The sequence below is a fragment of the Nuphar pumila genome, chromosome 14 (genome assembly GCF_984573655.1).
Source record: "Nuphar pumila chromosome 14, dmNupPumi1.hap1.1, whole genome shotgun sequence".
Classification (NCBI taxonomy): Eukaryota; Viridiplantae; Streptophyta; class Magnoliopsida; order Nymphaeales; family Nymphaeaceae; genus Nuphar; species Nuphar pumila.
Window position 1 is genome coordinate 35,380,067 of NC_143262.1, and position 144,179 is coordinate 35,524,245.

Consider the following 144,179-nt stretch of genomic DNA (forward strand, 5'->3'; position numbering starts at 1 on the left):
AACACAGCATATCTGACTCTGGTTTCCCCATCATCGTTTTCATCACGCATTTCATTTTATCCCTCTGTTATATTTGCATTTCATTTTCTTTGTTAGTTCATATTCCATGCCCTGTGTCGCACGCCATGATTCCTTCTCTGCACGTATACATATCTTATCTTGTTCTACCAATTCATGTTGTCAATTTATCACATGCATTTTATTATCACATTATGTGCACACGCATAGAGTTACTGCATGTTTTTGTTATTCACTTTATTGAATTGGCATGCTCATAATGGGCATAGAAGCGACCCACCTGTGATAAGCTCCCCCCCCCCCCCAGTGAAGGTTGGAATTGAGAAGATGAAGGATTGCTTGTTTGAAAGAAGCATTGCCTATCAAAAGATTTATAGCTATTGTAGCTCCCCAGAATTTTCAGTGGAACTCATGAGTATTTGAATCTAGTGTAATCCCAGAGGTGTTGTGACTCTGATAGCATGGTTCATGTTATGAAGCACTGGATGATTGTTAAATACATGCACCAAGCTCTTGTTGGCTTTGAGAAGACCATCCAACACTTGGATGAACATCCGGTAGAAATTGGAACAAAGGGAATAACCAGACCCAAAGAGGTCAGGAAACTCAAAGGGGAAGTCATGCCTTTGCATATAAGCTCAAAGAAGGGAGATTTGTATGTAACCTATGAGGTTCTTTTCCCAACTTCCCTTACGGAGTCCCCAAAAAAAAAAAGAGATGCTATTCACTTGTTCTGTCATCGTTCCATGTTGATCCGTGTCATGTTTTTATTCTGATTTTTTATTGGTATTTAATTTCCTGTTTATACTTGATTTCTCATCTCATTTTGATAGCATGATACATCACACGAGCACATTTGATTATCACACCTCTTCCTTAATTTGTTCATGATACATTATTATCATCTTCACACTTGTTCCATAATGCCATGTTCATCCTGCGTTAGTTCAGTCCAGCTTCATCCTGCACGTTGTCTTATATTCTCTGCATTTGATTAATATTTCCTTCATCGTGCTCATATCCTCTACACCATTGGTCCATTTGCTGGTAGTTGTAATTTATTATTGCATCCCCTGCATAATCGCAGCATTTCATCAGTTTATTTTTTTCCCCCTGCTGCGTTCCTTTTGAAGCATCATTTTACTGTAGATATATTAAAGCTATGAATAACTTACATTTTTTTTTACTGTAATATGTTAGCCATGACTCAGCATGATATTGGTTATCCTGTGGTGGATTAAGCCTAATAGTAGATTTGATTTCCATTTAATATCGTCTTACATTCATATAATTAGTGTTCTTTATACAGTCAATGTTAATTACTATATATAGATGGCATTTCACGTTAGCCTCATTTTCTGGATTTCATTAGTGGTTGATGTTAGACATTGAGTTCATTGAGTTAATTACATTGGTATGCATTTTTCATACCTCCACCTTACCACCCTTCACTGTCATAGGTGCTCACTTACGTTGGTATCTATCATGTTTTGAATCCAACAATATCCATTCAGATTGGCTACAGCGCCCACCTCCCATTGTCGCAATATCACCCATCTCTTTACATCCAAACTATACTTATCATTTGTCATATTTGCTGTCATATCACACCAATCGCCCAACACAACCTTACCTGCTACTGCTGAACTGGCGGCATCCTCATACACACTTATCACATTCCTTCACAGCTATATTGCATTTATATCATTACCCCAGTTGTACTCTCCTCCACCCAGCTTACCTTTCACAGCATATTACCCACAACATCACCTATATTCCACTAACAGTGTATAGCAACATTTCAGCATCTTATCCCCATTACTTTCACCCTCCATTCACTTGTAGTACACTATCTCTGTTTCATCACTTGCACAGGGCACAACATCTGCTGCTATCACACACCTCCCCTCACATGTGCATGCTTCCTCAACCCTTGGTACAACGACCACCTAACCATGCTTTATGTATAAGCTGGTGTACCTCACCTGTTATCATCGTGCCACTGCAACACAGGCACACTTTGTTGGTGCACAACATGCCACCATTTCATCATCATATATGCCTTGTTGTAGCTCTGTGCATTTCCATAAGCACAAGCAGCCGCCATACCTTCTATATTGTCCATTTCATCCAAACATCCACTTTGAAACTCGACTTGCTGAAGGCCTGTGCCCACTATGGTTTGCCAAGTCTGTAATGTATATACTTACCCATCTTCCACTTCAATTCCCAGCTACTTACCACCTTGTTGTAGCCCCTACTTACAGTATCCACCTTGCTGCATCTATCCTCCTACATTGTTGCACCTGCGCCCAACTTACCTCTCAAACTCACTGCTGCACATTTGTAACAGCCACCATCTCACCCTCTTTTGTACATATTGCAAGTCACTATTCATCACATTTGTTGCACCATATTCACAGCCACTCAGCACTACCAATGCTCAGCATATGTCATTTAGCCCACACTGTATACTCCTGTTAAACAGACCTTTTCCTGCAATTGGCACTATTCACCATCCCATCATCCATCCCAGGTGAACCTCCAGTTCAGTTAGGCATCAGCATGAACATTTCACCAACTAGCATATACATATCTCATGTATTTTCTCATCTAAAATGAGCCCTTGACATATATATCTTCATGTACTTTTCCACTTACTTTAGGCATTGCATTTTGTACATTCTCTTCATTAGAATAGGCATTTTTTAAGTAGGTCTTTAGTATTAAATACAATGCCTTCAATTCTTCTTCATATTTTATACTTTGCTATTTTGTACTAACTCTGTTTTCGCAGGAATATATAGAAAATAGTGCTTTCCTTTCTTAGTTTAGGAATTCTTTATTTCAATTCAATTCAAAATTGTAATACTTGGCTATTAATGAGGAATTTCCCTTTCCAGTATTAGATTAGAATGTACGAGCATACAAATGTCATAAATTGTTTGTTTCATATCATCTTCTCTTTCATTTTAAAAATTCACAAATGGGAACATGAATGGCACGTGCACCATTCTAATAAAAGGTGATTAAATCCTAAGTTGACGATTTGCATCAATGGCCATAGTCAAGGTGTGAACAAAACTTATGATTTTCATCTTTTATGGAATAACATCGGATCCACACTGGATCTCTTTTCAAAATCATCATATTTTTAAAATATTTCCTTCCTTTATCAGAGTTTAACTTAAAATTAACTCAAAATATATATCAATGGCCATAGTCAGGGTATATTGAGAGTTAATTTCATTTTAAACTCTATAAAGGCACCAAAAAAATATATTTTATTCTTCACTTGAATTTAAATATGATTACTATATAATACATTCAATGACCATAGTCAGGGATGTATTATATCTTCAATCTTATTTTAATTCACTTAAAGAATGAAATATGCTTTTCAAAAATTCAATTTCAAAATTCTTTAATTCATTCATCATTTAAGATAGTGTTATCGTCGCGAAATTTTTCCGTCTTCCCTTCCTTGCGGAAGAGAGAGGGAAAAATTTTCGTGATTCAAACTTGACCGGATTTTGGAAAATGTTTTGAAATACTCGCCTCTATTTTGAAAATTGCGGGAAAATCCATGGGATGGGGCTTGACCTGTCGGTACGAGGTTCGACCGTTCCTGCCGCCTTTAACAGGGGTAATCGAACCAAGGACCAAAATTGTGCTTGACTTAGTTAAATCATCGAAATTGTGTTCTATCCTAAATGCACAGAGAATTCAGGCATGTGCTATGAGATTTTAGAAAATGGAAGTTGGAAAAACATGATGTATGCTTGGAAAATATTTAGAGTTGAAAAACATTTCTCAGGGAAAAGGTCAATTTCTCAGGAAACTCAGATGAAAAAGATTTGAAATCTCAGGAAAGTTCCTAAAGTTGTGGGAAAATCATGAATAGTTGAAAATCCTGGGAAAGTAGAAGTGATTCTTGAGAAAAAGGTGAACATTTGAAGGGAAAACACTTCTCAGGAAAAGCTTCAAGTTTTAAAAGCTTTCTTAGGAAAATGATTGAAATTCATTGGAAAACCATTGTGGAAAAGGAAAATTGAAACTTGGGAAATTGAAATCCTGAGAATCTTAACCTTGAAATGCTTGGAAATCGATTTTGATCTTTGAGAAAGATTGGAAAACTCCTTTTGAAAATCTTAAGAAAATAACATTTTCCAGGGAAAATCGAGGAAAAACTTTGATTTTGGAAATCCAACTTAGAAGTTTCTTGAGAGACTGGTTTCCATGGAAAACTCTGAAAACTTAACTTGGGAAAACCGATTTTGAAAAATCCTCAGAGTTTCTTGAGAAATCGATTTTTTGAGAATGAAATTTTCTTGTGAAAATCCTGAGAAAACCAATGATTTCATGATGCAAATGATATGAGTGAATGAATGCACTTTGAAAGATTTTCTAAGAAATTTGTTGGAAAATGTGTATTAAGTCAAAATAAATCTTTCACATATCCTGACTGTGGCCATGAATATGCTCAGAGTTTAATTGATTTAATGCACAATACTTTGAAAATATTAGAAATATAATGTGCATTTTAAGATAGCCTAAGAGTGTAGGCTCAATGTGACTAGTAGAAAGATGATGGATCTGGGTCTCGTCCATATTCCAACTAGGGCCGTAAATATGGATTCCACCGAGTTCATCAACTCCCTAAGAGTTGGTGCACGTGCCATTCGTGTACATCCATAGTGCTTTTGAAATAAAATGCATGAATCACATAAACAGGATATTGCATGAATTCAAACTATATGATATGCATCATAGTCTAAGCAGAAAATTAAATCTCTTATTCCAAAATTTACATTATTACATCACTAAATAAATGAAATAAATGGAAATTGCAGACTTCATCTCCTTCATTTGAATGTCCCTGCCAAATTTGAAATAGGGTTAGCTCAAATATGTGGGTTTTTCCAAGATTTTCCAATAATATTCTGAAATTATTGGATTTAATTGGATATAAACCCTATTTTCATGCTTCCTTGATATTTGAAATGATGAAAATGCAAGAAATTCAGTAGAAAATAGTTTGAAATTCGAAATTGTGGTCAAAATGACCAAAATACCCCTAATTACAAAGTTACACCTTTAAAATCAGGGTTTTTTGAAGGAAAACTTGGTAAAATTGAGATTTTGAAATTCAAATTGAATCAAATGATGACGAAATGCAGTATGAGGCATTATTACATGCTGCTAAACACATTAGAACTGTAAAATCAGAATTTGACATTTTGCAATTTATCCAAAATAACGAATTTCGCTTGTTTTTCGCTTGGATCCGGGTCCTGCGGGGCCCTATTTTGATATTATGGCTAAACCGAACCTCAAATGGAGTCCAAATTACACCAAATTCGGTATGAAGCATCTACCTACTCTTATAAACAGCCTAAAATGCTAAAATTCACGAAATGATATGATTTAAATGCTAAAATGTGAAGAAAATCCTACAAATGGTGGATTTTGCCTATGGATCTGAACCAAATGCAATGCTTAACATGATAATGCAAGATTTACACCATGAAAACTTCTGATATTTTTCAGACTGCTCAAGGACCCAAAATGGAACATTTTTGGTTTTTACAGCCTCGAGATTTGAGCCATGGTGAGTTCGGTAACAGGGATTTGGTTCTGATGGAGGAAAAATCGACCTAATTTAATATAAAATGCTAAAAAACTAAAAAACAGCCATGGAAATTTCTGATATTTAACAAAGATACTCATGACACCTATATGGACAACTTTCATGTTCATGACTTCGGTATTTGATCAACAGAAACACAGATAAAAATATAACTTTTTCTGCCTGAATCAACAGGACAAACAAATGTGACAAAACAGAGGACTGACAAGAAAAATTCGAGATAGGTATCACAGCTGTTTTAAAAATCACAGGCTTCCAGATGCAAACAAAGGACATCTCGGACATAACTTTCACTTTTTACAGTTTTGGATTTGGAGCAACACACAAAGAGAACCCGTAGCCCTAAGTCAATCTAAAATCTTAGAGGCCAAAATCAGGCTCTGACACGTGTCCCGAACTCTCAGATTTTTTCAGATATAAAAAAAATCATAAAACTTGGATAAAATCAGGTTAAAAACTAGACATCCTCCCGAGTTTATAACATCTTTCGGATTGAAAATCGGATCTCCCATGAGAGAGATCTTGATTTTACAAGTCGAAAAAGATATTTTAAAATGCATCCCGAGTAGTAAAACCCGCCTTATTTTTTTGAACGTTTACCACAGTAAAAGAATTCAAATGCTTCCGAATTTTTTGCAAATTTCTAGGGACACCTAAGGGCGCATTCCATGATTTTTTCGAAATTTTTAATAAAAATTACATGCATGAAATGACATGTGGACTGACTGACAAAAATAGAGAACTACTGAAACTGAACAGAATTGAAATAAATGCTAAATTAATCCTAATTAATTCATGAAATGTGCTAAATTAATGAAATAAAATGCAAATTAAATCTAGCTAAATGCATGAATGCTAAAATCATCAAGGAATCATAATCATGTATTTTTATATATGTTGTTTTATGAGAATAGCTCAATCCATCTCTCGGATGAGCTCTTTCTTCAAACGACTCCCGAATCGAATTATGAAATCAAATCAAGAGGAAAAGAGGTGCACCTTGCTTTGTTAGGCAGCGTTGAAGCTCTTGAAAGGGACGACTATCATGAGCTTCGTTTGTCCTCTGATCCGTGCTTCAGATGATTCACCAAGATCGACCCACTGCACCTTCTCCACTGAGCCAAAGGGGGCGTGAATTCCCACAGTTCAAAATCAGATCCTCAAGAAGGCTAGGTCGAATTTCCAAGTCCAAAAGAGCTTAAAAAATGGTCTCCCTAGGCTGGGCGTGAACCCTTGTTTTTATAGATTTTTTTTTGAAAATTTTGAATTTCAAACTGGCTCAATCTGAGCCCTCCATGTGGCGCCATCTCAGGGGGTGCTATTTTGATTTTTTTGAGAAAATCAAATAGGAAATTTGTGGGCGAGACACCTCAGCAGGATTTGAAATTTTTCAAAATTTGGGTCTGCTTGATTTTCTCTGCAGGAAGCTCCCAGATTGCGCCACCTCAGTGGGTGCTACCTGGGGTTTAAAATTCAAAATTTTCCTTTTGTAGGGAGCCCTCAGGTGGCGCCACCTCATGGGGCTATTTTTATTAAAAGAATAAAATAAATAAAAGAAAGGAAGCCAAGTGGGACTCTAGATTGGCGCCACCTCAAAAGGTGTTCTGAGGTGTAAAGTTGGAAACAATAGGAGCATGCCATGTGGCACCACCTCTGGAGGCTCTTGACACATGTCAGAAGGATAGGAGTGGAAGAAGCAGACTGTGCCACCTCAGAGGAATTCAAATTCTACTTTTCTGCAGGAAATAAGAGGCTGACATGTGGCAGTTCCTCAGAGTGGCTCCTACAATGCTATGTGGCAGGAGAACAGGACTGGAATAAGCAGAATGCGCCACCTCAGAGGGGGGTTTTTCTACTTTTTCTGATGCAGGGAGGTTTGGACATGTAGAAGACAAGTGTCAGCTGTCTGAAGAAGCCTTCTCAAATGGCGCCACCTCAGAGAGAGATTTGAATTTCAAATGGAGGTTGGCTCTAGAGGAATGAAGGATGGACACGTGGCATTTCCTCAGAGTGGCTCCTACAATGCCATGTGGCAGGAGGGAGGAAAAGGAGGGCAAGGGACACATGGCACCATCTCAACAAATGAATTTAGGGAGGAGACTTCAGGATTTGCGCCACCTCAGCCTGGAGTTTGAATATTTGAATTGTTGCTTTTTCTGAAGGAGGCAGAAAATGACATGTGTCCTCTACTTTTTCTGAGAAGAGCAGAGAATGACATGTGTCAGTCTGCTTTTTCTGAGAAGAGCACAGAATGACATGTGTCATTTGCTTTTTCTAAGAAGAGCAGAGAATGACATGTGTCATTTGCTTTTTCTAAGAAGAGCAGAGAATGACATGTGTCACTTGCTTTTCTGAGAAGAGCAGAGGGTGACATGTGTCATCTACTTTTCCTGAGGAAAGGAGAGAGTGACATGTGTCACTTGTAGGAGACATAATTCAAATGGTGCCACCTCAGGGGAGACAAGCTCTACTTTTTGTGAACAGGACAACACATGACACGTGGCATCTCATGGTGACCTTGGAATGATACATGGCACAGGGTGAAGATGGTGGACACTGACACGTGGCATAAAATGAAGAGGATGTCTAATGACATGTGGCGGCATCTTAAGATGGCCCCCACACTGACACGTGTCGAAGGATGGAAGGAGAAAGAAAATGACATGTGGTGCCACCTCTAGGTGAACCCCACGCTGACACTTGGCAGGTAAATGGGAGGAGAGAGAAAAAGACAAGTGGAACCAATCCAGGGGACAAGGCTCCTATATTTTTGGGTTTTTCAAAATTCAGGTTTTTCAAAAGAAAAGCCTGTGTGACACCACCTTAATGTAGGCCCCACATTGCTTCTTTATTGAAATAAGGACAAGACAGTAAATCCTTTTTTTGGAATTTTCATAAAATCTAGACTAATTGGTAAAACAAAAATTTTGAAAAGAGTTGTCTGAGATAAGGTGGATGAAATCCATATTGAAAACTATCCAGATCGTTTTCCTGAGAAAATATTTTGAAATGCAGAGTCCTGGGGGTAAAATGGGAAGAATTGATAATTTTGAAGACCCAGGGTTTTGGAATCGATTTTGAAAATAGTTGAAATTCTAATCTGGATTGAAAATTTTGAAATCGAGAGTTCTGAACCTCGAAATGACATGTTGTGCAGTGCAGTGCTATTAGATGCTCATGCAATGATATGCAATGTCATGTCTTATGCAATATAATCTTGAACCAAGACTTGGAGATGCCTGTCTCCTGTCAGGAATAAAATTTTGAACATCTGAGCTAAAAATGGAGAAATTTTGAGAGTTCCAGATGAAATTTAGACTTTTGCAAGGTCTGGGCTCAGAAAATGACCATTTTGCCCTCCGGCGATTTCAGAGGCTGGATGCTGATGCTTGGTGGAAATGTTGGAGAGGTGAATGAAAAATTGGGGTGTTTACAGATAGAATTACATCAAAATTCTTTTTCAAAATCCAAGTGATTTTGAGATAATTCTTCAAATACCTTCTTCATTTCTTAAATCAATTCTCATTTATAAATTCAAATTATTTTTCTCAATTCTACCTCATTTTAAAAAAATCAAATTTCAAATTCAAAGTCCAATTTGACTTTGAAATTTCAAAAATCATTTTTTTTACATTCAAAATTTTAATTTCCCATTCAAATCGAATTTCAAAGTTCAGTTCAAATTTTGAAATTCCAAATTCATCTTCAGAATTCAAATTCAACTTCAATTCAATATTTCAGATCAAAATTCAATTTAACTTTGCAATTTTTAGATTCATGTCCTGATTCAAGTTTTCATTCTCTGTCCTTCTTTTCAAATTTCAAATTTCAAAAGTCAATTTAGATCTTTCAGATCCAATTCCAGGTTTCATCTGGATCTCCGAAATCCAATCTTATCTTCAAATTCCATGGGAATTTCTCAAATCTACTTCAGATTCAATATGGATTCTCAAATTCAATTCCAGATTTCTCAAAATCTGATTTTCCACTTTTTCAACTTGGATATTTTAAAGATCCTAATCCAAATCCAATTTAGATCTTGAAATCCAAATGCATATTCAAAATCCATAATTCGGATCCAACTTCCCTTTAGGATTCTAGATTCCATATTCAAATCCATTTTGGATTCCAGACTTCGGATCCAACTCCATCCAGGACTCTAGATTTTAGATTCAAATTCTACTTTTTAAATCCCATCCTGGATTCTAAATCCAATTCCATCTCAGATTCCGGATTTTAGATCCAATTTCATCATGGATTCCAATTTTCATACCCAATTCTAAATTCCAAAATCCCATCTAGATTTCTTCCACCTTTCATTCTAATTTCAAATTTTAAATCTAGAAGTCCACTCTATCTTCAAATTCTATCTTGACTCTCAATTTTAGATCCATTTTGAAGTCCATATTCAATTTTCAATTCTTATTTCCTAAACTCCCTTCTTCAAATTCAGGTTCATCTCAGCTTTGATTATTTCAAAACTCAAGATCTATTCTAAATCTTAAGGTTAGAAAAATCTAACTATTCCAAGTCCATCTTCAACTTTCAAAAACCTTTTCTTTATCATATCCTTCATAATTTCAGAATCACTTGAATAAAATTTCTAAATTCTTCTCAAAAGAGCATACATCTTTTGCATTTACACAAGCATGATTCTTTGTGCATTTTCTAGACTTAGAATAAATTCTTAGACAATATTAGGGCAAAGCAAAAAGGCATAAATTCGATCCTTGGTTCGATTACCTCTGGTAAATGCGTCAGGAACGGTCGAATCTCGTACCGACGAGCGAATCCCGTCTCCCAATTTTTCCCGCAAATATTTCAAAAACGAAGGCGAGTAATCTTTTAAATCTTTTCAAAATTAAGGTCAAGTGAGACCTTCGCAAAAGAGTTCATCTCTCTCTTCTTTTCTTTTGTTTTCTTTTCTCTTCTCTCTTCTTTTCTGTCTTTTATTTTTCTCCTTCAAAAAGGGAGAAATAGAGGCTAGAAAGGAAAAGAGAAGGAAGAGAGAGAACACCAAGAGAGGAAAAATTTTGCGATGATCACAGAACCCCCATTTTTCCTACCTTTTTGCAACCCCTTTTGGGTTCTTTGTGCGAAATCCAAAAGTCCCATCATGGTTTTCCCATTCTGATAAGGAATCCATATTTTCTTTCATTCTCAATATGGTTTCCCCATTCTGATGAGGAATCCATATTTCTTTTATTCCCATTCAGGTAAGGGTTAAACTTGAGCCTCATTTCATGAGGTATTTGTCATCTCATCCAAGTTAAGGGCTAAGTCTGAGTCTTTTCAAAAAGCTTATTTTGTCTTAGCCATGAGACTTCTTCAAAATTTCTCTTTGTTACAATTTCAGGATCTTCATCTAAAAGTCCAATCACGGTCGCCAAACCTGTGATCGTTGCAAAAAAATTTTCTTTTCTTTTTCCTCCTTTTGAGGGGAAAAAGAGAAGAAGAGAAACTCTTTGCAAGGTCTCACTTGACCTTTTGAAAAAGATGTTTTAAAATTTACTCGCCTCCATTTTAAAATTTTGCAGAAAAAAAAGAGAGACTGGATTCTCTCGTCGGTACGAGGTTCAACTGTTCCTGGCGCCTTTACCATGGGTAATTAAACCAAGGATCGAATCAATGCCTTTTGCTTTGCCTAAATTTGTCTAAGTGATTATTCTGAAAACCTAAATGCACATAGAATCAGGATTGTGCTATGATTTCTGAACTTGAGAAATGTGTATGCTTTTCTTAAAAATGTTTCAAAATTTTGGATTTTCTGAGTGATTTTGAAATAAATTTTCAAAACACAGTTTTCATTTTTAAATTCAAAGTCATTTTTTTCACAAATTCAGATTTGCCTTTTTTCACTCAGTTTTAAATCTTATTTTAAATTCTAAATTTTAATTCTTATTTATGAACTTCACATTTTTTGAATTTCACACTTTAAACTTTGAATTTCACTTCAAATTCAAATGTTAAGTTTAAAATCTTTACTTTTTTCTCAAAATTCTAAAATTTTGAATTCTATTTTCATTCTCAAATTCAATTTTAAAATTCTAAAGTTTATTTTAATTCTCAATCAAATTTTGGAATTCACTTTGAAATTAAAAATTCTAAGTTCAATTCTGATTTTAAACAACAAATTAAATTCCAAAATCGATTTAAAGTCTCAATTTCAAATTCTGATTCAATTTCAAGTTCTATTTCAGAAGTGAACTTAATTTTCAAAACTCTAATTCATCAATTTTAAACTTCAAAATTTCAAAATCCTAACTTCATTTTCAAATCTCAAATCCACTTCAAACCTGGATTTAAAATTCAATTTTCAAAAGCAAGTTCAATTTTTGAACCACTTCTTCAAGGATATTTTTAAAACCTATTTCAAAATCACTCAAAAATCCAAATTTTTGAAACATTTCCAAGAAAAGTATACATATTTCTTAAGTTTAGAAATCATAGCACAAGCCTGATTCCATGTGGATTTAGGATTTCAGAATAATCACTTAGACAAATTTAGGCAAAGCAAAAGGCATTGATTCGATCATTGGTTCAATTACCCGTGGTAAAGGCAGCAGGAATGGTTGAACCTCGTACCGACGGGCGAATCTTGTCTCTCCATTTTTCTCGCAAAATTTCAAAACGGAGGTGAGTAAATTTCAAAACATCTTTTTCAAAAGGTCAAGTGAGACCTTGCAAAGAGTTTCTCTTCTCCTATTTTTCCTCTCAAAGGAGGAAAGGAAAAATTTTTGCAACGATCACAATTTTCTTAGTCGACCGGACAAAATGTTTGATTTCTAAAAAAGTTTAGCAGGAGTCGACTAAAAGTTTTTTCAGTCTACTGATGATTTTCATCAGTCGACTAACTTTTCTTTAGACGACTAAGTTTCAAAAATCTAGAATTCAAAACTAAACGGCTAGATACAGTAGTCGACTGACGGTAACAGTCAGTCTGCTAATATTTGAGTTCAGTCGACTAATAACTATTTCAGATGACTAATATAGTCATTTTTTTGAAACTTTCATAAGTTACATTTTTTCATTTTTCAAACATTTTGACTGTTCAAAACTGACTGTTTTGACACCCCTTCGTACCAATAACGTATGGAATTCTTTATCTATAAATAAGAATAAGATCTACACTCAAAATCATCAAGTGAAAGATCAAAATCTTTGTTTTTCACTCCTATTCATTCAAGTATTCATTTTCTCACTCACTGAGTATTTTCACTCTAGTTTTTTACTCCAATTCTTTTTGTGAGTTAGTGAAATTGTGAGTTGAGTATTTCAGCAACCTTAGAAGCCTATTCCACTCCATTTGCATTCATAAGAAAGGCTCGTAGGTTGATTATAAGTTATTTATTTCAATTTTTCTGTAAAAGGACAGAGTCTCCTTGGTTTAAAGGAGAAGTTTGCTTTTAGGAGGGTTGTTGCTGAAAGTGAGACCGGTTTTGGTTTGTTTGATCTTATGGTGACACAAGTGTGATAGTGAAAATCTCAAGCGGGTTTTGCTTGGGTACTAGATGTAGGTCTAAAAAACCAAACCAGGATAAAATTCTTGTATTCTTTGTGTGTGATTGCTTTGCAGTATTCAAATTCCTTCAAATTTCAAAGACAAAGATTAAAAGCACTATTCACCCCCCCTCTAGTGCTCGTTGCATCGATCCTACAACACTTTCAAAAGTTGTTTCAAGTGCATGTGCAAACATAAAATGAAGGTGCTCAGTTATGTAACCTGATTTCTTGTTTTGTTATTTGCATTAGACTTGCTTATGTTAGTAGCAGTGGTCTTATGCATGCTAAGCATGAAGTTTCTATATGTTTGACTTGAGTATGCCATGCCTAATTCAAGGAGTAATTGCAAAGTTGTGGCAACTGCATGCGCATACATGTGATGGATATGGTTTGCATATGAAAAATCGCATGCATGACCCCATATTTAATGAGAATGATCCATGAATGAGATCTTACACATACTCTTTAACAAAACATACTTGCTCCTACTCTAAATGAGTTTGATTATCGTATGCATACAGAAAATTATGTGTCTACATTATGTGCTTACGTGAGAGTGTGTTCTCATGCTTATTTGATAAATAAAAACATGTGAAGGACATGAATCCATGGATGCATGCATATGGATGTTTAGTTATGCACATTGTTAAATTGGCATATATGAAGGTGCATTGGAAAGAATATGACATGTAATGAATACATTGGCATGTTCCTAATGATTTTTGCATATGAATGCATGGATAATCAAAGTGGATCATCATGGGTAGTAGAATGCCTTGAGCTGGTATGCTCCTTGCTTTACTTGTCTATGCATTTCAAAAGTCATATTGGCTATTATAATTTTAATTGCACTGTTCTATATTTTTTCATGGGCTGGGGTCCCGTGATGAGCCTCGCATTTAAAAATATGAATTTGTGATATTAATTTGGCATGCTGAATTGCAAATTAATGAAACAACTTTTAATAATAACTTAAAGAAAAAAAACAGTGTAATGTACATTATGAGATGTCTCATCGGGAGTATGGGACTCTTGGAATTACAGTTTTGAGAAAATCGAAAGGATACAAAAACTCTGTGTGCATTATTGTTTTTCTTGAACCCGATATTGAGGTTCTTTTGTTGGCCACAGATTTAGAAAGTTTCTGTCACTTTGCCTGAGGGTGGTGTGTAGACACAATTGTTATTTTGGTATACCAAGAAAAGTGATACTTGTGAATGGGTGGTTCCTGGTATCCTGACATTAGATGGGTGGTCTATTGTTCTGAAGGTTGTTTTGGTTGAGGGCTAAGTTTAGAACCCAGTAATAAAATACAATTTGTGTGCTAAGTTATTCTGAGAACCCTACTTGACCTCGAAAATTATTACCTATTTTGAGTATCCGCGGACAATGGTAATAATAAAAAGTGGAACTTAAATGTTTGTGCATTCTAATAGAGACATGCATATGAAAGATAACTTGATTAAAGATAATAAATTATTCATGTATTATGCACCGAGATTATGCATTTTCCTATTATGCATTAGTTTATGCATATTTATTTACTTTTTTACTTGTCTTGTATATTAATTGCATAATATTGCATCTTGTTGCATGATGAATATTTTTACGGCTTATTTGGTATTGTACAATCATTCTAATAGCATCTCTTTTAATTATTACATGAATCTTATATGTATTCTTTATGCTTATTTGTTTCATTAAAGGTATTTGTAGGCAGAATTCTTTGTATCCTGACACCCTACTTTTGGTGTTTTTCGCAGCCTCAGATGCCCAGTGAGGCGACTTGCTCATGAGAGGAGTTACGAGGGGATCACATGATTGTTTGACAAACTTCTATGGACAACGGGGTTCTTTCTTTTATTTTCTTTTTATGCACTCTGATGTTCTTATTTAATTGTCTCATGGCTATATCATTTCTTAATTAATAAGGTTGATTCAGTTTGGATTTGGTTTGAAAGATAGGGTGTAAGATCCCTTGTGGTTTGTCAAGTTTTCTAATGGTGTTGGAACTGTAAAGGCCTCGGGTCTCTAAAAAGATTTTTGCAATTGATTTAAAAAAAAAAGAAAAAAAAATCTGCACTTTTTCTTTGGTATGAGTCGGGGTCATTACAATAAGCTGCATATCCACCTGTGGATTTATGGACATCTGAGCACCCAGCTTAGTTAGCATCAGTATAAACATCAGAGGGTCAAATAAGCAACTCATAAGTCAAAGTTTCTTCAAACAACTAAGTATTTTTTTAACATATGCCCAATGAATATATGTGGAAGAATGCATATATTGAGACACTCTGTCGACCATGAAAGCTATGTCAGGATTAGTCATGGTGGCATATTGCAATGCCCCAACTATCTTAGATATAGAGTGGGATTATCAAAAATTTTCCCACTTCTAGCATAAAGAGGACCGGTAGCCATAGGTGAATTCACCGGTCTAGACCCTTTCATGGACGCATGCATAATAAGATCTAGAATGTATTTTTTTTGTGATAGAGTAAGGTCATGGTTGATAAAGTTGGCTTTTATACCTAGAAAGAAACGTGGAAGCCCCAAGTCTTTCATTGCAAACCTGGAACTCATCTTCGAAATAAGGCTTTGCATAAAATCAGGAGAGTTCCCAGTTATGATAATGTCATTCACATAGATTAGGATATACACAAGAACCTTATTTGTCTTGAGCACAAATAGAGATGCATCAGTTTTGGCTCCAACAAACCCCAGACTGATGAGAAATAAACTTAGCAAAGAAAATCATGCTTTGGGGTTTGTTTGAGCCCGTAGATAGCCTTTTCCAACTTACACAAATGGTTAGGAAATTGTAGATGTTCAAACCCTAGTGGTTGTTGCATATACATAGTCTTTGACAAGTAACCATGCAAAAATGTATTCTGAACATCGAGTTGTTTAATCACCTAGTGGTGGATCATAGCAATCGAGAATACCAATCTTATGGTTGAAGGTTTGATAACTGAGCTGAAGGACCCAAAATAATCAAGACCCTTTTGTTGGCTATATCCTTTAGTGACCAACCGAGTTTTGTACCTTTCCAACATACCATCATCCCTACCTTTGATCTTAAAGATCCACTTACATCCTACTATGTGTTGGTTTTCTTGAGTAGGAATAAGAGACCATATGTGATTTTTCAGGAAAACCTCATATTCAAACTTTATTGTCTCCTACCATTTTGGATCCTGGGTAGCTTCCTTGAAGGTGACCGACTCAAAATTTTAAATGAATTTAGATGAACTTATGCCTGAAATTGATCATCAATCTTACACACAAAGATCCTTCACGAAGTATTTCTCTTCTTGCAAGTGAGAATACTAAGTTCACATGCAAAATCTTTGGCATGTGAACAAGTCATCACATTTTTTATGAGTCATCATGGTGACTCTATTGTGTCAGGACCAACATTTATATTGGTTGGAAACCAAGAAATTTTTGGGTGTCAATAGATGTCCATCTTTGTTATCGAGCATGCAAAGCTTGGTTGATAACAAAGAAGTTGACATGCCCAAAAAAAAATTCAATTAAAGCTGGAGATTCTCTTCTTGAGAGAAGAATCCAAAGATAAAGATATTTTTTAAGTTGTTGATAGTTGATTTGTTTGATTTGTTTGGCATGTTTCCTTACACGAGGGTCCCTGTCGCTCTCTTGTCAAGTCGGGGTCCTGTCGAACCTGTGTTGGTGCACAGCGATATTTTTTGTTGGCTTTGCCAAGACAAGGTAAGCATCTGGTTCCACATGAGGGTGCCCTAGAGGTGGGTGTCTTGACAGACCTAAGTCATTAAACTCAAGATGAAATAAGCTGAAGAAAAAGTTTGATTTTGATTGGTTTGTGGGCATATTTAATTTTTGGATTCTTTTCCTTGGTTGAGAATTCACAACTTTTAGTGGATACTATTTTAAAGGTCATGGAGTTCTTGTCTCATGGAAAACCCTAACAAATGAATATGCTTGAATGAGATAGCTTGTTCTGAGAACAAGGTTGAAAGACCTAATGTCTTTCCTCAACATGTTCATGAAGGTAATGAAAGTACCTTCGAAGGAAGGGGAACCTTCCGAGGAATGTAATATGTATGCTTGAATTTATCTTGCATTTCATGAAGCTTTTTGAAGATTCACTCATGATTTTAAAGGATTTTCAAGATTTCTGATGATTTGTAAAATTTTCTTGATATTTGTCATGATTTTGAGAATGAGTTGGGGATTTTATATTTTCTTTGATGATTTTAACCCCATTTTATTATTTGCTTTCCCAAAAGATGTCCATGATGGGACGAAAGGGAGGAGGAAGTAGAGGTGGAAGTTGTGAAACTATGCGTTCTAGGCAAATCCATGATGGGATAAAAGCAAGGATTTTCAAGGGCCTCCAAATAACTGGATTTCAGATATTTAGTTTTTGAGATTTTTTTATTCAATATGGTTTTTTATACTTATTGCAATCGTGATAGGATGCAACATGTGTAAGGATTTTATGAAATTATTTAGGGATTTTTATGATAACTAAACATTTTTAGATTTTGACTTTAAACTTGATTCAAAGAGATATTTTCCTTCATTTTCATGGTCTTGAATTTTCAAGGTTTTTTTTGGTGAGTTGTGCATTTTTTATTTTTGAAGATTTATCCTTGAATTTTTAAGAATTTTTTAGATTTTTTTGTTTTTCTCTAGATTTTTGTGATTTTCCTTTGTATTCATGCTTTGGAACCATGAATAAAATGATGAAGTGTTCAGAAAATATCCAAACTTCTTGGAATAGTGGAAACTTCAAAGACTTTTGAAAACAATTTATAAAGAGTTCTTTGAAAATCAAAGTATTAGAGAGTGAAAATTTTTAGAAGATTTTGAAAGCTAAGTAAAAATTGAGGGGATTTTTAGCCAAATATTTGGAGGGAAATTATTTTAAAAGACTTGGGAATCTTTCTAAAAGTTTTGAAAGAGCACGAGAGAAGCAAAATTATGCTTGGTACATACCTTTTGAGATTTCTTTTTACTTGATTCTTCATGATTGCACGGTAGATCCTTTTTTTTTCTCTTGTGTGACTTCTTGTTTTTGGGGGAAATGGTTTTTCTGCAAAAGAAAACTCTTGAAAGAAAGTCACAAAACCTGATTTTGAAATTGAAAGTTAAAAATGATTTTTTTTTATAAAGGGGAAACCCAAACTTTAAGAAAGGTTTTTGATGAAATACATTTTTCAAGTTCTGGCCTCATTTGATCACTCTTGGATCAAGGGTGAGCCTTATGATCAAAAAGATTGTTATCTCATTCTCTTTTGCCTTGAAGAGGTTGAAAGAACTCTTTTTGAAATTTGTAATTGTTTGTGCAGGAGTGTATCTCTCCTCTCTTTTGAAATGTTTATTCTAACTTTTCTTAAACTTTGACTTCTAAAATCCAATTATTTTTTATCCTTCTATCCTCCTTTTAGAAAATCAATAAGAATAAGGGGCTCGCTAAGCGTCTTAAAATGCTTGCTTTTATTTCCTATTCTTGTTTTGAAATATTGGACCAATGTTGCCCCAAATCTAACTTTAAACACCTGGTTGCCAAATTTAGACTCCAAGGGTAAAAATTTCTTTATAATAAGAGATAAAAACACATTTTTTCTTATTCACTTGGGTCTTGAAAGACTTTATTCTCCCTTTTGCCATCATCTTTTAGGTGCAATGACGATACCTCTCACACATGATTTTCTAATCCAATTGTTGCCCTTATAGTGGCCTAACTGGGCTGAAACTTAGTTTTTTTAAATCTGACCTCTACCATCATGATAGAACCTACCCTAGTTGGGCCTTGACCTGAGTGCATCTCTTATGCATTGTCATCCTTTCTGACACATTGTGCATTTTGTATTCTAATCCAATCCCTACCTCATGATAGCCTAAATGGGCTGAGACTTGGTTTTTCAATCTAACCTCTACCCCCATGATAGGATTCTACCCAACTTTGGCCTATGTGCATTTCTCATTCCTATTTTTAGTGTATGGGTCCCACCAGGGGCGTAGCTAGGATTCATGTGAGGGGGGGCAAACAAGGTTGTAGCAAAAAAATTGGTGTGATAGTTTGGGGTTTGGGGGCAGCGCTCCCGAATTTTTTTTTTTGAGATAAAATAAAAAATGGCTACAATTATTAATAAAAATCTATTTTATATGGACAAATCAAACTATTTGCTGCAGTCAAGGTTGGGCTAGGACTGGGCTTTTAAAAAAAAACTTTTTTTTTTAACTGCTCCGGGAGGCAGGACTAGGTCCCACTCCTATGTCTAGCATGATGGTTTCTATTGTCATGGTCATGTTGTCATCATAGCCACTTATATGAATCTTGTGATCATTAATCTTTATCCCTGCAACATCGAGCTTTCTTATTGTTACGAGTGGAAAAATGTTTATGCATCTTGCACTATCCACAAGACAGTTGGGTACTAAAAAACCATTGATATGAATTGTAATATGGAGACCTCTAGTGTGAGAAAAGAGGGGCTTAGGAGAATCATTATCTAAGAATAAAGAATGTGATGGGCATTTGTGTGATAAATTGTAATACCAATGTCATCAAACTAGATGGTTATGTGGCCTATGGAATTTCTTCTATTTCCTTTTTATGTTATTCTAAGATTTTGATTAACTCTAAGATTGAAATGTTAGCCGACAGCTTCGCCAAGTGCCCCTTGATATCATATTGACTTTTCTTGCCAGGATTTTGCCCAATTGGAGCTGCTAGCACATCTAGGGGTGGAAAAATCTGTCACGACCCGCCAACCCAACCTGCCAACCGGCTTCTTAGCTGGGTTCGGGTTTGGCTTAAACGGGTTCATGTCGTAAATGCGTTGACCCGCCTAACCCATTTATTAAACGGGTCGGGTTCGTGTTAAGGGTATGCCAACCTGCCAACCCGGCTGACCCGTTTAATAAACGGGTTAGGCGGGTGGGTCAACCCGTTTACCCAAACCTGACCCGCCAACCCGTTTACACGACTCTGACCCGCCTGCCAACCCATTTACCCGAACCCGACCCACCAACCCGTTTACCCGACCCAACCCGTTTATTAAATGGGTTAACCGTGTCGTGTCGGGTTACCCGTTTAATAAATGGGTCGTGTTCGTGTTGAGGTATGCTGACCCGACGACCCGACCCGATTGCCACCTCTAAGTACATCTTCTTCAGGGATGGGATGGGCGTGAGACTCCATCAGGTGAGGAAGGAGGAGAGCACCTTTTCTAAGATGCTTCGGCTGGTATGCACATCTATATTGCGTGATGTGGCTAACTCCTTGGGCCAAAGTGTGGTTGATAGGTAGACTGATAACAAAGTGACTTCTGACTTGATGACTAATGACTACCTATCTTGTGGGTTGTTGCTATCCCCCCAATTGATTAATCAAGGCAAATAACATTGACTTGTTGTGGATGGCTAGCCTGACATACTTCTGAAATAGACCCCACTATTATGACAAGGATCTTGATCCAGTTTGGAGTGACCTGAAGCTTCAATCTATCTTGGGGCTCCACATAGATTGGTAGTATGACTACCACATTTAAATGTCTGATTGGTTGGGAAACTTTCTAATAGGCCGTATTCATATCCCAAATTGCTTTGACACTATTCAAATGTTGATTGCATGGAAACTAGTCTTGGTAAATACCAAGATCTTCATTACTTGTTGAGTTGTCTTCTCTAGTTAGCATAAGTTCACCTTTGCGGGATAATGTGCCTTAGAATAATGCATTGTTCTCTGTCATGACCCAATTCTCTGTGAAATTTGCATTTTGAGATCTTTACCCTTGACATGTGGGGGATTTTGCAACACTGGCAGCTTGACCATGCCTGATTGCAGTAGAGAGTCCAACACCTTTGTTAGGGACTGCCGAGACTTGGTGAACTTTGTTTCTTGAGGCCAATTTGGATTGCATTGCCCTTGCGACTTTTGAGATGAACTGGATTTTATTTCCCTTGCGTCTTTTGAGATGAACTGGATTGTCTTTGATCTTGTCCTAGCCCTTTTAATCCAATGGCATTGACTTGGTTCTTGGAGTCAGACTTCTTTGATCCATTACCTTTTTCATATCCAATCTTAGGGATCATACCTTTATGAAGACCTATCTCCATTGGGTTGCAATGATTAGCCAATTTGGAGAAGCTTTTGATGTCTTTGATGGCCAAAAGACCTTTCAAAGGTTGTGCAAATTTTTTCAAGATGATGGTTAATGCATGCACTTTTGTTATGGGATTTTTCATCTTATTGCACACTAATCTCCATCTACTTATGAAATCATGATCACTTTCATCTTTCTTTTACTTCAAGTCATATAAATGACTTACAGTAAGAAGTGCATCAATGTTGTACCTAAACCTTTCTAGAAATTGGTTTTTCATGTCATTGAACTTCTGGATCTAGAGCTTTAAGGTGGAGGACCAAGCAAGGGCATCACCTTCAGAACCAACAAATCAATGCTTGGTCATTTTTTTTATGCTCATAGCAGTCATTCAGGAACATGGTCAAGTGGTCAAATGGATCCTTTCATCCCTTGACCTATTGAACTTTATAAATTTTCTTGGGGTATTACCTGGCATTTCATCATCTCTTTCTAACATAAAATCTTCTACTGAATAATTCCATCTCCCACCTTCATAAACCTCCTGATTTAACTCTCGAACCATGTTTTATAGGTTTCTCATCTTTTGGTCTTGCTCAGAAGGCTCTATTTGGACCTGAATTGAAGAATCTACCTAATGACATGGACATGACGAGTTCGAGATTGCTCTTCTTTTTTTTTCTCATCAGGCCTCACTATCAGCCAGTTTTTGTTGGAGTTCCAACATCAAAGTCTTCACGACATATATCTCACTCTTTAGGTCTTTATGAGTGTCTTTGACTCCAGAACCCTTTTTTATTTGTTTTTCCTTTCTAGAAGTTTGAGATATGTATTAGACCTCTTCTTCATCTTCTAGATTTGTGGACTTTCCTTCTAGAAGATCATATGCATTTATTGATGGAAGTGCTTCCAATGCTTCACTGTTTGGATCATTCACCAGATCTTAGCTCTTTTTTTTTCATTGCAGCCATTTGTAACCTAATCTGGTTAAGATTTGTTATCCAAATTGCTCGGATTTGAATCTGACTTTTGATGGGTAGGGATCTTAGGCTGTTTTTGAGCTGAACACGCATTGAGCCACAAGCAGCTCATCTTCTTTCCTAACCCTACTCATAATTGTAAAACCTTCTGAGAGAATTTTACAACAGAAAAGTTGACACGAACTTGAAGACATGCATCTCCACACTGACTTTTTAACATTTTTGCACCAAGAAATGACCCTCATATATGGGTGTGAAACAATGGGAAACATTACGGAGGCATTTGAGTTATGATTCTTTTGTCCCTAAACACGGGGATCCAAGGCGTCTGTTATATCTGATTAGTTGCATTTGGTGTTGGCTACATCTGAACCATCTAAATTCACAACCACCACCACCACCACGCCCTCCCTCAACAAAACCAAAATCAATTTCGACCTAGGTATTTAAACATTGTCCTCGACATTTTTTTTTTCGATTTATAACCGAAAGAAACCCCACTCGACATGAAGACCTAGTCATGCTGGCTTGGCCTATTAAACATACAGTCCTGTCGTTGGCGTAAAACTCTGAGGCTAGGACCCCTACCCTTGGGGCCTTTGTTGGGCCATCATCCTTGACATAATATGCATCCATCATGTTTTTTGAGGAACAAAAAGGATGTCCATTATATGTTTATGCATTTCAATGAGCTATGGTGTTAAAATGAAAAATCTAGCATGATTTGGGAGAAGGAGAGAAAATGGATTGGATTTGGTTTTATTCATTCGCTTTTAATCTGACACCTTATTTTCGAATATGGATCATAAAAAAATTTGAATATCTAGAATTGATTGGGACTTCTATGGTCAGACTTTCCTGAATTAAATTCAAATTTAGGTCAATATTTTCTATTGGGTCGTTATTTAGATCCAGATCAAATCCAATCCATTTCTAGTATTTATATGTAAAACCCTTATTTTCAACTTTTTTTACTGGGTCCAATACTGCCAGACAACACTTGGATCCAGGTTGAACTCTACTATATCAGATCTAGTTTCAGATTATGACTTGTTGCTTAAAATTTAGATTTGGATTTGGTGCTGCCATGATCTGGACCATATCCAATCAATTTCACCCCAGCGACACACACACACACACACACACACACATATATATATATATATATATATATATATATAGAGAGAGAGAGAGAGAGAGAGAGAGAGTCTGATCTGCCAAGTGGATTTAATTGGCTGATCAGATGCATAGCTAGGATCCATCTCGAATTGGAGCAGGCCTTGTTGGTGCACTTTTCTATGTAAACCTAAGCCCAAATTGTATAAATTTGGGGCGTGTTCTCTTATTCAGTGGAATTCAATGCTTATTCCGTAGAAAGGATAATATGACTTTGAGCTTATTTGCTTCAATATCTCATCACATTGAAATTTTAGACATAGTTGTTTGGCCCCATATGAGAACTGTTCTCTCTGGTTCTCATTTTGCCCCATTTTTCACATGCAAGCAAACATGAGAAAGAAAATGAGACTATAAGATTTGAAATCATATTTGAGCCCATTTTACATACTTTTCATGTGATTCAAAATAACATTCTTCACTTTGTAACTTTGAATCATATGCTTCCAAATCAGATAAAATGGCATTACATGCGATTTCAAATCAAATGAGATGCAAGCAACCATGTCGTTTTAGCTGGCATGGGCACTTGTGGAGTAGGTCTCTCTAGTTAATACCTAAGTGAATGCTATAAAATAATAGATTGGTTAGAGATTACCTTCTTAACCTTAGACTGTGCTCTTGCCAACCCCACCAAGGGCAAATAGGCCTGGTAAATGGATCAAGCCACTACAACTTGGTAAAATTTGGCAATTATCTTGCTTATGACTCATTTGTTTCATTCTTATGGGAAAAAAAGTCCTTTCATGGGAATGAATACATATTTCTAAAAACTCAGACCATCTCAGCCTTTCCATGAGAACGCATTCATAGGGGTAGGTATGAAAGGATTTGTATATAAAAAGTGATAGATGGTGGAAAAAGCCAGGGCCCACTTGTGTCAGCACGAAACTTTTTTACCATGATGATTTGATGTTTGTTTCACTTGTTATGAAAAAGGAAAGACAAAGAATGTCAACTCAATAATTTTTCTTGAAAATTACATGAAACAAACAAGCCTTTAGGAGTCATTTCTTTCATTCCCACTAACAAGAAAAGACTCCATAGTAAAGGCATCACATGATGAGATAATCATCCCATATGTGAAAAAATGCATACGTAAATCCATTTAAGGGAGGGGTGTGCATGGATTTATCTAGTAAATGCATGGTCATTGTAAAAAGAAACCCATGATGATTGTGGGACCTAAAGGAAAATAAAGTTGGCATGTTTGTTTAGTTTACATATGAAAATAAAAGGTTTTATATGTAAACTCCCATCTTCATGTATAAATTGGTTGAAACAAACGATCCCTTGAGAGTAGTACAAGGGAAATGAAAAAGAAAAAAAGCAAAGAATAACTCATGTTCAACTAATCCTTAGTTCACTTAGGGCTCCCCTCATCTCCTGCAGAAAGTTATGAATGTCACCAACTTGATAAGATGTCACAACTTCAAAACTAATGGGTGTGTGTCCTTTATGTGATGGGTGTACTCCTTATTGTGCAAGGTGGCTCCAGCTTGCATCACTCACATAATGTTGAAAAAGCTTGTAAAGATGAGATGCAATAAGTTTAATAAGATAGGGATCATATTTTATTACGGCTCAAAGTTTATAAGATGGTAGAGATCCAAGCTTCAGGATCTACATGCCTTCTCTGCAGGCAGTGGTGGGACCCATAAGGGTAAAGTAGCAACTAAGGTGGTTTCTCCACATATTGAAAAGTCAAAGGTATCATCTCCTACTATGGAGGAGGAAGAACTTAACATGTGTCACAACCAAAGTCAGCCAGTGGGGTCACATAGGGGGCATGAACTAGGAGACTAGCATGGAACATCCCTCACTTCTAGCGACTTTCTGAATCTTCTCGAAAATTAATTAATCATTAATTAGCTCGTCTTAATTGTTTCACTTTCTAAATTGTTTAGAAGTTTTAATTAATGTAAGTCCTAATGGAGATTGACCTCTAGGAACCTCTCTTATTAAGTTTCTTGTTCTTGGTAGGATTCTTTGTAAAATTATAGTTGGTTTGTTATTAGACTACAGGCCTCTGCTCTATAAATAGAAAGTTGAAGAACCCAATTGAATTATTAAATAAAATTAATTTTTTCTTTAGGCTCTCTCTCTCTCCAAATGTCCCTACCCCCATTGATGTCTCTTTCTCTATTATCTCTCTCATCTCTCACATCTTTCCCTCTCTCGTCTCTGAGCTCATATATGGATCTAGTCGTCCACCTCTGCTAAGGGCCCAAACCCTTCTCGTATCCCCGAAGTATAGTAGAGTGCCTCCTTACCTGTAGAAGCTAACATTGGAGCCCTGTCAACCATGGTTCTATTGATTAGTCATCCTCTCAGCTTTGTCATAGGTATTTATACACTCCATGAACCTTTCTCAATCCCCTACCACCTGCCTTTGCCTTTCATAAAGTCGTCAAGGCCCACTAGGCCAAGATTGTACCTGAAGGAGCTGTGTAGTTATGTTCTGCAAGTTGTTTTGCCTTTTCTAATCTCTTGCATATAACCTGACTACAACTGAACGTGTAGACTTTTTTAAGACCTCCTAGATACGCTACACAACCCTTGAAATTGATTTCATCATTAGCTAAGACCGTACCCATGTTTGAGACTCGAAACATCAAAATTGTACCCTACTAATTTGGTAGAATGCGTAGATCGTTTGACCTCACCTGCCTTTCCAACTACTCAATCTAAAATTTTTGAGCCCCAATACCTATACCAGACCTAAACATGCATCCTTAGATTGTCTTAGAACCTCAAGATCAGATCCTTTTATATTTGGACCGAAACTCATGCTTGAACCGCTCACCAAACCCAAAACGGTCTTGCTCGATTTAGCCGGATTGATCATGTGACTTCCTGTACCTACTAAACTGTCACCGTTAGAGACCGCTGACCCTTACCACACCGTATCAACTAGGATACATTACCAAACCTAAGGAGCCTGAAACCATAGACATGATCCTCTCATTTTCGTTGGGCTCCAACTAGTATGCTTGTCTGTTGCCAGCTTAGGACTCCCTTCGGGTCCAAGTTTTGAGCCATCAAATCTAGTTCTTGGGAAGGGTGCAATAAATTGGTATAAGAGAGAACTTATGCAAATGAAGCAATCGCCACCCTCCAACATTGATAAGATAGAAGAAATTTGCATGCATGCAAAACAAGAACGAGCAATTGTCAAACAAACACAAACCAAACTTTTTTGGCAACGTCAAGCAAGTACAGAGAAAGAAAATTGCTTAGAGAGTATTGAGTGGTCGATTACAAGCCTTGTGGATCACATTGATACCCTCCCACTCAATATACCAAGGCAATCAGGCAGCCAAGCAACTGGAGCTTCACCTTTGTCGATGGACACATGGAAGACCTGAATGGATTAATTCTTAAAGAGCCAACACATGACTTTGTGCAAGGCATGGGTAAGAAACCTCATTTCAAAGTTTCTTCTTTTGCTATTGAGAACATGCGTGAGTGAATTTTTAAGCTCAAGCACTTTTTTATATGTCACAATGTGCCCTCGAGGCACGTGTTATCGAAGCGATCGCTCATCTGAAAGGCAGTGCCCTACGCTGGTACGAATGACTCGATATCATATATGGCAAGCCCTCTTGGGATGACTTTATTGAGCTATTATGGAAAGATTTGAGCCCATGGTGTTGGTAAATCACCATGTAAAGCTTAAAAATATAAGACAATGGGGTAGTCTGGATGAGTACTGGTGTGAGTTTTATGAAAATGTTTTTTAAAACAATATTTTTAATCAAAATCAAGTGAAAGTCAAACACCAAAAATATAAAAACTGACTCGAACAAGTGGTGGAGTCTGGGTCGATCCCAGAGAACGGGAAATACTTTATATTCAACACACAATTTATACTACTCTTTATTGCCTTGAAGAATAAAAAATTAATTAAGTAAAATAACTAAGAGCATTGCCCTACGCAGAGGGATTCAACAAATAATTAAATAGTTTTATTACAGACCCAATTAATAAAATAAACCATAATCTAAGACTAAAAGAAAGGTCTTCTATGCTCTGAGTCCTTATGTCCCTTTTTGAAGTAATGTATGTTTTCTTGAACTTTTGTTTTTCTGAGAGCTCCCTGAGAGCACTTTTGAGGGCTTGAGGGGACCTCAAAGGGTACTTTTAGGGCATAAAAAGGGGCTCACTGCACGTTCCAACGCTTCCCTACAAAACACAAAAACACAATGAAGCAGTACGACAAAAACTAGACAAAACTTGAGGTTAGTTCAATAAAAAAAAATCAAGCAAAAACACTAATCTAACTAGGTGGTAGCAAACTACTAAAAGACAAAATAGTAAAACTAACTCTAACAAATTGTGTAACAACTCAGAAACAAACTAGCTACTTGAATTAAATATAGAACTAACTATTTTTTAACAATCTAATAACATGAGAACATAATGAAAATGTGACCAACACTATATAATTTTTTTTTATCAAATTAGGTATGAACTATACTAACACAAATTATTATTTCTCACGAAACACGTGAACTAAAGAAAACCATCTAAATTAAATCTAATTAATTCTGGAATAGCCTATATTAGTAAAAGAAACTTAACCAAACAAATTATTCTAATTTAGTTGACACCAATAAGCTAATACTGATTTACTCAACTAACTCACCACTAAAAAATTATGAAACGGTAAGATCAAAATTGATGAGAAGAAGATAATGAACCTAAACTATAAACTAGATAAATAGACCACATATGCAACTGAATAGCTAACTAACCTTATTTGTTAATATCTAAAAATAACCAGTAAATGAAAACAAGGATCAACAACTTGATCTAATAACATTGAAATCGATCCAATCTAATTAATGCAGATCGGGTTATCTACACAAGATGTGAGGCACACGATCATCACCTGCACATCTGGGTGAATGGTAACTCATGCCGACCCATCAGATGGCTGAATGCTAACCTAATCAGAGTCGAAATTGAACCAGCCTGCGTGATATAAAAAAAATCCTTGCTATATGATGGTCACACTGACACAATAAACAAAATAAATGCTGAGCTGATAGAACAAACTAATTAATCTATATGATAGGACTCTAATTTAAATAAAGAATCTAGGAGATAATTGATTGATTATAATTTGACTCAATAAAGCATTTAACATAACTATACTACCACATGAGACAATTCATAAAAACTCATGGATATGTGACATGCAAAACACCCACTAACGTCTAACCAAGAAAACAAATAAAATATTATTCTAACCTAAAGCTACCAAACAAACAACTAATTGAATTAATATAACCTACTTGACAAGATGTAAAATTTTGAAATGACTCATTCAAGAAAACATTGATCTATACTACTTAATTATGTAGCCTACAAAATTTGTGACTATCAAACAAAGAACTAGCTATTGCCTATGTGTGTTTGACGTTAATCTCAACGTCAGCTTGTGATGTTGATGTTCGTCCTTTGTGTTCTGCTGCCAAACATTTTCTGAGTTAATATTTCAATTATGCAGGTTCCAGCGGCCTAATGTAAGACTGCAGTTCAGAGACAGCACACTTGCTGATCGGGCTGAGCTGGGTTATGCCGATCGGTCTGGGCGTGTGATCGGAAGATCACGCCAATATGAGTGCATTAAACAATACACACATCAGCGCAGTTTATTGTTCTCACGCACCACAAACTCCTACAAAGCGTAAAGATGGACACGATTTACACTAGGAAAGGAAAACTACTATGATGTTGGAACTAAAATTTTCACTAATCTATATGCACTAAAACCACATAAAATACCCTATGCTATATGCAATGAAAATGTATAAAATAAATATGCATGTGATGATATGATCCTAAAATCTACGGAGATGGGGGAGAAAAAAGCGACCTGTCATGGATCATCTCCGACGAAGGGATTGAGAAGAGAAGATGGTTGATCCAGCTGCATCCACACTGCTTTGACAAAGAAGAGGTTGCCGATGACGAAAGGGTTTGAAGCTTGAAGAAAAAGAGGAAGAGAAGAAGAAGAAGAGGAGGAGAGTAAGAGAGAAATAAATCGGCAAAAGAAAGAGGATAAGCAAGGAAGAGAGAGAAGAGGAAGGCAAAAAGACTGCTAGAAAAACCTGTTTTGAGCCCTTGACATGACTATTTATATTAGAATATTAGGTTAAAACACATTTTTCAAAACAAGTCTGATAATTTTTTAATAATTTTCAAAAAGGGTCTTTTGAAATACGTGTTTCATAAAACCAAACTTCCTAAACTAACTAAGACTCCTACTTGAACTCTTCTAAACTAATTAAAACACTAATTAAAAATTCTTAAATTAAATAGAACACTGAAACATGCAAGGAAAGCTTTGAAATACGTGATTTTTTGATAAATTTGATTTCAATGTGGTTTCTCAAAATTAATGATAAAAATGGGGTTTTAAAGCGATTTTAACATGGATCATGCATAAATAAAGATAAATAAAATGCCAAATGTATGCAAGATCAAGTACCAGCTAAAGTTCAATAATCTATTCACACGTCTACCCCTAGTTGATGATAAGACCTTGTTTTATGTTGGTGGATTGTGGGATGATCTTCATATAGAGGTCCTAGTTGCAACATTGAGGACTCTTGAGGAGGCTTATAAGGTGGCCAAGCTTCATGATGAGAAGCAGATGAGGCTTCAAGGAGTGCGAAAGTCGAATTGACCAACTGATTTCTGTGATCGCTTTTCGGATGGGTCATTCAAACTAAAGTTATCTAAGGAGTTGACATCATCCTCTAAGACGGAGCGGATCACGAGTATGCAGCATGAAGAACGTCTTAAGAAAGGTCTATGCTTCAACTGCAATGAAAAGTGGTTCAAGGGTCACACATGTAAACACTACCACATCTTTCAAGTGGTAAAATCAGATTCCGAAGAAGATGATGCCAAAAGACCATGCATCCATATGATAAAGAAGGGACTTTCCACAATGTGTTCTACCTTGCACCCTCAAGCATCTCTGCACCCAACTCTATGTGGATATGAGGCTTGCTAAACACTCAGGAGGTAAACATGCATATTGACACTGGTAGCACTCATAACATCCTTTGCAAGGGTGTAGTTCAGGAAATCAGGTGTGAAATTAAAGAGCACCTCAATTTTGACGTGATGGTTGGAAATGGGTCACACTTCAAATGTGTGGAGGTCTACCCAAATGTATGTCTGCAGCTCTAAGGAACAAAGTTTATGCTCGACCTATAAGTCTTACTCATCCATGGTGTGGACGTGGTCCTAGGTATGCACTGACTACATATGTTGGGTGAGGTTGCCTAAAACTTCTCTACAATTGAGATGTTTCGTAGGGACAAAAAAAATTCTTACTTGCTACCATCAGACCTCCAACGTCAAAGAAGGACATTGAAGTTGTCTTGAGACACTCAATGTGCCTATTTGTTCATTGTCCAAGCGGTGGAGCAGAATTCTTCCATAAATTCCATCAACATTCTTACTGATTGGGCTGAGTGCGCTAGTCACCAAAGCCCCAAATACTCGTTGACCCTTTGACTCGGGTGGTGCGGCAATTCAAAGGGTCATAGTCTCTACTTTGGAGGCAAAGTGGTGTTGAGCATGGTGGTTTGTAAAAACTTGAATTTTAGAAGATGGTGCAGATTCAAGCTCTAGGATCCACACACCTTTCTTTATAAGCAGTGAGGATTATGCATGCCTAGGTGGGGAACATGAGGCTGAGGTGACTTCTCCACATGTTGAAAAGTCAAAGGTCACATCTACTAATCTGGAGGAGGAGGAGGAACCTGATACATGACACATCGAGAGTCAATAAGTGAGGCCCACATAAGGAGCATGAACTAAGAGGGAACAACATGAGGCACCCCCCGCTTTAGAGGCTGCTTAGATCTTTCATGAAATTAATTAAATAATTAATTAGTTAGAGTCTCAATTGTTTAAGAGTTTTAATTAATATAAGAGTCCCGATAGAGATTGACCTCTAGGAACCTCTCTCTTATTAAGTTTTTTGTTCTTTATAGGATTCTTTGTGAAGTCACAATTAGTTTAGGATTAGACTCTAGGTCTCTACTCTATAAATAAAAGGCTAAATAACCCAATTGAATTATAGAATAAAGTTGGTTTTTTTCCTCTAAATGTCCCAACCCCCATTGATGACTCTCTCTGTACTGCCTCTCTCGTCTCTCATATATTTTCCTCTCCCGTCGCTAAGCTCACGTGTGGATCTGACCCGTGAATCTGGTTGTCCACCTCTGCTAAGTGCCCAAACCCTTCTCGTATCTCCGAAGTGTAGCAAAGTGCCTCCTTACTTGTGAAACTAATGTTGGTACCCTATCAGCTGTGGTTCTGTTGATCAGCCATTCTCTCAGCTTTGTTTCACATATTTATACACTCCTTGGACCTCTATCAATCCCTTATTATCACTACTTGTCTTTCCTAAAATTGTCCAAGCCCCCTAGGCTAAGACCGCAACCGAAGGAGCATTGCAGTCATGTTTTATGAGTTTTGTTTTTTCTAATCTCCTGAATATACCCTGGCCATACCTGAACGTGTAGACTCTTTTAAGACCTTTCTAGACTTGTTATACAATCCCTAAAACTGATCTCAGTCTTAGTTAAGATCCTACTCATGTCCAAGACCCGAAACACCAAAATTGTACCTTGCCAACTCGGCAGAACACATAGTTTTGATCGTTTGACCTCGCCTCTCCAATGCTCCAATCTGACCCCGAGCACTTGTACCAGACTTAAATACATGTCCTTAGATTGTCCCAAAATCTCGAGATCAAATCCTTTCTTATCTTGACTGAAACTCGTGCCTTAATTAACTGACAAACTTTTAGGCTGATATACATCATTAGGCTAAATGAGAATCAGAGGTCCAGAATTAGTGTTAGCATTGTAAATTTTCATGAGTAATCCCTCCTTTGCAGTAAAGAAGATTCATGCCGAGTGTTGAATTCAACTTTCTTTAACTTGAAAGGTTTAAACGGAGCGACCTAGCAAGGAGAGGCCTTGTAAGATAATGGGAGTATACTTAAAGCAACTAACACTGGTCAACAAAGAGCAAGACGAGCTTACCTCATTCGGCTCTTACAGGCCCTACGGTTGGCCATAATGGCACTAGCCGCACCACTAAAGCGTCTGAGTTGATGATTTTTCACTATTTCGGGATTTCCTTCTCTGTCATTCTTCTTGCTGGCAGAGAGAGAGAGAGAGAGAGAAGAGAGAGAGAATGTTGGCATCCACAACCCTAACGCCGATCACCCCACTGCGTAGATGGAAGAGGTTTCGTCTCTCAGCTCGCCCTATGACTCGCCACCTTCGTCTCCTCCCCTCCTCTTCTCTCTCTCCCCCTCCTCACGCCTCCTCTTCTTCTTCTGTCTGTGGACCCAATTTCGCCTCTTCAGTGGGGACGCCGACGCCATCCCTCATGCAATGGAACCTCAATCAACGTCACATACTGGCCCTTAATGTCATTGCTTGTGTGGTTTGTCTTCTTCTGGCTTTTCTTCTTTGGTGGTTCTTCTGTTTACTTGCATTCAATTTCATCTCTTTTGGTGATTTTTTTTTGCTTAATTCCCTGCATTTCATGCTTTTGCTTCATACCCATCTTGTGAAATGCAGCTTTTTGCCCATTCTTTTGTATGTTTGTATTGTATGGTTTCGTCGTTTTTCACTTGTTAGAATAAAGGAAATTTTGTCTACGGACGATTCTTCATAGTGAGAAATGTTATTTCCTCGAGCATGAACACGTATGCATAGATGCACAGGCATTGGCATGCCAAGTATTGCTTGTTTAGTGGATGGAACATGGAAAATAGATACCATATGTATCTCAGAAACTGAGATAAGCTGGGAAATTGCATTGTTTAGCATAATGCAAGCTATCAACTTGTGCAACGTTAAGGTGCTCGGGCTGTCGGCATGGAGATGCAGGTTTGAGTCCTTATGGCGGCCGCTGCTTGCAGAAGGTTAGGGGCGACCCATGTAACTGGGGGAAGACCTCATGGTGATGAGCTAGCTTTGGAACGTGAGATGGAGAGCTTGAGAATTGTTCAAAAGATATAATGGATAACTGGATAAAGATTAGAACATTAAATTATCTTCCTGGCCTCTGTAATGGTTTTGGTCTTGATAGTTGAACGGTTTTGAGTGTGTGGTTGCTAATGCTCCATTCTCTCATTCATCCGTGAAAAGAGATAAACCAATATTCATTTTGAAGAAGTTTTTTGCAAAATATTCAAACACTTGGTAATTACCCTTAATTTTTTGCAGAGTTTTTATGCCTGCTTCAAATGCTCACATTGATTGTATGTTAAGTTTCATTTTGAACATGGATGATGGAAAGTTCTGCATTTGAGGGCCTTCTAGGTTATTTTTGTGTTGCATAAGATCCTTTTCTACTCTCCTTCTGAAACACTAGCAGGGAACTGTGAGCAATAAAGTGCCTCATCTATGGAATGGCTTGTTGTCCTTTTTCAACCTGCCACAAGCACATACAATTTTCTCCAAGTAACCTATGTTCAGTTGTGCACCTGCACAATGAATTTCTTGTTTATAGGTTATAGTAGGAATCAATTTTTATGTTTGTTTTTCTCTGGCCTATTTTGGGGCAACCTGGGGAATGTGTAACAAGAAAATGAAACTAAATGATGAGATGCTAAAGGAATAGGAAAATCCTAGGAAAACGGAAGTGGGAAAAGGAAAAGAAAATGAACTCTTAAAAAGAAAATATTAAAAAATAGACTAAATATAAAGGAAGGAGCCATAGAAATAGAAGACCGAACCAACAACTGACGAATCTGTCTTCTGCATCTTCTCTAGCAGTTGAGCATGAGTTGCTTACTGAGGACTGGATGATGTAGCTGCAACTAGTGAACACACCTTGTAATAACCAGAAAAAAATTTAAATCAATCCGGACCCTGGTCGGATCCGGATCTGACCCGGATTCGAGCCCCTTTAAGAGGAGGGCTATCGGTAGGCCGTAAGGGCCTACCGAGCGGCGCCCGCTCCCCCTTTTACTGCTTATAAATGAAGCAGGGGGGAAGGGGGGAAAGCATCGAATGCTTTCCCCTCCCCGACGCCTCTCTTCCCCCTCTTGGCTCCCCCGATTTCCCCCTTTCTCTGGCCTCCCCCTCCTTCTCGCCGTCACTGCCACCTGTCGTCGCCGACACCTTCTGTCCGCCTCCGTTCGGCGCCGTCTGCCTCCGCCGGCGACCTCCAGGTGAGTCCCCCTCTCCTTCATCTTCCTGTTTCCCGCATAAGAGGGGGGAGCAAACCACTCCGCCTGCGGCCTCAGCAAGAGGGGGTGGTGGCTTCCGGCAGGGGGGTTTCGCCCCCCTGCCTTGCGATTTCCGGCAGGGGGTTTCGCCCCCTGCCTTTTGGTGTCTTTTGGCAAGGGGTTTCGCCCCCTGCCTTGAGATTTCTGGCAGGGGGCAAGCCCCCTGCCTTGTGCTTTCCGGCGGGGGGCGAGCCCCCTGCCTTGTGTTTTCTGGCAGGGGGCAACCCCCCCTGACTTGTGCTTTCCGGCAGGGGGCGAGCCCCCTGCCTTATGTTTCTAGCAGGGGGCAAGCCCCCCTGCCTTGTGTTTCTGGTAAGGGGCAAGCCCCCCTGCCTTGTGTTTTCCGGCAGGAGGGCGACCCCTCTGCCTTGTGTTTCCCGGTAGGGGGCGAGCCCCTTGCCCTCTTATGTTTTCCGGCAAGGGGGTGAGCCCCCTGCCTTCTTGCGTTTTTCGCCAGGGGGCGACCCCCTGCCTTCTTGGGTTTTCTGGCAAGGGGTTTCACCCCCCTGCCTTGTATCTTTCGGCAGGGGGCGAGCCCTCTGCCTTCTAATGTGCTTCGATAGGGGGTTTTGCCCCCTGCCTTGTATTTCGGCAGGGGGTTTCGCCCCCTGCCTTGTGTTTTCCAGCAGGGGGCGAGCCCCCCTGCCTTAGGCTTTCCGGCAGGGGGCGAGCCTGTTAAAAATAAAATTGTATTCAAATACCTGATAAGGGTATTTTTGTCTTTTATCATATAGTACAGTCCACTAAGGACTGAAATATAATTTAGCATTGTAATAAATAAACTGCCATACAGTTCAAGCACAACAGTCATATCTATGACTGTTGGGCAGCAGTCCAACTAGACGTTGGACTGCCACCCAACAGTCATAATAATGACTGTTGGAACAGTCATAATAATGACTGTTGGAAGGCAGTCCAAAGAGCTGGACTGCCTCTCATGTGTTGGAGTGAGGCTCTATAAATAGAGCCTCACTCCCTTGTTATTCTTCAATGCTTTAAGAAGCATTTGAGGGTTTTCTCTAGAGTTTTCCCCATCTTATAGGCTTGTATGCCTCTTGTGCTGTTTTGGTATTTTTATCTCTCTTGAGATTGTATTTGGTCCATTAGTGACCAAGTGAGTTTATTAAAGCTCTTTGTTGGCATTGTGTTTGTTTCACTATTGTTCCATTGTACCTTGTTTCATTACATGGTATCAGAGCTAGGCTCTTGAAAGAAGGAGAATCTCGTGAAGGAAGTGTTCTTCGATCATTGATCATTCCCTATCTCCTTTATTTTAAACTCTAAGTATTCATTATGGGAGAAAGAGAGTCTGCCACCGTAATCACCTACAAACTCAATGAAAACAACTACTTGATGTGGGCGACGGCTATGGAGAATCATATCAAGGGAAAAAAATTGTGGGGTTTTGTTAGTGGTTCTACTAGTGAACCACAACTCAAATTGACTAGAAGAGAAGGAAATCAAGTCAAAGCCTTGTCCGAAGAAGAAAAAGAAAAAGCCTTAGAAGAATTACAAAATAAATTGGAAGATTGGGAGGCAAGCAATGCACAAATACTCTCATGGTTTATGAATACCATGGAGTTCAAGATCGCCACCAATATCATCAAATTCAAGAAGGCATGTGACGCATGGAGCTTTTTAAGAAGTACCTTTATCCAAAAGGATATGGCTAGACTTTATTATCTCCAAGACAAGGTACGTAATTCAAAACAAGAAGATAACAGTGTAAAAGATTTTTACGGTATTTTATCTCCTATTTGGGATGAATTAGCCATGTTGGAACCAAAATGAGAAGGTTCGGCTATTGATATGAGAAGGACCCAAATCGAAAGAGAAAATCTTTTCTCCTTTCTTTATGGCCTTCGACCGGAATTTGAGCAAGTAAGATCTTCCTTACTTCATAGAATCACTTCTCCTTCTATAAGTGAGGCCCTTGCTCAAATTTGTCAAGAAGAGACAAGACTTGGAATGCACAAGTCTAATGATGAGGTCCTTGCCATGGCAAGGCCCGAAAATTTTGTGAAAACATATAAACCACCTCACTTTGAGAAGAAGTTCAATGGGGAAGGACATAATGGAGGAGGATACAAGGGCGGATACAAAGGAAAAATTATTTGTCATCATCGTAAGGAACCCGGACATATAAGACCGGAATGTCCCAAAATTAAAAAGATGGCCGCCTCAAGTGTAGAACCTCAAGAATAAAAAAAAGGGCAGCTTCAATGAATTAAATCTTGCTCAAATAGCAGAAGCCGTCTCACAACTTCTTAAGGCTGCACCTTCTACTTCCGGAGCTGCCATTTCTTCCTCGTCTTCTCCAGGTAAGACCTCTTGGATTCTAGACTCAGGTGCTTCTTTCCACATGACTCATAATGAATCTCTATTATCTGATTGCACTAAATCATATTTCTCATGTGTGTCAACTGCCGATGGTACCTCTTTAAAAGTCAAAAGCTTAGGAAACCTTGATGATATTTCAAAAAAATTCTTTGTTCCAAAAGTGAGAGTCATTCCCAAACTGAATTTAAATCTTTTTTCGGTCTCTCAAATTGCTGACTATGGTTGTAAAGTATTCTTCTCATCTAAGGCGTGTTGGGTGCAGGATCTCTAGTCAGGGAAGCTGATTGGGCAAGGCCATAGACGAGGAGACCTTTACTACATGGATTTCTTGTGTTTACCAAAATACTCGTTTTGTAATCATGTCAAAGACATTAATATAGATCTTTGGCATAAAAGATTAGGACACCCAAGTATATCTAAATTATCTCTTTTTCCATTTTTGGAAAAATTTTGTAAAGATAAAAATTTTGTATGTGAAGATTGTATACTTGAAAAAATGCAAATGATACATTTTGAGTCTAGAACCTCTGTGACACATAAAATTTTTGAATTAGTGCATTCGGATGTGTGGGGTCCTGCCCCTGTTATGTCAAAAGGTGGTTATTCGTACTATGTTACATTTATAGATGATTTTAGTAGCCATACTTGGATTTACTTTCTAAAACTCAAATCCGAAGTTTTTTTATGTTTTAAAAACTTTCATAATCTAGTTAAAAATCAATTTAAAACAAATATTAAAGTCTTCCGCTCCGACTCTGGGGGAGAGTTTCTTTCAAATGAATTTCAATTATATCTAAAAAATCATGGAATTGTGCATCAAAAATCATGCCCTAGGACACCTCAACAAAATGGGATTTCTGAAAGAAAACATCGTCATATCATTGAAACTACTAGAACCCTACTTATTTCAAAAGAAATTCCAAAGCAATTTTGGGCTGAAGCTGCCCTAACCGCAGTCTATCTAATAAATAGAATGCCTTCTCAAACTTTGGAAAACAAGTCTCCTATTGAAAAACTCTTTAAAATTTTTCCTGATTTAAAAAGGCTAAGGGTATTTGGTTGTAAATACTTCGTGCTTCTTGAAAAATATAGCAAACTCTCTCCTAAAGCCATAAAATGTGTCTTTCTTGGTTATGCAGATAATAAAAAAGGATATCGATGTTATGATAAAACAAATGATAAACTCTATGTTTCTAGAAATGTTACCTTTCTAGAAAATGACAGTGGATTTGATTTTGAAGTTCCTAAGGAAGAATTCGAGTATGCTTTCTTATTTGATTTGTTACCCAATAAAGGTATTAGTAATGATATTAAAACCTTCGAGTCTATTAATGACTCAAGTAGTGAACCATCTCAAGATCTTCTTCAATACTCTAGACGAAATACTGGGGAGCATCCATGTGCCCTTGACAGATATAATCAATTAACAAATACTGAAAAAACTAGGGTTAGAAGGTCAGAACGAACACATAGGCCTCCAAGTAGGTTTGTCTCATATGAATCCTTCTTACCAAACTACAAGGCATGTCTTCTAGCTATTTATTCCTATCATGAACCATCCAACTATAATGAGGCCAAAAATATAAACGAATGGGTTGAAGCCATGAAAATTGAATTAGATGCATTACACAAGGCTCACACTTGGACAATAGGGTGTAGATGGGTGTAGATGGGTGTTTAAAATTAAAACAAAAAGTGACGGGTCTCTTGAGAGATATAAAGCAAGACTTGTTGCAAAAGGATATTCTCAAGAATATGGTATAGATTATGAAGAAACCTTTGCCCCAGTAGCTCGTATGACTACAGTTAGAACTCTAGTTGCTATAGCATCCATTCGAAAATGGCCGATATACCAGTTAGATGTTAAAAATGCATTCTTGAACGAAAACTTAAATGAAGAAGTATATATGGATCCTCCCCCTGGTCTGTCTATTGAAAAATGTATGGTTCTTCGTCTTCAAAAAGCCATATACGGGCTTAAACAAGCCCCTAAAGCATGGTATGATCGGTTCAGTGGTACGATATTAAAACTTGGTTTTAAATCTTGTTACACTGATACTGCTCTTTTTGTGAGATCTACAAGTACCTCATTGACCATTCTTCTTTTGTATGTTGATGATATGATCATCACAGGGAATGATCAAAAGGAAATTAAAGATATTAAAATTTTACTTAAAAAGTCTTTTGATATGACTGATCTTGGTTTTTTGAGATACTTTTTAGGAATTGAAGTAGCCTACTCACCAAGAAGATATATTTTATCTCAAATCAAGTTTGCAGTTGATATTGTTGAGCGTTCAGGAATCACAAACACAAAATATGCTGATACTCCTGAAGTAATAAATGCAAAAATGCGAGCTGAAGATGGAGTATTATTAGATGATCTAACCCCTTATCGACAACTTATTGGATCGTTGATGTACCTGTCCATAGATATTGCGCATGCTGTACATTCTGCAAGTCAATTTCAACATGCGCCCACAACCGTCCACATGAGTGTAGTATTAAGAATAGTTCGATATATCAAGAAAACTATATCTAAAGGACTATTCTTATCCTCTTCCTCATCTTTAAGTCTTATTTCTTACACTGATTCTGACTGGGGAGGAGATCCCAATAACCGTCACTTAACTACTGACTTTTGTGTGTTTTTAGGTGATTCTCTTATTTCTTGGCGATGCAAAAAACAACATAAAGTGTCTTTATCCTCTACGGAAGCTGAGTACAGGGCAATGGCTACCACAACCACTGAAGTTGTGTGGATGAGAGCACTTCTTTCCGATATGGGTGTTGATGTCTCAGAACCTTCAGAGCTATGCTGTGATAATAAAAGTGCCTGTGCCATATATATAGCCAGCAATCACACATTTCATGAACGAACAAAACACATTGAGATGGATTGTCACTATGTTTGCGAAGAATATTTGAAGGGGACCATTACGTTGCCATATGTCCAGTCCGAATTTCAGATTGCAGACTTCTTTACCAAAGCTCTTCCACTACCTCAATTTTTGTATCTTCTTAGCAAACTTTCGGTGATTTCCCGATAAGTTTGAGGAGGACTGTTAAAAATAAAATTGTATTCAAATACCCGATAAGGGTATTTTTTGTCTTTTATCATATAGTACAGTTCACTGAGGACTGAAATGTAATTTAGCATTGTAATAAATAAACTGCCATACAGTTCAAGCACAACAATCAAAATATGACTGTTGGGCAGCAGTCCAACTAGACGTTGGACTGCCACCCAACAGTCATAATAATGACTGTTGGAAGGCAGTCCAAAGAGCTGGACTGCCTCCCATGTGGGAGTGAGGCTCTATAAATAGAGCCTCACTCCCTTGTTATTCTTCAATGCTTTAAGAAGCATTTGAGGGTTTTCTCTAGAGTTTTTCCCATCTTATAGGCTTGTATGCCTCTTGTGCTGTTTTGTTATTTTTATCTCTCTTGAGATTATATTTGGTCCATTAGTGACCAAGTGAGTTTATTAAAGCCCTTTGTTGGCATTGTGTTTGTTTCACTATTGTTCCATTGTACCTTGTTTCATTACAGAGCCCCCCTGCCTTCTTGTGTTTTCCGACAGGGGGCGAGCCCCTGCCTTCCTATGTCTTCCCGGCAGGGGGCTCCCCCTGCCTTCTTAGGTGTTGCGGCAGGGGGTTTCGCCCCCCTGCCTTGCGTTTTCTGGCAAGGGGGCGAGGCCCCTGCCTTCCTGTGCTCCTCGGCAGGGGGCTTTACCCCCCTGCCTTGTGCTTTCCAGCAGGGGGCGAACCTCCCTTTGTTCTCCTATTTGCTTCCCGTCAGGGGGAGGGGTCTGCCCCCTGCCCTGTTTCCTGTTGAGGTGGGCTTGGCAGGGAACCTCTACTCCCTCCCCTGCCTTGCTGCCTCTGTCCTTCTTGTGCAGGGAGCTGAGCTCCTTGCCTCCCCTAGTTTTTGGGGTCTGGTACCACTCTAGGTCTTACCGGACCCGTTCCTTGTGGTATTATGACGTATTGACCTTTTTAGCTTTGCAGGTTGCACCACGGAGCCTCCTTGTGCTACGTGGTTCGAGACAGTGATCACTTACGCTCGAAAGCGTATAAACCCTCACACCCCTTCTAGGTAGGGGTTTGCGTAAAAAGGAACATGAACAATGAACTGCCAAAAACAAAGGACTTAACTAATAAATTAAAATATTTACAGATAGTATATATGTACGCCCTTTCTTGCACTTTACTTATCATTGTCGTCGCGCTATATGTGCCAAGGCTTTCCTTTTAGTGTATCTTTCTTTACTGTCTTTTACTTTCAGGATGCGGTTTCGCGATCGTGGTCCCGTTTCCCTTCTGTGCTTTACTTTTTATTGTCGTTGTGCTATATGTGCCAAGGCTTCTCTTTTTGCACTTTCCTTTCTTGTCTTTTACTTCCAGGACGCAGTTTCGCGATCCTGGTCCCTGTTGATTTCATTTGTTATTGTTTCTGCTATTTTATACATATATATGTCACTCTTCTTTTTATTGTCGTAGTCTCAACCCTGTCGTGGATTGGTAGGGATCGACAACAGAGCTTAGCATAGTACAAGTATCAACATTCGAACTCTACAGTGAGTTACGAAATGAGATACTGGTTTTCCTAACTCGAGACAAGAGCCTCGTTGCACGAAGGGTTGTTGTTTCCTGAGTTTGGGCAAACGTTTGGTTTTTGGTACTATTGCGACGATAATATAGTTAGCACGGTGCAATGAGTACTACGAGGCAGACTAGGCCTCGATCGTGCAATGATACTGATTGAGAATACACCTAAAGGGTCTCAGGCGCCTGCACAGGCAAGATGCTCGTTTGTGTTAAAATATGTATATATATACATATACTTATATATATACGAATGTATATATATATATAAGTATATATATACATATATGTATATATATACAATTTTCCCTTTTATTGAAATACCTGATAGGGGTATTCTTGTAAAACCACAATGTAACTTTTTTCTTTTTTCCTTTTTCTCTTTTTCTTTTTCCTTTTTTTCTTTTTTATTTTCCCCTTTTTGTAAGACCACAAGGGCCCCACACTTGTAGTCGTTGGGGCCCCAACGGTCAGATTTATGACCGTTGGGGCTCCCAACGACTACATGGGAGCCCCTTGTGGTCCCTTTAGTCTGCCTCCTCTATAAATAGAGGAGATATTCTCCTCTTGTAAGCATGGGGTTTTCACCCTTCTCTTTCTTTCTTCAATAAATCCAACTTATGACTTTAAGTCATTTTCTACTTTTGAGAGTTTTGTGTGTGCACTTTTAGTGTTTGTGTTCTTGGCTCTTGAGGTCACTCTTAAAAAGTGTTTTTTACTCCATTGGTGCTTCCGCCTCTTTTCATTACATGGTATCAGAGCTCGGTTGGTGATTGGGCTTCTCTTTATTATCTTGGAACGTGTGCCTCTCAAATTTTAAGAAAGGAAGGATTTGGTGCCGATGGAACGTGATTCTAAAGTGGAGCTTTCTTTTAAGCTAAATGAGTCCAACTATTTCATGTGGGCCTCCGCGATGGAAAATCATCTAAGAGGTAAAAAACTTTGGGGTTTTGTTATGGGAACTACTCCCGAACCCTCTCTTGTTCTCACTAAAATCGAAAATGAGGTTGAAAAAGCTTTAGATGGCGATGAGCGCATCAAAGCTATCAATGACCATCAATCCAAAGTTGAGGATTGGGAAAGTAACCATGCCAAAATTTTGGCATGGTTTATGAACAATGTTGACCTTAAAAATTGTGCTAATATTGCCAAATTTAGAAGGGCCAATGAGGCATGGTTTTTCCTTAAGGGTATGTATACCCAAAAGGATCTTGCTCGACAATTTTTTTGTCAAGAAAAAATTTGTTCCACCAAACAAATGGATATGAGTGTCAGGGACTATTTTAGCTCTCTAACCCCTCTTTGGGATGAACTTGCTCTTCTTGAGCCTAAATGGGTGGCTCCGGAAGATATTGAATTAAGAAGGGAACAAATTGAAAATGAGCACTTCTTTTAATTTCTTCATGGTCTTCGCCCGGAATTTGAACAAGTTAGGGCATCTCTTCTCCATAGAAGCAAAGCCCTACCTATTGAAGACGCCCTCGCCGAAATATGCCAAGAGGAAACTCAACTTGGCTTAGGCATTAAGAATGATGAAGTTTTGGCCGTTACTAGGCCCGGATCAAATGTCAAAGCCTATAGACCTCCTCACTTTAACAAAAATAGTAATGGGCCTAGAAAGGGAATAATATGCCATTATTGTAATGAACCTGGACACATTAGACCGGTTTGTCCCAAACTTAAAGGAAAAGTAGCCGCGGTTGGAGAAAATTCTCCAAAGAAGGAAGAAGAAAGTGCCAAAGAGGGAGATATCAAAGAGACTCTTAATCATATCTCCGAAGTTCTCCAACATCTTCTCAAGACTTCTTCCTCAACATCCGGAGCCGCCATCGCCTATTCTTCATCACCTCTAGGTATGTGGATACTAGACTCCGGTGCTTCTTTTCATATGACATCTCATAAAAACTCTATTTCAAATGTTTTTTCCGAACCCATATCCTCTTATGTTTCAACGGCCGATGGAACAACATTGAAAATTGAAAGTATTGGAACACTTGATTTTAAAAATTCTCAAAATTTTTTCGTTCTTAAAGTAAGAATCGTTCCAAAAACTAATTTAAATCTTTTTTCCGTTTCTCAAATCACCGATCATGGATGTCAAGTCTCTTTCTCACCTAAAGATTGCACCGTGCAGGATCTCCAGTCAGGGAAGCTGATTGGGCAAGGCCATAGAAGGGGTGATCTCTATTTTATGGACTTTTTGACTCTTCCATCTAAGTCATCTTGCAATCTTGTAAAAGACAAAAGTGTTGGAATTTGGCATGAGAGACTTGGTCATCCAAATTTTGTAAAAATGTCTTTTTTTCCGTTTTTGAACAATACTTGTAAAGACAATCACATGACTTGTAAAAATTGCATTTTTGGGAAATCTAAAGCTACTCCATTTCCTCAAAGAAGTTACTTTACCACTCGGCCATTTGAACTTGTTCATTCCGATGTGTGGGGACCTTCCCCTATTTTGTCTAAAGGAGGATTTTCATATTATGTGGTCTTTATTGATGACTTCACTCGATTCACATGGATTTACTTCCTAAGTCGCAAATCCGAAGTTTTCTCCTTCTTTAAAGAATTCCATGCAATGGTTAAAAATCAATTTTTGGGGAATCTATCTATTCTTAGGTCTGATTCGGGAGGCGAATATATGTCCAATGATTTTCAAAGCTATTTAAAAGAAAATGGAATTTGTCATCAACGTTCTTGTCCCAACACTCCGCAACAAAATGGTCTTGCGGAAAGAAAGCATAGACACATAATAGAAACTACAAGAACGTTATTAATTTAAAAAAATATCCCAAAATCCTTTTGGGCCGAAGCGGTTCTAACCTCAACGTATCTTATCAATAGAACCCCTTCATCCTCTTTGAAAAATCTTTCTCCATTTGAAAAACTTTACAATATGTCTCCCGATTATAAAAGACTAAGGATTTTTTGATGTAAATGCTTTGTTCTAACTCATAAAAATGATAAACTTTCTCCTAGGGCTATTGAATGTATTTTCTTGGGATATGGCGAAAAACAAAAAGGTTATAGATGTTTTGACATACTCAAAAACAAACTTTATATCTAAAAAAATGTCACATTCTTAGAAGAAGAAAATGGTTTTTCGCACCAACCAAATGAAAATATTGATTATTCTTTTTTATTTGACTTATTGCCTCAAGAAAACATCATAGATGATCATATTGATCCTAGTAAACCCCTTGGTGAAGATCATTTTGAACATCCAAATGATGATCAAAACTTAGAAGAAAATGTTTCAAGACAAATAGAAGTCTACTCTAGAAGGAATGAAAGAAATCCTCCTTGTGCCCTTGAAAAATTCTCTCAAAGTGAGTCAATGGAAGAGACCTCTCAAAGAAAATCAAATCGGATTTCCAAAATACCCAATAGATTTGTTTCTTATGATTCTTTTTCTCCTAACTTTCGAGCATGCCTACTTTCTCTTCACTTCTTTCATGAACCATCTTATTACAATGATGCTAAACAATATGCTCATTGGAATGAAGCTATGAAACTTGAACTTAATGCTCTTAAAAGGGCGCAAACTTGAGAAATCATTGATCCTTACAATGGCAAGAAACCCATTGGATGTAGATGGGTTTTTAAAGTAAAAACTAAAAGTGATGGTTCATTGGAAAGATATAAGGCTAGGTTGGTAGCCAAAGGATATGCCCAAGAGTATGGGGTAGATTATGATGAAACTTTTGCCCCAGTTGCTCGAATGACTAGTGTTTGAGCTCTTATTTCGAGCTCTTATTGCTATAGCCTCTGTTAAAAAATGGCCAATCTTTCAACTTGATGTCAAAAATGCCTTTTTGAATGGTAATTTAAATGAAGAAGTTTATATGGAACCGCCTCTAGGTATGAATTTAAATGGAAAAATTTTGAAATTAAAAAAGGCTTTATATGGACTTAAGCAAGCTCCTAAAGCTTGGTATGATAGGTTTAGTAATGTATTAATCAATTTAGGATTTTCTTCTTGCTATACTGACACTGCTCTTTTTGTTAAAAGGACATGTGACTCCATTATTATGCTTCTGCTGTATGTTGATGATATGATCATCACTGAGAATGACAAAAAGGGAGTAAATGATGTAAAGTATATGTTAAAAGAAACTTTTGATATGTCTGATCTTGAATATTTGAGATATTTTTTAGGAATTGAAGTGGCTTATTCCGTGCGAGGATACATCCTATCTCAAATGAAATTAGCTGCAGAAATTTGTACCAAATCAGGAATATCTGATGAAAAGAAAGTTGAGACTCCTGAAGTTATTAATGCAAAACTGAGACTTGAAGATGGTGTTCTTGAGGATCCAACCCCCTACCGTCAATTAATCAGATCTCTCACCTATCTATCCATCACACGTCCGGATATAGCTCATGCGGTTTATGCAGCAAGCCAGTTTCAGCATGCACCTACTTCGGTTCATATGGCGGCCGTAATGAGAATTGTGCGATACATCAAAAATACTATATCCAAGGGACTCTTCTTATCCTCTTCCTCATCTCTTGACTTAACTGCTTTTACTGATGCTGACTGGGGAGGAAACCACAATGATCGTATCTCAATAACGGGTCTTTGTATTTTTTTAGGTGAATCCCTCATTTCGTGGAGATGCAAGAAGCAACAGAAGGTTTCACTGTCATCCACTGAAGCTGAATATCGGGCCATGGCAATGACAACTATGAAAATCGTATGGCTCAGGAGTCTCCTTGGTGACATGGGCGTCCCAATTTCCACTCCCACCAAGCTCTGCTGTGATAACAAAAGTGCGATATACATTGCCAGCAATCACACTTTTCATGAGCGGACCAAGCATATCGAAATGGATTGCCATTATGTTCGAGACGAATATCTCAGAGGGACTATCTCATTACCATATGTTACTTCAGAGTATCAACTAGCTGACTTCTTCACCAAGGTGCTCCCAACTCCACGATTTATGTTTCTTCTTAGCAAACTTTCGGTCTTCTCCCCGTAAAGTTTGAGGGGGCGTGTTAAAATATGTATATATATATACATATACTTATATATATACGAATGTATATATATATATATATATATATATAAGTATATATATACATATACAGTTTTCCCTTTTATTGAAATACCCGATAGGGGTATTCTTGTAAAACCACAATGTAACTTTTTCCTTTTTTCTTTTTCTCTTTTTCTTTTTCCTTTTTCCTTTTTTTTCTTTTTTATTTTCCCCTTTTTGTAAGACCACAAGGGCCCTACACTTGTAGTCATTGGGGCCCCAACGGTCAGATTTATGACCGTTGGGGCTCCCAACGACTACATGGGAGCCCCTTGTGGTCCCTTCCTTTAGTCTCCCTCCTCTATAAATAGAGGAGGTATTCTCCTCTTGTAAGCATGGGGTTTTCACCCTTCTCTTCCTTTTTTCAATAAATCCAACTTATGACTTTAAGTCATTTTCTACTTTTGAGAGTTTTGTGTGTGCACTTTTAGTGTTTGTGTTCTTGGCTCTTGAGGCCACTCTTAAAGAGTGCTTTTTACTCCATTGGTGCTTCCGCATCTTTTCATTACAGTTTGGGTCTAATGGACCAGGGCATGAAGAATGAGGCGGCGGTTAAGAAACCCCCGTCGTGCTCAATTCGACCTAGCTTCGCCAAGAGAGAGGACAGAGGGTACCAACTCCTATGGACAAACCATTAATGACTATTTACGGGCAAAAGACTCGGCTTCCCCGGTCATCGGAGATTAGGGGAAAGAGGTTGCACTAAATAGCCTAACACTTCTGCAGAAGTTGGATGCATCCCTACTGGGGCTTTGGGGGCTTGCTCTCTCGACCATCGGTCGTCTCCTTAGGATAGGATTCAGTCAGTCAACCGCGGTATCTTAAGATACATAGCATAATAAACCCTCGGATTGGTCTCGACTGTTTCGGCTCGTGTGCCATGTACGTACCCACATGGCTGGTTAACAAGTGATAACTAAATTAAGCATGCCCACCCTTCAGCTGTTGTTTTTGCATACTTGTAGTATTACGTGCTAGCATACTAATGAGTTTCCTGTGCAGTATATCTTTTCTCATTGTTGCTATTATGGTATGCTTAACTGCTTTACGTGCTAGTTGTTCTTGTTATTTTTGCACTCCTATTAGTTTTTCGCGAGATTGACTCATTTTATGGGCAGGTGATGAGTAACGGCGACAGGCAGTCAACGGTGCAGGCGACGTGGCTCGAGGCTATACTTTTCCTTCCAGATTTCTGGCTGTCGTTCCAGGGTTTTGAGTTTTGGGTTTTTGTCTTAATCTGGGGGCTGGGCCTGCTGTTGATTTTCCTTGTACGGTGACTTTTTATTAAGAATTTAGTACTGTTTTCAGCTGTCTGCTATTTATCGCCGTGGTCATGTTTGGATTATTGAGCTAACGTGCCTGAGATTTGCCAAACTTGATTTATTAAAATAGAAAGATACTTTTTGAAGGGTTTTCAGAACAACAAAGTTTAAACTTTCAGGGATTTTCCTTAGAAAACTTTAATTGTCAAGTTAAGAAATTTCGGTGCATTACAGAATTGGTATTAGAGTCAGAGGTTATGAAGAGTAAAGTCTCGACTACCGAGCTGTTAAAATATATATATATATATATATAAATATATATTTAACAGTCACTACCTGATAAGGGGTAGTTTTGTAATCTCGCCCAATAGGGGCATTTTAGACTTTTTTCTTTTCTTCATTTTCCCTTTTTCCTTTTTCTATTTTTTTCTTATTTCTTTTTTATTTTTTTTTGTGCATTTAATGCACAACCATTGGGGGCCCCAACAAAGAGTCGTTGGGCCCCCAACGGTCACAATTGTGACCGTTGGGAGCCCAACGACTCCTTGTTGGGACTCCCAATGGTCCCTCTCTCTTGCTTTTCTCTAACTCTCCCTCACTCCTCTCTTGCCTTATAAATAAGTGGGGTCTCCCCCTTTGTAAGGTGTGGCTTCTTCAAGCCCTTTAGTGCATTTATAAGATTTTATGCTTTCTAGCCATTATTGGCTTTTGTGTATGTCCTCTTTTGGACTTGTTCTTTGATTTCTATGTGTGAATGTCCATTGTAGGACATACATTTCTTTTCCGCATATTTCATTACATGGTATCAGAGCCTTGATTGTGCTCTTGATTCATATAACTAGTTGTCTTGTTTTCTCTTTCTCTTTGTTTGTCCTCCATTCTTGATTATATAATGGAAGGAGAACAAAATATTGATCTCTCCTTCAAGCTTAATGGTACTAACTACATGATGTGGGCCGCCGCCATGGAGAACAACCTCAAAGGTAAAAAGCTTTGGGGATATGTTATGGGCACCATTAGGGAACCTCAACTTCAACTTACAAAAATTGATGGTGATCAAGAAAAAGCTCTAAAAGGAAATGCTCGCATGAAGGCTATTGAAGATCACCAATCCAAGGTAGAAGATTGGGAAAGTAAGCATGCAAAAATTCTTGCATGGTTCATGAACAACGTGGAGCTAAAGATTTGCGCCAACATTGCTAAATTCTGCCTAGCAAATGAAGCATGGTTCTTTATGAAAGGTATGTATACCCAAAAAGACCTTGCTCGTCAATTTTTTATCCAAGAAAAAATCCGTACCATTAAGCAAGGTGAAATGAGTGTAAGAGATTACTATAGCACTCTTGGACATTTATGGGATGAGCTATCCCTTCTTGAACCCAAATGGGTATCAAGTGAAGATGTGGAAATGAGAAGAGAACAAATGGAGAAAGAACACTTTTTCCAATTTTTACATGGGCTTAGGCCCAGATATGAACAAGTTAGGTCCTCCCTTCTTCATAGATCAAAACCGCTTCCATTGGAAGATGCCATAGCCGAAATATGCCAAGAAGAAACGCGTCTTGGCATGATTAAAGGAGGAGATGAAGTTCTTGCCGTGTCTAAACCCGACAATCATATGAAAGCTTATAAGCCTCCACACTTTGGGAGGCAAAATAACTATAATGGCAATTATAGGAAAGTCATTTGCCATCATTGTCAAGAACCGGGTCATATAAGACCTAATTGTCCAAAGATAAATGAACCTCCAAAAGCTAAAGTTGCTATTATTGAAGAAATCCCACAAAAGAAGGAGCCAATGAAAGGGAAAGAGTCCTTTTCCCTTGCTCAACTATCCGAAGCACTTCAAATTCTACTCAAATCGTCGTCAACTTCGGGAGCCGCCATTGCCTCTTCTTTTCCTCCAGGTACGCCTTCTTGGATTCTTGATTCTGGAGCATCTTTTCATATGACCCCTATTGAAAATGGACTATCCAATGTATGTAGCAACTCCAAAAATTCTTTTGTTTCCACCGCCGATGGTACCTCTTTACAAGTTAAAAGTTTTGGAACCTTAGACTTTTTAAAAGATTTTTTTGTGCCAAATGTAAGAGTAGTACCTCAACTTAATTTAAATCTTTTATATGTCTCTCAAATATGTGATCATGGATGTGAAATCTCCTTCTCAACCAAGGATTGCTCTATACAGGATCTCCAGTCCGGGAAGCGGATTGGGTAAGGCCATAGGAGGGGAGATCTCTACTACATGAACAATTTGAAACTTCCCACTAAATCATTTTGTAATCATGTCCAAGATAAAAATATAGAAACTTGGCATCAAAGACTTGGACATCCCGCCTTCTCAAAAATGTACTCCTTTCCTTTTGGAAAGAAATTTTGTAATGAGAAACATTTTGTTTGCAAGAGTTGTATTTTTGGAAAAATGAAATCCACCCCCTTTCCAAAGAGAACATTTGTGTCCAAAAGACCCTTTGAATTAGTTCATTCGGATGTTTGGGGTCCTTCTCCGGTCATATCAAAAGGAGGATACTCATATTATGTTACTTTCATTGATTATTTCACTCGATATGTGTGGATCTATTTTCTCAATCTAAAATCCGAAGTTTTTAATTTCTTTAAAAAATTTCATATGATTGTCAAGAATCAATTTTTAACTAATATCTCTATTCTTCGATCCGATTCCGGTGGAGAATATATGTCAAATGAATTTCAAGAATATTTGGAAACCAATGGTATTTGTCATCAAAGGTCATTTCCTAGGACTCCCCAACAAAACGGTCTAGCCGAGAGAAAGCATAGACACATCTTGGAAACCACTAGGACTCTTCTCATCTCCAAAGAAATTCCAAAATATTATTGGGCCGAAGCTGCCTTAACCTCCACTTATTTGATAAATAGAATGATATCCTCATCCCTACAAAGTATATCTCCATATGAAAAACTTTTTGAAAGAACACCCGACTTTAATAGATTAAGAATTTTTGGGTGTAAGTGTTTTGTCCTTACACATAAAAGAGATAAGTTATCTCCCAAAGCTATCGAATGTGTGTTCTTAGGATACGGAGAAAATAAAAAAGGTTTTAGGTGCTTCGATCCCAAAAGTAACAAACTATATGTATCCAAAGATGTTACCTTTTTAGAAAATGAGAACGGCTTTGAGAAAAATAAAGATATTGATGAAAGCAAATATGCTTTCTTATTTGATCTTCTTTCTCAAGAAGATGTGACTCCTCATGTAGAGGATACTCCTCTTAGTAATGTTGAAAATGGAATTAATGATTTTGAAAATAGGTCAATTCAAACCTATACAAGGCGTGGTCAAGAAACTCCCATAAGCGCTTTAGAAAAATATTCTCAAAGTTCCAACATAGAAGAAACCTCTTTAAGGAGATCTAGCCGAATCTCCAATCCTCCTAATAGGTTTGTTTCCTATGAGTCCCTAACACCTAAATATAGGGCATGCCTAATTGCATTACACTCTTATCATGAACCATCACACTATAATGAAGCAAAAAACATTCCTCAATGGGTTGAAGCCATGAAACTAAAACTTAGTGCCCTTGAAAAGGCTAAAACTTGGAAAATAACTTCATTACCCATGGGAAAGAAGTCTATTGGATATAGATGGGTCTTCAAAATTAAAACTAAAAGTGATGGGTCATTAGAACGTTATAAAGCTAGGTTGGTAGCCAAAGGATATGCTCAAGAGTACGGAATAGACTATGAAGAAACCTTCGCTCCCGTAGCTAGAATGACTAGTGTTAGGACTCTTATTGCGGTTGCATCCGTTAAAAAATGGCCTATCTATCAATTGGATGTTAAGAACGCATTTCTTAATGGTGAACTAAGTGAACATGGATCCTCCACCAGGAGTATCTATTGGTGAAAACAAAATTCTTAAACTAAAAAAGGCACTTTATGGGTTAAAACAAGCTCCAAAGGCTTGGCATGATAGATTTAGCAATGTAATGACTAGCCTAAATTTTCGTTCATGTTATACTGACACTGCGTTATTTGTGAAAAGTGCAGGGTCCTCTATAGTTATTCTACTACTATATGTTGATGATATTATCATCACTGGAAGTGATGAGCAAGGAATCCATGATATTAAGAAAATTTTAAAAGAACATTTTGACATGTCTGACCTTGGTTTCTTAAGATATTTTTTAGGTATTGAAGTTGCATATTCACCCCGAGGGTATATTCTTGTGAAAATGTCTATGATAAGACAATACACATACGAACACAAATAATATAGAAAAGATGTGCACGAAGGCACTCTCACAACACTTGAACAAAGTACGCAAAAGCGTAAAAATAATAAACATGCACTAAGGCATGTATTTCATAGAAAGAACCGGATGCTTGAGTCTCTCAAGCTTAAGAAATACAAGGAGGGAACACCCCTATTTATACAAATGCAAGAAGGTGCAAAGGGGGCTCCCAAAGGAGTCGTTGGGAGCCCCCAACGGTCACATTTGTGACCGTTGGGGGCCCCCAACGACTCTATTGGGGGACCCCCAATGCACATTAAAAAAATATGAAAAATAAAAAAGAAAAAAGAAATTACAAAAATAAAAAATAAAAAATAAAAAGAAAGTTACAACATATTCCAAAAAGGGAATATGCGCAAAACAGGAAATGACGAAAATACCCTTTCGGGTAAAAGTATATAAATATATATATTTATATATATAGAGATATATGTATATATAATATATTATATGTAAATATATCTCTATGTATATAAATATATATATTTATATTTACAATAATGATAATGATTTTTAGGAGATACATTTTAACACCCCCCCTCAAACTTACGGTGTGATAACCGCAAGTTTGTCAAGAAGGAAATGAAATCTGGGCGAACATAAAGCTTTTGTGAAGAAGTCGGCAAGTTGATACTCAGATGTCACATATGGTAGATTAATGACCTTCTTCAAGTATTCTTCTCGGATATAATGACAATCCATCTCTATATGCTTTGTTCGCTCGTGAAAGGTGTGGTTCTTGGCAATGTAGATTGCACTCTTATTGTCACAGCATAGCTTTGTTGGTTCTTTGAGAACTACTCCCATATCTTCCAAAAGACGTCGAATCCATACAATTTCCATTGTAGTGGATGCCATGGCTCTGTATTCGGCTTCAGTGGATAACAGAGAGACCTTCTGTTGCTTTTTACATCGCCATGAAATCAAAGATTCACCTAAGAAAATACAAAAACCAGTGGTGGAGTGACGGTTACTAGGGTCACCTCCCCAATCTGAGTCAGTATAAGCAAGTAATTTTAAATCAGAAGAAGAAGATAGAAATACTTCCTTATTTACTGTGCCCTTCAAGTATCTGATGATGCGAAGAACAACACTCATATGAACGGTTGTGGGAGCGTGCTGAAACTGACTGGCGATGTGTATAGCATGTGACAAGTCAGGTCGAGTAATACTAAGATACATTAACGAACCTACCAACTGCCTGTAAGGGGTAGGATCAGTTAAGGGAATACCATCGTCAATTTTCATTTTTGCTCCCACAACTTCAGGAGTTTCGCATACTTTGTCATCAGAAATCCCGAATCTGTCAATAATCTCACAAGCAAGTTTAGACTAAGATAGAAAATAACCACGTTGCGAATAGGCAACCTCAATTCCAAGAAAATATGTCAGAAAACCCAAATCTGACATCTCAAATTTTGGAGTCAAGACAGACTTAATACCCTTGACTCCTTGAACATCATCACCTGTGATTAACATATCATCAACATAGAGCAATAAAATTACAATCCCTGCATTAGATTTTCTAGTAAACAAAGCAGTGTCAGTATAACATGAGGAAAATCCATTTTCCAGCATTACACTGGTAAACCTATCATACCAGGCTTTGGGTGCCTGCTTTAAACCATAGAGAGCCTTACGAAGACGAAGAACTTTATCTTTAGGGATTATCATGCCTGGTGGGGCATCCATATAAACTTCTTCGTTGAGATCACCATTTAAGAAGGCATTTTTAACATCCATTTGAAAAATGTTCCAATTTTTAATAGATGCAATAGTAATGAGACACCTAACCGTAACCATCCGAGCAACAGGGGCAAAGGTTTCTTCGTAATCAATTCCATACTCTTGCCCATATCCTTTAGCAACTAAGCGAGCTTTATACCTTTCTAGGGAACCATCGCTCTTGGTTTTAACTTTAAAGACCCATCGACAACCTATAGTTTTCTTTCCTATAGGTAAGGATTGAAAATCCCAAGTTTCGGCCCTTTTAAGAGCATCGAGTTCATTTTGCATGGCCTCTTGCCATTCTATACATTTTTTTGCTTCTTCAAAATTTCTTGGCTCAAAATAAGAGTGAATGGCACTTAGACAAGCCCTATATCGGGGTGAAAAAGAATCAAAAGAGACAAAACGATTTGGAGGTCTTCTATTCCTTTCAGATCTTCTATGGTCAAGAGAGGTGGAAAGCTCACTATATTGATCAATAGCACTTCTAAAGGTGTCTTGGTTTCTACGAGAGTAGGTTATAGGATCACTTGGAACTCTACTTTCTGGTTCATTGGATGAATTATGTTCACCAATGTCTCCATTATTTTCCTCATCATGGTTTAATGATACATCATCATCACTAGATATGTCATCATTACTAGACAATAAGTCGAATAAGGAGTAATCAAAATTTTCTTGTTGAGAAACATTTTTTTCAAAACCACTTTCATTTTCTAAAAAAGTTACGTTTCTAGAGACATATAGTTTATCATCTCGAAGGTTATAACAACGAAAGCCTTTTTGAGTTTCGGAATAACCAAGAAAGACACAAGGAATAGCCTTGGGAGAGAGTTTGTCATTCTTATCCGTAAGTATGAAGCACTTACATCCAAAGACTCTTAACCTATTATAATCAGGTTCGATCTTATGTAATACCTCGAAGGGAGATATTTTACCTAATAACCTAGATGATAAGCGATTTATCAAATAAACAGAAGCAAGAGCTGCTTAAGCCCAAAAATTTTTAGGAATATTTTGAGATACAAGAAGAGTCCTAGTGGTCTCGATAATGTGCCTATATTTTCTTTCAGCTAACCCATTCTGTTGAGGTGTCTTATGACAGGACCTTTGGTGAACAATACCTTGATCCTCAAGATATACTTTAAATTGATTGGAGAGATATTCTCCTCCAGAGTCACTTCTAAAAATCTTTATGTTACTGTTGAATTGGTTCTTAATCATTGAATGAAAAATTTTAAAACATGAAAACACTTCATGTTTAAACTTAAGAAAATATATCCACGAATATCTGGAAAAATCATCCACAAATATTACGTAATAAGAAAAACCTCCTTTTGAAACAACAGGTGCAGGTCCCCAAACATCCGAATGAACAATTTCGAAAGTTTTAGAAGAGAACATAGTTCTTTGCTCAAAAGGTAAACTTCGCATTTTTCCAAGAATACAGTCATTACAAGAAAAGGAGCTTTTACATATGTCTTTTGCAAAATGTAAGTATGATAACTTGGTGATATTAGGATGACCAAGTCTTTTATGCCACACATTTATATCTTTATGTCGGGCAACATTATACAAAACTTTTGGAACTTGAAGAGATTCCATATAATATAAATCTCTCCTTCTAAAGCCTTCCCCAATCAATTTCCCGGACTGGCGATCCTGTATTAAACATTTATCACAAGAGAATTTAATATCACAGCCATGGTCCGTGAGTTGAGAAACAGAGAGGAGATTTAAGTTTAGTTTAGGTATAAATCTGATTTTTGGAATAAAGAACTCTTGAGTTTCAAAATTACCTATTCCTTTAATTTCAAGAGAGGTTCCATCCGCAGTGGAGACATAAGATGGGGAACCATTTTTAGAGTAATCGGAAAGTGAAAAAATGTTTGGGGACATATGAAAGGATGCATCGGAGTCCAAAAGCCAAGAGATTTTACCTGAAGAAGAAGAAGTGGACACGGCCGCACCGGAGGTAGATCCCTTGAGGAGAGGTTGAAGAGCTTTCACTATTTGACTTATAGAGAGGGTCCCACTTGAAGATGCCTCCTCCTTCTGTGGTACACCGGTGGTGGCCATGGCTAGGAGCTTCTTCCACTTGGGACAAACGGGTTTGATATGCCCCGGTTCTTTACAAAAATGACAAATGGTTTTGCTATAGTCTCTTTTCCCTCTTTGTCCACCATTTTCTCCTTGATTTTGAAATTTAAAGTGAGGGGGACGATAGGTTCTTACATTGTTTCCGGGTCTTGATACGGCATTAACCTCACTATTTTCTTCAATACTACAAGGAACCGCAAGAACATTTGGTCCTTGTTTACATAAATTCATACGAGTCTCTTCACCACTTAGTTTGGTGAGAACATCTTCAAGAGAAAGAGGAGAAAAGGAGGAAAGAAGAGATGACCTTATTTGCTCAAATTCGGGCCTTAGCCCATTCAAAAAGTTGAAGAACCGATCTTCTTCAAGTTGCTTGTGACGAAGCTCAATTGCCTCTCCACTCCATTTTGGTTCAAGCATTGCAAGCTCATCCCAAATAGAGGAAAGATCGGCAAAGTATTCCCTAATCGTCATTTCACCTTGGGTAAGGGAAATAGCCTTCTTTTGAAGGTAGTATTTATGAGAGAGATCCCTTGACGTGTACATTTTTTCAAGATAATGCCAAGCTTCCGATGCCTTTTTGAATTTAATAATGTTGGCATTGATCTTAGTCTCCACGGATGAGAAAAACCATGAAAGAATCTTGAAATTCTTCATTTCCCATTCATCGTGCTTCTTGGAGTATTCTTCAAGGGCTTTGGTTCTTTCTTCTCCCTCAAGAACCTTGATTTCGCCTCCATTTACCACGGTAATCTTGGGTTCCGGTTCCGGAATTGTACCAAGTACATATCCCCATAGGCCCTTCCCTTTTATATGAGCCTCCATATTTCCGACCCAAACATGATAGTTGGACCCATTCAATTTGAAACCAAGAGCAAAATGAGACTCTTTTTCGCCCATTAGAGAGTAAAGAGGTAGAGGAAAAAGCGTACCAACACAATATTTCCAACACCAACTTTGCACAAGATTCTTCTAAAATATATGAGAAGAGAGATCCACCACTTCAAACTTCAAAGATCGGAAGACACATTTTTCGAGGCACTCGAAAAAGGAGAATCCCACGATCTTCAAAAATCAACCTTGCTTTGATACCATGTGAAAATGTCTATGATAAGACAATACGCATACGAACACAAATAATATAGAAAAGATGTGCACGAAGGCACTCTCACAACACTTGAACAAAGTACGCAAAAGCGTAAAAATAATAAACATGCACTAAGGCATGTATTTCATAGAAAGAACCGAATGCTTGAGTCTCTCAAGCTTAAGAAATACAAGGGGGGAACACCCCTATTTATACAAATGCAATAAGGTGCAAAGGGGGCTCCCAAAGGAGTCGTTGGGGCCCCCCCAATGCACATTAAAAAAATGTGAAAAATAAAAAAGAAAAAAGAAATTACAAAAATAAAAAATAAAAAGAAAGTTACAACATATTCCAAAAAGGGAATATGCGCAAAACAGGAAATGACGAAAATACCCTTTCGGGTAAAAGTATATAAATATATATATTTATATTTACAATAATGATAATGATTTTTAGGAGATACATTTTAACAATTCTATCTCAAATGAAACTTGTTGGTGACATTTGTTCTAAGTCTGGAATTTCGGATGATAAGAAGACAGAAACCCCTGAGGTTATCAATGCAAAGCTAAGGCTGGAAGATGGGACACTTCTTGAGAATCCTACTCTCTACCGTCAACTCGTTGGGTCTTTGACATACTTATCCATCACTCGGCCAGACATAGCTCATACAGTTCACTCCGTCAATCAGTTTCAACATGCACCTACAACTATGCACATGAGTGCAGTCTTAAGGATTGTCAGATACATTAAAAACACCATAACTAAGGCAGTTTTTCTTTCCTCCTCCTCATCCCTTGATTTAATTGCTTATACAGATGCTGATTGGGGAGGAAATCCCAATGATAGAGTCTCAACCACTGGCTTTTGTCAACCACTGGCTTTTGTGTTTTCTTAAGTGACTCTATGATTTCTTGAAGATGCAAGAAGCAGCATAAAGTATCATTGTCCTCAACTGAAGCGGAATATCGTGCAATGGCCACTACAACCATGGAGCTTGTGTGGCTTAGAAGTCTCCTCTGTGATATGGGCATCGTCATCTCAATTCCTTCGAAGATGTGTTGTGATAACAAGAGTGCTATCTATATTGCAAGCAACCACACCTTCCATGAGTGTACTAAACACATTGAGATGGATTACCACTATGTTCGAGATGAATACCTAAAAGGAACCATAGCACTGCCCTACGTCACATCCGAGTACCAGTTGGCGGACTTCTTCACCAAAGCTCTTGCTGCTCCTCGTTTCATGTTTTTTCTCAACAAGCTTTCCGTTGTATCCCCGTAAAGCTTGAGGGAGGGTGTTAAAATATATGTAATACATACATATATATATATATATATATATATATATATATATATATATATATATATATATATATATATATATATATATAACAGCCACTACCCGATAAGGGGTAGTTTTGTAATCTCGCCCAATAGGAGCATTTTAGACTTTTTTCTTTTCTTCATTTTCCCTTTTTCCTTTTTCTTTTTTTTTCTTATTTCTTTTTTTCTTTTTTATTTTCTTTTTGTGCATTTAATGCACAACCATTGGGGCCCAACAAAGAGTCGTTAGGCCCCCAACGGTCACAATTGTGACCGTTGGGAGCCCAACGACTCCTTGTTGTGACTCCCAATGGTCCCTCTCTCTTGCTTTTCTCTAACTCTCCCTCACTCCTCTCTTGTCTATAAATAAGTGGGGTCTCCCCCTTTGTAAGGTGTGACTTCTTCAAGCCCTTTAGTGCATTTATAAGATTTTATGCTTTCTAGCCATTATTGGCTTTTGTGTATGTCCTCTTTTGGACTTGTTCTTTGATTTCTATGTGTGAATGTCCATTCTAGGACATACATTTCTTTTCCGCATATTTCATTACACGAGCATCCTGTTGTACTGTGAGTAGCTGTCCCCTTTCCTTATTGTTATAGTTTTGACCTAATTGGGGTAAAATTTTTATGTGCCAGCTGTAAGATGGACACATCCCGTGACCCTACCAGTAGTCATGGCGGGTCCTCGCGTACAACGCGCACTCGCATTTCTTCGGAGGGTGGCCCCTCTTTGAGTCAGGGTCAACCCGAGGATTTTGCGACCGAGTTTGGGTCCTGTCGCTCTCCGTTTGCCCGTTTTCACGGATGGGTGGTGCACCCTGCTACCTTTGTCCTTCCAGGTTCCATTAGCCATAACTTGGGCCGAGGTTTTTTCACGGGTAGGCGGGCGGGTGCCTTTCTTCGTCCAGGTTTATTAGCGGGTTGTTGTGGTGGATTCTGGAGAGCCTAACTCTTGAGAGGCGGAGTATAGCTGCGATCGTTGCGGTGTGCTCGGGCACTTCTCAGATTAGTGCCTTCGTCAGATTGAGCCTTTAGTCGCTCAAGGTTCAGTCGATCCCGTTCCTCCAACCCCTGTCATTGTGGCCTTCCCCACCCCAGCGAACGGGGGGCGTCTCCTCCACCGCCTCAGGTCGAGGCAGCAGTTTTAGGCAAGATCCCAGCTCCGCCAGAGCTTCATACGCCGGCTTCCGTAATGCCGATTGTTGTGCCCGAGTCTCCGACCATTTATGTTTCGGACTCGGATGTGTCGTATTCTCCAGAATACACGCCTGCTACTCCTCTTTACGGGGAATATCCTTCGGAGGACGACGATGATCTCCCATTTACCCCCAAACGCAGATTTAGACGCACAGGGAATAAGAAGGAATATCTTCATCAATTCTCTGGTCCTGCCTGAAGGGAGTCTTGGATGTTAAGAGTTGGTCTGGATCTATATACTTTTTGTACTAGACTACTCTCATTTTGATGTTTTTGTATCGGCATTGCCGAATATTCTGAATACCTTGTATAAAAGGGAAGATGAAATATAATTAAATATGTTGCTTGTTGTTTTAGTCGTAAGCTTAACTTAGTTCGTTGTACTATTTTCAAGGATGAGGAGAAGTTCGAACGAAGATTCCGCCGACGAATGGTCTGAGCAAAGGGGATTCGTGATGGGATACCCTCAGCACTTTGGCCGAGGCGATCAAGAGTCAGGTCGCCACACAAAGAGAGTGTGTTCCTACAGATTCGGGGGTCACTTACGAGAAGTTTTTAAAGCTAGACCCTCCAACTTTCTCCGACAAAGTGGATCTCGATGTCGTAGAGCAGTGGATCCAAGAAATCGAAAGGGTGTTTCTGGTCCTTTCGGTTTCCGATGAAACGAAGACTTTATTTGGGTCCTTCCGATTGAAGGACAATGCTAGAGTTTGGTGGGACGCGACTCGGAAAAGTCATTTCTCAGATGCAGAGGTCATCCCATGGGACGCTTTTGGGCGTGTGTTTTACGAAAATTACTTTCCTCCTCATGCGAGGAAAAAAAAAAGGTGAAATTCTTGGAGCTGTGTCAGGGCAACTTATCATTGAGCGATTACATCGCCACGTTTCTGCAATTGGAACAGTATTGCCCTACCCTTTTTTATAGTGAACGTGAGCGAATCGGCAAATTTGTTTGTGGCCTAAAGGAAGGACTCAGGTACCGGGTCCTTTCAAGCATGCCCATGACCTTCTGAGTAGCAGTTAAATCAGCGACCCTCTTAAACGAGGATTAGGAACGTTCTAGAGCGGCACAGGTTAAAAAGCCACCTGTATCTGAAGGTGACTAGAAGAAAGCACAGTCTCATGATCAGGTGCGACGATCACCTTTTCCCGTTAAGCCCGAAGGAGGGAAGCAACAAAGACCACCTGCAAAGAGGCAATGCCAGCAGAACCGCCAACCGCCTCGATGACCCGCAGGAAATGGATGTGCTAGGTGCAAGGGATCTCACGTCGGACAACCTTGCCCCTTGGATACGAGGGGTTGTTTGTATTGTGGTAAGATGGGTCACTATGCTCGTGATTGTCGCAAAAAGACGACCGATGAATTCAGGCAGTCGGGTGGAGTACCTCAGCCTCCTCATCTGCAACAACCACAACTAATGTACCAGCAGCAGCAGCAACCGCAGAGCAGCAGAGTGAAGAAAGTCCCAGGGCGAGTCTACGCCACTACTGTCGAACAATTGACCAAGGGAGAACTCGTACAAGGTACTCTCTTAGTTGCTGGCCATGCTGCCTTCGTTCTTTTTTATTGTGGTGCTACGCACACCTTTATCTCGGCAAAATTTGCGGCCCAGTTGCAATCGCCTGTTCTGCGCTTGCATACAGCTTTAGAAGTATATAATTCTTTGGGGGAAAATGCTAGTTTGCGACGTTTATCCCTGATCTCGATGTGGTAATATCGGATCGTCTTTTGCTTGCGTGCGTCATCTTGTTGAATATGTCAGAATTTGACCTCATTTTGGGCATGGATTGGTTGTCCCAGCATCATGCCAAGATCGTTTGTCGCCGGGGCAAGATCACCTTCTCCCCTCTGGATTCTTCGAAGGTAGAATTTCGAATTCCTCGACCCATGCGAGCAAGCTGGATGATTTCAGCCCTAAAGGCTCGTAGCTTCATTAACAAGGGTTGTCCATCTTTCTTCATCAACATCGTTAAGTCAGACCCTACGCCTGCTCTTATTGATACCCTAGACGTGGTTAGTGAGTTTCCAGATATCTTTTTCCAGAAGTTGTCTGGCCTTCCTCCGCCTCGTGAGGTGGAGTTTGACATCGAATTATTCCCTGGAACTGCCGCCATATCTAAGGCCTCATATCGGATGGCACCCGCCGAGCTTGAAGAACTCAAAAGGCAGTTACAGGAGCTTTTAGATCAGGGATTCATTCGTCCAAGCGTATCACCCTGGGGAGCTCCTGTACTCTTCGTAAAGAAGAATGATGGAACCTTGAGGTTGTGCATAGATTATAGAATGCTCAACCAGGTGACGATTAAAAACAAGTACCCTTTGTCGCGTATTGAAGACCTTTTTGACCAGTTGCAGAAGGCCAAGATCTTCTCCAAGATCGATTTGAGATCCGGATATCACCCGCTCAGGATCAAGGACAGCGATATCTCCAAAACAACTTTTCACACCCGGTATGGGCATTATGAGTTTACAGTTATGCCCTTCGGTCTTACGAATGCTCTTGTTGCATTCATGGACCTTATGAATCGAATGTTCAGACTGTTCTTGGACACTTTCGTGATAGTGTTCATTGATGATATTCTCGTCTACTCAGAAAGTCGGGAGCAGCATCGTGGGCACTTGCATATTGTTTTAGAGACCTTAAGGAAAGAGCAACTCTTCGCGAAGTTTTCCAAGTGCGAGTTTTGGCTCGAAGAAGTGATGTTCTTGGGCCACATCATTTCTAGCAAGGGTGTTTCTGTAGACCCTTCAAAGGTTGAAGCTGTGCTAGACTGGCCGCAGCTGCGGAATGTCCATGACATTCGAGGTTTTCTTGGGTTAGCAGGATATTATAGGCGTTTTATCCAGGATTTCTCAAAAATCACTTTGCCTATGACTCGGTTGCTGAAAAAGAAAGCCAAATTCGTATGGGATGATCGTTGTGAGGCCAGTTTTCAGCTATTGAAGGAGCGTCTTACGACTGCTCCTATCTTGGCTTTGCCGTCCGGTAAGGGCGGCTTCGTAATTTATACCGACGCTTGCGGATCAGGCCTGGGAGGCATTCTTATGCAGAATGGAAGGGTAATTGCGTATGCCTCTCGCCAGCTTAAGCTTCACGAGAAGAACTACCCGACACATGATCTCGAATTAGCTGCTGTCGTTTTTGCTCTAAAGATTTGGTGTCATTATCTACATGGAGAACAATTCGAAAAGTTTACAGACCACAAGAGCCTTAAGTACCTCTTCTCCTAAAAAGAGTTGAATATGCGACGTCGTTGGCTTGAATTTTTGAAAGACTATGATTTTTCCCTTTCTTACCACCCGGGCAAGGCAAACGTGGTTGTTGACGCCCTCAGTTACAAGTCGTCAGGGGTTCTCGCCAGTGTATTGTCAACAGGTTGGAAGTTGCTCGAAGACCTTGCATCCTGGAATCTGTTTTCTGTAGCACCCAGTCCGGTGAGGTTGTCAAATTTGGTAATTCGACCTGACCTGTTCTCCAGGATCGTTGCCAGCCAAAAGGGCGACTTTCGCTTTGAAGAGTTGACATCGCAGGCTTTGTGTGATGGTTCTTCTTTCCATATGGGGGAAGGAGACAATGTTTGGCTTGGGCAGCGCCTTTGGGTCCCAAAGGACCCCACCCTGAGGAGTAAAATTTTAACTGAAGCCCACAAGTCGAGATATACCGTCCATCTGGGGAGCACAAAGATGCTGAAGGCCCTGCAGAGGAATTTTTGGTGGAATGGCATGAAGAAGGATGTGGCCGAGTTCGTCTCAAGATGCCTCATCTATCAGCAGGCAAAGATCGAGCATCAACGACCAGGAGGAGCGTTGCAGCCCTTGGATATCCCAGAATGGAAGTGGGAGGGAATCGCCATGGACTTTGTAGTTGGCCTTCTTAGAACTCGACGCAAGCACGACACGATTTGGGTGATCGTCGATAGACTCACCAAATCAGCGCATTTCCTACCTATCCGCCTCGGTCAGTCTCTTGACAACCTGGCCGATCTTTATATCCGCGAGATTGTAAGACTCCACGATATTTCGGTTTCTATTGTTTCTGACCGTGATCCAAGATTCACATCGAGATTTTGGGGGCAACTTCAGCAGGCTTTAGGCACCAAGAAGGTCATGCCGATCGCCCGTGTATTGGGATGAGGTAGGAGAAAGAAGACAGGAGGATCCTCTTGTGCTTCAGCACTATTCGAAACTTGTGCGAATGATCCGGGATCGTCTCCGTTCAGCTCAGAGCCGGCAGAAAAGTTATGCCAATCGTCGTCGTCGAGAGCTCGTTTTTCTAATAGGAGACATGGTGTTTGTCAAGGTTTCTCCAACCAAGGGGGTTTTTCGTTTTGGAAAGAAAGGGAAGCTAAGTCCTCGATTCGTTGGCCCCTTTGAGATTTTGGATCGCATCGGTGAAGCAACTTATCGCGTAGCGTTGCCTCCCCAATATGCATAGATTCATAACGTCTTCCATATATCTATGTTAAGAAAGTATGTTCACGATCATTCCCACCTCATCAAGTTTGACGACATTCAGATTAATGAGTATATGAATTTCGAGGAAAGACCGATAGAAATCATCGACCGTCGCGATCAGGTGTTGAGATCGAGGACAATACCTTTTGTAAAGATCTGATGGCAACATCATGGAATCGACGAATGTACTTGGGAACCTGAAGCGGATATCAGGAAAAAATACCCAGAGTTGTATATTGAAAAATAATATTAATGAAAATTTCACGAACGAAATTTGTTTAAGGGGGTTAGGATGTAATAACCAGAAAAAAAAAGTTAAATCAATCTGGATCCGACCCAGATCCGAGCCCCTTTAAGAGGAGGGCTAACGGTAGGTCGTAAGGGCCTACCGAGCAGCGCCCACTTCCCCTTTTACTACTTATAAATGAAGCAGGGGGGAAGGGGGGAAAGCATCAAATGCTTTCCCCTCCCCGTCGCCTCTCCCCTCCCCGACGCCTCTCTTCCCCCTCTCGGCTCCCCCGATTTCCCCCTTTCTCTGGCCTCCCCCTCCTTCTCGCCGTCCCTGCCACCTGCCGTCGCCGACACCCGATGTCCGCCTCCGTCCGACGCCGTTTGGCTCCGTCAGCGACCTCCAGGTGAGTCCCCCTCTCCCTCGTCTTCCTGTTTCCCGCATAAGAGGGGGGGGAGCGAACCCCTCCACTTGCGGCCTCAGCAGGAGGGGGTGGTGGCTTCCGGCAAGGGGGTTTCGCCCCCTGCCTTGCGATTTCCGGCAGGGGGTTTCGCCCCCTGCCTTTTGGTGTCTTTTGGCAAGGGGTTTCGCCCCCTGCCTTGAGATTTCTGGCAGGGGGCAAGCCCCCTGCCTTGTGCTTTCCGACGGGGGGCGAGCCCCTTGCCTTGTGTTTTCTGGCAGGGGGCAAGCCCCTCTGCCTTGTGCTTTCCGGCAGGGGGCGAGCCCTCCCTGCCTTGTGCTTTCCGACCGGGGGCGAGACCCCTGCCTTGTGTTTCTGGCAGCGGGCAAGCCCCCTGCCTTCTTGCATTTTTCGGCAGGGGGCGACCCCCTGCCTTCTTGGGTTTTCTGGCAAGGGGTTTCACCCCCCTGCCTTATGTTTTTTCCGAGAGGGGGCGAGCCCCCTGCCTTCTTATGTGGTTTGGCAGGGGGTTTCGCCCCCTGCCTTGTGTTTTTCGGCAGGGGGCAAGCCCCCCTGCCTTAGGCTTTTCGGTAGGGGGCGAGCCCTCTGCCTTCTTGTGTTTTCCGACAGGGCGCGAGCCCCTGCCTTCCTATGTCTTCCCAGTAGGGGGTATGTGTTGCGGCACGGGGTTTCGCCCCCCTGCCTTGCGTTTTCTGGCAAGGGGGCGAGGCCCCTGCCTTCCTATGCTCCTCGGCAGGGGGCTTTGCCCCCCTGCCTTGTGCTTTTCAGCAGGGGGCGAAGGTCCCCTTGCTCTCCTATTTGCTTCCCGTCACAGGGGGGGTCTGCCCCCTGCCCTGTTTCCTGTTGAGGTGGGCTTGGCAGGGAACCTCTGCTCCCTCCCTTGCCTTGCTGCCTCTGTCCTTCTTGTGCAGGGAGCTCAACTCCCTGCCTCCCCTAGTTTTTGGGGTCCGGTACTACTCTAGGTCTTACTGGACCCGTTCCTTGTGGTATTATGATGTATTGACCTTTTTAGCTTTGCAGGTTGCATCACGGAGCCTCCTCGTGCTACGCGGCCCGAGACAATGATCACTTACGCTCGCAAGCGTATAAACCCTCACATCTCTTCTAGGTAGGGGTTTGCGTAAAAAGGAACAGAAACATTGAACTGCTAAAAACAAAGGACTTAACTAATAAATTAAAACATTTACATATAGTATATATGTAGGTCCTTTCCTGCACTTTACTTATCGTTGTCGTCATGCTATATGTGCCAAGGCTTTCCTTTTAGTGTACCTTTCTTTACTGTCTTTTACTTCCAGGACGCAGTTTCACGATCCTGGTCGCGTTTCTCTTCTGTACTTTACTTTTTATTGTTGTCGCGCTATATGTGCCAAGGCTTCTCTTTTTGCACTTTCCTTTCTTGTCTTTTACTTTCAGGACGTAGTTTCGCGATCCTGGTCCCTGTTGATTTCATTTGTTGTTGCTTCTGCTATTTCATACATATATATGTCACTTCTTTTTATTGTCGTAGTCTCAATCCTGCCGTGGATTGATAGGGTTCAACAACAGAGCTTAGCATAGCGTAAGAGCGCAAGTATCAACGTTCGAACTCTACAATGAGTTACGAAATGAGATACTGGTTTTCCTAACTCGAGACAAGAGCCTCGTTGCATAAAGGGTTGTTGTTTCCTGAGTTTGGGCAAACGTTTGTTTTTTGGTACTATTGCGGTGCTAATATAGTTGGCACAGTGCAATGAGTACTACGAGGCAGACTGGGCCTCGATCGTGCAATGATACTGATTGAGAATACACCTAAAGGGTCTCAAGCGCCTTCACAGGCAAGATGCTCGTTTGGGTCTAATGGAAAAATGAGGCGGCGGTTAAGAAACTCCCATCGCGCTCAATTTGACCTAGCTTCGCCAAGAGAGAGAATGAAGTGTACCAACTCCGATGGACATGCCATTAATGGCTATTTACGGGCAAAAGACTTTGGCTTCCCCGGTCATCGAAGATTAGGGGAAAGAGGCTGCACTAGATAGCCTAACACTTCTGCAGAAGTTGGATGCATCCCTACTGGGGCTTTGGGGGCTTGCTCTCTCGACCACCAGTCGTCCTCTTAGGATAGGATTCATTCAGTCAACAGTCAGTCAACCAAGGTATCTTAAGATACATAGCATAATAAACCCTCGAATTGGTCTCGACTGTTTCGGCTTGCATGCCATGTACGTACCCACATGGACGGTTAACAAGTGATACCTAAATTAAGCATGTTCACCCTTCAACTGTTGTTTTTGCATACTTATGGTATTACGTGCTAGCATACTGGTGAGTTTTTTGTGCAGTATATCTTTTCTCATTGTTGCTGTTATGGTATGCTTAACTGCTTTACCTGCTAGTTGTTCTTGTTCTTTTTGCACTCCTACTAGTTTTTTGCAAGACTGATCTATTTTATGGGTAGGTGATGAGTAGCGGCGAGAGACAGTCAACGGTGCATGCGACATGGCTCGAGAGTATACTTTTCCTTCCAGACTTCTGGCTGTCGTTGCAGGGTTTTGAGTTTTATGTTTTTGTCTTAATCTGGGGGCTGGGTCTGCTGTTGATTTTCTTTGTACAGTGACTTTTTATTAAGAATTTAGTACTCTTTTCACCTGTCTTCTATTTATCGTCGTGGTCATGTTTGGATTGTCGAGCTAAAGTGCCTGAGATTTGCCAGACTTGATTTTTAAAATAGAAAGATACTTTTTGAAGGGTTTTCAAAGCAGAGTTCAAACTTTTAGGGATTTTCCTCAGAAAACTTTAATTGTGAAGTTAAAAAATTTCGGGGCGTTACACACCTCCTCTATCCCTCTGCCTTCCTCAATCATTATAGTACCAAACGTAGTGGAGGAACTAGCTGCTGCTCCAAATTTCTTCTTCTTAAGAGTTGGTCATGTATTCCTCATATGCCCCAACTTTTTACAATAGTGGCATCTCACACCACTTAAATGACCTCTAGGTGCTCCACCTACTCTTGATCTACCTCCTTCATGCTCCATACTCTGCTGAGCAATTGCTAGCATTGATTCCTCAAACAATTGAGTACCAAGAGACTTCATCTTAGTTTTTTTTGCTATGAACTCAAAGAGAGTATGAGTAAGAGTAGGTAAAAAGGCTCTATGTAGGATGACGCTTCTCGCGTTATCATATTTTGGTGTAAAGCCATCGACAACTTAATGGCCCCAGCTCTATGCATTCCTTGTAATCTTTGCATTTGGAACGTTGACTCCTCAGTAGGGATGACAATGGATCGGGGGGGGGGACGGGGATCTGTTTGAACCCGCCCCATTTGAGGAGTGGATGGAGGACATGAAATGGGAAATGGACTGGGGATGGAGGTGAAAATAAAAACCCGTGCGGGGATGGACTTACACTTTCCCCCGCCTAGCCCTGTCCTCGATCCCCGTTAGTAAAATGACTAAAATACTGTTAGTTATTTAATAAAATTACATATAACTCCTATATATATATATATTCCTAATACTAAATTTCTAACCCTAAAGCCTAAAACGACCCTTTTAACTTCTTCAATTCTCCTTCCTTTCCTTCTTTCGGTCACCACGATCGACCCTTTCGGCCTCGTCTCAAGGCTCCTTTTGCCGTTCAGCGTGACAAATCGACCCTCTCGACGGCTCAGCCTCTCCTTCTCCTCCTAATGAACGCAGCGGTAGGAGACACGGACAGTAAATTTGGTGAGAAACAGGAACGAGAAGGGGGACGGGGACACGGGATGGGGGCAAGGATGGAGACAGGGATGGTAAATTTGAGATGGGGTGGGGTGGAGGTTCAAAGTCCTCCCGTCACTGGGATACACCAGGATGGAAGTCACTATTTTGAGACAGGGTGAGGATGGAGACCCTGTGCCCCGGTCCACTATTATCCCTACTTCTCAAACAATTGAGTAGCGAGAGACTTCACCTTAGTCTCTTTTGCTATGAGCTCAGAGATAGTCTAAGTGAGAGTAGCTAGAGAGGCTCTGTGTAGGATGATACTTCTCACATTATCATATGCCGGTTGCAACACCATCGACAACTCAATGACGTGTCCTCTTCTTAGTTTGCTTCCCAGCTCCATGCATTCCTTATGAAAACGTCTACACAACGAGCACTAATACCTCACAAGAGATGTGCACAAAGGTACTCAAATAACACTTGAACAAATATGCACAAAGGCATAAAATAACACAAATATGCACAATGGCATGCAAAGAATCTTTATATTAAAGAGGAGCTTGAGCTCTCAAGCTTGAACAGATACAAGGGGAAGTCCCCTATTTATATTATACAAAAGGAGCCACTTGGAGGGGCTCCAATGTGGTCGTTGGAGCCCCTCCAACATTCACATTTGTGACCGTTTGAGGGGCCCAACGACTACATTGGGCCCCTCAAGGTGTGTACAAAAAGGACAAAAGAAAAAGAAAAGTAAAAAATACAACCATATTTCAATTGAAATATGTGTAAAAAGTAAAATGACAAAAATACCCTTTATCGGATTTTACAAAGAGTGATGTATATATATATATATACATAGAGATATGTATACATATATATAGGACATATATGTATATGTATCTCCTATATATATAGATATATATAATATATTGAGTACATTTTAACACCCCCTCAAACTTAGGGAGTGATGACCGCAAGTTTGCCAAGGAGAAAATTAAATCTAGGAGAGCAGAGCACCTTGGTGAAGAAGTCCGTCAGTTGATACTCGGATGTCACATATGGAAGATCAATGACCTTCTTCAGGTATTCTTCTCTAACATAGTGGCAGTCCATTTCAATATGCTTCGTGCGTTCATGAAAAGTGTGATTTTTGGCAATATATATTGCGCTCTTGTTGTCACAACACAACTTTGTTGGTTCTTGAATGCGAACTCCCATATCTTCTAGCAGACGTCGAATCCAAACTATTTATATGGTTATGGACGCCATGACACGATATTCGGCTTCGGTAGAGAATAGAGACACCTTTTGTTGTTTCTTGCATCTCCAATAGACTAATGATTCTCCTAAAAAAATACAGAAACTAGTGATGGAGTGACGGTTATTAGGGTCACCTCCCCAATCAGAGTCAGTATATGCAATTAAATTTAATTCAGAGGATGAGGAAAGAAAGACTCCCTTATTTACCGTCCCCTTTATATATCTGATGATCGAAGAACGGCACCCATATGAACGGTTGTAGGGGCATGCTTGAATTGACAGGCAATATGAACTGTGTGAGATATATCGGGTCTGGTGATGCTGAGATACATCAATGAACCAACCAGTTGTCTGTAAGCAGTGAGATTATCTAGAGGAATCCCGTCATCAATTTTAAACTTTATCCCAACTACCTGTGGTGTTTCACAAATTTTGTCATCAGAAATACCTGACCGGTCAATGATCTCACAAACAAGTTTAGTTTGGGATAGGAAGTATCCTCTATGAGAAAAGGCAGCTTCAATGCCTAAAAAATATGTCAGAAAACCTAAATCTGACATCTCGAATTTTTCTGTCAAGGCATGCTTAATTCTTTTTATTCCCTTGACACCATTACCTGTAATTAACATATCATCAACATACAAAAGCAAGATTACAATTCCTGCATCAGATTTCTTTACAAACAGGGCAATGTCAGTATAACATGATATAAAACCATTTTCTGCCATTAAGTTGTTAAATCGATCATACCAAGCTTTGAGAGCTTGTTTTAACCCATAAAGAGCTTTTCGTAAATGAAGAATTTTTCCATTAGAACAATTTATTCCAGGTGGATCTTCCATGTAAACTTCTTCATTTAAATCCCCATTTAAAAAGGCATTTTTAACGTCCATTTGGTATATGTTCTATTTTTTAATCGACACAATGGTAGTAAGGCACCTAACTATAATCATACGTGCAACATGAGCAAAAGTTTCATCGTAGTCTACCCCATATTCTTGATCATAACCCTTAGCGACTAGACGAGCTTTATATCGTTCAAGAGTCCCATCACTCTTGGTTTTAACCTTAAAAACCCATCTACACCCTATAGTTTTATTACCTTTGGGAAGATCTTGAAATTTTCATATTTTAGCATTTCTTAAGAGCCTTAATTTCATTTTCCATAGCCGCTATCCATTCATCTTTCTTTTTGGCTTCAAAAAAATTTGGTTCTACGTAAGAGTGAATGACACTAAGGCGGGCTTTATGTTTGGGAGAGAAAGAGTCATAGGATATGAATCTAGAGGGGGGTTTCTTGTTTCTCTCTGTTCTTTGCGCACTTTCACTACTTAATGTAGTCGTTTCATTATATTTTTCTATAGCGCTTTTAAAACTGTTTTTATCTCTGTGTATAGGTGATAGGTTCTTTGTTTGTTCTATCATCATTCTCTTGATAGATAGGAGGATGAGGAAGATTGTTGTCTTCCTCTGCTTCATTATCGCTAAGATTATTTTGTATGGTCTCATCATCACTAATGTCATCATCTCTAGATAAGTCGAATAGGGAAGAATAATCTACACTTTCCTCATGAGAATCATTTCTTTCAAAACCACTAACATTTTCTAGAAAACTTACATTTCTAGATACATATAATTTATCATTCTTAATATCATAACATCGAAACCCTTTTTGAGTTTGAGAGTATCCAAGAAAAGCACATGGAATGGCTTTAGGTGAGAGTTTATCATTCTTATTTATAAGAACAAAACACTTGCACCCAAAAACCCTTAATCTACTATAATCAGGGTCTCTTTTATACAAAATTTCAAAAGGTGAAACCTTATTTAAATTTTTGGATGGGAGACGATTTATGAGATAGACGGACGCAAGAGCCGCCTCGGCCCAAAATCTTTTTGGAATGTTTTGTAAAATAAGTAGGGTTCTGGATGTCTCAATGATGTGTCTATGTTTTCTTTCGGTCAAACCATTTTGTTGAGGTGTTTTGGGGCAAGATTTTTGATGGATTATTCTATGTTCCTTAAGATAGCTCTTAAACTCATTTGAGAGATATTCTCCCCCGGAATCAGTTTTAAAAATTTTCAATTTTTCGTCAAATTGATTTTTAATCATCATATGGTAGGTTTTGAATGATGCAAAAACCTCGTGTTTATATTTGAGAAAGTATATCCAAGAATATCTAGAATAATCATCCACAAAGATCACATAATATGCAAACCCTCTTTTTGAGATAACGGGTGTCGGTCCCCAAACATCTGAATGGACAAGTTTAAATGGTTTTGTAATAAATATAGATCTTTGATAAAAAGGCAAACTTCTCATTTTTTTAAGAGTGCAATCATTACAATTGAAATCATTTTTACATAGATGTTTGGCAAAAGGTAAATAAGAGATCTTGGTGACATTGGGATGTCCAAGTCTTTTGTGTCACACATTAATGTCTTTACGTTGCACAACATTACAAAAGTATTCTTTGGAATACGAAGAAAGTCCACGTAGTATAGATCTCCCTTCCTAAAGCCTTCCCCAATCAACTTCCCGGACCGACGATCTTGTATCCAACATTTAGTAGATGAGAATTTTATATCACATCCATGGTCCGAGAGTTGAAAGACCGAAAGCAAATTTAAATTCAATTTTGGTATAAATCTTATTTTAGGAATAGAAAAGCCTTGTTCTTCAAAATTTCTGATTCCCTTGATTTCAAGAGAAGTGTCATCCGCGATTGAAACAAAAGTAGGAGATGGATTTTTTAAATATTCGGAAAGAGACAGAATATTTGGAGACATATGAAAAGAGGCACCCGAATCCAAAAGCCATGAAGTCTTATGGGAGGAGAGAAGGTGGATGTAGCTGCTCCGGAAATTGCCCCCTTGAGAAATGGTTGAAGTGCTTCCATAATTTGATGCAATGATAGAGCTCCATTTGAAGAAGATGAACTTTCTTCCTTTTGGGGTTGAGATATGGTAGCCATAGTTAGTAACTTCTTCCATTTTGGGCGAACAGGTTGATGTGACCCGGTTCTTTACAAAAATGGCACACAATCTTGCTATAGTCTCTTTTACCTCCTTGACTACTTGATTCTTGATTTTGATTCTTGAAATGGGGAGGTTTATAGGTTCTTAAGTTGTTTGCCAGTCTTGAGACGACATTCACACCATCACTTTCTTCTTGGTTTGAGGGAGTTGCATGGATACATGGATAGTTTTTCCTTATAACCATACGGGTCTTTTCCCCACTTAGTTTCGTAATAACATCCTCAAATGAAGGGTAAGTAAAAGAGGAAATAAGAGAGGATCGTATTTGCTCGAATTCGGGTCTAAGCCCATTTAAAAAGTTAAAAAAGCGATCCTCCTCCAATTGCTTATGTCTAAGTTCGATAGCTTTACCACTCTACTTAGGTTCAAGCATGTCAAGTTCATCCCAAATGGATGACAATTCCGCAAAATATTCTCTAATAGACATCTCATCTTGTTAAAGAGTCAAGGCTCTTTTTTGAAGATAATATTTGTGAGATAAATCTCTTAAAGTATATATTTTTTCAAGATATTTCCACACTTGAGAAGCCTTTTTGAATTTAATGATGTTGGCATTGATCTTCGTCTATACGGATGAGAAAATCCATGATAGGATTTTAAAATTTTTCATCTCTCATTCCTCATGTTTCTGGGAGTATTTTTCAAGAGCCTTATTTCTTTCTTCACCTTCAAAAATTTTGATTTCACTTTTTTCTATCAAGGTGATCTTAGGCTTCGGTTTCGGAATCGAACCTTGGACATAATCCCAAAACCCTTTTTCCTTTAATATGGGCCTCCATGTTACCGGCCCAAACATGACAGTTGGAGACATCAAGTTTGAAGCTAAGAGAAAAATGGAAGTCTTTTTCACCCATTAAAGAAGAGAAAAAAGTACGTACCACAAAAGGATTGTTTATCTTACTTGGTGGAATGCACTTTTAAAATATTAAATGAAGAGAAGACTCCACGCCAATCACCCAAAAGTTGAAGGCACATTTTTCGAGGCACCCAATAGCGTGAATAGCCACACGATCTTCTTTCTTCAAACCAAGCTCTGATACCATGTGAAAATGTCTACAAAGAAACAATACGTATACGAGCACTAATACCTTACAAGAAATGTGCACAAAGGCACTCAAATAACACTTGAACAAATATGCACAAAGGCATAAAATAACACAAATATGCACAATGGCATGCAAAGAATCTTTATATTCGAAAAGAGGAGGAGCTTGAGCTCTCAAGCTTGAACAAATACAAGGGGAAGTCCCCTATTTATAATACACAAAAGGAGCCACTTGGAGGGGCTCCAATGTGACCGTTGGAGCCCCTCCAACGGTCACATTTGTAACCGTTGGAGGGGCCCAACGACTACATTGGGCCCCCCAAGGTGGGTACAAAAAGGACAAAAGAAAAAGAAAAGAAAAAAGGAAAAAAAAGAAAAAAAAAAAGTTAAAAAGACAACCATATTTCAATTGAAATATATGTAAAAAGTAAAATACCCTTTATCGGGTTTTACAAAGAGTGATATATATATATATATATATATATATATATATATAACATTGAGTACATTTTAACAGTCACTATTTTGAGACGGGGTGGGGATGGAGACCTTGTCCCCCGCACCGCCCGGTCCACTATTATCCCTACTCCTCAAACAATTGAGTAGCAAGAGACTTCATCTTAGCCTCTTTTGCTATGAACTCAGAGATAGTCTGAGTGAGAGTAGCTAGAGAGGCTTTGTGTAGGATGATACTTCTCACATTATCATATGCTGGTTGCAGCACCATCACAACTCAATGGTGTGTCCTCTTCTTAGTTTGCTTCCCAGCTCCATGCATTGTAACGCCCCAAAAATCCAGGACTTGTAACTTTTAGAATAGTTTAGAAAGCTTTGCAATCATACAATAATCAGAGTGTAAATAGTACTTCAGCGGAAAATGATATCTTTAAAACCACAAGTCAATGGACCTTGAGCGCATTACAGCGTAAACTTTCATTTGCCGAATTTCGCACAACTATTGAAATCAAATGGTTTTGAAATGCAATTTCAATGATGGAGAATTTGTTTGTTAAAACTGAGAAGAAGTTTACTAAAACAGCTTTAGTAACTCAAGGTTTAATAAAAAGAGAAATTTTGGAATACCCTTTATACCAAATTTACCAACATGTCCTCAGGAGCGAAACGTCAGGGAAAGAGCTCTATCTTAATCTCATCACGCCATCGTGCCATCGCCGACTGTATTACTTATCCAAAACCTACCCATAAAATGGGTCAGTTTCACTAAAAACTGGTAGGTGCACAGACAGGATAATATTGAACATAATTAAGCAGAATAATTTAATATGTCAAGCAGACAGACAATTATATAGTAATTTAATTTCAACAGATTCACGGAGCAAACTATCATGAGTACAATGCTAAAATTATTACAAGCATTTTACTGGCACAAGTAGGCTAACTAGTACAAGCAAAGAACTGCATAAGAAATACAATGTTTCATCAACCACACACACAATTCCATAAGTACTGAACCTGTTGTACATTATAACTTTCATACGCGCATAACTCAACAAATTGTGTGATCGGATTTAAATTATGTTTCGATATTAACTGGCCAAGCGGGTACGCACAAGGCACGACTCTAAAAATAGCCTAGACTGATCCGGGGGTTTATTATGCTATGTATTTTATGATAACCCGGATAGCTGACTGAGTCCGCACCTAAGGGGACGGTCGGTGACCAAGAGGAAATCCCCAAAGCAGCATAAACAATGGATGCATCCCAAACATGGAGAGCTACCACCTAGGATAATTATGGTAGTCCCATTCCCCTAACTCCGATGATTGGGGAAGCCGAGTTTTTTGCTCGTAACTGCCATTAATGGTCTGTCCATCGAAGTTTTGTACCTTCCTGTCCTCTCTCCTGACAGGAGTCAGCGATTCGAATGAATACATCAGGGGTAGTTAATTGAAGACCCATTCTACATACTCTGGTCTTTCGACCAACTCGAGTATCTTGCCGGTGAAGGCGAAAACATCACTTATTTAGGTGATCACAACATTTTGTTATTTGCACTCATCGAGGTTGCCACAACCTACTCATCCAATCATCGCAACGTAAGAAGACGTACTTGTCAAAAAGTACGGTCGTACTTGTCAAAAGTACGGCTACGATGAAAGGGAAATGGTTCCACAAAAAAACCCCAACAGATATTATCTGCAAAAGAATTAATACAACACAGCCTGGCAAGATAAGTCTTGAATTCACTTCAACAACATTTTTCATATTTCATGATGCAAGGTCATCTCGGATCTCTCGTCCGATCAACAAAGTACTTAACATGTTATGCATGTCTAAAAGTACGCTATACTGAACCAGGGAGGTGTGTGGGCTTCTCAAAAGGAACACCCAACACACAACTTCTTAACGATTCAAAGAATAAAAGAGTGCTCATTTGACACGATTCATCCTTAAAAGCCATAATGCCACATTAAGTCATTCACGCAAGGCACAACACTATCAATCTTGCATCCAAAATTTATCTTAGTATCGACATGTGACACTAGATTGATAAATAAAGAACGGGTCCTTCAACAGAACCCCACTCATTCATATGCTCATGCCCCTGATCGGGGTTATTCGAATTGGGTCGCAACTCGAATCGGGGTTATAAAATATTTCTCCCAAGTGTGTGGACCTGGGAGGGCCTATATGTGACTTCGAAATCCGACAGGACTTAAAACTTAACTTTGCAAAAGTTGTGTATTTTGAAGAGCCCTGGGTTTGCAGAAGGAAATCCTCTTTAAAAGAACTATAGCGCACAAGTGCAACTTCTAGTGTTTTGAAAACAAGTGATAACAGGATAGGCACAAGACTACATTTATGTAAGTACATATTTACCATGAGTGTGAGCATATGCAGGTTATAACATGTCAACAAACAACTCTCGACTTGCGATGCCGCACATCGAAGGAAAAACGCATAAGTAACACACGAGGTGCCAAACCATACCTTGACCACTTAGATAGGCAGACACATAAGGTCATAAGTAATACATGAGACACGAAGTCGTACCTCACTCAAAGGAAATATGCAGGCATAAATGTATACATGCAAACAAGGGCATATGTATTTCAAAAAGTACGAAACCACACCTCAAATTCATAAACAACTACGCAAAATAATAATCGAAGAATGAAATTGTACATCAACCCATAGGAACGTACAAGCAAGTGTATATGCAAGCAATTAAGGGCATAAGTATTGCAAAAAGTGCGAAACCACCTTCGACACATAAGCAAATACACAAATTAATATTCGAAGAGTAAAATCGTACCTCGACTCATAAGCATGCAAACAAGAATAATACGCCACACAAAAGCAATATAAATCTAAGTACAACTAGCATGGACATCTTAATTATTTCAACTTAATTAGATCTATTGCCCTTTGTGCGACTTTACCCTACCTTGGGATGTCGTGCAGCTGTGTACGCCTACGCGTGAGGATAATACGAGGGTTGAGCCGCGAAGCACGATCGAGACATGTTGCGTAAATATGCAAGAGTGTGAGAGTTATAATGACGTAGTTGACAAAAAGAACAGAAGGGCAGTGGTAAGACCTGCCCTGTCGGCGGAATCAAATGAGTGGTAGGGGTATCGGCCCCTGACTGACCAAACAACGAATGACAGGGGCCTCGGCCCCTGTCTGACAGGACAGCGGATGGCAGGGGCCTCAGCCCCCGCCTGACAAAACAGTGAATGGCAAGGGCCGAGGCCCCTGCCGGCCAAAACAACGAACGACAGGGGTCTCGGCCCCTGCCTGCCAAAACAACAAACAGCAGGGGTCTCGGCCCCTGCCTGCCAAAACATCAAGCGACAGGGGTCTCGGCCCTTGCCTGCCAAAACAACAAACGGCAGGGGTCTCGGCCCCTGCCTGCCAAAAATCAAACAGCAGGGGTCTCGGCCCCTGCCTAACGAAATAAATAAATGGCAGGGGCCTTGGCCCCTGCCTGACAAAACAGCCAATGGCGGGGGCCTCGACCCCTGCAAAACAATGAATGGCAGGGGCTTCAGTCCCTGCTAGACAAAACAGAAACTGGCAGGGGCCTCGGCCCCTGCCTGATGAAACGAAATAATGGCAGGGGGGGTCCGGCCCCTGCCTGACAGAACAACGGCGAAATAAGGGGGAAGGTGCGACAGGGGGGCTGTCGATCCCCTGCCACCCTTCAAGAGAAAAAAGGAAAAAAAAAGAGGAGGAGGGTGCCGCAGGGGTGACTGGCCCCCTGCCGGCTCTCCGGCAACTTCAAGAGAGAGGGGGAGACGACAGGGGCCCCGTAGGCCACCTGTCGGGCCTCCGATAGATGCAGAGGGAGCGGGAAGAGGATCAGAAGGCAGGGGAGGAGAAGGCCGAGGAGATAGAGGGCGTACCTGGAAGGAGGCGTCGTCGTCGATGTCAGCTCACTTGCGAGGTCGTCGGTGGCGGCGATTGGAGAGAGGCAGCAGCGTCGGGAGGAGAGGAGGAGGAGGAGAAGAGAAGGGAGGTGTGCCTCCCCTCCCCTCCCGGGATGCTCTTAAAGAGCTCGGGGCGATCTTCGGGGAAACCCTAAAAGGGTTACCCTTATCCTGCTGTCGAGGGGGGGGGGGGCTGCGCGGGTGAGGTGCGGCGCACAGGGGGGTTTTGTTTTTTAAACAAAACCTCTCCTGCGTCGGGTTATGAAACCCTAATGATGACGGGCCCGGGTCGGGTCCGGACCCGACCCGGCCCGGGTCCGATTAAATTTTTTTTAATGCGGGTTTTACATGCATTCCTTGTAATCTTTGCAATTGCAGCACCTCTCATTAGACCCACTTAATGCAAGAGAATCTCATATTTGTTGAATCTCCGAACAGAAGCCTTTGATAGACTTCTTCTCTAGCCTGAGAGCCCTAAGCTCCTGCATTATTTGATATTCCCTTGCACAATTCTCTTGCTTATACATTGGCTCCAATAAAGCCCACACATCCTTTGCTTCTTGAAATTTTGCAAGGTTCATAGCAATATGCTGCTCCAGTGAACCAAGTATCCATGACTTCTGTCTAGTGTTGTTCATCCTCCATTCCTTCATCAACTTTTCATAATCCAATACACCTTGTTTACGTTTCTCACTTGTCCCATCCAAGTATCCTCTAAGCCCACGACCTTCTATCATGGCCATCATAAACTCCACCAATAACCATAATTGGTCCCGTCAAGTTTCACTGATGTCAACTGAATAAATTCTCCTTTTTCCATACTTTTGTTGAACCCCAACTACAATATCAAGAAGTTGCACAAACCAACAAGCAAGAAAAAATGCTAAGATATGTAGTATATAGTTGTAGCAAAATAAACCAATAATCAGCAATAGACCTTCACCCAAATATCTAAAAAACTAGGCCAATCTACACAGCTGACACCTTGATCCAAGGAAAGTCCTTCACAAGAGCTTCAAAGTAGATGTAAATCTCAGCCAAAATACAAGGAAACATGCGCCAAGATACTATCCAGCTATCCAATGCAAAATCACACTAAAAACATCAAAGCCAATGAGAAGGAAACCCAAATTCTCCTACCACCACGTAAGAATAATGAAAAATCATGATGAAACTCACAAAATATGCAATATCCTGCCACAAAACTGATTCCCTCACACTTATATCTCAAGAACGACCCAAATAGAAGCAATTTGAGGAATCAAAACCCAGAAATCTAATCGGATTTCAAAGAATCGCCAAATCTGAAGAGAACTCTCAATGAAAACTAGAACACATTAGAAAATTATAGAAATTCCAATGCTTCTCCAAAAATCACGATGCTTGAATCATTGGACTCTTAAAATCAAGAACTAGTAGATTCTCAAAGCAAAACCGGCGAAGCCACACTCATTGTATCAGACGTTTCTCATAAAGATGATGTCAGCCTGACTCCCGAGCTTGACTGCAGAATGAGGCTTTAGTCTCCCCTCTGATCATAGTTAGCAAAACTCCGTTTAAAACACGTTCCTTTCAATAAAACTTTGAAAATGAAAAAAACAATTGAAAGTAATTTGAAACTGTTTTTCAAAAAAATTGGCAAAAAAAAAATATGTTCTTTTGAGAGAAACGTTTAGAACACAAAAACTACATTTAAACAAAATACTTTTCAAAAAAACTCAATTACAGATCCAATTGGATTGGATCTTGGGTTCGGATCATAATGATTATTGAATATAAATCTCATTGTTTTGATATCCTAACTTGTTTTTCCTAGAAAAATCTCATATATGTCCCATGTTTTTACCTTGTTTTATAAAATTGAAACAGAATTACATGCCTGTATAATGTTTGCCAAATTTTTTATGACTCATTCTTTTATGTGGTTGTTTTAGTGTTAAACCTTTCAAAAAATCTATCCAGTATTTAACAATTTTTTGTCAATTCACATATTGCTAACTATGCCTCTGATGCAATCAATGCCCTCTTACTGCAAAAGTTGTCTCCGATACCATATGGAGCCAAGAAGATGAAGCAAAAGAGGTAATGAGGAATATGAAGCTTCATTTCTATTCTTTCTTAAAGATACAAGGTATATAGGGGTCAACTCCCCTTTCTGCAACATTTACTTGACTCTAAAATGCCCTTACAAACATAAATAAATACATTGAATGGAGTACAGAAACCTGGACAGATTTGACCCTCATAACTTTGACTCTATTCACATGTACAACACTATATTACATGCTACCTTTAACATAATGCATGATAAGGACATCAAGGTTGACCTGATAACTTTCTGAAATTTTCTTTCTGTTATAACCTGTGTAAATTATATGCAACTTACTTGTAGGGCTTTAAAATTTTTTGTCGTAAGTGATCATTACTTGAAACAATAAGGTACACAGGTATAGTCAAGGTTTTAAAAAGCGTATTGTAACCCATATTGACTAGGATCAAAATAAAATATGTATCATATCGTATCTTAAAAAATTGCATTTTTCATTAAAAAAATCTATTTTCAGTTATGAGATCAAGCTTTATTGGTGCAACACTGTAGTATACTAATTATGGTCTTTCTGGACATTGTAATAGTCAAGTACCTTGTAGGAAGCATTATTAGGAACATTTATCATTATTGGTCTTCAAAATGGAGCAGAGTACCTAATTTTGAGTTTTGAACTCATGCTTGATTTGTGTAACACACATTATTAGATTTATTATGTTATTTGTGGTCATTGTAATAGTCAAGTGCCTCGTAGGAAGCATTATTACTTTATTAGGAATATTCAGCATTATTGACCTTCAAAATGAACGAGTTCTGGATCTGGTCCTGCCGGATCAGGACCTGGAGTTCTCCCTACTGGTTTAAAATAGGCTTTTTGGGTCATTTTTTACCTAGTCAGACCTATGCCTGGACCATGTATCTGAGAATGTGGTTGCTGGAACCTTCTTGTGACGTGTCCAACCCTTGCTTTTATCTCCATTTCTCATGTTTATGTTACAGAGAAAACATGTTAAAATGATGTTTCATTGGCAAACGCTTTTTAGTTTTTACCAGGTGTTGGAGAATATCTTCATTTTCTTTTGCAGTGTGGCATACATAACCTTGTAAAATTCAACAGGATGTCTGTATGAGACCACGTTATGGACACATGCATGTGTATAATCATAATTATGTCCATTAATTGGCGTGTATATTTTCCATTTTTCTTTTTTGTTATTGTTCTCTGTTTGCTGAATGAAACTTTTTCAACAGGCAGCATTTTCAGCATCCTGGTTATTCTTTAGTGCCATTCCGGCTTTGCTGGTATATATTCTGTTCCCTTATCCTTTCAAGTACTATTAAAGTTATAAAGTTTCCATGTGAATGATATTGGCAGATTATTTGTTCATTTCTTTTCTTTTGTTTTTTAACATAAAACAGTTAATTGTTGTGAAACAACATAATAATTTTCTCATAATTGCCTCTTCTCTATGCTATCAAAAAATCTTGTTGATATTATCCATTTGCATGCATTAAGATGCTAATCAGAAAAAATGCATTAACCTACTTCGTTGAAGATTTAATCGTTCTATTTAAGATTTTTGGATGATTATATGGCATGTCCTTTATTGTAGGTGAACTGTTATCTGGTTTCTTGAGAGGCGACATCTCATCTTTTCAAGTTTCTTAGAAGCGGCCAGTTCAATTTGTTGTACTTCTGTCCACCAAGAAAGAATTTTTTGTGCACATAACCTTGTTAGAGATTCTTGGTGAAAGAGACTTTTGGATGGATGAAGACTGTCTGTGTTTTCAAGCTCTTGCTTGATTCTTTTTTACATTTATTTCTTTGGACAGTTGTTGTTTATCAAAAAGTGTCTCTGATATGCAGATGTTTCGAAGCTGTCTCCCTATTAATGTCTTACCTGTGTTGAAAATCTTAAAGAACAAATACAAATTTATATTTCACAATAATATTAGCATGCTACTGAATTGTCATTCAGCTCATCTTGATGAATGCATGACTATTTTGGTTTCTAATCAGAGGATGTACTGCAATTATTTCTTGAACAAATTACCAAAATTTCTTCATTTTGTTGGCACGGTTTAGTCCTTGCTACTCCTGTCTTGTCCTCCACTTGTTCTGTTTAATTTACTTCTAGATGAATGAGAAGATGTTGTGGTAACTTGTATTAGATGTTTAAGAATCATAAGGATGTTTGATGAGTGATGACCTGCGTGACTTGTGAGATGTTGCTCCATGTGAATCTTTGAGTACATGCCTGAAAGAGGAAGCACTTCTGCTTAAATATCATATCATCTCAGTTAATGAAGTTTGGATATAAATATAGATATGCTAGTCTGATTTTTTGTCCTATTTTCTGTGACAAATTTGAATGTTATTTTGAATTCTCAGTAACATTCCAATGATAGAATTTGTAACTTATGCTGGAAGGCTTTCAGAAAGGCTGCTCAGTCACTCGAGAAGCTGCTAGATGCCACGAGGGAAGAGCTTCCCAACACAATGGCTGCCATCAGATTGACTGGCATGGAAATTAGTGATTTGACAATGGAGCTTAGTGATTTGGGGTTAGTTTCCAAATATCTTTTTATTTCAAACAAATCAATCATTCTTTCTCTCTCTTTTTTTTTATCTTGTTAACATCCTTCAAAGCAAGTATTCACATATTTGTGCAGTCAGGAGATAACTGAAGGTGTACGTAACTCCACCAGGGCTGTTCGCATTGCTGAGGAGAGATTGCGGCATTTGGCGAATATGACTACACCAGGTTGGTGAACTGTATGAGTGCCTGACATGATGACTTAGATTGAACGGTGGGTTTTATTTTCTCTTCACTTGATTAGCTTTGTTACAGGAGAAAACTATGGTGATGCACAACAGAGAAACTCCCGCGGTAGCTAAAACAGCAAGAACCCTTCATGATGGGATTGTTAGAAGTCGTGCAATTTTACAAAGCCTGGTCAGTCTTGTCCGGTTCTCTAGGTGGGTGATGAATTTCTGGGCAACTCAGAAGCAAAAAAGACGGCTTTCAAAGTGAGAGTCATGGTATTTTGTTTATTTTTGTGCCATATGATATTTCGTGTTCAGTCTGTTAGCACATTGTAGTTATCGGAGAATGTAGGCTTCCAAATGTAAGCATTTCATTCCCTTTTCTTCCAGTAATGAGTGTAGATATGCATTATAAGTGTGGGTTTCTCTGTGATTTGAAGATTTTTCCAAATCATTTCCAACAGTTTTGTTAACATCATGGGACCCGCAGGTCACCTTATATTGTTCATTTGAGTTTCAGAAGTGAATGAAGCACCATTAGTTAAGAAAAGGGAAACAAAAGTAGTGGTAATTATTTGCTCTAGGAAGTGATTTAGTACATTACTAGTATCAAGCATCCTAAAGTCACAACCTTAGATGCTAAACAAACCCCGTTAACTGTTGACCAAGGATCAGTGAAAACTAAAAAGGCGAAAGTGTACATTGCAGAAGATGACTTGGTGTGCTTATCATTTGCAAATATGCTACGCACTCATGGAAGTAAACTCTCGTGGCCTTTTTTTTGTCTGGTTCATCCATGATTTGGAAATTCTATGGCCCTAGTTGCTTGTTTTTTACTACCAGTGCCCATTTGGTATGTGAAAGTTTTCCATTACACTTGGACAATGTCATGGCTTGTCTGATAAAGGCTGGAGCTTGCAGCAATAGCCTTTTGTTGTTAAGTATGACAAGCTAGCCTTCATGTGCATTCTTTCTTTCAGTTACCAGTACGATCATGCTGTTTTGTTTTTTTATATTGATCTTAGGATTCTTTGTGAACAATTACTAGCGGTGAGATGATGATGACTTGGTTGGGTTGGTTGAACAATTATTTGACTTTTGCAGGCACTTTTTATACTTGTCATTTGTTTGGGTCTCATCTTCAATTAGTATCATTCAAATGTTGATTAGAATGATGTAAAGGATAACACGTTCTTAGGAACCTTTTGTTGTTGATAAATTTGGTAGTGAAATGTTTATTTTTGAATGGCTAGATACATGATTCTCTTAGGATAATGAACTTCCCAGTTTGAACTGACACATCTGTTGTTACACATAGAAATTTATTTTTGAACCAGGTACTTTCCATTTGATGCTAACAAGCTGTATTTCTACAATTGACTGAACCTTTTATATTAGGCAGCTGACACTGAATTCTTAGTTGCAGTAAGAGAATTGTGTCAAGCTGTTTCCCACTGTGACCATTCCTTCATTTGGTACTATAGTCCTTGTTGTTTTCTTTCAGCCCTAGGTTCGATTTCAAGGAGAAGAGAGAGAGAGAGAGAGAGAGAGAGAGTTCTCGATTCATTAACCCTAATCACCTATTTAAAGAGGTGATTAGGTGTAACACAATTACAAGTAGGCATATGTAATTATGCTTAATTACGTATGACCACCTCAAGACATGAATATTACTTTTAACACTCCCCCTCAAGCTGGAGCATATATATCTATCATGCTCAGCTTGCTGCAACATCTTGAGAAACCTGCACTTGCGAGAGGCTTGGTGAAGACGTCTGCAACTTGGTCTTCGGACGTCACATGACTAGTAGAAATATGCCCCGCCTGCACTAAGTCACGTATATAGTGACAATCAACTTCAATGTGTTTCGTTCTCTCATGAAAACATGATTGTTAGCTATATGGGTAGCTGCTCGATTATCACACATCATCAACATTGGGGATGGAATCAACACTTGTAGGTCTTTTAGAATGGACCTAACCCACATCATTTCAGCAGCAGTTTGAGCCATAACTCTATATTCTGATTCAACACTTGAACCAGCTACCACAGTTTGTTTCTTACTTCTCCAAGTAATTATGTTTCCTCCGACAAACATGCAGAACCCTGTGGTGGACTTTCTATCATCGATGGCCCCTGCATAGTCTGCATCTGAGTATGCAATTATATCAAGGTTGGAGCCTTGTTCATATAGCAATCCCTTTCCAGGAGAGGATTTCAAATACCTGAGAATCATCATAGCTGCCTGCCAATGCACTCGAGTAGGTTTGTCCATGAATTGACTTATCTTACTCACTGCTAAGGAGATATCTGGCCGTGTTACAGTGACATATAAAAGTTTGCCAACCAGGGATCTAAAACTTCCACTGTCAATAGGTTCTACTTCTTCATCATACATATGCAGTTTAGGATCCATTGGTATATTGGCTGGTTTGGCGCCTAACATCCCTGTTTCCTGCAGTAGATCAAGTACATACTTTCTTTGTGATAAGACTAACCCCTCACTGTTTCTGGCCACTTCTATGCCCAAGAAATATCTAAGAGAACCGAGATCTTTTGTGACAAAATGCTTCTGAAGATGAATCTTTGTGTCTGAGATGTCCTTTGCACTACTCCCTGTACGAATAATATCATCTACATATACAACCATAACCACAATACCAACAAAGGTTTTCTTGATAAACAAGGAGTGATCTGAAGATGACCTGTTGAAGCCAAATGCAGACATAATTTCAAATAACTTCTGAAACCATGCACGTGGACTTTGTTTGATACCATATATAGCTTTCTTTAGTTTGCACACCTTGCTACACTCCCCCTGAACCTCAAACCCGAGAGGTTGCTGCATGTACACTGTCTCAGATAGATCTTCATATAAGAAGGCGTTTTTCACATCTAACTGACATAAACTCCATCCATAATGGACAACTATAGATATGACCAATTGAATAGTCCCAAGACGGGCTACTGGAGAAAAGGTCTCAAAAAAGTCAACTCCATATGTTTGAGTATACCTTTTAGCGACCAACCAGGCCTTGTACCTTTCAATTGAGTCATTTGAGTTGTACTTAATGGTGTAGACCCACTTACATCCAACGATATCTGCATCAGTGGGAGGAACAACCAAATTCCATGTGTCACATGAGAGCAAGGCATCCATCTCGACCTGCATTGCTTGCTTCCACTTAGGATCTAATAATGCTTGTTGATGATTAAGTGGGACAAAAGTGGCAGATAAAGCAGAGATAAAATTCCTCATGTGAACCCCAAGTCGTGCCTCAGTAACAAACTTGGAGATAGGATGTAATGTGCATTGCCTTTTACCTTTTCTGAGAGCAATAGGTCTGTCATCATCAACATTAGACATCGTAATATTTTCAAGAGAACTCACTTCTGAAGAAGGCGATGGTGTAGGTGGTGATCTGCGAGTGTACACCAGAGGAGGATCTTGGTACCGAGCAAATGTGGGAGACTGAGAATGAGAGATAGACTTAGAAAATGACTCCAAAGGAAAAGGAGGAATCGAAAGAGGCAGGGTATCACCCTGTTCAACATGCAGTCCGGATGCAGTGGTAGAAAAATAAGGAACAGATTCAAAGAAAGATACATTTGCACTAACATACTCTCGCCGGGAGATGGGATCATAGCAACGGTAGCCTTTTTTATTTTTCGGATATCCAAGAAATACACACTTGATAGCTTGGGCAGACAATTTATCACGGTTAGGTCCAAGTTTATGAACAAAGGAAACACATCCAAATACTTTGGGAGAAATTGGAAACAAAGGAGCGTTAGGATAGAGAATGTGTAAGGAAATTTGTTCTTCCAAAGATGAAGATGGCATACTATTAATGAGATAACAAGCGGTGAGAACGACGTCCCCCCAGTATGAGGGTGGCATATTTGATTGCAACATAAGGGTGTGAGCTACATCTAGAAGATGCCTATGTTTTCTTTCAGCAACGCCATTTTGCTGAGATGTATGGGCACAAGTAGTTTGAGGACGAATGCCACGGCTTCGATAAAATTGTAACAATTCATTGGATTTGAATTCAAGAGCATTATCTGTGTGGATAATCTTGACGAGAGACTGAAACTGAGTCTTTATTTCAATAATTAAAGATATAAGAACGGAGGCAACCTAAGACCTTTCTTTTAATAAGAAAACCCATGACAATCTGGAAAAATCATCAACAATAACTAAGTAATAACGACACTGAGACCGACTAGGTACTCTACTAGGTCCCCATACATCAACATGCAAAATCTCAAACATTGTTTGACTCGATAGACTCTGACGAGAAGGAAAGGAGCTTCTGTGATGTTTGCCCAATTGATAGGCGTCACACTGGAATGAAACAGATGAAGAAATCTGAGGAATATGTCTACGAAGCTTTGGCAAAGGAACATGACCAAGACGGAGATGCCACTAATAGGTACTGGAAGATGGCTCAGACACAGAATTCATGGATCCAACCGACTGATGTAGATAATAGACACCACCCTCCTCATGGCCTCCACCAATCTGCTTCCCCGTCAGCAAGTCCTGAAAAATGCAACACACAGGATCAAATATCACCCTATAATTATTCTCCTTAGCAATACGACTAACAAATAGTAAGTTCTGAGAAAATGAAGAAGCATGAAAGACATTAGTCAATTGAATTGTGGGGGATATAGGAATGTTTCCTTGGCCTACAACAGGAGAAGATCTCCCATCAGCAAGTATAACATTGCGAGGTTCTGCAATAGGATGTAGCTTAGAAAAATTATGGGAAATCCCACACAAATGTCTAGAGGCACCAGAATCAATAATTCATCTACTACCTTGATAACTCAGGCTATCACCTGTAGAGCATGCCATATCAGCAACAGGCATAGGGGCACTCAAATTGGGAAGCTGGTGAAACATCAGTTCATTATACTCTGCACGACTGAGAGTAACCGAATCGCTGGAGGAGGTAGTGTGGTTCTCTGCCTCAAGATTAATAACTTGAGCCTTGGATGCATTCAGTTTAGGTGATGGAATAGGAGGTCGACCAGTCTTATCCCGGCACCTATCTTCAAGATGTCCAATTTTACCACAATATGTATATTGAGGTCTTCCTCTACCTCCAGTGCTACGACCTCGACCTCTTCCTCGAAAACTCAAGAAAGTACCTCTTCCACGACTTGAGGTGCTTGCAAGGGCAGATGCCTGTGATTCAGAATGAGTTTGAGAAGAGTGATGTCAAGCCTACTCAGACGATTATAGGACTCTGCTAGAGTAGGAACGTCAGAACTCGTTAGCATTTGGACTTTGGCAACCGAGAATTCCGATGACAACCCTGTAAGAAAACGAGCAACCATAGTCTGCTCCTGATGGATCTTCTGTTTGGTGCAGCATAAGGGTCTGTGTGCATTTAGCCTCTCAAAAGCATATTTAACCGAGGCATAGTATTGCGCTAAAGACCGATCTCCTTGTTGCAACTGATAAATCTCCTGCTCAACTTCTAGAATGCGACTCACATTAGTTTCATGAGAATATGTATCACGGAGATTGTCCCACATTTGTTTAGCTGAAGTGTAATAAATCAGTCCATCAGCTATATGTGGTTGTACACTGTTCATTATCCATGACATCACGATGTCATTGTCTTCATCCCAGGTGGCATATTTTTCTATTCTTTCAGTGGGCTCCAATTCCAACAAGACGTGCTTTTTTTTATGACAGGAAACAAACATTATGAAGGTGTGAGACCACCTCGCATAATTTGAATCATCTAGCTTAACTGAACATCCATGTGAAAATGGATTTGCAAAGGCCTTATATTCACCAATGGCCTCTCCTTTTTTATGATTATCTAAAGCACATGACTCAGCCATGTAAATTTTTTTTTTCACCCGGGGCAACCAAAAAAAAATTAGCCAACCAACTATTTTTGTGAAACAATAATCTTCTGCATACTTTGTTTCATATCAGAATAGTGATCAGATCACTACCACGACACCAAAGGTTAAACAACGACTATCAACTTGAGATTGAAAACAACTACCATTTAATCTTCCAAAGCAAAGATCTGTTCGAGACATTCAACAGTGACTGATCCCATTTATAAATCTGATCGCCGACAACAATATTTCAATTGCATCCATTAAAAATAAATCTAAACCCAAGACGATATCAAAACGATCTGACCTTGATCTATAAAAAAAAAATTGTCCAGTCCTTCAACCCACATTCAGTTCACGATTTCAGCAGCTTCTCCACGATCAACACCAGCACACGATCGGCAAGTGACCTCCATGCCAGCAAAAAAAAACATGATCACAGTTTCAGCAGCTTCTCCATGATCAACACCAGCACACGATCACGATAGGAAAGTGACCTCCTCACAAAAAAAACACGATCACGGCAACACAGTTTTTGTTTTTGTTTTTTTTTCTCAACGTCGCCCCATCTACGGCATCCAGTCCTTCACGTTCAGCAGCAGCAGCGTCATCCCAGAAGGGAGACCTGCTCTGATACCATGTTGTTTTCTTTCAGCCCTAGGTTCGATTTCAAGGAGAGAGAGAGAGAGAGAGAGAGAGAGAGAGAGAGAGAGAGAGAGAGAGAGAGAGAGAGAGAGAGTTCTCGATTCATTAACCCTAATCACCTATTTAAAGAGGTGATTAGGTGTAACATAATTACAAGTAGGCATACATAATTATGCTTAATTACATATGACCACCTCAAGACATGAATATTACTTTTAACAGTCCTTTTGCTTCTCATTATATGTATATCATAATTTTTTTTAGAATGAGTAAACTTTATTCAGATGAGGTGATGAGAGGGGAGATACAGTATATGTATATCATAATTGTAATCGGAGTTGTCTCTGTTGATGCATCTCAAGTTGTTGCCCATGCAGCATGGTCTAGATCCGCAGGTAGGATGTGAGCAGCCACGAACCTAGTAAAGCACTTGATTGGTTTGTAGGTGTACCATCTATCAGCAATTGGAAGGGCAAGGTACCACCATTGTGCCAAATATTTGTCAAACATAGAGTTGATCAAAATGGCACCATGGGAGACAAAGGCAGTGAATTGTGTCTCCTAAAATTTATAAAAGGGATGAAATTTACATTTTTTCTCATTCCACTGGATAGGGGATTGGGAGATTCTATGCCCTAATTGCATTTTACTTTTATTGAGGGTTTGCTTCAGGTCAGACAGTCAAGTAGCCATGCTGAGATGGGTTGATTTGGGCCACCCACTGCAGCCCAAGTCTGATAAGATCAAGCCCAACTCGGCCTGACTAGTAGACAGGCCGAACTCAGGTAGGGCAAAAAAACAGCCATTTATTAGTCGGGCTTAGAAGGCCCAACTTGACTCATCTATGCCTTGGGGACCAGGCATTTGTAAACGGGTGGGGAATGTTGCGGACTTACCTCTTCTATAGTTAGTATAGTAGTGTAGCAGATGTATTTGTTATAAGTTTTTTGTATGCTTGAACTGGGTTGGTTGTTTGGGTGTGGATTGGTATTCGAGTCTTTGAGTCTTGGGTCAGGTGCAAGCAATGAGTTGATAAGAGACTACGATCTGCTTTGGGTCCACACTACCAGTGAAGGGTATAAATAGGTGTAGTTCTCATTCGTAGTCATCTTTTGGGAAATAACTAACTTAGAATTCTCTAGAAGTTTGGAGGTTTTTCTTTCCCCCCAAAAAAGAGTTTGGAGGTACCTTCCTCCTCGAATTGGAAGGGAACTACCCAATTTTCTCATATTATCTCCATTTTTTCCATCAATTTTCACGTTTTCCCCCTTTTCTTTCTTATCTTTTTCAATTCCATTTTCCTAATAAAATCCCTAAAACGACTGGCATGTAACTTGAAAATGAGAGGTTTATTCTGAGGAAGGAACCAAAACCTTTTAAGCTAGAAGCTTAGCATTAAGGGGAGGATTACCAAATTCTAAATGCATGCTCATTAATAAATTAGTATGTGCTCTGGCTGCCAATCCAGACGGGGCCAATCTCGGTTGGAGTTCCAGCCCGGCGCCAAACCAGATTCATCCCATATTATTGGATCCAGATAGTGTATATACAAATCTTGGTTAGATCTGGAACAAAAATGGTTAGGTGTATTGGGATTTGGGTTGAAGATAAACAGGGCATATCCAGGTTGGAATCAGTTCTATTTAATATTTCTGTCTTGTCAACATGAAAATGAGTAGATTAACTACCTTCAAGGGATCCATTATGAAGGGGAATAATGTCATCACTGGTCTAGGAGTCTACTATGAGATTTGTATCAGATCTGGTTTGATAAATAGGCCCACTGTTCAAAAATCAGATAGCTAGGTCAAGCATGATTCAGCCTGTGCCCAACCTGTTTTTGTTCCTGCTATCTTTTCATGCTGCACCCAGCTGATCTCCATCACGAGGTGAAATGCCATGCCATGACCCTAGAATGCGATCTGTTGTAAGCTTGCCAATCTGAAGTGAGAATTCTGGACTATAAGAATTCCCCATCTCGCCTACGGGTTCCCCTTGTTTCCATAGGGATTCCCACAGATTAATCCTCAAGCTATGACCTTCGCTCATTCAATGTCCTGCTGTATTGAAAAGCTCATTGCCATAATTGAGTTCTAACACTTGGTAATATGGATCAAATCGGTCCGATTCCAACCTAATGAGTCTTCTATCGAGTTTCTTAAGAATCGTCGTATGAGTCCTCTGACCAAACAAAGAAGGGAAGCCTTGGTGAGGAGTCCAGCTTGGTAACTAGCAGGACCTGCTTGGGGACAGAACTAATGAATTTTGCAACGTAGGAAATGTTGAAAGCACCCTGAGCAATGGCTCCCTAAAAGAGTTCCAATAGCATAAGAAGTAAGGCCTTGATCTACCAATAGTTCCATTTTGGATATGCTCATCGCGTTGGTGATAAGAGGCCTGTCGATTGTACGGTATGTTGACATCTCTTGAGTTGCATCGGGTGGATTCACCATATTTGAACAGCCTCTTGATGGTCTTTGGACTAGAGTTGCCAGTCGGGGAAGCGGGAGCTGGAAGCGAAAGCGGGAAGCGAGGCACTTTTAAAATTTTAGGAAGTGGGAAGCGCTGGACGACTTAGAATCAAACCAGGAATCGACATAGGAAGCAACGGGAAAGCAAAAAAGAGAAAAAATAAAAAAATAAAAACACAAAAAAATGAAAAAAATGAGGGGGAAGCGCTTCTCAATTATTTTTGGTGTTTCCCATCACGTTTCGGAAGTGCCACTTTTTGCGCTCGGGGAAGCGTGCTTCCTCATACCCTACGGCTCTTCCGATAACTCTGCTCTGGACCAAGAATCATCAAGAGACCATGGATGGCGATGACAATGTCTTTATCACAGCATTACAACAACAACTACGCCTTCATCCCAAAACAATTGGGGTTGGCGATATGAACCCAAAAAGAAAATCATTCTGGGTCTTCCACATGAACCCTTCTCCAATCATTTCTATCCAATGCCATGTCCTCGGTGAGGTTCAAAGCATTCATATCCTTTCCTATCATCTCCATCCAAGTCTTCTTAGGCCTACCCCGACCTCTTTTAACTAATATATTTTTCCATTTCTCCATCCTTCTAACCAGAACATCATTAGGCCTTCGCCAAATATGTTCAAACCACCGTAAACGATTCTCTCTCATCTTATTTTCAATGGATGCAACGCCTACCTTCTTACGTATCTCCTCGTTTGGAATCTTATCTTTTACTGTATTTTCACACATGCATCTAAGCATACGCATCTCAGCTACACTCATTTTTTGAATATGATGTCTTTTGGCAGCCCAACATTCCGTACCATATAGTAAAGCGGGCCTAATGGTCGTCCTATAAAATTTTCCCTTCAACCGCAATGGCATTCTACGATCGCACAACACTCCGGTTGCACTTTTCCATTTCATCCACCCAACCTTTATCCTATGATTTACATCTCCATCAATTTTCCCATACTTTTGAATGATAGATTTCAAATATTTGAAACAGTCATCCACCGATATTTCTTGCTCATCAAGCTTCACTACACTCCCATCACTACTTCATTGCTTACTAAACCGACATTCCATATATTTTGTCTTACTCTTACTCAACTTAAAATCTCTTGCTTCCAATGTTTGTCTCCATAATTCTAACTTAGCATTAACCACAACTCTAGACTCATCAATCAAAACAATATCATCAGCAAACAACATACACCACGTCACATTTTCTTGAATTGATCTCGTAAGTTCATCCATCACTATAGCAAATAGGAAAGGGCTTAATGCAGATCCTTGATGTAACCCAACCGTTATAGGAAAATTGGTTGTCACCCCTCCACAAGTGTGGACATTGTTTATTACTCCTTCGTACATATCTGTAATTATACTAATGTACTTGAGAGAAACCTTTAACACCTTTTCATAAGTGAGGTACTTATATTTTATTCCCTTTTCTTGTTTTCATCCTGAAAAAGGTTGATGAACTTTATGAAAGTTGGTGGTTGGCCAAAAAGAACGTCGGACAGAGTGCTCCAGAAGCACTTGTTCAATATAAACCATAATTTTTCATAATTTTGAGTTTTTCTGTTGATTAAACCCCTGCTGATATACTCTATACAGCTTGTTTCCAATATTTCGTCTATTTTTATAGCTCTCTATGTGCCGCAATAGCTTCATTTTCGATGTCTGATGGCTTATCTCCACTTGTTCATGGCCTTACAAGTCGAATTTTGAATTGAATAGTGTTTCTCTGTATTTCTATTTATGTGAAATGACAAGCAACTACATATGATAAAGCAAACTGGAGTATGTTGTTGAATTGTAGCATTTTCTTCTTGCCTAAAGAAAAAGAGCCTCCAAAAACTTTTTGTGTGAGATGAGATTGCATTTTGTGGGATCCCTTGGATCATGCTTTACAATCAATTATTGGGTTACATAATTTCAACATGTGTATATATGTCTTAACTCTCTTGAGAGATATCATTAGCTGTGTACTTGTCTGTTTGCAAGTGATGGGTCCAGAACATTCCAGTCTCAGGTTTGCGTTGGTTGATGCATCATATGCTCCTGTAGGAGAGAATCTGGATGTATAAATGTCTTGACTCTACTGAAAACTAACATTAGTTGTGTACTTGTCTTTTGCCAGTGGTGAGACTAGAGTATTCGAGTCTTAGGTTAGCATTGGCCGATGCATCATATGCTCCTATACACAAGAATCTAGATGTTTGGATTGAGAGGCCAGCTGCTCCATGGCCCAAAGCATGGACCTCTAATTTACTGTATGAAAAATGTAATTTCAATAAGATGAGCCTGAAACATCTGAGATCAAGCCATTAAAAAATATTCGGCAGACAACACTTGTATAAGAAACTTTTAAGGAGGGGAAGGATAGTGAGTTGGTGGGTAAGAAGTCCAAGGAGAATGTGACTTCTGGTTCATCAACTAATGTGAACCTTGAGGCCCGTCTTGATGCAGCAGAAAGTAGAGTCATTTGTAGTGAACAGGATGAGGTGGAGACAGAGAGTGGAGGAACATGAGAGGATGAAAGAGGCCAAACATAAGATGATAGTGGTTGATCCTCTTCATGTGGTGCTTGATCCTCCTCAAGGGATGGAAGGGGTATATGGAGATGACGGATGAAATAAAGGGGGGTTGAGGGTAAGAAGTAGGGATGGCAGTGGACCGGGGCGGGGGACAAGGTCTCCACCCCCTCCCCGTCTCTAAAATGTAACCTTCATCCCCGGTCCACCCCCATGACGGGGGAGACTTTGGAGCTCCACCCCCGCCCCGTCTCAACATTCTAATCCCCACCCCCGCCTCGTCCCCGTCCCCGCTCCGTCCCCGTTTGTCAAATTGCATCACTCTTTGATATTCTACAAAGTCTGTCCTAAGCAATATTATACTATGTCATAATAATGCTTATTTTCATGAGTGGCAGTGCGACATTACCAAGGTTTTGAGTGCGACATTACCAAGGTTTTGAATGGATCATGAAAGGTAACCTTCTTAACCATAAGCATCTCATAGGATTCCAATTAAACTAAAAGACCTTATTATGGATTCAAAATATATGATATCCAACAAAGGTATCATGTGTTGGATTGGACTTCCACCTAAACCGTGATCCATTGAATTCTCGTTTACAAGAATGCTCATCTCAAAATCCAAATGCACCCTGCGAAAAATCCATATGAGGATTTCTTTCCCCAACAATTCATCAAGCAAAGCTCTGTTATCACAACTATTCAACATTAATTGGAAATCTAACCAGTGTCATTCATAATTTTCAACATACAGGAATGAATAGGATATCACTTAGTCTGAGCTAAGCCAATATTAGAGTAAAATAAAAGTTCTACCTTTCCATATCCCAGCATCCTCTTCATTCTTCTGGTTTTGGTCAACCGAGAGCAGACCATACAAAATAACCACCCGGACGCAATACTCGATTCAGCACAAGTGCACCACCTGTAGGTACATGCAATCAAGTTTTTGTTTTGGTAGGTTAGAGAGAAGGCAAGTGCAAGACTGCAAGTATTCAGTGTGCCACAATGATACATTGCTTCTTTCAAAAAATAGACCAAAAGGAAAGAAAAACTTTCATTGAAAAACAAACAGCAGGAGGCTGACAAGTATACAACAAGTCTTAGAAACTGGGATGTAAACAGTTCAGATTCGGGTCGGATGTAGCCAATGCCAAATCCAACTAACCAGGCATTGGCTAATGTGAGTTGGATTTGGATTTAGATGGAGAAAAGGTAATATTGATTCTGATTGAATACATGTATTAGGATTTTGATATCCATAAAATTCAGTTAAGAAATTCTAAACTGAATTAAAATCCAGTTATTAATCAGATTCAGTCTTCTTTACCAAATCTGACTAATTGGTGCCAAAATTGGGTTGGATGTTGGATAGCATCAGACCCATTGGCATCCCTACTTAGAAATCATTCACGTTAATATTTCAGTTAATGATAAATGAATTCATCCACATGGAAAACAGGAAGCTGATAAGATAGGGGTGGATCTTGCACTTTGTATGTGGAACTGGTCCAAATAGTTTTAGAGATAAGTCACATGAAGGCATTAGCTAAGAAAAATGAATTTATCTGCATGACAAATAGAATGCTGAGAAGATTGGGGCAGTTCTTGCACTGTAAGATTCCAACAAGTATGCAAATATGTTGCACGGTACAGAACTTTGCAATTCGATGTTGTAGTCATACAACAGTCAAACTAAACAAGGAATATGAGCTTGAATATTCACATCCATTTGCATGATGTTGCTGCAATCATTAATGATGTTGAACATGTTGTCTCCACTGATGATACATAACCACATTACCCAAGAACAATGGACCAAAATTGTCATTCTCATCACCTAAACATGTTGTGGTCAGTACTTGCTTTAAAATAACATGACATCTTCAAAATATTCTCAATGTTTGTTATTATAGGTTTGCACCATCAATTTTTCATAATCACTATACTTTAAAATATCATTATCACAGTTAGAGAATGGCAGCAATCTAGATCTAGTCAAGAACGATCCTACACTGAACGGTGTGCTACAATCTATATTGCTATATTTGAAAGAATAGCTTGAACTAAGATTTTAAACAAAGCAATATCATTGATGAAATTGTCATTTAAAAAAAAAAGAACAAGAACCATTCTATTCCAGTAAGCTCTTTTTTTTAACTGTCCAAACAGCAAGCACGACATGCACGCTGGTTTCACTTACAAGATTGCAAGTGCAAAGATTTCCATAGCTACCCAACAACCAACGGATGAAATCACACACAAAAAAAGTACTATTGCAAAATTCTTTGTCTGCAAGGGTAATAAATCTCCTGCTCAAAGCAACCCATTCAAATCGCTTTGAGTCACACCATCATGACATATGCCATAAATATTATGCACGAAGACAACCAAATACACAACGACAATTATAAACAACGCCATTTTTATCTTTTAAAAGATCACCAACAATCATAAAACAATGGAAATCAGCCGAATTTTCAATCTTAACATAGAATTCCAAGATTGATTCATCCATCCATCAGACAAAAAAATGATAAAATTGACGTGATATTAATCCTTTCTGTGTATCCTTAGTTTCCTTCCCTTGAAATTAACATCAACCAAATACTAACACCCTACAAATGAGCGTAGCAATTAGATCTATGCATGAACTTGAAATTCTGGATCCAACGACCATAATATCGTAACATCAACAGGAATCACACCGATACCAGTAGAAAATCCACATCAAACGACTCTTCAGAAATAAAAAAAATGCATGGAGAATCGAGTTGCAGCCGAATCACATAGTCAACACAAATCTACTGTACACAACAGATACAAAACTCAACCACAGACCCGTAACAAGACGATACAAAACCGATAAATGATATTTTAAAAACCCTAATTCCGCTATAAGAGTTCCGGCATAGATCAGCTTAGAAAGAACGAAACGATATCACAAGCCTAAGAGAAGCGAAGCAAAGAAACAGGAAGACGATGAGGAGAGGGGTCGGCGACGACGCTGCTCCGACGATGCAAGGCCACAGACGGGGAAAGGAAAATGAAAAGAGGGAGGAGATGGCACCACATAGGAGGCTCACGACAGTGGCACAAGGTAGCGGCAGAGATGGAAGGAGGGAGAGATCGTGTCGGCCAACGGTGGTCAGTGTCGGCCAATGGTGGTCGGCGACGGCCCGGCTCCAATGATAATGCAGATGGGGAAAGGGAAGAGGCGACAACCCGGCTCAGCGGCTCCAAGGTTAGGAAATTAGGGAAGGGAGTTAGGGTTAGTAAACGGTAAGAAAAATATAAAGGGTTGGGGGCGGGGATGGGGCAGGGATGGTGCGGGGCGGGGCCGGGACGGGGATGGGCCGGGGGTGGGGCGGGGATGTGCCGGGGCGGGGCTGGGGCAGGGCGGGGGAACGTGCCAGTCCATCCCCGCCTCCACCCCTAGACGGGGATGGATTTTAACCTTCGTCCCTGCCTCTATCCCCGTTTCATACCCTCCATCCCCGGTCCAAACGAGGCGAGGCGGGGCCCCGCTTTCCCCCGATCCACTGCCATCCCTAGTAAGAAGGCATAAAAGGGCAGAAGATTGGAGAAAATTCTCTGTAGTTCAACGAGTCATGTACGTGGATATGTACATTGTTTCCACTGTAATCATTGTAAGACATGCAACCATTGACACATCAATTCTACTGAAACCATGTCCACGGGTGGTTCTTAAATCTGTCAGAGGAGCAACCGATTGGATCAGATGATCTCCAGGCAATTCTTGGAGGTTGTGCCATGGAACATTTCTCATGGTCTTTTAGATGCCACAGTGTATCAATGGAATCTTAAGACCAACACCTTTCAATTTCTTGGATGTGAGCTCACCTAGGATGTGAGATACATTACAAGATTAAAGTGTCATGGAAAGTCTGTTGACATGTCGAAGTTTGGAGATTTTCATAATGAATGTAGTATTCTATTGGGAACAACTGATGATTTCTATGGAATTATAAGCTCAAGTTGTCATGGTTGAGGTGTTGTGACAAAAAGAGGAAGGGAACACAACAGTGCAAACTCATGCAAGAGTGAAGGGCATTGTAATGTTGTTAAGGAGTTGGAAGCATTTCTGCTCTATTTATTGGGAAACTATTTTTTCATCAACATCGGTGTCTAAACAATTTATACTTCATACATTACATTTTTGTATGATCTAAACATGGTCAGTGATTAAGCTTGGGAGGTTACCCTTGGATACTTATAAACAAATCTCTCAAGGAAAGAAAAACATGAGAAACTGGATTGACATGCTAGTTTTGTTTGAGACAATAAGCAACTGGTTGCAACTTAAGATGTGTGTTTGTGTGAGTAGGTTGCAACTTGTTATGGTCTTATTTTTCAAGAGATGCCTTGGGATCTGTGCTCTAAATCCTAGATGCCACCTCATGCTTATAGGAGGCAATTTCAGCTTGTGTGTAGGGTTTATTATGATAACATGAAAGCTGACATGACTTCTCTAATGGGTGACAAGTCAGAGATCTAAAGTCCAAGGCATGAGAAGGAGAAACGGGACACATGTCAAACAGAGGCAAGACAATTAAGGAGTGAGGTTCATCTAGAAGGGCATTGTTAAATTATGTAATCAATCATATAATGTAATATATATATTTTATATATATAAGGTAATACATATACATATATGAATATATATGTATATGTATCTACTTATTATATATATATAATATATTTCTAATTGTTTAGCCATAGGGGTAGTTTAGTCTTTTTACACATATTCTTTTTTAAATATGTTTTGTAATTCTTTTTCTTTTTCTTTTTTTATTATTTATTTTTGTTTCTTTTTGTAAAAGGTGAAAAGTACCTTGAAGGGGCCCACCATCTAGTCGTTGGGCCCCTTCCAACGGTCACATTTGTGACCGTTGGAGGGGCTCCAACGGCTAGAGGTGGAGCCTCTCCAAGGACTCCACCTCCTCTATTTAAAGGGGCTCTCCCCTTGTGTATTCTCATGGCTTTGGGATTATAGCCCAAGCTCATTCTAGTGAAGCTTATGACTTTTGGTTTCGCATTTGCGCATTTGTGAGTTTGTATTGTGCACAAGTGCTCTTGTTGTGCGTGTGTGCTCACATTTATTTTCAAGAATATTGTTCTTGGTATCTTGTTGGAAATTCTTTTATATGGTATCAGAGCCACATTGGTGATAAAGGATCATGGATTTATTTGTTGTTCGAGTGCATCGAAAGTGTGCCTTCAGATATTTGAAGATTGAAGTAGTGACGCTTACTTCTCAAATATTTTGGAAGAATCTTCTGCAAGTAAGAGCTTAAAATCTTGTGTTGGTGCGTATTTCTTTCTCTTTCTTTACTCCTTAATGGGTGAAAATGAGTCTCATTTTGCTCTCGGCTTAAAGCTAAATGGATCCAACTATCATGTTTGGGCCGGGAACATAGAGACTCACATAAAGAGGAAGGGTCTATGGGGTTATGTGTAAGGCACAATCCTCAAACCGGAACAAAAAATTACCATTGTTAATGAGGGTGAAATCAAAATTCTTGATGGAGAAGAAATAACCAAAGCTCTTGAAGAGTATTCAAAAAAGCATAAGGAATGGGAAATAAGGAATTTTAAAATCATCTCTTGGATTTTTTCCTCCGTAGAAACAAGAATCAATGCAAATATCATCAAGTTCAAGAAGGCCTCTCAAGCTTAGGAATATCTTGAGAAGATATACATGTTTAGGGATTTATCCCATAAATATTATCTTCAAAAGAGGGCGCTAATGCTTCAACAAGGGGAAATGTCTATAAGAGAGTACTTTGCCGAGCTCTCTTCTATTTGGGACAAACTTGCTATGCTCGAACCAAAATGGAGTGGAGAAGCAATAGAGCTTCGCCACAAACAATTGAAAGAAGATAGGTTCTTCAAATTTTTGAACGGGCTTAGGCCCGAATTTGAACAAATTCGGTCTTCCTTTTTATCCGCTTTCACTTTCCCTTCTCTTGAAGATGTAATTACTAGACTTAGTGGGGAAGAGACTCGCACGAGAATTAGCAAGAACCATCCAAGTATTCTTGCTACTCCTCACATTGAAGAACATGAAGGTGCTAATGTTGTATTAAGACCGGAGAGTAATTTAAAGACCTATAAGCCTCCTCACTTCAAGAATCAAAACTCAAGTAGTCAAGGAGTGAAGAAGGACTATATCCAGCTTACATGTTATTTTTGTAAAGAATCGGGGCACATCAAACCTATATGTCCCAAATGGAAGAAAATTCTTGCTATGGCCATGACATCTCAACTGGAGGAACGACCATCAACATCAAATGGGTCTCTTTCTCTTCATCAAATTGTAGAAGATTTGCAACATTTCCTCAAGGGAGGAACTTCCGGAGCCGCTATGTCTACCTCTTCTCCTTCCAGTAAGATATCTTGGCTTTTAGATTCAGGCGCATCTTTTCATATGACCCAAGTGTTTGTTCCCTTTCCGAATTTTCTAAAAATCCTCTTCCATCTTTTGTCTCAACGACAGATGGAACACCTCTTGAAATTAAAGGAATAGGAAATTTTGAAAAACAAGATTTTTTTATCCCCAAAATCCGTCTTATACCTAAACTAAATTTAAATTTACTTTCGGTCTCTCAACTCTCGGATCATGGTTGTGATGTAAAATTCACTTCTGATAAATGTTAGATTCAGGATCGCTAGTCTGAGAGATTGATTGAGGAAGGCTCTAGGAGAGGCGACCTCTACTACATTGACTTTCTTCAAGTTCCCAAGAGTCAATTTTGTAATGTTGTTCAAAACAAAGATATTCATGTATGGCATAAGAGACTGAGACATCCCAACATTGTTAAAATCTCTTATTTGCCTTTTGTTAAACATCTTTGTAAAGGAGATTTTGTTTGTAATGATTGTATTCTTGGGAAAATGAAAAATCTACTTTTTTCTGAAAGATCCATATTTTCAACAAAACCCTTTGAAATTGTTCATTCTGATGTATGGGGTCCCGCTCCTGTGATATCTAAAGGAGGATTCTCATATTATGTTATTTTCGTGGATAATTACACTAGGTTTTGTTAGATATACTTTCTTAAACATAAATATGAAGTTTTTTCAACATTTAAAACTTTTCATATGATGATTTTAAATCAATTTAATGGAAGTTTAAAAATTCTTAGGTCTGACTCTGGTGGTGAATACCTTTCAAATGAATTCAAAAGTTATCTTGAAAGTTATGGTATTCTCCATCAGAAATCTTGTTCAAAAACCCCACAACAAAATAGGTTAGCCGAACAGAAGCATAGGCATATTATAGAAACAACTAGAACCTTGCTTATTTCGCAAAACATTCCAAAGAAACTCATAAATAGACTTTTCTCAAAAAAATTGAGTAAAATTTCTTCTTTTGAAAAGTTATATGAAAAAGAACCTGATTATAGCAGGTTAAGGGTGTTTGGATGTAAGTGTTTTGTCCTTACAGATAAAAATGATAAGCTTTCCCCAAAGTCCATCCCTTGTGCCTTTCTTGGGTATTCAGAAACCCATAAGGGTTTTCGGTGTTATGACATTAAAAATGACAAACTGTATGTTTCCAGAAATGTGAGTTTTTTGGAAAATCTTAGTGGTTTTGAAAGTTCAGAATCACATAATGAAAATGTTGACTATTCTTTTTTATTTGAACTATTAGCCAAAGATGATGATTCTAGTGATGATGAGTCAAATCAGAATGCCTCAAGTGATATTGATATTGAGGAAATCTCCTCACACCAACCTAACAATGAAGGACCATCTAGAGATCCCATCACCTATATTCATAGAGATAGAAGCACCTTTAGAAGTGCTCTTGAAAGATATGATGATAGTATAACTATTTCTCATGGAGAGAAAAACCTTCGTAGAACCGAAAGACACAGAAAAGCTCCATCTAGGTTCATATTGTATGACTCTTTTTCACCCAGATATAAAGCTTGTCTTAGTGTCATTTATTATTATGTAGAGCCTAGAAACTTTGTGGAAGCTAGTAAAAGTCCTGAATGGATAGTTGTGATGGAGAATGAACTCGAAGCTCTGAAAAAAGCCAAGACATGGGCATTTCAAGATCTTCCTAAGGGTAAGAAAATAATATGACGTAGATGGGTTTTTAAGGTTAAAACTAAGAGCGATGGGTCTCTTGAGAGATATAAGGCTCAATTAGTTGCCAAAGGTTATAGTCAAGAGTATGGAATTGACTATGAAGAAACTTTCGCGTCTGTGGCTCAAATGGTCATTGTTCGATGTCTCATCACTGTTGCATCCATTAATAATTGAAACATTTATCAAATGAATGTTAAGAATGTCTTCCTGAATGGTAATTTGAATGAGGAAGTTTATATGGATGCCCCACCTAGAATGGAGACTCCCAAAGGGAAAGTGTTGCATCTTAGGAAAGCACTCTATGGCCTAAAGCAAGCCCCTAAGGCTTGGTATGATAGGTTTAACTCAGTAATATTGGAAAATGGATTTTCTTCTTATTTTACTGACACTACTTTGTTTGTTAGAAAATCCAATGCAGTGATTATGATTTTATTGTTGTATGTGGATGATATGCTCATCACCGGAAGTGATTCTAATGGGGTTAAGAGTATAAAATCAATTTTAAAAGATAAATTTGAAATGTCTGATTTGGGTTTTCTAACTTATTTTTTGGGAATTGAAGTAGCATACTCTCATAGAGGGTATTTTTTATCTCAAACTAAGCTTGCTTTTGAGATCATTGACAGGTCAGGTATTACAGATGAAAAGGTTTGTAAAACTTCTGCCATAATAGGAGCTAAAATGAAGATTGATGGCGGTGTTCCCCTTTCAGATCCTACTCCCTACAGACAGCTTGTAGGATCATTGATGTATCTGAGTATTACCAAACCAGATATCTCTCATGCAGTGCATACTGCAAGTCAGTTTCAACATGCATCAACATCCGTCCACATGAGTACTATCTTACGAGTCGTAAGATACATTAAGTGTACTCTAAGTAAAGGAGTTTTTCTATCATTTTCGTCTGATTTAAAATTAATTGCTTATACTGACTCTGATTGGGGAGGTGGCATAAATAATCGTCACTCCACCACTGGTTTTTGTGTGTTCTTAGGAGACTCATTGATTTTATGGAGATGCAAGAAGCATAAAAAAGTGTCCCTATCATCAACTGAAGCCGAATATCATGCCATGACAACTACTACCATGGAAATTGTATGGATTCATCAGTTGCTGGAAGATATGGGGATCACAATCAAAGGGCCTACCAAGCTATGCTGTGACAACAAAAGTGTGATTTATATTGCTAAGAATCACACTTTTCATGAGCGGACCAAACACATAGAGATTGATTGTCACTATGTTCATGAGGTGTACCTCAAAAGAGTCATTGACCTTCCATATGCCACGTCAGAGTATCAGTTGGTGGATTTCTTCACTAAAGCTTTGTGTGCTCTGCACTTGAACTTCCTTCTTAGCAAACTCTCAGTCATCCTGCCCTAAGTTTGAGGAAGGGTGTTAAATTATGTAATCAATCATGTAATGTAATATATATATTTTATATATAAGGTAATAAATATACATATATTAATATATATGTATATGTATCTACTTATTATATATATATAATATATATTTCTAATTGTTTAGCCGTAGGGGTAGTTTAGTCTTTTTACACATATTTTTTTTTTGAAATATATTTTGTAATTCTTTTTTTTCCTTTTTTTATTATTTATTTTTGTTTCTTTTTGTAAAAGGTGAAAAGTACCTTGGAGGGGCCCACCATCTAGTCGTTGGGCCCCTTCCAACAGTCACATTTGTGACCATTGGAGGGGCTCCAACGGCTAGAGGTGGAGCCTCTCCAAGGACTCCACTTCCTCTATTTAAAGGGACTCTCCCCTTGTGTATTCTCATGGCTTTGGGATTATAGCCTAAGCTCGTTCTAGTGAAGCTTATGACTTTTGGTTTCGCATTTGTGAATTTGTATTGTGCGCTTTGTGCACAAGTGCTCTTGTTGTGCGTGTGTGCTCACATTTATTTTCAAGAATATTGTTCTTGGTATCTTGTTGGAAATACTTTTACAGGCATGTGGTGCTGGAGAGTACTAAAGGATGCCCTTCAGTGTAGAAACTGATTAGAGTTAATTAGGTAATTAATTAATTCTAAAAGAGTCCTTAGTTGATTTGTTCTTTTGAGGAGTCCTGTTAGAGGAAAGACTCTAGAGTCTTTTACTCAGTCTTTATTTTTCAGTAAGCGCCTTTATGTTTTATGATAGGCTAATTGGATAAAGGCTCTATCCTGTCTCTCATCTATAACTAGAAGATTGAGGTTCTCCTTTATGCATTATGAAGTTGAATTGAAGTTTTCTCAAAAAACATATTTCATGTTCTGCACATGCGAATCATAGGAAACACAAAATCAACTTACAGACTTCTAGAGGTCTGCACTTTTAACACGTGAATCTCCTCTTTGGGATTTCAGAGCTTCAGTAGGTCCGCATTCCCTACTTACAAACTTCATGCAGTGAATTGCGTACTTTGGGAACGTTACTATGTTTGTCGCATGAATCTTGTAACATATTATCTGGTGTTGTATGCAAGGGGCAAAATGGTTCTAAATAAATCAGGAATCAGAGGTTTTAGGTACGCCCAGAATTTTTACATATTAGTTAACATTTGTGAAAACCACATATTTTTGGATGATAGTGTGGTCATTTTCGGTATATGTAATCCTTAGCTTGCTTTGAATCAAGTGATCTGGGATATCTATTTTCCAAAGCATTATTTTGGGTGCAAAGAGATAAATTTTTGCAATCTCTTGAAAGTTATTTTGGACTATAATCATTCAATGAAAACATCAAATGCTACATGTCCTGCCTATTTTGAGTGGTGCCATTAGGGCTGGTAAACCAGCCAAACAAGCCAAGCCCAGCTTGTTCAAGCTCGGCTCGTTTACCATTTAATTTCCAGATCTCGGTAGGTAGATAAGCTGAGCTTGAGTCAGCAAAAGAAAAATACATAATGTCAACAATGGGATTTGAACTTGAAATCTTTTGTTACATCCTTTTTGCACTAACTAGTTGTACAAAGTTGCTTTTTATGATAAACCTTACCCTTAAATTGTACATCTTATATTTAGCCGAACACTCTTTGTCCGTGCTTGACTCATGTTTTTGTTAATGAGCTGCTCATGGCTCACCTCGCCAGCTTCATGAACCCAAAACAAACGAGTTCATTGCAGGCCGAGCCAAGCCGAACGACAAGCTGCTCGGCTTGATTCCCAGCTCTAGGTGCCATTGGTATTTATCGAGGCATACCAGATACATATGATCAAAATTGGAAACTAAATCTAATGTAGACTCCTAGTCCATGGGAATCCTATAATGCTATTATCCATTGCATAAACCGGGTCAAAATTGTGCTGGATTTAGACTAAATTTGATCCCTTTGCAGCCTTAAAAGAAATGCAACAAAAGGACCTAGCCGATTCATATTAAAGTAGTAAGCATATTCTGTGTTGGCCAAGTCTGCAAATTATGAGACTGAGGGGACAGTTTGTTTACGCGTCATGAGAATCATTCTCTCATCCATCTTCTCACGCCTAAACAAATGTGAGAAAATGGATCTGTGAGAGGAAATGACTCGCTTTTGCAAATGAGAATTGTTTTTCCATTTGCTTCAAAGTCAGAAACACAAGGGTCCCCTTGCGATTCTGATTTATATGAAATCAAATAATTTGATTTGGATTCATGTGAAAGTTATTTGGAACTTCTTTTTTCTTTTCCCTTTCTTTCTGATTGCTCTCTTCTTCTCTTAGATATGATTTTGAGACTGTCAGACTCACCAAACTCATGAATCGACTTGTTGGGGTCTCATTGGCTCAAACCAACCCAACAATCATGTGGACTGGATCCAAAGTAGTAGACAAGAAAAGCCCCATCCAGTAGAGATATTGCTGGCCCATCTTAATATGTAAGGATGAATCTGAATGTCCAGAATGTTTAAATGATCAGCTGACCACATGGGTAGACTCCACTTTCTATAAACTTTTATATGTAGGATGCAGGTCCGTGGTGCAAATGGTTGGATTTGGTTGGACCTGTGATCCAAATCTGACACATTATTCTAGGATATGGATCTTAAAATAGGGCTCAAATCTATATTTGGGCCGTCTTTGGGCTTACATAGTCATATCTTTTTTGGATTAGGATTTGAATTCAGATTTGCCATTTTCTTTTGCATTTACATTCGATCGTATTGTGCTTTTTACATGTAAATGATCCAGATTCAATTATGCTATGTTTGATCTGGTTCAACGTGCTTGATTGCTAATGTTTAGATTTGTAATAGGATCTGAACCATTTTCATACCCTTAATGCTGGTGGTCGTGTCTGAATCAGATAATTGGCTCAAGTCAGAATCTGTCCAGATTTGATAAGATTGACTATGGCCTGGTCCAGCCTTTCGGATCCATAATTGACTTGTCATCTGGCCAGACCTTACATGTAAAAGTTGTAAACATGGCTTACCGGTTTCAGCCAGGTCCAACTTGATATTGCCTGATCAGATCAAGTTGCCATGGAGAACATTCATTAGGATCCAATTCCACAAAATTTCCTCTTGTGTTTGGAAAACAGAGAAAAAAAATTAGTGCCATTTATCCAAACCTGTTCCAATTCCACTTAATTCCCCTAATCCAAAGGTCACAGGTCAAATCCATTCCTTAAACATATGAGTAGGATACAAACGGGTTGGAGTTCTGAGTTGGGTCTGAACCAGATTCTAGTATTGTAGATCCAAATATGACCCAGATCATGTTTGGAATTTAGCAGATCCATGGTCCAATTCCACTTAATTCCCTGATCCAATGGTCACAGGGTAAATCCATACCTTTCACGTATGTGCAGGATACAAACGGGTTGGAGTTCTGACTTGGGTCTGAACCAGATTCCAGTATTGTATATCCAAACATGATCCAGATCATGATGGTGATTATCTTTCAACAATTGGATCTAGTATCAGGTTGAGCAATACCCAAACCATATATTAACCCATTTTTCTAATGTGGGATCCGAGTTAAATCAGGATCTTGATGATGACCCATTATTCAAAAATTGGATCTAGTATCGGGTCACACACTAACTGATCCATATCTCAACCCATTTTTATCCGCACATATGGAGTGACCTGGATCTAGTCCAAACCCCGAAGACCCTACAGTCCCAACCCGAGTCCAAGGTCACCGGACGGCCCCTAATTAAAGGGTGCTTTTGGGGGCAAGAATTGAAGGGTCAGATGCCTGACCCAGATCTGATCCATTTACAGCCTGTTCATAATTAGTTTTCTCACACCTTGGAGGAACATTCCAGTGTGCACTGTGGAGTGGGGGACACTATGTTCCATGCCCCCACCATCCCCCATTTGATGTAGAAGCATCGATAAGAGAAATGAACATAAGAATCATTCTATTAACAAGGGCAGTTATTTATTAATTATTCACAAGACGACAATATATGCTCCCCACTTGGAAAAGTAATTTTATTTGTTTAATTTCTCCTCTTCAATGTGAAAAACCAGGTGGGATGCTTGTTGCAGCTTTGTGTTAGGGATGACAGTGGACGGTGGCAAAACGGGCCCCCGCCCGCCTTGCTCCATTTGGACAGAGGACGGAGGATATGAAACGGGGGTGGAGGCAGCGATGGAGGTTAAAATCAAAACCCGTGCAGGGATGGACTTACCTTTCCTCCACCTCGCTCCGTCCCGATTCTCGTCTTGCCCCGCCCCGTCCTCGATCCTTCTTTAGGGATGGCAATGGACCGAGGGGAAACAGGACCCCGCCCCAAAGATGGAGGACATGAAACGGGGATGGAGGCAAGGATAGAGGTTAAAATCAAAACTCGTGCGGGGATGGAGGGCAGGATTTTGACACGGGCGAGGGTGGAGACCTTGTCCCTGCCCCCAACCCTGTCCACTGCCATACCTACTTGTGTGTGTGAAAATCTGAAATCATTTGCATGAATGTATGCGGGCATAGTGGTGAAAAGATTTAATGTTTGTGTTTTTGCATTCTAGAAGCTGATTGAGCGTGGCCCTTATACAGATGTAAGCATGAATGCTTTCATATGCATACATGCAAATGAGACGTATACAAGTGAACCATTATGAAGATGAGGTCGTGTTTGCATGCGTGCCTGTGCTTAGACAAGCTATACATGCCAATAATTCTAGAAGACTGATATACTGGAAATTCGTAACAGGCCTGCAACTGCATTTGTGCCTATACGCACGCATGCAAATTTCAGTGCATGTCTGTGTGTACAATACCATGTGGATGGTACCCAATGCTTGGTTTCATGCTGCATCTATGTCATACATGAGCATGCATGGTTATTGCACCTATCTGTCTTAAGGTGGTGCTCCTAGTGGTAGATGGATATGAAGTCCGGTGTGCACCATGCAGATGATGAACATACGTGCATGTGTGTGTGTTTGTGTGCCTGGTGCGTGCATACCTGCATACATGCATGTGTGTGTGTGTTCATGTGCATGTGGACATCATAATAAAATGAATGCCAGCAATGTATTGAATCATGATGCAGTGTTGGATACATTAGGTTAGAAAAGCATCAGATTCTAAACTAATTAGTAACATGATTTGCTAAAGCTTGTTTTTTTTCTTTTCTCTTCTTTTCTGTTTTTTATGATGGGGAAGCTGGGGGATAACTCCATTAAGATTTGAACGGAAGACGTAGCCATCAGTTTTGATAATGCGACCTAACCATCCAGCCATCTCATTCGACCCCATCCCTTTCATTTTTTCTTTATAGGAAGTACTTAAATATATAGATCGAACGAGATTTCTGGACTCTGTAGGGGTGTACACATGGCCCGAACTCTGGCTCTTTGAGTTTGATTCATTAACCATTGAACCAAGCTCAAGTTGGATGGAGTTCCGTCTCTCTCTCTCTCTCTCTATATATATATATATATATATATATATATATATATATATATATATATATATATATCTGTGTGTGTGTGTGTGTGTGTTCTTAATGAGCTTTATCAAACTCATAACAAACCTTGCTACGGGTTTGAGTTTGGTTTGTCAAGCAAAATTAGGTCACTTTCGAGTTGTAGCTCAGTTTTAGTAAGCAAATAAGACCGAACCGAGCAGACATCCACCTGAACAAGTGTAGGTCATGCCCTGCCCGGTTTGTTGCAGACACTTATCGTAAATGAGTGGTCTTAGGTTTGAACTGTATAACAGTTGTCCCCAACCATGGATATAAAAAAAAACAAAAAGTAAGCTGTAAAAAACTGTGAAGTGTGTGACCCAATTCAACCCAGTGAGCTCCAGGCTGGACCTGGGATTCAACTCCATTAGTCATGGATATACGTAAAAGTCCAGGCATAGATCCATTTTGTATTGCAGAGCATGTATTATCCTGAGGCTTGCCTTCTTCAAAATGTGACCCATGCCATTGCCAAGAATATGTGACCTTGAAGCAATATGGATCTAGGCCTGTAATTGTGAAGGCAATATATTATCCAGATCTGAAAGAAGACTTGAATCGAGAATATGAAAAATTAATTTCATTCTCTCTTGATTAAAAAAAAGTAAGAGATGGTACATATATAACGTTACAAAATTATCTTAAACATAGAAGGAAACGTGATAGTCAATTTTTTTATTACAGCCGATCCTCTCTCCTTGATTTGATCTCATTTCCTTGATTGTAATAACCCAAGATCAGCTTAATCTTCATTTCTTTGATGTTAGATATAGGCTGCTAATCTCATTTCCTTGATTATAGTGATCCTATACAATAGGGATGGTAGGATAAGGATACACATGGTAATGGTAAGTAACATTTCCTTCTTTTACTCTCCTTCAAGTTGGAGCGTGAGGGTTGAGTATGCTCAACTTGGTTTTGAGACGAGAGAAATTATCAGTGTCAAGCGCCTTTGTGAAAAGATCTGCATATTGTGAATGTGTGGGAATATATTGTGTTTGAATTAGTCCGCTTTGAATTTTCTCCCGCACGAGGTGGCAATCAATCTTGATATATTTAGTATACTCATGATATACTAGATTGGCGGCAATATGAAGTATTGTTTGGTTATCACAATGCAGTGTCATGAGTTGAGAATGATCAATTCCAAAGTATAACATCAAATATTTGATGCATGTGAGTTCATAATATGCTAGAGTCATGGATCGATATTCGGCTTTGGCCGATGGGCGAGACACCATAGATTATTTTTTGGTTTTTTAAGAAACAGGGTTGTTCCTATTCATGATGCAATAGCCGGATGTGGATCTACGAGTCATTGGGCAAGAGGCCAAATCTGAATCACAGTAACCAACGACTTGAATCTTACTGATAAATGACATCAGAATCCCTTGTCTTGGAGAACTCTTAATATATCGAAGGACCCGCATGGCCGCATCCATATGAGGCTATCGCAGCTTGCTAATGAACTGGCTTAGAATGTTGACCGCGAATACGATATCTGATCAGGTCATAGTCAGGTATAACAGTCGACCCACTAGGCGTCGATATGACCCTAGATCCTCCAACAAATCTTCATCTTCATTATTGAGTTTGATATGTGGTTCCATGAGAAATTGGCTTGGCTTTACTCCAAGATAACCCATATCCTATAGAATATCGAGAGCATATTTTGGTTGACATAAGAAAATATCATTGTTGGATCTTGCAACTTTAATGCCGAGAAAATATTTGAGTCATCCAAGGTCCTTTAATTAGAATTGATGATTGATGTGGGACTTAAGTTGCTTGATGTATGCAAAATCATCTCCTACAATGATAATGTCATCCACGTAAACTAGAACAAAAATGTGTGCCCCATTAGTAGCCTTTGAAAAAAATGAATAATCAACTTTAAATTATGAGAATCCTTCTTAAATAGATGCATTGACAATTTGGCAAACTAGTTTCTAGAGGATTGTTTGAGGTTGTATAATGACTTGTGCAACTTACAAACTTTACGCTCCCCTTGAACAAAAAAACCTAGTGATAAGTCCATATACACCTCTTCATCAAGGTCCCCATGAAGAAAGAAATTGTTGACATCTATTTGATATAAATGTCAATTCTTTATTGCTGCAATGACTATCAAGCAACGTACGACTACCAACTTGGCAACAGAAACAAATGTCTCATTATAATCTAGCCCTTTAATCTGAGTGTAGCCCTTTGCCACTAGGCGAGCTTTATGCCTCTCAATGGATCCATCAGAGTGATGTTTAATTTTATACACCCATTTGCAACTAACATGATGTTTGTCCATAGGTAGATCCATAATCCACCAAGTATGGTTTTCTTCTAACATTGAAAATTCATTGCATGAGAAAAGGTTTTGGGTTCTGAGTGTTGGAAAATGGCACTTAGAAAAAAATGATGTTTTGAAAAATGATCATAACATATGACTTGGGATAACTCATGATCTGTGTTGCGAACCTTCTCTATTGTGTCAGTTAATTGTAGTATGAGGGCAACCATATAACAACTATAGTCTTTGAGATGCGATGATAGTTGATGAATTCTTTCAGATTTTTGGATATGGACTTAAGTGGGTTTAGGATTTGGATCATGGTGACCAGGATTATTAATCTCATTTTTTTGAACACCAATGGGTTCTTGAATCTCATAAGATTGAGGCTCAAATATGGATATGGGTAAGACGCACCCTTCCTCTTTACCCGAAATGTTATGATCTTGAAATGAGAACACATTTTCATAAAACTTTACATCCCGACTAACAAAGAGTTTTTTTGTTTCAAGATCATACACATGATAACCAACTTGACCATATGGGTATCCTATGAAAACTCTTTTGCATGCTCGATTATCAAATTTATGAGAATAATGTATGTTGTGAGCATAGCACATACATCCAAAAACACGAAAATGATCATAAACAGGGTTCTTCCCATGAAGTAACTCATATGGTGTCTTGCCCATTAAAGATTTGGAAGGAATGTAATTAATGATATATGAAGTTGTAAGAATGCATTCTCCCCAAAACTTAATAGATAAAGAGGCTTGAAATCTCAAGGCTCTCGCAACATTGAGTAAATCTTTATGCTTGCGTTCAACCACTTAATTTTATTGAGGGGTCGCAACGCAGCTATATTGGTGTTCAATCCCCTTTTTCTTTAAAAAAGTTTGCATATCATTTAAAAAAACTCTAGTTTCATTGTCAGATCTGATACTTAAAATTTTGTTATTGAATTGATTTTCAACTAGTAAGAAAATTTTTTGATCTGGACTATGGTTTCTGATTTATGCTGCATGAGATGAACCCATGGTCTAGAAGTATTGTGCTCCAGATAATGAGGTGGTTTGATATTTGCCCCATATATCACAATGGATTAATTGAAAAGATTTTGATAAAGAAATTGACCTGCTAGGAAAAGGAAGACGAGTTTGCTTGGCCATATGACAAATATCACAATGAATGTAAGGAACACAAATACGTAATTTATTATAATTTATGAGAGTTTGTAATCTAGAATTTGAAAGGTGTCTAAGCCTCAAGTGCCAGATATTAGAATCAAATGATGAACTACTCAAAAAAAGGTTGTCACCAATCTTAAAAGCATAGACTCCACCATGTCGCTTACCTACCCCAATCTTCTTTTTCGAGAGATGATCCTAAAAACACAATGATCATCATAAAAGAAAATGTCATATTTTGGATCTTGAATTAATTTACTCACAGAAATAAGATTGAATCTGAATTTTGAAACAAAAATAACATTCAAAAGAAGAATGTTTGACACCAATCGGACACTACCCATGTGAGTCGCATGTGTAGAGGATCTGTTTGATAATCCAATAGAGAGGAAAACGGTGGGCATTGAAAGCATCAGGTTTGACAAAGAATTTGTAATGTGGTTTGTCGCACCTATGTCTATGATCTAATTTTCAGACAATATGAAACTGACAAAAGGTGTATCAAGATTACCTGTTAGATTGACCGCAGGTGTTGGTTTAGAATTACCTAATTTTTTGCCTTGACTATTTGGTCAAGTTGTTCTTGGGTAAATCGTTGGGAGGTTTGTACGGGACAAGACTTATTTTTTTTTTGGAAGATAAAGAATTAGCTTTAGCTTAACTCCATTGACGAACATTGGAGGGTGTACCAGATCGATTTGAAAACCCATGAAGAAAAAAATAGTTTGCCTTTACATGACTAAGTTTTTCCCAGTGATCGCATTTTGCACAAATATGATTTTTTTGATTTTTGCTTGGATCCATGTTGATCTGAGTTTTAAATCCATTTACGATTGTTGCCACTAGTTTTTGGTTAGTCATGGCCCTAAGATCACACTCCATTTCTTCCTGCACTAGCAGTGCAAAAGCTTTGGATATATTCGCCAATGGTGTCATCAAGAGTTGTTGGCTTCTTATGACACTAGCTTTTATTTAATCTCATAAGAAATTGCATCAGTCTTTTCAGGTTCTATTGCTCATTAATAGCCTTCACCGCTCTGCATGTGCACGACAGACTAGTCATGTATATGGACAGCTCATCCCATAGGCCCTTCATTTTTTTATAGTAAGCTACCACAGAGGTTTCTGCTTAAGATTTATGATCTCTTATTGGATCTGATATATGCGCAGGGCATTTGATTGAGAAAATCAATCACGGAGTTTGGCACATACTTCAACAACAGTTTTAGCATAGATGATGCTTGAGGATAAATCTAAATGCAACAAGTTGAGGACCCATGATAGAATCATGTTGTTGCAGCGTTCTCAGGCTGCAACGGATTTGGTGGGAGATGTTGGTTTTTTTATGGACCCATCTACGAATCCAAACTTATTTTTTTGCAGAGAGTGCCATAGTCATAGCACGACACTATTTGGTATAGTTGTCGCCAATTAATGGCTGTGATACTAGCGACATGACAGGGTTGTCTGAGTGATGGAGGTAAAACAGGCTCTTCATTTCTTCAGGATTTTGGCTTGATGCACTTTCATTTCCGCTATCCATCATATCAGGATGTCACTTGAGCACTTGGATACCATGAAAGAAGATTTGAATAGAGAATATGAGAAATTAATTTTAATTTTTCTTGATTAAAAAAAAGAAGCAGACGATACATATATAATGTTAAAAAATTATCTTAAACATAAAAGGAAACATGATAGTCGATTTTTTTATTATAGCCAATCCACTCTCCTTGATTTGATCCCATTTCCTTGATTATAGTAACAGAAGATCAGCTTATCTTCATTTCCTTAATCTTAGATATCGGATGTTGATCTCATTTCCTTGATTATAGTGATCTTATACAAAAGGGATGGTAGGATAAGGATACACACGATAATGGTAAGTAGCATTTCCTTCTTTTAAGATCCAATTAACCTAATTGGCAGAAAGTGATTTTTCATCATGTGTGGTACACAGAGAGGGTTTATGTGGTAATGCCATTAAGGCAAAAGGTGTTAGGACCCAAGCTCGGTAGAGGTCAGTCCTGCAGAATTCGGGTTATGCAGGGTGTGAGGTGTAGCTTGAGGGGAGGCATGCACCACGAGAGAGGAGCGAGCAGCATGAGGGGAGAGAAAGTCATCTCTCTTGGCTGGCTACTTGGGGAACATGATATGGAGGATAATGGGAGAAAGGGCATTCCCTCCAGGTTGGCGATAGAGGAAGAGATAGAAGATGTGAAGGAGAAGTATGTTCTCTTAGGAGTTAGAAACCAAGAACAAGAATGAAATTTAGAGAAAGCTCTCAATAAGCTTCTTTAAAAAATATATAGGTTATGTATACCTATTTATAGATTTACAAAAGAGCAAAAACATAAAATATAAGGGGCATCCCAACCTAGATGGGACTTTAGGTTCATCGACCTTCAATATCCTTGTCTGGCAGGACTCTCGCACAATCCTAGCCTAGATAAGACTCTAGGTTGGGTGGTTCTTCTAGATCGGATCTTGGGGTGGCATCTCTGGATCGGATTCTAAGGTGGTCCATAACAATCCACTCCTTTCAAACTCGCCTTGCCCTCAAGGTGAGAACTCTAAGTACTTAGCTGCTAGTCGGTCATTGTCTTCTCATGTTGCCTCCTCAACTCGTCTTTTGGTCTACTGAACTAACACCTTAGTGACCAAGCGATCATCTTTCCTCTGTATTCTTTTTCCAAGTACCCTATATGGTTGTGGCGAGGTACCTCTTAAATCGGGCAGGGTCAGATGCCCATCTAGTAGTTCCTCTTTATAAGGCTTAAGGCATAAAATATGAAATATATGGTGTATCTGGGCTCCTGCAGGAAGGTCTAAGCAATAAGCCATTAATCTAACATTCTCCAAAATAGGAAAATTCTCAGAGGGTGCCAACTTATGCTGATATACTTGTTGAAATTTGTCTTGTTGGTGGGGCAGTAATTTGAGGAGCACAAAGTCACCCACCTGAAATTGTCATGGGTGATGCGTCTGGTCCTATGCCTGCTTCATCCTCTCCTAGGTTGCAACCATGTTCTGTTGCATCAATCACAGGAGGTGATCTCTCTCCAACAAGGATGCTTCTATTGTGTCTGCCTGTGCAACTTCACTCACATATTCAGCTATGGCTGGAGAAGACCATCTATACATATCCTGGAAAAGGGTTGCATGTATGGTAGATTAGTGGGCTGTGTTATATGACCACTCGAGCCATGAGAGGAGTCACACCCACGCCCTGGGTTTGTCACCCATGAAGGCTTAGTGATAGTCCTCCAAGCATAGGTTCAACACCTCAGTCTGGTCATCCGTTTGGGGAAGATAGATGATACTAATGGCTAACTTTATCCCTTGCAACCGAAAGAACTTCACCTAGAAGGTGTTGATGAACACCAGGTCTCTGTCATTGATAATGATACAGGGTATCCCATGTATGTGAAAAACCTCTCGCACAAACTGCTCAATGATGGACTTGGTAGTATACATGTGAGCTACAACTATAAAGTGATCATACTTAGACAAACAGTCTGCTACCACCATGACAATGGGCTTTCCCTATACGGAGGAAAGCCTAACGATAAAGTCCATTAAATTTTCTCCCAAACTCGATCCAACACAAGTAGGGGCTGCAACAACCCTATGGGGGAGGTCACCTCGTACTTGACCCTCTGGTACACATCACATAGCTCCACTACCTATCGAACCTGCTTCTTCATCGCAAACTCCCTACTTAATCTCCAGTAAGTTTGTTGGACTCTGTAATGCCCTGAAATTTTAACCCTTTTAAAATTATGTGAAAAATAAAACTTTTCTTTTATATTTAAAAATGGCAGTGGAAACCTTTTAAAACAGGGTTTAAAACCTCGAGCGGGTTACGTTGCACACAAAAACAATTATATTGAATTAAGAATGCATATAACATGACACATATAAAGTACTTTTATCCCAAAGAACGAAGTATTACAAAACCAACAATTATATCATGTATCTGAATTTAGTGTCCGAAAAAAGAAAATGATTGGCTCGTTGACAACACCACAACATCCTGCATCTTCTTTACATCTATATCATATTCTTTACCTAAAATCATATGCCCATAAAAAGGGTCAAACTTGTGAAAGTCTAGTAGGTAATCATACTAATTCCAAGTTAAAGCATAATATTTAACATTTACAACATAATGTTCATAAATATAGAAGTCATAGTGAATTTAGATTATACACTTCAGATAATTAACATATATGCAGGAATCAACGAAAAAAAACATGATTCAAGAATATTAATATAATAAATAGCAAAGACAATTCAAATGTATGCATACATTAATTAGAAGAAAGAACATGCTTTAAGTTTAGTAATTCAATAAAATAATTTGTGTGAGCAGGAAGATCTTATGTTTTGATATTTAAGCCCCACTATGGGTATTCACAGAGGTAATTTTGAGTTGTAGCTGATACTGTATGGGAGTTTATTATGCTATGTGTTTTAATACTCTGCATGACTAACTGGCTCTATAATTCCATAGGGGACGGTCCAATGACCGGGAGAGAAATCCACCTTGGGCCAAAAATAAGGATGCACCCTAACCTTCTGCAGAAGTGTGAAAACTACCAACCTAAGATATACTTGTAGTAGATCATATCTTTTACCTTCAATGACTGGGGACGTAGTGTCATTGTCACTCGATGTGCATATTTCATTAACAATAATGTCAATCGGAGTTATACCACCTACCCTCTCCAAGGTAGGCATAAACCTGAATGGGAGACAAAAAGTTTTCTTTCTTAGCAAGTGGTTTATTATTATATCTACCTTTTGTGGACATTACAGGGCATTGATGGCTCGCATACCCCTTCTGGGTAGCCAATATTTTATGATATAATTATATGTTCTCTACCATTCAGTATTGCTCTGGGTTTTTTTACGCTTATGAGCAGATCGCCTATGAAGGCGAATCTCTTTGCTCGTATGAGCACTTTGCCTAAGAAGGTGGATCCATTTAAGTATGTGTGTATGCATGCATTATTTTATCTTTCAGAATTTCTCTAGCGTTATTAACCCATTTATGAGCACTTCACCTATGAAGGTGAATCCAAGTATCACATAAATCATACATACGAGCAAACACAATGAAATACAAGTCATATGCCACACACAATATGATATTCAATTTACATTAATGTGGATCCTCTGAATCTTGGCTCTGTCTTGAGCTGAACTTATGTTTGCACATCAGAATTCTTGGGCTTTACATATATATGTATCCATACAGCCCATAGGGTTTCACGAACCCTAGCTTGATGGTTTGATCTAATCATTTATGCAGGCATGGAATAATATGTGTAAAACTTATAAATGATTTCATATAATCACGAAACATTATATGGGAATTCATGAATTTATATAAGCTATTGCATTCATGCCTGAAGTAAGACATGCGAGTCATTATGCTTGATTCTTAGAAAAAGAACATGTTGTATTAATATTTTCACTCACATGGAATATCTCAAAATGGAGTCAAATAGGTATGAGTCGACTCTTATCAAATGTTAGTCGGCCCTTACTAAACAAAGTTACTTGCCAAAGTTAGGAGTTGACCCTTGAGATGCAGGAGTCGACCCTTAGGACTCAGGAGTCGATCCTAGCACGACATGAGTCTATCATGTCCATAAACCAAACTCAACCAGAATATGGGTCGACTCACTTAGCCAAGGGTCGACCCTTGAGCAGGAGTCAACTCACTTCTGCAGCAATCGACCCTTGCACTACACAAAAATAAGTGGGGGTTGACTCTTTTCTCCAAGGGTCAACCCTTCCTGCAAATAACACAAACTGAGGGTTGACTCATCTCTGCAAGAGTTGACCCTCCAGAATGCAAGGAAATGCTAAGGTTGACTCTTTTAGCAAGGGTCGACCCTGCAAGCCAAAATTAGTGGCGTGGTGGACTTTCTCTAGAGCATGAGTCGACCCACTAAAACATAAGAAACTATAGGGGTCGACTCTCTGCAAAGCATGAGTTGACCCTCCACAATGAGAAACTGTAGGGGTCAACTCTTTGCAGTGCTTGAGTCAACCTGCCAAGTCATATAAGAAAAGAGGTAGGGGTCGACTCACTGATACAGGGGTCGACCCTTGCTGCAAACAGGAGTCAACTCATTACTTGGCATGAGTTGACCCTCAAGCCAATCGAAGTCTAGTTATTTTTGCAAAATTGTAAGTTAAAACACCATTTATAAAATAACATATAGATTTATGAGCATTTGGTATAATATCCTACGTAAAATATTATATGTGAATACATATGAGCATGAATACTATGTAAACTATTGTATGCGAGAATGGATTCTACATAAACTATTTCATGAGAACACATATGAAGCACAATCATTGCATGTGTACATAGAATAGTATATATCACATATGCAAGATTATTTTATTCAAAGTTAATCATTTCTTCAAAAAATATTTGCTTGTAAATTATTCATTTTCTTGTAGACTATCTAATTTCCTCATAAAATATTTGTAAAAGATTCATTTTCTTATAAAATATTTGTATCAATGCATTAATCAAATAAAATAACTGATTGTAAAGTCAAACATTATAATTTTATGAGCATTTGATAGGAAGAGACCCTACCTTGAAGCATGTGTCAAATTTAAAGAGATGAAAAAATTCTAAAATATCTTCAAATAAAAATATAAAACTCCGACGATCCTCATGTGTGCGCAAGTTCATCGATGGGGGTGGCATAGTCAAACTGAATGGTGGCCAAACCAAGTAGAGCTCAGGTGAGGTCATGTGGTACTGATCTATTAGGTGGGTCATAAGATCAGATTTGGGAGGAACCACTATCCGCCCATAGTGCATCACCAAATTTCTTTGAATTTCAAATTTGACAGCCTCACTCTCTGAATATGTCGTAATTGTTGGCTGCTAGGATCTGGTCTAGGGGGCTTCAATCTATACAAAACTATGTGGGTAGAAATCTGGTGGATATCAACAGGAGCACTAAGTGTGCACACGGTCGGGTAGGCATGAGTTTCATGCACGCAAGGAAGAGATGACATGAAACAATGGTCGAGCTAGTACCTGGGTTGGTCAGACCTTCTCAAAAGTGTCTTGGTTGAACCAAAACTTGAATCTGAACTTGGTGCAGTCTGAAAAAAGTTTAGCCACACGTCTACAAAGTCGTTCAGACTATCGTCCGTCTCTTTGCTAAAAAAAATGATATGGTGGTCATGAGTCAAGGTGAATCCTTTGGATTGGTGTTAGATCAGTGTTGGGTCTGATCTAACATTACACAAAAATTTAATCGAACGCTATTGAATTAAATACAACCCAAAAATAAAATAATAGCATCAATTCAAACTTGATAAAAAATGGAGAAGGGCTTGAACCCTTGCTACATCGTCCAGTGCAAGAACAGCTGGTCGACGTGGCTCCTAGAAACACCACTCTAATACCACTATCAAGACCTGAGCTCAGTGAAAGTTAGTCCTACGGAATGCGGGTAGTGTGGGACGTGAGGCACAGCTCGAGGAGGCATGCACCACAAGGGAGGAGCGAGCAATGTGAAGGGAGAGAGAGAATTGTCGCTTCTATTCGGCTACTTAGGGACATGATGTGGAGAGGTCGACAGCAAGGGGAGGGAAAAAGGGCATTCCCTTCGAGTCGGTGACAGACGAAGAGGTAAAAGAGGTGAGGGAGAAATATGTTTCCTCGAGAGTCAGAAACGAAGAACAAGAATAAAGTTTAGAGAAAGTTCTCAATAAGCTTTATTGAAAAATATGTAGGCTGTATACACCTATTTATAAATTTACAAATAGGCAAAAATGTAAAATATAAGAAGGGTATCCCAACCTAAATGGGACTCTAGGTTGGTTGATTTTCACAGTCCCGTCTTGGCATGACTCTCGCACAATCCTAGACTAGATAGGACTCTAGGCTGGACAGTTCTTCTGGATCAGATCTTGGTGCAGCATGTCTAGATCACATCCTGGGGCGGTCCGTAACATAAGGGTGGCCAACAATGCAAGCACATAGCATTCATGTGCACAGGCACAAAGCTTGTGTGGGCCCTCACCATGACCCTCAAAAACGAGCACAATGATCCAATTTATCATGGGATGCACCAGATTTCAGTCATGTCTTGTCGAGGAAAACATGGAGGGGGAGGGAGGACAAGCACACACAACCAACGAGGAAGAGAGGGGGGATCCCCATTTCTTAATTCCAACATAGTGCTCATGCCTTTCACCTGCCCTCCACAAACCATTATTTTATTATTTTTCACTAGGCAACCAAATCGCAACACGTCTGTCATCCCCCTCAACTTGCCAATGTTTTATTTGAATATACCCATAATAGACCTAAATAGAATTTTCATTTCCCAAAAATAAAAGGAGAAATAGAATTTATGTCTGCTTGAAAAACTGTAACAAAGAATAAAGATTTTAAGTTACTTTTGACACACTATTAGTAGTGGGGCACGAGTGTATAAACCAAAAATGAGTGCTTTTTGAGTCTTAGTTCAGATGAAGTATCAGATGATTCAGTTAGGTTTTTTTCCAAAACCATGTACTTTTTATCATTTTATAACATGCAAATGCATGATTCACTAGTTTTAAAGGGTTTGATCACTTGGCGCATTCAAACTAAACAGTGGATTTTGTTCATTTTTGTGCTTATTAGATTTATGGTATTAATTACTTAAAAATAATGTTGCCGCGTCATTCTTAAAAGAGCTTATTTGAAGCTATTTAGCTAAAATGGATCATTTCTTCAACAAACTACCTCAAAGGGAAAATTTTGAACTTCATTGTAAAAAGCAATCTTTCTTTTTCAGTTATGATAAATGTTTTCTTATTTAAACGACCTTCCACTAATTTTGTCCCATGGAGAATGAAGATGGTGGCTGCACACTCAGGCAACTTGTATGAGTTTGATATATGGATATATAAAGCCAACCTCTCCATAACTTCTGATACAAGGTGACTCTCAAGCAGCATATCACTTGGAGAAAATGAGTGACCCCTCTAAATTTCACCAAAGAACACACCGGCGCCGGCCACGAGAATCTGGTGGCTATATAGGCGTGCGGCGACGGCCATGGGGACGTTATGCCGCAGAGATTCGGAATCCAAACACCAAAGAGAGGCACTGGCTAGGCACGTTTGACACGGCTGAAGAAGCTGCACTTGCCTATGATCTCACTTCCATTTCATTCAGTGGCCTTGGGAAAGCTCGAACCAATTTTGTCTATCCTATTATCGCTCCTCCACCTTCACCACAACCTCCAGCAGCAGGAGACACCAGTGGCCAGCCTGATCCTGTGGAGGAAGACTGGCTTGTTGTTGGTGATGATGATGATGATGATTCATGGACTATAGCTACCATTTTGCAAAGTTTTCATCCTAGTCATGCTAAGTCTCCTCCTACCCTACTTGATCATTTAGGCTCGTGTTCCATATCTAATGACTGAATGAACTAATGAAAAAGGATATGGTTTGGCTTTGCTTGTATCCTGTTTGTGTGACTTACTAATATCTTGCATGTTTTGTCCTTTTTTACTTTTTTATCATGAGTTCTAGGGTGACATGCTTAAGCGTGCGACCGCTACTTAAGTATCAATGAGATCCATGCACTTCTTGCAGTGTAGTAAGAAGATTGTGGAAACGAATTAAAAATCGCATTTCTTATTAAAGAGATTTAGAGCATGTTTGGCATCATAAGATATTTGAACTAGTTCTTAATTAAATCCCCAAGCTTTTCTTATCACTCAATTTTTTGTCATGTTCGTGAAACAACAAATATTTGTGCTCAGATCAGAAGCAACTATCAAAGTCTTGTATTTGTGCTTTGAATCATCTTAGTGCCTCCAAAAAAACAAAAACCTTGGCCCTCGGTTTTGGATAAAAGAGAAGTTTCTGGGTCCTTTCACATGTAATAAGAGAGCTCTTGGTAATCTATACCACTTGAACAATGATCAAGTCAATGAATCACACAAGTTTCTATCAAGAAAACAAAGGAGTTTCTTGACTAAATTAGTCACGTTTTAGTTACTGGATCTTTAAATTTGGACAAATCATGATGGAGCCACCATTAATGTTTTATACTCGTTTCTTATGTAGCCAGAGATTTTTAGAATGATTCACGCAAAATTTAGCATTCTTGGTTGATGGTATTCCCGTTGTATTTTTTTATTTTTTTGAAAGAAAAATAATTCATTCAAGAGCATATGATAGGCGAGAGTAATACTATAAAAGAGTTTCAGGTGACGACGAGTCACCCTATATATATCAGAGACAAAATACTACCATGAATCAAGCCCTCGTACAAGAAAGGAATGCTGTAACGACAATAAGACATCAACCAATTTCATTGCCTTTTATCTGTTCCTCAGTATAGTCTAAGTTGCACCTGAATTTGACAAAATTAGGAGGATAAAAAAAAACTACCTGCAAACCATTACATTAGTACCACATGTTATGTGGTTAGCTACCATAGCAATGTTTTAAACATGCCAAACAATGTACAAATTAATGGTCAGCAGGAATATTGCTCCTGTGTGAAGTTCACCTTCTTGTCCACAATGAGTGATACATGCGGTATAACAGTTTAGGACCAATAGCTATCTAGAGATGTTAATTTTCACAGGAATATGGTTAGAAAGATCATGTAGAAAATTAAGCTCTAACGGAGGTTATCATTCATTCTAATGGCGCATTAGATTTTTCAAACTTGTGTTATTTTTTTATGATGAGGAACCTTCCTATATGGATAAGGGGCACTTAAATGGGGCCTGCCTCCCTACGAAGTAAACCCATGGGTAGTCCACCGACCCTTCATGGCTCACGGGCATTGACCAGAGAAAGCCCGGTGGGATATCCTGAAAGCAATGGGGTTTGATCTGGCATCCTTCATAAGGCACCCCCTGCTGGCCAGGCAGCATCCTACTTTAGCTTATAGAGCTCTGTTAGAGACCTTCTTGTCCTTCTCACCATTTGAATTTTGAATAGGCTATTTTGTGAGACAAAGGGTCATGTCCTATCCCTTGACATATGATAGAAAGGATCCTATGTTGATTCTGGCAATCCAACTGATGCATCTGGACAGCTAGGATCAGTCCGCATTGAGGTGAGAATGTGAACCAATCATATATATATATATATGTCAACTGATGGGATCAGTGCTCATTTTGTGAAGCCTTTTGAACGTGCATGTTCAAATGGATGAGGCTCAAGCTCATTAGGTGATGCGCTGCTTGTAGTTGAGTAATTAATGACCATCCAAAGCACTTGTATTAAGTGTCGCTCTTTGAATGAGTAGATGCTTAGTTGCTTAAATTATCACCCCCTTTAAGTTTGGTACTTGAGAAACGGGATTATCATGGAAACAATGGTCTTCTTCTTGTTTCTATTTATTTAGTTTGAAAAAATGATCATCTTGTTTCTAATGTATAAGCTCTCCTTTACTCTAAGGTGACACATTGAACATCTTGAAGTATGAACATTGAGGCCTTCAAACGCTAGGAGTTAAATGTTCATTTTTTTCTGTAATTTTCTTTTATAAGCATTCACGTGAACACCAATGTTTTACCAAGAAAATAACTAAATAAAAGAAACTCAACCAAAGGAAATTTTGTTTAGGCTTCCAACAAGTGAGAGGATGGAAGCCTAGAAGATGTTTCGTTGTTTGCGACAGATTGCAGGATAGGCGTCCGTACATGTACAGTTTTCTTCCTGTAAGGATACTGTACTGTTTCAGTAATTACAATGACCTATCTGTGTGGAGTCCGGATCAGGTACAATCACATGGCACAAATTTTGTGCATTAAGCACCAGGCCTTGGGCACCACAACTGACAGGCCTGTCCCCAAGATGGAGGGTGATCAGGTGCTTAATAAACAAATATTTGTGCAATCATATTGCACCTGATCTTTTCAGGTTTGTGTCCGACATTAAGTAATGTTCTGAATGGGATGGGCTTGGTTTATCACTGCACTCAGATATGGATCCAAACTGCAGATACTTTTTGCAGATTCAGATATGGATGATCTGGTTTGATATGGCTTAGTTGCAACATCGTCATGCATGCTCTATATATATAGCCTGAATGTGATATTGATGCAGTAGGTTGAGAGAATTAATCCAGGTCCAATCTTTTCTTTTTTGCTTTTTGAATTCTGCATTATCGAAAAGCAATTTTCTTTTTTTTTTTCTGATAGTTTAAAAAAAATGCACCAAGGGGGTTTGGCAAAATGGGGTGGGGCCTTAGCTGCTAGACGGGCAGTCAAGGTTCCATTCACATGGGCGTCGCCCCTCTGCGCAAGTCAACACGCAGCAGGGGTCCTAGCCACAGAATTTTACGCTGCCTGCACAATGACCATATGTATGGCAGGCTGAGCCAGCGCGATCAGGTCTTTGTGCCAAGTATGGTTTCTTGTGGTTATAAATCTAAAAAAAAAAGTAAAATATAAAAAAAAAAACATAGTTTTCACCTTTTTATGGATGTCCTATCCCCAGCATCAGAATGATTAACTGTTGGATTGGGCCGGGAAGGGTATCTGCACATAAGTACGTGGAGATCATCTACTAACAACCAGACACCACTAGATTGCATGTTTCTTTCATGTTCAAAGAAATTCGTGTCATTTGATTGCTAACCGTGCAAGCGTGTGCGTAGGAAGGATTTTCTTTTTTTATTATGAGTATGTTGCTTGGTTAGCGTGTTCAAAATGTTAAATTGTTGATATAACTTTGCATTTTTTTTCATGAGGAATGGGAAAACCAACCCCACCCTGAATCAGAGACCTAATCGTGCTGGCTATGACTGCTGTAGCTTTTTCATGGTACACCCCTTGCTCCCAGGAAATCGTTTTGCTTCGCAAGGGATATAATGTCCTTGTCCCCTATTATATGCAAAGGGCTAATGCCTATGAGAATGGAACCCTGATCACCCGTCTAATGGCCAAGGCCCCTCCCACTACATCAAACCCCTTGGGATTGGATCTTTGCAATTTGGACGGCAAAATTTATGTGAAATCTGAATTTCAGGAATGTTTGAACAAAGGCACATCATATGGCACTTTCTTTAAAGGCACACAGTAGGGTATAATGTAACTTCTCTTTTAGGATGCATCCAAGCTGATACGTCGGCGATATTTTGCACTAAGAAAGCATGCAGCACACTTGAGTAGCTTCCGTAACTGTAAGTGAAAAAGTTGCATAAAGATAAAAAGACTGCAAAATGACGGAGAAGAAGAAAAATGAAAAAGGCTGACTTGCTACATCTCTAGAGTCAACCAGGGAACATGTTTTTTTTTTTTTTTATATCCCGAAGAAACCGAACCCGGCATGAAGACCTGGTCATGCTGGCTCAGCCTGCCATACCTACTGTCGTCATGCCGGCAGCATAAAACTCAGAGGCTAAGATCCCTGCCCCCGGGGCCTATACTAGGTGTTTGCTTGCGCAGAGGGGCGACGCCTATGGAAATCAAACCTTGACTGCCCGTCTAGCAGCCAACCCCCCACCCCACTAAGCCAAACCCCCCTTGGGGCAGGGAACATGGTTAAAACAATTAAAAAAAATTCTGGCATGTACCCCAAATTGTGCCCAAACGGGCAAACTAACGGTCTAGCTGGACCAAAATGGCCAACATCCATGTAGATGTTTACGCTTTAATAAGCTAGGTCAAGATTGACATTTGATTGGGTCAGTCGACATATAAATGGTTAATTCGACTATAAAACCATTAGGACGTCGAGGCCGTCTCAAATGGTAAGATGAAATATGATAGTCAAGGATCAAAGCCAAATTGGACAGGACCAAAACTAAAATTGAAACCAAGCCCAAGTCTAAGTTGCCCAAACCAAATTCAAAGCCAAGTTAACAAGCCCCCAAAGGGCCTTGCACTCTAACTTGACTCTATTCTATATGTACCCCCAAAAAAGTTCTTCTCCACAATCAGTAAACGAACTAAAAGTTTTCAAAAAAACAAAAAAAGGTTTCTCTCCAAAAGCTGCCATTTTTTGGCCCTGTTGGGATTTGCTTTTATTTATTGTTTACATATGTAAACTAAAGCACATTTTATAAAGAAGAATGATGACTTAATTTTTAATTAAGTGAATGTTTGAATACTAACTATTTAAACTAAGGTGAAGAAGAAAAAACGATGAATATTGTTGTGATGGAGGTGGTGAAGAAGAAAAAACGATGAATATTGTTGTGATGGAGGTGGTGGTGGTAATGGTGATGAGGGTTGTTAGAATGTATGGCGATCTGGAAATGATTCGGTACAAATCTAAAGCAAGATCTTCAGTTATAATCTTTCAAGATTTGATAGATGGAATTCAGTCATCATTATCTTATTTTAATCATTTGAGATCATTTTTCATATTTGTTGTAGATAAAATTTCTTTATAGGGATCATACACCTATATAAATATGTGATCTGGAGATTTAATAAAATAAAAAGAAAGAGACAGCATGAGATTTTTCTCGTGGATGTGGGCCATTGAACCACGTATATACAGTATTTTTTCTCTCTTTTCTTTCTAATTTTTTCTATTATTATTTTATTCAGCAATTTTTGTATCTTTTCATATGGCATCAAATCAAGACTTTATCCAACCTTACCAACTTGAAGGTTGTAGTTTTCTTTTCATCACCGTGTTTATATTACAATCTTCACGTTGACGAATTAGATTAAGGTTTTGGCCTATCTAAAGATTCATTGTTGTCATATCATCGTTAAACCACTGATGTCTTCAATCAATTTTGCATCAATTCCAGCATATATTTTTATGTTTGCAAGTTGGAAGTTCTTTTAGACTATATAAAAAAGTTGGAAGTTCTCTTCTTTCACCCTCTAACTTGAAGGGGCATGTTAGAATTTACGGTGCCGGGGAAATGATTCTACTCAAATCTAAAGCAGGATATTAAGTTATAATCTTCCAAGAATTGATAGATTTGAAGGATTAGAAGGGACTCATTTATCATTATTTTATCTTCATTAGTTGAAATTATTTTCATATTTCCTACAGATAAATGATTTTATTAAGGGTGGTGGTGATAGTGAAGGTTATAATGGTAGTAGTGATAGTGGTAATGATGGAGGCGATAAATGATGAGGAGGAAATGATAGTGGCGGTGGTGGTGGTAGTGATGAAAAAGTAGTGGTGGTGGTGGGGGTGGAGGTGGTGATGGTGTTGGTGGCAATAAAGTGGTGGTAGTGGTGATAGTGATGGTAGGGGGGGAGTGATGGTATTGATTATGGTGCTGGTAGTAGAATGGAAGAAGACAAGTAGTTGTAAAAGAAAAAAGTATGTTTTCTCTTATTTTTTAAAAAGGGGATGATTCATCATATTATTGCATGTCATATTGATTCACTAATTGTAAATATGCAGATCTGATGGGTTTTTAACAAAGAAATGCTTTTATACTGGATCTAAATTTTGTTGAAGAAGATATGGGATCCTCGCTTATAAGCCAAGTGTCTTTCTTCTTCCATTCAAGAGGGATCAACCTCGTCAAGAACATCAGCTGGCCTTGATCTTGGCTTTAGCATGGAACACCATCTCGTACACAATCCCTGAGAAAAAGGTGAGCTTGATGGTATAGGGACACCACCAAGACTCAAAAATATAAAAAAATAATATTCGTTAGACGAATCTACACTTAAATTAAACAAAATAACAAAGAAAACAAAAAAAAACACATGGATATGAGTCTCACTTCTGGCTTAGGTAGCCCTTTTTACGATGATGACAAGAGCAATGATAAAAGGGTAGAAGTTCTAAAGAGGCTAGGTGAGACAAGAATCTAGATCTAGGGGTATAGTCTAGGCTCCATATGTAGGCGCACTAGGCTAAAGTCAATCATCTAAGATTTGGCATGTATTTGTGAATAACTCCCACTACATGTGCTATATTAGGTCTGGTGCTATCCATAACAAACATAAGGCATCCCACTGTTGATGAATATGCTACTGGAGACATCTTTGTCTTCAATGTTTCAGTACTTCAGTGTTAGGACATTGATTTGAAAACAATTTCATATGTACAAGAAATGGGGTATTCATTGGTTCAACATCCTTCGTGTGAAAGCATTGCAAAACTCACTCTACATAACTTCTCTAAGTTAACCAGATCCTCATGTTCCTTCTGTCTCTGAGTATATTTATCCAGATAACATGATTCTTCAATTTCAAATCTTTCATTTCAAACTCTCTAGCTAATTGAGCTTTTAGTGTTGCAATCTTATCTTTATTTTATCTTGCAATAATTATGTCATTGACATATATTAACAAGATAATAAAGTTGTCATCATCATACCGCTTAAAATATGTACAATGATCAAGTTCACATTTGTGAAAATTCAAGCTCATAAAGAAAGAGTCAAATTACTTATACCAACATCTAGGTGCATGTTTTAATCCATATAATGATTTCTTGAGCTTATAAACCATGTTCACCTTGCCTTCCTCAACAAAACCCTCAGGTTGGGTTATATAAATATCTTCCTTTAACTCACCATGCATGAAAGTAGATTTTACATCTAACTATTCCAATTACAAATAATGAATAGCCAAAACAACTCTAATGGTGGTCATGCATACTGCACGAGAAAATATCTCATCAAAAACAATACCTGATTTCTAAGCATAACCTTTTGTAACCAATCAAGCATGATATCTCTCAACAACATCATCATCGACCTTCTTTTTCTGGTAGATCCACATGCAACCAATTGTTTTTCTACCTTTTAACAATTCAACAAGATCCCGTGTTTTATTCTTTCAAATTGCTTTTATCTCTTCTTCCATGAATGATCTCTAAAGAGATGCATTATGGATTTCACATGCCTCATCATATGTAACCGGTTCACCTTCTTCCGTCACCTCTAACTTTATAAACTTGAAGGTTCTTCTGGTGTAGTAGCTATAGGCTCTTGTTACTGACTATCAGTTTGTGGGGTATTCTGAAAGTACATAATCTCAATAGTTTTGTTATCTGTCATGATATTCTTCTTTTCTTGCATAAAATTTTCATTGAAAATAACATTGCAGCTAATAATAATCTTGTGGTCAGTACAATCCCACAATTTGTACCCCTCTGTTCCATTTTTATTGTGAACAAAAATATACTTCTTGGATTTTTTATCCAACTTTTCTCTTTTGGAGTTGAAGCATATGTATCACAATAACAAAAATAAATAAATGAGTAATCAACGAGCTTAAATGTCCAAATTTCTTCTAGTGTCTTATAGTCAAAAACAACATCAAGAGACTTGTAAATGAGGAAACAAGTTGTGTTAACAACCTATGCCCAAAAACTTTGTTCTAAACCTACAATGCTCATCATATATCATTTTAGCAATAACATTTTGCTAAGGTGTACCCGAAACTATGAATTGTCTAGCAATACCATGATCACGGCAAAAACTATTAAATTCACTAGAGCAAAACTCTCCATTATCAGTTCTTAAACATTAGATGCTTTTACCTTTTTTATTTTCCACCAAAGCTTTAAACTTTTTAAACAAAAGAAGACTTCTGATTTTCTTTTCAAAATATAAGCCCACACTTTTCTTGAAAGATCGTTGATAAAAGTGACATAATATATGAAGCATCTCCCATGGAAACAACGTGTTTCTCATGTATCATAATGAATCAACTCCAAAAAGTCATTACTTTTAGTAATAGAGATAGCAAATTGCAATTGATGTTGTTTTCCAAATAAGAATGGTTTACAAAAATCCACACTACGAGACTTTAAACCAGAAAGTAGCTTTTGATTGAGAAGTATCTTACCTCAACTCCCAAAATAATCTCTCTGACAAGTTTATACAAGTTATCTACTAATTCTATTTTTGTAACTACTACAACACCTTTTGAAAGTTTTAAACAATCATTACCACATGTAAACTTATAACCCTTCTCATTAAATTTTCATAGAGAAAAGAGACTTTTTCTGAGACTTGTAACAAACATTTGCAATAGTGAAAATCATACCATCATCCATCATGATTCTTATCTCTTCAACTCTCATTGTTTTACATGTCATTATTTCTTATGTAAATAATATCACCATCACATGTATTATAGTTATAACATCATTATCTATGAAGAGTCATGAAAAAATGCACCAGAATTAAACAATCAATAAGGTAAAGTTGCACCTCTATCTATGGACAAAACTTTTCCATTTTCAAACGACTTAATCTCTTCAACTATATTTCTCTAAGATCCATTTGAATTGGGTTGTTAATTGGGACTAGATTGGGAGGATTTTGATTTTCCTTTTGTGCTTTGCAATCTTTCTTAATATTGCCCAAGTTACCATATCCCCAAAACTTTTTTTGCTCTTTTGACTTAGACAGGTTATGACTATTTTTTGGGGTTCTCTCAATCAACCTTTCATAGGGTACCAATGCACTTACAAGGTAATCATGGATTGATTTATGTTGAGGTATATCTATAAGAAAAGCAGCCACAACGGAATTAAAATCAAGAGTTGTTGTACTACCAAGTGACATAGTTCGTTCATCCCATGACTGGGTATAGAACAAAGTAATATGGATGATTAATCTTCTTCATCAATCTTGACTTCTAATGCAATCAACTTATTCACCAACTCATTGAATTTATTCAAATGAGTTGGGAAAGTATCACCTTAACCCATTTCCAAATCATAGAGTTGTTGATAAAGAAAAGTTTTATTAGAAAGGGACTTACCTTTGTAAGTGCTTTGCAATTTATCTCATAAAATTTTTGTCGACAATTCTAAGGAGACATTAAAAATAGCCAACTTGTCTAGAGCCAATGTCTTGAACCAATATAGTGTTTTCCTTAGCCAAATGATCTTTTTCTTTCCTTTTACACATCCATCTTTCACCAAGATTGGATGCATCTTCAGCTTTCAAGTTGCAAAATGTAAGCAACATTGATGTGTGCTCTTTCAAATAATGGTGCAGATCCACGTAATCTTTCAATGCACACGTATGATAACGGAAATATTAGAGAAATAATTGTTGTTCATGAGTAATTATTTAGTTTCGTTGAGCATCAATGATTCAATTATCTTTGTGTTGCTTTAAATCCCAAGTTTAAGATAATATCATGTAGTACTGCAAAAAATTATTGTTTTAGGTTGTTTATTAAAGTGAGAAAAAAAGTTGTAGTTAGGGGCACTGAGAGAATATTACTGACTTCTAACCTATGAACATCAAATCAAATTCTAGGATATTTGTGTTTAACCGCACACTATATTGATAATGATTTAAAGATTCAAAAAAGGATTATTTCCTTTTGTGACTTAGATTCACCATAAACATGATTCTCTTATTGATTGGAGAATTGAAGATAAAATTTGTACTCACTCTTGATAATGCATCAGTAAATGATATTGTATGTCATTTGGGTACATTTTTTTTCTGTGAGAGATATATTTTTCTTTGATGGTAGGCTTTTTCAAATGCGTTGTTGTGCACATATGTTAAACTTGTTAATGCATGATAGTTTGCAAGAAATAAAAAACTTAATTGCAAACATAAGAAAAACTATCTAATACTTCAAGGTATCACCAAAAAGATTTGGAGTTTTTTCAAAGTATGAAGCAGTTAGGTTTGCCCCATAATAGAGGTCTAGTATTGGATGTGAACACTATATGTAACTTTAGTTCTAAAATGTTAGACTTTACAATTGCATACAAGCATGTGTTTTCAATGTTTGATGAGAAAGATAAAAATGTCTATTGATCATTCTATGTAGAATGACAAAAGCTCGATTGATCCTGTTAAACAATCGTTGTCAAAAATTAAAGAAGGAAACTTTCATATAAGAGATATGGCTGAAAAGATGAATGAGAAATTTTATAAATATTGGAGTGAGTGCAGCTTGGTGTTGAGGATTGAAACGATATCAGATCATTGATGCAAGCATGTATTCATTGAGTATGCCTTCAACCTCATGTATTCAGCCAATGAAGTAAGAGAACAATACGATTTGGTTTATCGTTTTGTGCATGAACTTTGTGAGTACTATCATGTTCAGGTTTGAAGAAAGTTATTCTGACTGAAAGCAAATGAATATGGTTCTACAAGTTCATGTTCAAAATCTATGACTAAAATTGTTTCTCATCTTAATAGGGATTCTTCTAAATCTTGATGAGGATTTAGAGGAATTGTTAAAGGCACTAATCAGCATCTTATGCCCATGAAGTCCAATCTAAACATTTATTTCAAATAAAGATTCATAGATGATATTTAGAATACAATGTATTATTTTGGTCGAAGGAAAATGAAGTCAAATATCATGTCCTATCAATTATGGCACGTGACTTATTAGTTTCAATTACACATGTTGCATCATAATCTGCTTTTAGTACAAAAGTTTACTAAAGCCTATAAATATGGAAGCATTGAGTTGTAGTGGAGCTTGGTTCTGAAATGCCTATTGCATCCCAAAGCCAATTGAAGTATTAACTTTTAGTTATTAAGCTCATTATTAACTTTTTATAGTTAAGTTTTAAGTATATATGATGCATTTCTTTATATGTAGCACGATAAGGAGGACTTCATGGAGGTAATATCCTTGAATAATGGGAGCTTGAATGATGAGAGTTTAATTTCCTACAATTTTCAGGTATCTATGTCTATTTTTAAAGTTTTCTTTTTATTATTATCTATATTTTTTGTTATATTGTTCATAACCTTATTATGCATTGAACGTAATTTGTGAAACTTTGAATGGAAACAAGAATCATAATTTTGGGGTTTAAAGTAAACAGTCCAAGTGGAGTCATGAGAAGAAGCTTGTTGATTTTTTTGTCAAACTTTTGATTAAATATATACATACATTAAACTTGTTAGATTTGTATGTTTTTGTGGTTCAAACTTATAACCTTGTCATTATGTGGTTGTAACTATGCAACATCATGCTTTATTTGCATGTCTTGTTGACCTTGATGACATGTAAATGTGGCATTTGTTGTCCGCAACATCATCACTCTAATATTTATCAAATTGTTTATTCATCTTTTCAGTCATATCTCTTATATGACAATTTTCTTCTTTACTTTTTGACAATAGCAACTATTTAAGGAGAGCAATCACTTTAAAAAACTCGTTTGAAATAGGATAATATGAACTTGAATACATGTTTGTCAAATCATAGAGTATCTTAAATGATAAACTGATATCCTCAAGCTTTTGGCATTTTATATAGAATGATTAGTAGACATTTTTATCTTTCTCATTAAACACTCTGAAAATACATGTTTGTACGCAATTGTAAAGTCTAACAATTTAGAAGTAAACTTTTGCCTAATATTCACATCCAATACTAGACATCTATTATGGGTCAAACATAACTACACAATAATGCATTTGAAAAAACCTACTACCAAAGAAAAATATATTCTTCAATGAAAAAATGTGTCCAAATGACTTACAACATCATTAATTGATGAATCATCAAGAGTGAGTGTAATCTGCAATTTTTCAATTAATAAGAGAATCACTTATAACACCAGCTACAACTTCCCTTATTTATGATGAATTTAAGTTACTAAAGGCAATATTCTTATTTTGAATCTTTCAATCACTATCAATATAGTGTGCAATTAAACATAAATATCCTAGAGTTTGATTTGATGTCCACTGGTCAAAAGTTAATGATATTCTCTTAGTGCCCTTAAATACTATGTTCAACTTCTTTTTCTCTTCAATAAACAACCTAAAACGAGCATTCTTTGCAATAATATGAAAAATCTTTTGAAACTTGGTAATTGTTGTGAATTAATCTGTGGTGGGTTGCCATCCTTATCAGTTCAGACATGTGAACATGTATTAAAAAGTAGTTAGTGGACATACAATGATGATTGTATAACGCATTGACTTCAAGATGTGAATATTGAGAGAAAGTTGTGTATAAGATGACCACACAAAACATGATGGAGAACTCTACTAGGAGGCATGGTCTGGGGCAATGTTGAGATGTGTACCTCGTGAGTAACTTGGGAATAACTCAGATGTTTCTAGGTGATTCTTAGGGGTTAAAACATTGCCCACTAGATACATATAGGATGTAGCATGAACCAAAAACCTTGGGGGCAGGTATAGCTCCTTGAGACACCTTGAGGGGCAGGTATAGCTCCTAGAGACAGCTTGGGGGTAGGTATAGCCACCTTGGCTCTTGAGCTCCCGGTGAGCAACTGCAGCACCTGTGTACATAGTCTGGGCTGGTTTGAACTATGTTATTGTGAGTGGTTCATATTTTTGGCTAACATTGTAGACTCTAAGTCATCTACATAGGTTGCTACGCCTAAGTAGGCTATATCCGGAATAGCTTATTAGAGTAGAATATGTATTTGAAAATGATGTTAGAGATACGGTAAAAATGGGTAAATTTCATAAATAACATGTGTGCATATTTAGCAAACTAAACTAAGACTAGGAGCTTAGAACTCACTACAGTTGTAACGGTCGTGTTTATTTGTAAATGAAATCTTACTGGGTTGTAGACTCACCCCCTTCTTTTGTTTACAACTGTAGGTTCAGGAACTGTTGTCACTCGCAGGACTTAGTATCGGACTGCGACTCTGTCACATCAGAAGTATGGTTCACCTCTACTCTTTTATTCTGTTTTTGTATTTGGATGGTTATGATATTGTAAATGGATGTATGGACCTTCAATTATTAAATAAAAAAAAATGGCATGGTTTTAGTTTATTTTTTAGATTAATGAGTAATTTCCTTTTGAGAACTAACGTCCACGAACCCAGGCTCGAGAGGCTCCGGATCAGGTCATTACAAATCCCTATATGTTACAACAAAAATTTTAAATCAATCTAAAGAAAAGTGAATAATAATAAGAATCCCAAAAAAATCCTAAAAGTAGAAAAAAGAACCAAATCTTTAAACAAAAGAAAACTCTAACCTTAGTTTTTGAGAGCAAGACCCACAAAGATAGAGGAAGAAAGCACTGATGAAAGTTGAGAGATCCAAAATACCTTTTCCCATTCAACAAGAACCCATCATAGCCTAGCACCACAGAGAAAGAGAGAGAGAGAGAAATTGTCGAAATCTGAAAATAAGAAGAAGAGAGAGAGTCAAAATCTTTTTGCTTATTCAAAAGAAGAATGAAAAGGATAGAGAGAGGGGGGATTGTGGTTCGTGGTCTCGTGGATGTGGTGTCGGTCTTCCAATGGGCTAACAAGACTCTTTCCTAGTTGAAGAAGAGAGTAGATGCACTTGGGTGCTCCTTCTTGGGTCGCTCTCTCTGAATCTTTCAAACTTTAGTCTCCACTCTCCATAGATGTTAGTGGTAAAGGTCTGAATGACTCAGGAGAAGAAGCCAAAAGCCAAGACACTAATGGTATGTTTGATGGCTTGTCCAAGGTTGGACGAAATGAACAAAAAAGATGGGACAAAACATTGGTTATGTTTGTTTTGTAACAATTGTTCCAAGTCCAATGTTTGTTTGGACCATACTCAAATGTTATGTTCCAAATGTCCGTTGTTTGATGTCTGGTAGCAAGAAACCCCTAGATTTGTCGAAATTTGGCAAGGGGGATAGCTTTTTGGCACCACGGGATGGATTTGTTGTGACCCCGATGCGTTCGACGAAAATCGTCGATCGTGCACCAGACGGTGGACCGACGGCAACTCTTGTTGAAGAAGGAGCTTGCCGTTCGCGGAGGCTGGTGCTCGACGTTCGCGAAGGTCGTCAGTGCAAGCTGTTCACTGAGGTCGGTGTGCACCATTCACGAAGGTCGCCAACGGCAACCTCTATTGAAGAAGGAGCTCGTCGTTCGCGAAGGTTGCCGGCGGAGACCATTCGCGAAGGTCGGTGGTGGCACCACCGCCGAGTGTGTGGTGGTGTGCTGCTACTGCCCGTGCGGGTGATGGATTGAATTTTTTTTTATTTTATTTTGGTTCCCTTCGTTCCTGTTCCTTTTATAACAGGGGGAGACATGGATCGAAAATAACACATATTAATGAATGCGTCGAACATGCGAAATGTTGTCTGCCGCATCCAATGTTTGTTAAAAAAGATGTTCTTGACATACCTGCGTCCAATGTCGAGAACATTTTTTTTTCCCATGCGATGCACTGGACGAGCCATCAAACATACCCTAAAGGTCTACACCGCCAAGGCACCAACAGACCAAAACCATGTCCATTATGTCTTTTTTTGTTTTTTGAAATAAAATTAATTTTTTAAATCAAAACAAATTTCTTTTTAATTTCCATTATGAGATTTTGTGAGTTAGTCTTCATAGTGTTTTTGACAAGAAAAAAAATTATGTTAAAAAACATCATTTGAACTTACAAAATTGCCTACCAACATCGTGATGCAATACGTATAAAAGGGCGTAATAAAATATGCAAATGAGGTTATAATTTAAATTTTTTTAAAAAATATTATATTACTTAAAAACTGCAATTGTTTCTACCAATCATTTCAAAAAAATTTAAATATAAAAATTAAAATATTGCAAAAATATCATCATTATTCACCTTTTAAATCCATATAAATAACAAAGATGTCATTTCATAATTATTAATGTATATATGTTTTATGACATTTTATATTATGTAATTTATGTTACTTTACCACCAAGTTGGTATCCCATGTGGTAAGCGGGGTCCTGTATCAAGTTGAAGGCACAGGATCAAATCCCTCATCTACATGCGGTGGTTGTTGTTTTAGTAGGGGGTCCGCCTAACTCCAGCTTGCCTTTAAAAAAAATCATGTTACATTATATACAGAACATTTCAATATTTTATTATATTTATGGATTAAAATTATATTATATATTTATATATAATATTATATATATAATATTTATGTTATAATATATTTTTATGATGCCTTATAATATTTTATAGTTGAGAATATTATGTTATATTATATATAAAACATTTATTATATATTTATAGTTTATAATTATATTATATTTATATTATAATATATATTTATATTATGTCATGCTATTTTATTGTTGAAATTTCAATATTTTTCATATATATATATATATATAGCAAAATTGGTTCCTTCTATAGTTCACATGCTGCACATGTTCGATTTTTTTATGATGAAGTTTCCCGCATAAGCGGATACTGTATGCAAGTGGTGGGCCCCATAAGGGCTTGAATTTCGGTAACTCCACCCAATGATTACCCGTTAATTTTGGATGTTTCAAGTCATGTTTTGCAAATCAAACCTTACAAATATGTCATATTTCATTTGTTATAAATCGATGAATGGATTGTGTTTTATAATAAAAAATATTTTATGAGCATTAAAATTTAAGAGAATTTTTAATCATAGAATTTTGAAACCTTATAGAAACATGTCATACTCGAATTAGTCAAGAGTTTATTCTTTTTCTGCTAAATTAATTTTTAAAATTATTTTTTCAAAGAGTCAGGATTTTCAAAAATATTTTTTCAATGAGTCAATACAACAACAACAACAACTACGCCTTCATCCCAAAACAATTGGGGTTGGCGATATGAACCAAAAAAGAAATTCATTTTGGGTCTTCCACATGAATCCTTTTCCTCCAATCATTTCTATCCAATGCCATGTCCTCGGTGAGATTCAAAGCATTCATATCCTTTCTTATCATCTCCATCCAAGTCTTCCTAGGCCTACCCCGACCTCTTTTAACTAATATATTTTCCCATTTCTCCAACCTTCTAACTGGAGCATCATTAGGCCTTCGCCGAATATGTCCAAACCACCGTAAACGATTCTCTCGCATCTTATTTTCAATGGGTGCAACACCTACCTTCTTACGTATCTCCTCGTTCCGAATCTTATCTTTTATTGTATTTCCACACATCCATCTAAGCATCCGCATCTCAGCTACACTCATTTTTTGAATATGATGTCTCTTGGCAGCCCAACATTCCGTACCATATAGTAAAGCGGGTCTAATAGTCGTCCTATAAAACTTTCCCTTCAAACGCAATGGCATTCTACGATCGCACAGCACTCCAGTTCCACTTTTCCATTTCATCCACCCAACCTTTATCCAATGATTTACATCTCCATCAATTTCTCCATACTTTTGAATGATGGATCCCAAATATTTGAAATAATCATTCACCGGTATTTCTGGCTCACCAAGCTTCACTACACTCCCATCACTACTTTGTTGCTTACTAAACCGACATTCCATATATTCAGTCTTACTCTTACTCAACTTAAAACCTCTAGCTTCCAATGTCTGTCTCCATAATTCTAGCTTAGCATTAACCCCAGCTCTAGACTCATCAATCAAAACAATATCATCAGCAAACAACATACACCACGGTACATTTTCTTGAATTGATCTCGTAAGCTCATCCATCACTATCGCAAATAGGAAAGGGCTTAAAGCAGATCCTTGATGTAACCCAACCGTTATCGGAAAATTGGTTGTCACCCCTCCACAAGTGCGGACATTGGTTACTACTCCTTCATACATATCTTTAATTATACTAATGTACTTGAGAGAAACACCTTTCTTCATCATTGTCCACCAGAGAACGTCCCTAGGTACTCTATCGTATGCCTTCTCTAAATCAATAAAAACCATATGCAAATCTTTGTTCCTCTCTCTATATCTTTCAATAAGTTGTCTAAGAAGATGTATAGCTTCCATAGTTGATCTTCCAGGCATAAAACCAAATTGATTCTTCGATATCATGACAACCTTCTTCGACCTAGACTCAATCACCCTCTCCCAAAGTTTCATAGTATGACTCATGAGTTTTATACCACGATAGTTTGTGCAATCTTGTATATCACCCTTATTCTTATATAAAGGCACCAAAGTACTCTTCCTCCACTCATTAGGCATCTTATTTGTTCATCAAATCAAGTTAAAAAGATTTGTCAACCATTCTAAACATTTCTCTCCCAAGCATTTCCAAGCCTTGATAGGTATACCATCTGGGCCAACTGCCCTTCTTGATTTCATTTTCTTCAAAGCCTCTGCAATTTCTTTCTTTTGAATCTTGCGCATGAAGTCACGATTAATCTCATGAAAAAGAATGGAGAAGTCTCCAAGATCTTGAGCATGACTATCATTAAATAGCTTATCAAAATAATCTTTCCATCTCTCCTTAATCTCCTCATCTTTGACTAAAACCCTTTGCGTTTCATCTTTGATACATCTAACCATACCCAAATCCTTCGATTTTCTATCTCTCATCTTTGCAAGCCTATAAATATCCTTCTCGCCTTCTTTGGTATTCAATGAGTCAATATTTCTGAAAATATTGCTTTGAACTAAATGAATTTTTGGAAATATTTTTTCAGTGAGTCTGAATTTTTAAAAATATTATTTCAATGAGTCAAAAAAATATTTGTTTACATAAAAAGAATTTGTAAAAATAATTTTTCAAAGAGTTTGGATTTTTAAAAATAGTGTTTTCAATGAGTTTGGATTTTTTAGAATATTTTTTGCACTGAATGAATTTTTAAAAATATTTTTCATTGAGTTTGGATCTTTAAAAATATTTTTTCAATGAGTTAGGATTTTTTAAGATATTGTTTTGCACTAAATGAAGTTTTAAAAATATTTTTCAGTGAGTCAAGATTTTTTTAAATAGTTTTGCTCTAAAATATTTTTAAATTTTCTAGTGATTTTTAAATATTTTTTAATGTGAGCATACGATCATAAACGAGCAACTGAGCTTGTTGTTTGCGAGCCAGCCGAACAGCTCGTAAATGGCTCGTTAAGATGATGAGCCTAAACCAGTCAAATGAAGACGAACATGCACTGTTTGTAGTTGTCTCCTTAGGGTATGTCGAGTCACCTCGTGTTCGGCTCGTTAGCTAAATGAGTTAAGCACAAACGAGCTTGGGACGAGCCGAACCAGAACCACGAGCGGCTCGGTTAGTTTACCAGCCAGCCCAAATTACATTAATGGTTAATTTTTGCAAGGCATGCTCTATCAATGTCATAGACACCACTACCTCTTTCAAGTTTCAGCCTACACAAAATAGACCACTTAGTAGCATGAAATTTGCTTGCATTGACCGAATCATTCTACAAGGGTGTGTTTGACTACTTTTCTAAGCTTGGACAGAACACACAGAACAGATGTTTTGTCCAGGACATAACACACTATCCTTGTCCAGCATTTGTTTCCACTGGACAAGATCAGTGTGTTTACAGTGTTTCTATCCACCATCTTCTGTCAGACTTGCCTCCATGAACACCAAGGGACAAGCACATATCTTTCATACAGCACAACAAGACAAAAATAAATCAAAAACTCCAAACACAAAACCCCCAACAGAAAAGCAACATTCGAGCAAAATCATATCTTTTCTCAACAATGTTGAACAGCAATAACGAATAAATTCCCATCGTTTTTTCCTCAATAAACAGAACCACCGACAAGAAAAAAATACCCATCATTCGAAAACCACCAAACAAGCAACACAAAGAACTAAACCTCAACACAAATCCAACCACCGATCTAAAAAAAAAGCAAAACTCAAACACTAGAAAAGCAGAAAGGGTTATAAGAGAAAACCTAGAATTACTCCCAAAATCCATCCACATACCTCATACTCTCTAGGGTCAGAATCTGATCTCACCAACTGGTTCTCCTTCTGTAGCTTCTCGTTTCGAGAGGTCGGAGAGTTGGACTGCATCACCAAAGCATTGCTGCCTCTTGGGAGGTTCCGAAGAGGAGGTGGATGAAGAGGTCTGGGCCCTGCCGGAGTTCGACGGCGATGATGTGTTAGAAAAGTTTTAAAATATAAATTCTTAGTGATTTTGTTTACTACCAAAAAGTGCTTTGAAAAAGTTTATTTCCATATCTAAGAGAGAAAAGTTTTTCAAGTGGTTTAAATAGAGAGTTTGTTATCTATTCTTTACTTTGGTAAGCCTCGATTCTTTAAGTGGATTGCGGACGTTGTTGCGCATCGTGCAGCAACGGACGCGTCGTTCGGTCGCATGTGTGCGCAAGGGCGCTTGAGGCACAATGTGGCATTTTGATGGCACACTTTGCACTTTGCACACTCGCAGCGGTGCGAGGTGAAAATGTCCATTTTGTCTTTTCGGTTTTGAGATATCTGGCCGTTTAAAAGGTTTTAATAGCATTTATATTGAGTTTATGACGCTTTGTGGTTGTTGGACAGTTTTGAAGGCTTTTAATTGATAGTCAAAGGTGGTTTACCATTCAAGGACCTTTTTGTCCTATTTTCAAATCGTCAGGATTATGGCCATTAATCTCATTTATCTCAAAACGTTTTAGGCCTTTCTGACAAGTCTATAAATTTCTTCTTCTTCCGTCTTTTGGATCATCAGAATTTCTGACTCTCCAGTTTTCTCCTTTCTTTCTTCTTGGTTTGGCTTGCAGAGTTCATGTGTGGGAGAGGTCATCTGTTCTTGCGAAGCAGTGACTCTCTTGAGGTTCAAGCCTAGTTGTATCCTGGGAACTCAGTCAAAACAAAACCCTTTTTGCATCTTCGGAATTCCCAGAGTGGTGCGATTGAAGTTCTAAAGATAGCGATCTTAAGAACATGCCTCTAAGCTTGAGATCTTATTTCTGAAATCCTGTTTTGTCACAAGGTTGAACTAACAATTTTATAACTTCAATATGGCCTCTGGTTTGACATCTAACTCCATCAATCTGCTCAGCCGTGATCTTGAAAAACTCGATCGATTTGATGGGTCAAACTTTAAGCGGTAGCAATCACAAGTCTCTTTCCTATTGTCTGAACTGCATATCGACTATGTCCTCAAAAAGGCATGTCCCACTGTCGCTGCTGGAGAAGTTGAGACAGAAGAAAGAGCGAGAGAAGTGGCATACTGAAAACTACCGATACAAAGGGCATATTCTGAACACTTTAGCCGATTCTCTCTTTGACTTATATTCTCCATTGGAGTCGTCTAAAGAGTTGTGGAATGATCTCAAGATCCGGTACAATGCAGAAGATAATGGTAAGAAAAGGTTTATCTTAGATAAGTATGTTAATTTTTCTATTGTTGATGATAAGCCTATACTTGCTCAAATTCATGAGATGCAAATTTTGGCCTATAAGATCAAAGAAGAAGGTATGTATCTTGATGATGATTTCCAAGTTGTTGTCATCATTTGGAAACTATCGGATTCCTGAAAAGAATATAGAAATCACCTAAAACATAAAAATGAGAAAATCACTTAAAATGATCTTCTTAAGGACATCCGAATTGAAGAGGAGACACGTCTTCGTGACAAAAAGAATTTGAGTCCTAAAGAGGGTTATCCTAAAGTGAATTTTGTTAGTAACACGGGTGGCAAAATTATAAAAACCCAAAAAATAAAAAAGAATGTAGTGAAAGGGAAAAGGCCAACTCATAAAAAGAAAATTAGTTGCTATGTTTATGGCAAGTTTGGTCATTTTGCTAGAGAATGCAGAGAAAGGAAGAAGATTGGTCCTAAGCAAAATGAGTCAGAGGAGAGGCTTGTTGTTGTAATCTCTGAAACCTTCGTGGTGGCTGCAAATAAGGACTGGTACCTAGATACTTAAAGCATTGTTCATGTGGCTAACGATAGAAACTTGTTCAAGTCGTATGAAGTAGTGCGGGAGAGATGCAATCTCTTTATGTGAAACTCTTCTTTAACTAAAGTGCTGGAAAAAGGGAGTGTGGAAATTAAGTTCACCTCCGAGAAAATCCTAACACTTGAGAATGTCCACTATGCTCTAGAAGTTCAAAAAAATTTAATCTTTGTAGATCTACTGTCATGAAATGGTTTTAAGATTGTTATTGAGTCTGGGATTGTAACTGTGACCAAAGAAAAAAACTTTGTAGGAAAAGGGTTTGCCACTGGTGGTATGTTCAAGATGAGCATAAATGAAGCTACTACTTCTGTTTATATAGTTGACTCCTATTTTCTTTGGCATTCACGATTAGGACATATAAATTTTCGTTGCATTCATAATATGAATAATTTTGGTCTTCTTCCTTGTCATGTTAGAATAGAACATAATCATAAGTGTGAGACATGCATTCAAACAAAGCTAACTAGAATCTTGTTTCCTAGTGTAGAAAATAATTATAAATTGCTTAAATTATTGCATTCTGATGTGTGTACGATGGATAATGTTTTGAGTCATCGCGACAATAGGTACTTTATTACTTTTATA

General features: G+C 38.5%; 2 protein-coding genes across 3 annotated transcripts; both read left to right on the plus strand.

Annotated features, from left to right (window-relative positions):
* The first annotated feature begins 32,641 nt into the window (after positions 1 to 32,641).
* Positions 32,642 to 83,407, plus strand: LOC149816752 (uncharacterized). 2 transcript variants are annotated; one of them, XM_089987529.1, is made up of 5 exons: positions 32,642 to 32,915; positions 81,505 to 81,555; positions 82,685 to 82,818; positions 82,927 to 83,018; positions 83,095 to 83,407. In XM_089987529.1, exons 1-5 carry the CDS (start codon positions 32,661 to 32,663, stop codon positions 83,286 to 83,288), a joined length of 726 nt encoding a protein of 241 aa, XP_089843655.1. In that variant the 5' UTR covers positions 32,642 to 32,660; the 3' UTR covers positions 83,289 to 83,407. The 2 variants fall into 2 exon arrangements, with proteins under 2 accessions (XP_089843655.1, XP_089843657.1); XM_089987531.1 differs by having other exon boundaries at positions 83,106 to 83,407.
* A 38,650-nt stretch (positions 83,408 to 122,057) lies between these two features.
* Positions 122,058 to 122,516, plus strand: LOC149816753 (ethylene-responsive transcription factor FZP-like). Its single transcript, XM_089986957.1, has one exon. The coding sequence runs from the start codon at positions 122,058 to 122,060 to the stop codon at positions 122,514 to 122,516; it is 459 nt and encodes a 152-aa protein (XP_089843083.1).
* Positions 122,517 to 144,179: the final 21,663 nt, after the last annotated feature.

Excerpts from the sequence above, each read along its gene's own strand:
- LOC149816752 (XM_089987529.1), top strand. The coding sequence starts at position 32,661 with ATGTTGGCATCCACAACCCTAACGCCGATCACCCCACTGCGTAGATGG. Across the intron at positions 82,819-82,926 it reads ATGGAGCTTAGTGATTTGGG|TCAGGAGATAACTGAAGGTG; the intron begins GTTAGTTTCCAA and ends ATATTTGTGCAG. Across the intron at positions 83,019-83,094 it reads GGCGAATATGACTACACCAG|CTTTGTTACAGGAGAAAACT; the intron begins GTTGGTGAACTG and ends TCACTTGATTAG.
- LOC149816753 (XM_089986957.1), top strand. The coding sequence starts at position 122,058 with ATGAGTGACCCCTCTAAATTTCACCAAAGAACACACCGGCGCCGGCCA.